Source organism: Rattus rattus, chromosome 2, assembly GCF_011064425.1.
Source record: "Rattus rattus isolate New Zealand chromosome 2, Rrattus_CSIRO_v1, whole genome shotgun sequence".
In the NCBI taxonomy this organism is placed as follows: domain Eukaryota; kingdom Metazoa; phylum Chordata; class Mammalia; order Rodentia; family Muridae; genus Rattus; species Rattus rattus.
In genome coordinates this window covers 41,616,587-41,760,765 of record NC_046155.1, presented here as the reverse complement: position 1 = coordinate 41,760,765, position 144,179 = coordinate 41,616,587, and the positions used below count along the sequence as shown (strand labels likewise).

Genomic DNA, 144,179 nt, shown 5'->3' with positions numbered 1-144,179 from the left:
TAATCCTTTTCTGTCTCATTGCTTCTAAAATGCTTATCACCTGCCAGGGAGCAATCACTTTGCAAGTGGCTTGTCACCACGCCATTAAACTTGCTCCTATATAGTCATTTGGCCATTTGGCTTTCCCACCTCGCCGGCTCCTGTCTGCGCTGAGTTGTGACGCTGCCTTGGCTGCTCTGTCCACCTCAGCAGCTCTGCCCTCTCTTTAGAGAACAACCAAAGTGGCATAGACACCCATCCTGGACCTCAACGCCCCCTAGGCTAGAGCAGAAGGAACCCTTGAAGCTGGCCTCGGCCTCAGAATGAAGTGCAGATCTGAGACCTCAAGACGTCTCACAGAGGCAGGAATTCTAACCTCATTTGCTCTGAGCAACTCAGCCTCGCTTCCTGGCCCAAGTCATCAGGAAATTATCTACTTCCTTCTAATGTCTGTGCCTCACCAGAGTGAACTCCCAAGGACAGAGATAATAATAGCCCGTTTCTTCAGCTCTTACACGGGCATGCGCTATTCTAAGTCTCCAGGGTCTTTAACGTCATGGAGGCTTCATTATAGCTCAGAAGCTGTGCTGCCCCTGGCTTCACAGGGGAGGGAAGGACACTGATGCCCGGAAGTTTCGTAACTGGCTTCCGGTGGAGATAAAACTCAAGTTCAGTCCAATGAGAGACAAAGCCTCTGTGCCAATCACAGTGGGGGACACAGGGCAGGTGGGGGCTTGGTAAAATGTGCCCAAGGAACCAGTAGGTAAATGGGTGCCTTTTCCCTACTGCTGGGCTCTACCTGTGCGAGCACACCCTCCCAAGTATGGCATCTTCACGGCCTGCTGCTTCTTCCTAGGCTGAGTTTGTGCCCTAAACTCCCTTGCAGTATCCTGGTCCCAGAACCCTGGAGTCCATGAAGAGCCAGAGATTCCATGTAAGGGAGTGCATGAGTTCTGAACAGGAAAGGCCTAGGGGCTGAGCAGAGAGAGATACCAACGTTCCTGCAAAGACTATTGTGGATGTCATCACAGGTACAAGGAAGATGTATGTCTTAGTTCCTTTTCCTGTTGCTATGATAAGAAACATGATAATCTAACCATAATGAAACCAGTCTACGGGCAAGGGGTTTATTGCAGCTCACGGTTCCAAGTAGCAGAAATTCGAAGCATCAGGCTTGAGGGTCACATCCCATCTCTAACCAGGGATGGAGAACAATGAGGATCCACTCGCTGGTGCTTAGCCAGCCCTCTCCATTGTATATGGTTCAGGAACCCTGCTAGGGGAATGGTCTGCCCACAGTTAAGATGGGTCTCCTCACAGCAGTTCACGTAATCACGATGATCCCCCAGCGGGACACTCAGAGGCTCATCTCTCAGGTGATGCAAACTTCTGTCCAGTTGCCTGTCACAGCAGGTGACTCAGTGTCCCCATCAGCACACCGCCCCCTTGGAGTTTGAGTGTGAAATGTCCCCCACATTCCCACGTGTTTGAACACTTGGTCTCCTGCAAGCTTCGTCGTTTTGGAAGAGGGTGGATATGCCACAGTGGAGCCTTGACAGAGGAAGTGCTAGGGGCTGGGGTGAGCCTTACCTTTTTGATAGCCCCACTTCCTGTCAGCTCTGCATCCTGACTGACGGTGCAATGTGACCGGCTGCCTCAGGCCTTCACCTACCTTGATTTCCCCACCGCACTGGGTTTGCATCCGGGAAACTATGAACCAAAATAAGTTCTTTCTCCCTTAAGTTTCTCCTTGACCAGGTTTTGGTCATAGTAACAAGGAAAGTCACGAATACATCCTCTCCACACCTTGACCTTGGGTCTGGATGCGGAGGAAAAGGTAGATCGAGCCACTGGCTTCCTATAATGGGTAGGAAGGGACCGTTTCTTCCTCTACAGCAGTGGTTCTCAACCTGTGGGTTTTGGTCCCTTTAGGGTCAATTGGCTGTTTCACAGGGGTCACTTAAGACCACCAGAAAGCATAGATATTTATGTTACAACTCATAATGGTAGCAAAATTATAGTTATGAAATAACAACAGAAATAATTTTCTGGCTGGGGCTCACCACGACACGAGGAACTGTACTAAAGGGCTGTGGCATTAGGAAGGGTGAGAACCACTGCTGTACAGTCCTGGCCTGAGAATGGAGTCACATCTTCCACCTTTAGCCCTTCCAGACCTAAAATACAGCATAATGTACAACAGGCCCTGAGTTTGGGCCTCACCGCCAATACTTGCTAGCATATGATGTTATACATTCTTCTCTGTACCTCAGTTTTCCTAGCTATGAAATGGGACATTTGGTTGTTCCCCCCACACAGCTGCTGGGAGGACAAAGTGAGTTTGGTAATGGTCCTTACCACTAGTCATAACACAGCAACAAAGCCTCAGTGTCCCCTACCCTATGGCCCCAAGAGAGGGGACAGCTGCCTACAGGAGAGAGAGAGAGAGAGAGAGAGAGAGAGAGAGAGAGAGAGAGAGAGAGAGAGAGAGAAGGCCACTTCTCCTCCCCACATCTTTCTCTGGAGCACCTGGCAGGGAAGATCCCAAGAAGTAACTGAGAGACCCCAGGGCCCTGCACTCGTCCTGTCAGGCACTTGGAGGAAGAACATTTCTGAGGCAGGGGTGACGAGGCTGAGGCCTGGGCTCTGTAGACCAGACTTAAACAGAGATGTCAACTCTACCCCAGGAATACTGGAGGCCAGTTCAGCCTCTCTGGGGCTTAGTATCCCAACATAGCATTAGGACCACCCTTGGACCCTCTCCTCGTGGCATTGCTGGGATGTTTAAATGCATGGGGCTCAGGAGAGACTAGAAACAGTGAGTAATTGGTAAAGTTTGCAAAGATTCCCACAGACTCTTGAAGACCCAATCTGGAGGAGGCTAAGCTCAGAGGCCGTGTCTCACAGAGGAGCTAGTGGCTCAGAAAGCCTGGTGACAGGCCTCAGGCCAGGCTAGGACCGTGGGACATAAAAGAGCACTGCCAAGCTATTTTCCAACCTAGGAACAAACGTTACCACACCCATGAAGGCATTTCATCTTACCACATCCCTGGCCTGCTAAGTGGCCTCCTTGCCCTGGCTCACGGGTAAACAGCCCTGGCTACGTGTCACTTCAGAGAAGAGACTAAGGCCACGAGGTCCAGGCTTGGAAGCTGGGTCCTGTCAACAGTTACTTTCCCCTCTTCAACCCTCACGCGGACGCTCGGATGCTCGGAGTCAGCTCCTGGCAGAGTGACCTCAGAGCACAGGAAAGCAGTGTCCTGTGCACCACGCTGGCAAGCCGGTCGGCCGGAGGCAAAGGGCCCGATTCTGTTGTTTTCCAGTGTGCTCCTCTGATTAGAATTCAGGCAGCATCAATCTCCTGCTGGAACCCGCTCCTGCATGTGTCCCGAAAGCCACACCACGCGGCACTCACGTGCCTGAACACTTGTTTGCTGACCCAAGGGATCCCTCGAGCTCAAAGGCTGAGAGGTTTGAGTAATCCCCCAAATTGGAAAGACGCCCGTTTTAAGCTAGGTCCTAGCTGTAGCAAACAAGTTTTCTGTCCAAGGGAGCAAATAGAAGCATCTGCAATACAGCAGAATCCGATCGTCTGCTGAACAAAGAAAGGGGTGTGTCCTTCTGTTTTGGCAATCCAGCCCCAGACCATGGAGCGGCCTGCAGGCCAAAGGGGCTTCCTAGGCTATTCCAAGGACGTTTACAAGAATTCCCCATGGGCAAGAGGGCAGCAGGGGAGGGATCTTTGCAAAATTCAGAAAAATCTGGACTAAAAAAAGTCAAGCCAATATCCTTCCTCTCGGAACCTTTAAAAATGATAGTTGGTGAACTCCAAAAGAAGGTTCTGGAAGCTTCCCAGGAACACTTGACAACTTCTTCTACCACAGGGGTATGAGGTGACCAGGATGGTGGCACCGGAAGTGCTCCAGTCTCCACCCAGGACTACCTACTGGCCTTCTCCACCCCACACAAACGTGGCTCTCAGACGGTAGCAATAAAAACTTGTTGAATTTTATTTAATGCTAAAATTCCTTTCATGGATAGCTGTCAACAGCTTAGAAGAACTATGTCCTTGACACAGAAGTCCCCAAGTGTCCCTCATGTCTAGGGACAGTTTCTACCTTTGTCTCAATTAAATGGGGCTGTTGCTGGCTTCATTTTTGGTTTTTATTTCATTTTATTATTGATGTTTTTGATTATTATTGATTCTTTATTTATTATTATGGGCAGAGCGATGCACTCCCATAGCACAAATGTGGAGGGCAGAGGGCAGCTGGGAGGGTCTGGCTTTTCTCCTTTTACCTTTACCTGGGTTCCAGCAAGGCTTGCACAGCGAGCACACCGGCTGAGCCGTGGTGTCAGCTCCTGAGAAATGTTCCCTGTCATCTTCATACTTAAGGCCAGAGAGAAGCCACCAGCCACACTCAGTCCAAGACCTTGGCTCTCCTTCCTGGATGTGTGGCCCTGGACACATCGCCGACTCTGTCCCTCCTCTGGATCCTGAGTTCTGTTATCTGCTAGGCTCACATGGAGGATTTAAGGAGCGAGCGTGTTAGACACACAGTAGGGGCTTGTTGGACACACAGTAAGGGCTTGCTCGACAGCAATCCCTTTCCTTGTTACGCTTCCAAAACACTGGGCAAGTAGCACAGATAAGCTGAACCTAAAAGATTGGAGGATGTGGGAAAGAAATTGAAAGCTTTACCAGCCTATCATTGTGAATGCCGAGGAAGATTCCAGAACATTGCCTTCAGTGGCTGGAGTTCAGCATCTCCCACAGTGCTGGCGCAGTGTACAGAGGCCTCTCCTTAAGGTGTTTGCACTGAGTCAAAACCACAGTGTACATCTTACTTACCCTGAGGTTTCAACAAATAACTCACAATCCTTATACCTAAGTCCCCTCCATTCTCAGCGCTCAGCTAAGACTGCAGCCCAAGGCTCTGGCTTGCAGAAAGGGGTGGATGCTGGGGGAGTAAAGTGAAGAAAACCTTTATCAGCCACTCGGTAGATGTGGGATTTGGGCCTCGGTTTCCTTGTCTATGAAATGGGTGTCTTGATGCCTTGCTCTTGAGAATGTCAGAAAGAGCGAGGGAGCTGCAGAACGTGGCAGGGCTCCACAGACCACACACACCAGCCTGCCACTCAGAGTGAGCTGACGGGGTCGGTTCTTGGCAGAAGCCCAGGGATGTGTCTGAGCATCTGATGGGTCCCATGAACTCCTCGAGGGCGGGACTTGTGTTTTCAGAGTCTGCAGCATGGCCAGCCTGTGACTGGCAGAGTGGAGCACTGCTGTCTGCGTGGAGTTGCTCTTCCTCCCACAGCTGTGCTGAACGTGGGAGCACAAAAGTCAAGGGGGGGGGCTTGGAAAGGGCTCACAGGGACCTACAGATGAGCCCTGCCTGAGATCTGCATCTTAAGCCATGGTTTAGAACACAGGGAACCATCACTTCAATCTGGCTTGCTCAGACCAATTGTCTATTTAGAAACACAACTCAGTTTGGCTCCCAGAAGTGCCTCAGCTTGAATAGTAGTTCGCGTGCATGTCCCTCCTGTGTATCCCACCCAGGGGGAGACACGAACCTGAACAAGAGCTGACAGGGGACCCGAGAGCACCCCAGCAGGCTGTTCTTGCACTGTGGGCAGCACGATTCTGGCAAGGAGCAGGCGACCTTGGGCCCTGCTTCCAGCTGCCCAGGCCCTGGGAGGTGATCAGTGAGCCAGGTTATGGGACGGATCCAGAGCCTCCGTGGATCCTGACACAAGGCCTGCCGTGTTGAGGATGGACTGGCGGCCCTCTCCTGTTGCATAACATGAAGCGGGCACAGAGATCCACCTCACAGAAAATGGAGCCAGGACTGACCCAGTAAGTCCAGTCAAGGGTGCATCTCACCAACAGATCATGTGAAAGAGCACGTGCTGGCCAAGAAACCTGGGAGAGTTAAATAGAACTCTTGCAGTTAGATGCCAGGTACCGGGCAAGCACTCACAGCAACCCCACAGGGCCCTCGCTGTAGCCCCCGGCATGCTACATAATAAAGTTTTTCTTTGATTCCACTCATTCGGTCTTAGCTGCCCTCAAGGGATAGCTAGAATATGACCACTTATCTGGAGATCCGGCTCATTTCTAGCTCAGCCCTAGCACCAGGGTATGGTCCCTCTCCTTTGAACCTAAGTGGCCTCTACTGAGCATGCTCTGTGTGTGAGCCTGCCATCAGGTGCTATACATCATTCCTGCCTTCACCCAGCCCTATGAGTTGTGTAACAGCCTCCGCTTTGTATAGAAGGATGCGAAGACCCAGAGACCTCACTCGGAAAGGGGGAGTGACTGGGAGAGGCAGAGGAAGGAAGAGAGCAGCTTTCAAGGTCAAGTTATTATTTTGAAAGGAAGGTGAACCAGGGAATTGTCATGGATGGAGAGGAGGAAACATTTAGACCTTCCGGTCAATACTGGCTGACCCCGTGCTCTGTGGCTGGTCCTGGTGGAGTGAATTTCAAGGCATCTTCATTTTGTCACCAGAAAAGGGTCAGTCGGAGACGAGGAGTGATTTCTTCAAAGTCATGTAGCTCCGAAATTATACACAGGATGGGACGTGGAGCCCAGATTCCCTGTGCGGGGTTCCCTCAGGCACCACACGGCTTCCTTCCGAGAAGCATCCATACCCGTGTACCAGACACAGGGACGAGAGCACATTTCCAGGGAAGCCTCAGCTGGGAGACTCTCAGGGTCATTTCCTCGGAGATGGGCTCCTCTGGCAAAGCGACAGTGTATGACAGTGTGTGAAGCAGAGTCAGGCTCACGCTGAGCTCTGGAGGGTGGCGATGGTGGCCTTTCCATCCTGGTGCTCCTAACAAACGCCTGTCCTAGACAGCTGCTTCCTGGGGCTCCAGAGCAGAAGCTGGTCAGGACCCCAAATGACCCCATGTGCTGGGTACCTCTGAACTTGAATTTGCCCTTCTAGGCCCATGTCAGCTCCCCTACACAGCAACTTACATGGCCAGTGCTACCTAGGAGGGCCTACGGCATGCAGAAATTAATCCAGTCTTAGACACAGTAGGGCCCTATCTCTGCCCTCTGAGAACCCTATTCTAATTCAGAGAGCAGAGCCAATACAGTCTTCCAGAAAATGAGGGATTGTGGGCAGGACGATAAAGATGCCCAGGAAGCACTCCTTAAAACAGAAGAGAGAGGACAGAAGGTCTGTCCCCCAAACAAGAAACCCAAGAACAAAATTCTGGGGGTACCATAACTAAATCTGAGGAGTCTAGAGGTAGGCAATGGGTCTTGAGATGACTTAAAAGCTGCCTGCCACGTTTCTAGCATCCCACAGAGTGGTGGGCGGGGCCGAGGAAGGAAAGAGTGCTGGCTCTGGGCCAGCATTTCAGAGAAATGGAGTAGAGATAAGGAGACCAGAGTCCAGAAGCGGAAACAGAGCGTGAAGGGGGGAGCAAAAGGTTAAACAGTGTTTGAGGAGAGAAACTGGGAAGAGAGACACAGAAGACACTAGAGTGTAGCCAGCCCATCACTCTGCATTTCTGCTTTGAGGCGGATTAGAGCTGAGTTTCTGAGCCTTTGTTCCCTAATGGAAAGAGAATCCAAGGGTGGCCCCTGGGTGGTCTCTGGGGAAGGAGCCTCCTGGGCTAAGGATAGAATCAAGCCCCCTGTGTCTCTTCCAGGGCCCTAGACACACCAGGTTCAGGACCAAGCCCACTTCCCTAGGCTGCTGCACCTTCAGGCCCCGGGAAAGCATCTGATCAGAGGCTGGTTCCAGGGTGGCCATAAGAGGGCAGGAGAGTGCTGGTAATGAGCCAGCTGAAGTGTCTGGCCAAGAGCTGGGCTCTGAGAATCTTCAGGAGCCAGGGCTGGACCCAGAAGTGAGGAGGGGAGGGGAGAGAGGAAGAGGAGGGCAATCCCACACGGAAGGACAGATCCCAAGAGAATTGACCTGTCCATGAGACTCGAAGCTGATCTACCTCTTGGCGGCGTGAGACTTGGTTCACAGACTGGTGGGCAGATCTGGGTTCAGTGGTGAACACACAAGAGACGAGGGGCAGTGATGTATCCCCAATGGCACCTCCCACGAAAATGGGCTTTCCTGGACCTCTCTCTGCTGCCACAGCTCTCTGCCTACCTTTTTCCCAACTCACGTGGGAAACCCGTACTGCAACCAAATAGTAGAATGGGTTCCAGGTATAGGCAGCCCCACTAAGAACTCCACAGCCCAACCCCACTTGTGACTTGAGAAATCAAAGTGAGCCCCAGCCCCAGGATGAAGCAAGTCCAGAGACCAAGAGAGGTGTGCATACTCACAAGTACATGGGTGCATGCGTGTGCATGTGAGGGCATGCACTCGTGGACACACATATGGACACACATGGACACACACACACACACACACACACACACACACACACACGGACTCAAGCACAGACCCAAAGTCTGCCTTCAGACTCTTCTGCGTCACAGACCCTAGCACAGTTGAGACACATTTGCTGACTATTGTGTTTACGACCTGGTGTAACCTGAGGACCACTAGCATGTGCATGCCACTCAACCCTCTGCCCTTTCCTCATCATCTTCCCTTGCTCCTGAGTCTTCACGGATGAATTGGCCCTGGTTCTCCCTCCCAACAGAGAGCAAGGGATGGGAGAGAGCTGAGAACCAATCAAAAATGCCCATGCACTCTTTAAATACATCTTTAAAGAAGCAATGTGTTCCGCAGGGGCTGCCCCTTGGCCCTCTGGGTAAGGCTCTGCTCAGTTAAAGGACAGCCCCGCAGTCTGAGAACCAGGGGGTTCTCTTCTGAGACTCAGATTCTGCAAGACAAGAACTCCTCACCTCAAAGCAAACAGTTTACCTGTAGGGCCATCAGCTCCATCTGTAAAATGGCCTCACTGAGCTGTTTTAAGTTCAAGTGAAGCCCAAGAGCTTAGTCCTGGGGCTGCGACAGTAGTCTGCCTTCTAGATAGATTGGGTGACCCCACCCCAGTGAACTAACACGAGAAAACAAGAGCAGCAACTGTCTCCTGCACCAGTTCCCCCTCCCATAATCCCCATCTTGAGGAATACCAGAGGCCACCCAGACTGGAAGCTTCAGCTCCTATTCTGTCTCTGCTGCACCACAAAGACCTGCTTGTTCCCTGGCAGACATGAATCCCAACACTGTGCTGCTGTCTCTGCCTGACATGCACGAGGCCCTCCACCCTGTCTCCAATTCCTGCCCTGAAGGCTGCAGCTGTTCACCAGCTTCTGCTGACCATTTAGTGAGCCCCGCTCTTCTGAGGTGTGGCTGGGCAGGTCCTCCAAAATCCTATCTGCCCCAGTGGCCCTGATGTGGGAGGCAGCCCACCACCCTGTGTGTGTGTGTGTGTGTGTGTGTGTGTTTGTATATGTGTGTGAGTGTGTGTGTGAGTGTGTGTATGTCTGTGTGTGTGTGTGAGAGAGAGTGAGTGAGGAGAGAGAGTGTGTGTGAGAGAGAGTGTGTGTGTGTGTGTGTATGTTTGTGTGTGTGTGTGTGTGTGTGAGTGTGTGTGTGTGTGTGTGTGTGTGTGTGTGTGTGTGTGTGTGTGTGGGTGTGTCTGTGTGTGTGTGTGAGAGAGAGGAGAGAGTGTGTGTGAGAGAGTGTTGAGTGTATGTGTGTGTGTGTATGTGTGTGTATGTGTCTGTGTATGTGGTGTGTGTGTATGTGTGTGTGTGTGTGTGTATGTGTGGCCTATGTGTGTGTGTAGTGAGTGTGTGTGTGTGTGTATGTGTGTGTGTATGTGTGTGTGTATGTGTGTGTGTGTGTGTGTGTGTGTGTGTGTGTGTGTGTGTGTGTGTGTGTGGGTGTGTGTGTGTGTGTCTGTGTGTGTGTGTGTGTGTGTGGGTTTGTGTGGTGTGTGTGTGTTTGTGTGTGTGGGTTTTGTTGTGTGTGGGGTTTGTTTGTGTTTGTCTGTGTTTGTTGTGTGTGTGTGTGTGTGTGTGTCTGTGTGTGTGGTGTGTGTGTCTATGTGTGTGCGGTGTGTGTCTGTGTGTGTGGTGTGTGTGTGTGAGTAGTGTGTGTGAGAGTGGTGTGTGTGTGTGTGTGTGTGTGTATATGTGTGTGGTGAGTGTATGGTGTGAATGTGTGTGTGTGTGTGACAATGAGAGAGAGAGAGAGAGAGGTGTGTGTGTGTGTGTGTGTGTGTGTGTGTGTGTGTGTGTGTCTGCTTCTCTATCCAGCTCCATCTTGAAGGTGGCCACTCTTCACAGGGGGTTGTTAGAACTGATTGAAACCTCAGGGACCTGCCTCCACCCCACGGAGATTTCTAGCTGAGCCTTGACAAAGATGGATGGTGACCAAGTTGCCTAAGCTCCTAGAGAGGGAGCCAAGAAGAGTCTGAGCCGGGCCCTTCACTTCAGCTGGATGCTACCCTGTGGGTCCATTTTCTATGACAGAGCTAGTGACTTCACAAAAGCCCTAAAGTGGGCTGCAAACCTTAGCAGATTCTCTGACCCCTCCGAGACAGTCTTGAAGGTCCCACCCAGCCAGTGGCTCTCACTCTCTCCCTTGTTGTCACCTTGCAGATATTTATAGCCTTTTCATGTCCACCAGAGAGCGTAATGGGCTTTTTAGGCTAAACCAATTAAACTCTCTCCCGTAAGTCATGTCTCCCGCATGGCTTCCGTCGCCCTTCCCTGAACTTGTCCCATCTTCATTATCTCTGCCCCTCGTGTCAGGGAAGGCCTAAGAGTTCACACGCTGGCTAAGGGACGTCTGCCTCCCTTTCCAGCTCCTGGTCCTTTTGCCCCTCAAAGCCCCCACCCCCACCCCAGGTTGTATAGACTTAACCTAAGCCTGGGCAGTGCAGTCGACTAAACCAGGAAGCAGAACATTCTCAAAAAAGGGGCGTTGGTTTTTCCTCCTTTGGAAAATTATTTAGCTTTTTTTCCCCCTCCAATATTATGCAAATCAGATTACGCACTGCCAGCAAACAGCCAAATCTTTATAAAAATAGTCTAGGCTGGAGACAGGAAGCTGCAACCCACAAAGATAATCACATCTGAGATGTGCACCAGGCGCTGATGAGCTCCTGGGGACATTTCCCCACAGTGTGCTTGCACTCTGCCAGGGACCCCGTGCTTCAAGGCCATGACAATGGCATCCATCTCTAAGTCAGGAGCGGCTACCACTTCAGACAGAAGGGTGTGAGCGTGCAGATGCAGGAGTGTGCAGATGGCACACCTACACACTTGCCCATGGTTGGGTGGAAGGCCAGGTCAATCTGGCAACGGCGACGCCTTGGTCTCTCGCCCACTGGCCCATTGCTCAGCTGCAGGAGAAATGTCCGTGGATCTCACCAGTGCAGTGTTAAATTCACCCTGCACTTAGTCATACTCAGTTTAATTCACATCTACAATGGACCATTGGCTCAAGACGAGAAACATAAGGAACATCGAGGCTGAATACAATGTCAAGTTCGTGAGGAACATAAAACACAGAATAATTCTAGATTTTCCCCTAGCACTCCATAAACCAATGCTAAAAGGAGAAAACACACTGGCAATTAGAGCCAATTTAGCTTTTTGTGTTGTTTATTAAGAATAAAGATGAGCTATCCTCCTAATGTTTTTAAAGCATCCTGGCAAACGGCCGTTTCAGGCATTTCTTTTAATCTCGGCATTCAATAGAGGAAAATGCTTTACATTTCTAAAAGATGAGGTAATTTTTCAGAACACAAAACTTTCAATAGCTTTAAATCAGGTTTTGGAAGCAGGGTTTTTTTCCTTGTTTTTTTTTTTTTTTATGCTGTAACTTATAATTATGATCTGCATTTTAAAATACTTTTGGTCCTCAAATAAAACATATCAAATTAGGTTTGTCAACAAATCACCTCTTTTCGTAATTAACTCAGAGTAAAGTAAACAACATTTATCATACACTTAATGAGGAAAATGCCCAAATTCCTCTTCATACATTATGAATATAAAAAAGGATTAAAATAAACCCTATAATATACTTTTTAATAACACCCCGATATAAAATAAAATTATTGTATTAAAAACACTTTATATACAAAATTATTTTTAATTCATTAGCATTTCTTTAAAACTTCCCGGTTTTAATCATTGCAGGTCCCAGGACATAGTTACATTCTTTGGGGGCTCTGTGCTTGACTGAGGCTCGCTCGTAGCCACCCTGGCCTAAAAGTTGTCAATGAAAGCTTCTAGACCCTGGAGAGCTCCTTTTGTAACTCTGACCGCGCTCTCACTAGTTTTGTGTCAACTTGACACAAGCTAGAGTCATCTGAGAGGAGGAAATCTCAATTGAGAAGATGCCTCCATAAGAGCTGGCTGTAGCCATTACCTTAATTAGTGATTGATGGGGAAGGCCCTGCCCACTGTGGGTGGGGCCACCTCTGGGCTGCTGACCCTGGGTTCTATAAGAAAGCAGGCTGAGCAAGCCAAGGTGAGCAAGTCAGTGGGCAGCACCCCTCTATGGCCTCTGCATCAGCTCCTGCCTCCTGCTTGAGTTTCTGTCCTGGCTTCCTTCAGTGATGGGCTGTGATGTGGAAGCGTGACCCGGATAACGCTTTCCTCCCCAACTTGCTTTTGGTCACGATGTTTCATCACAGCAATAGAAACCCTGACTAGGATAGACAGTGACTGGCGGCACTTGAAATGACAGGCTGCGCCATCCGCTCATCTCTCCGAGCTCCTGTGGTGAGCTTTCTTGCTGACCTATAATGGCCATGTCCATAGAGCAAGAAAGAAAACTATAGGTTTAAGCCACTGAGATTTGGGGACTGTTGTCACTGTGTCCTAACCAACGCTGTTCTGACTAATACAATTCCAAAGTGGGAACATATGAAGTTATCGGTCTACACCTAGTAATAGATCATCTCTATTACCAGGGCTAGTGGGACAGAGCTGGGCCTTGAGGAGTAAGCGGCTACCCTGTTTGAGTTCTGAACCAGCCACTTACTTAGTGGCGTAGACAAGTCACTTTGCCTCTCTGAGTTGGGTTTCCTACTTTTAAAAAAGATTTGTTTCATGTGTGTGTGTGTGTGTGTGTGTGTGTGTGTGTGTGTGTGTGTGTGCACAAGTGCAGGCGCTCAAGGCGTCCAGAAGAGGGCATCAGAAGCCCTGGAGCTGGAGTTTCAGGCAGTTGTGAGCATCTCAGGCAGTTGTGAGCATCTCAGGCAGTTGTGAGCATGTGAGCATCTCAGGCAGTTGTGAGCATCTCAGGCAGTTGTGAGCATCTCAGGCAGGCAGTTGTGAGCATCTCAGGCAGTTGTGAGCATCTCAGGCAGTTGTGAGCATCTCAGGCAGTTGTGAGCATCTCAGGCAGTTGTGAGCATCTCAGGCAGTTGTGAGCATCTCAGGCAGTTGTGAGCATCTGGATCCTGGTGCTGAAAACCAAACTCTGGTCCTCTGCAAGAGCAGCGAGTCTCCTAACTGCTAAGCCATTGCTGTGGCCCTACCCCATCTTTAAAACCACGAAGCTTCCACACCCTCACTTGAACTCAGTAATGGGATCATAAGTGGTGGTGTGTTTTATGTGCAGACACTTTAAATAGAAGCAGTTATAAGATCCTGGTAAACTTCTATCATTTCAAACTTCCTGGCACTTTTCCCTGAGTCTCTTTCTTTTAGCAACCCGTCCTCTCCTTCCCATATACGTTACATGTGCCTCAGACGAAGGATGGTAACCACGGGACTGTCTGTCGGTCCCTTCCCACCCACAGGGACTGGTCAAGGGCCTGGAGTGACCCTAGCAGTGCTGCGAGGCAGTCTGAGCTGAGGACATGGAGCATGAGGTCTAGTCCATGTGTGGTGGTCAGCGGTGCAGGAAGCCTGGGCCTGGCAGTGCTCACACCATGCACAGCAGAGTCTGCAGGGAGAGGACAGTTTCCACAGAACGAGAAGAGCCTGTGAGGGGGAAGAAGAGGAAAGGGGAGGTGGAAGGGAATGATAGGGAGAGGGGAAGGGAGGGAAGGAGGGGAGGAGGGGCAAGGGGGAAGGGAGGGGGAGGAGGGGGAAAGGGGAAGGGGGGAAGGGAAGAGAGGAGGAGGAGGAGGGGAGGGGGGAGGGGAAGAGAGGGGAGGAGAGGGAAGAAAGGGAAGGAAGAGGGGGGGAGGGGAGGAAGGAAGAGGGAAGGAGGAGAGGAGGAGGAGGAGGGGAGGAAGGGAGGAGAGGGAGGGAAGAGGAAGAGGGAAGGAGGGAGGAGGGGGAAAGAGAGGGGAAGAGGGAAAAGAGGGGGAGAAGGGTGAGGAGGGGAAAGGGGGAAAGGAAGAGGGGAGGAGAGAGAAGAAGGGGGAAAGGGAGAGGGGACGAGGGAGAGTCGAGAGAGAGTCTTGCTTGGCCCTTGAATGTTTCTCACCTCACTGGCTGCTGGCGCCACCTTTTCATCCTCACTAGTTAAGCAGATTCGAGTGGAGTTCCTTTCTTCATTGGCACAGACATCTAGATGCGTGCGGACGTGCACAGACATTGCACAGACACTGGAGCCCAGCCCTGACAGGATGGGAAGCATCTCAGGGGCAAGCGAAGCTGCAGCACACAGAAAGACCAACCACACCCGGGCAGCGGGGGCAGGGGGAGCTGGGAAGCAGAGGCAGTGTTGGAAGTGAAGCCGTGAGGAAGGAGAACTTACCTCAGCTGATATCCGTGTTAATTTTGTCTTGTGAAGAACGAGCAAGAACAAGCAATCCCCGGACACCAAAGCTGAAAGGGATATGATTCTCCTGCTTTCCCGGACAGGAGACTAAATCAGTTAGCAGTTTTAAGAAAGCATTTCAAAAGTGGCCAGAGATATTTTTCTGTGGCCTTGCTGTTCACACACACACACACACACACACACACACACACACACACACACTTACACACATACCACACACACACTTATACACACACACCAGTCACATTCACACACTCACACATACATAACCCACATTCATATGCACACACCATATGCTCTCTCTTTCTCTCTCTCTCTCTCTCTCTCTCTCTCTCTCTCACACACACACACACACACACACCCCACACACATACCACACACACACCCCAGTCACATTCACACACTCACACATACACAACCCACATTCATACGCACACACCATATGCGCTCTCTCTCTCTCTCTCTCACACACACACACACACACCCAGTCACATTCACACACTCACACATACACAACCCACATTCATACGCACACACCATATGCGCTCTCTCTCTCTCTCTCTCTCTCACACACACACACACACACACACACACACTTATACTCACACCACTAATAAGATGGTAAAGCAATAGGCAAGACTGACCACAGGGCCCTTCCCAACCTCAGAGAGCTGATGGTACCTGGGAAGCAAAGTGTCCTGGGATAGTGGTGAGAAAGAAAGCCCAATCCCAGTGGGCAGTGTGGAGACAGAAGGTAGGGGCACAGCCTCAGAAACACATCCAAGCCCGGTGTTCTTCCCTTAGGACTGTGGAGGACAGAGGTTCCACACATGGAGAGCTGCTCTCAGAGCAGAAGGGGCAGTTTGTTCAGATGCGTGGAGGTAGGAGCATGAAGGGAGAGCCATGTAGATAAAGAAGCTGGATAGGCAAGGCCAGAGAAGTAGCCTAGGCCATGACAGCATGGGACCTTAAAGAACCGGAAGGGAGCTGAATTATTCTAACAGTGTGGGGCGTCCTGTGATGATCAAGGGCCCTCATTCCAGCAGGGAGGTCCTTTTGGAAACCCAGGATCTGCCTAATGGCAGCTGCTCTCTCTCTGTGCCCTGGTGTCCAACCTCCAGCCTGGGTTGCTTTTCTGCCTTTTCCTTTTCTCTGAGATGGAGCCCGTCCTGCACTCTTCACGTCCCCTGGGCTTACGCGTCCTATAGTGACCACCTAAGTCAGAGTCACTCAAGGAGCTGGTGCAGGTCTGGTCCCCAGCTCCTCCCAGAGAGCATCACGGGCAGGCTTGGGGCTCTGACCCATACAAGCTTCGGATAGCTGTAAAAAGTCCTTCAAGTGTCACTGGCATCCCTCTCCCGGCCGACCACCTGCTTATTGAGTCACGTGCACCTCTGCCAGACACCCAGACAAAGGCCACCTTCCCAGTGTATCCCCAGCTTCCCAGGCCCCTGACACCCCGACACATGTGCCAGGCACACAGTCTAATTTTCCCTTGTATTGTACATCTCAGGTACTGCAGATTGACCCAATGCTCTGACACCCGCCACTGGTGTCTGTAGTGGGTTGACTCGACGCCGCTTATAATCTAAGGTTAAATATGGGCTCCTCAAGATGTGGTTGCCCCGGAAGAGCACACTATCACATACTCAAGTGATGCCATGTGAACTGTCTCCCCAATTTAACTGGTCAATAGAAGGCTAGAACCTGGGATTGGGCAGTGGAGGAAGAAAGGGGGGACTGGAGACTCGAGAGGGGGTTGCACACAGAGGAAGCCGCCATGGACCAGAAGCACGTAGCCAAGAGAACTAGCAAGTAACAAGGGCCTTTATAGCGGAGAGTAAGTTAGAATAGCCCTAGATCTGCCCAGTTCAGGCAGATGGCTTATAAATAAAATATCTGGATTTTGTGTCTTTTATATGGGCTTATTAGAATTGCACATTCTTACAACAGTTCTCCTCACACATCCCCCCGCATGTCTTGCTGGGAAGCCTCCCCTACTCTGGCATTGTAAGCGCAAAGCTCCCTGGAAGGTCCTCTGCCCGCACCACCTACAGCTAACCATGTGGCTTAATGGTTGGAGAGACCCGAGCTAGGACCTGGCTACAGACCAGCCGGGTGGCTTCAGGCGAGCTACTGTTGCGGCTCCTTCCTCTCTGGCAAGAGGAGCCAACGGCATGTGACGCACCAAAATTCACACCGAAATCCATACGTGACGGTCTCAGGAGTGGAGCCCTCAGAAGGTCAGTGTGAAGGTCTTGTGAATGCAGTCCGTATGCGTGGGATTTTTGACCCATCATAAAAGAGACCCTAGAGTGTGTATTCTCTCTCTCTTTCTCACTCTTTCTCCTTCCCTCATTCTCCCTCTCCCTCTTCCTTCCTCTCTCTTTCCCCTCTGCCCCTCCCCCTCTTCCTCCCCTCTCCTTCTCCCTTCTCCCTCCTCTCTCTCTCTCCCCCCCCACTCCTTCCCCCTCCCTCTTCCTCCCCTACCGTATGTGAGAGTGCAGTAGAGGTCTGTAGCTTGAAGAGTGCCTACCCCAGAACCTGACCATATAAGGCCTTGAGCTTTCAGACCCCCAAACTGAGAGAAATACCATTTCTGTGTCTGTCACTCCGCCCAGTGTACAGTGTTTTGCTGTGGAAGCGTAAACTAACACAATAGCAGCGTAGTTCGTGTACTTGTGCTCTGGGAATCACGTGGGGGCGTAATAGCTCCTCGTGGGAAGCTGGCTCTCAGCAGAAGGTACCGAGATAACCTGGAGAACCCAGTTCCTGCTCTCCTCTAAGTGATGCTGTTCACCCTCCTCCTACTGCGAGCCCCACAGCCTTCCACGTCCTTTCTCCAGGTGGAATCCGTGGCTGAGTTTTTAGGAAGTTGAGCCCTCAGTCCTCCTTCCCATTTCTGCTGCTCCGACTCCAATCTATTTTTTTATCAGCTTTGCACTGCCTGAGATGTTTGGCTTCGGGGAATAGTTTCTCCAGGGGAGAGAGACAACACACGCGACCTCGGAGCCTCTGTAAAATCAATCGCCTGTGTGCTTCTGCTGCTCTGGCACCTCCGAGTGCTCTGTTGGGAGAACAGCTGCCTCGGGCTGGGGCCACGGAGCTGTGCTGGGGCAATGTTCCATTCCCAGATGGGAAAGGAATGCATTTTTCTTCCATCCAAGCTGCCTGGGGGTGGTCTGAGAGCCTCTGGCTTCAGTGACAAGGCCAAGGTGGACACAGACCGGCCTGTGAGCCTTCCCCTTCCGAGGTTCCTACACTTTACATTGGGAGGTGAACTACCTAGATGCACACTGCGGCCTTCTGTGACTTCTCTTCTGGCTTTCCCACTGATTAGCTGAGAGGAGGCACTGTCTGTGTGTCCCAGAAAGGCAGCCGCAGATCCTGGCCTCCCGGTGACCTCCCTGAGGGACTCTTTGGCTGGCTGCTCAGTTGGGTCATCCATTGCCCAGAGTTATAGCTGCACAGCTGGCTCACCCAGTGCCCTCTGCAGTTGCCTTGCTGACCCCGGCCCACACTCCTACCTCCACCGATGTCTGCCTGCTTCTTGTTGCTGTTGGTTGTGTGTTTTTTTTTTTTTTACAGGAAGAGCCACAGGGGCAGGGCAGGGCTGCAACTGTTGAATAGCACTTCTGAAGAGCAGACTGTTAGCCCAGCAAGTCTGGAATGTCTAGAGAAATGAAATGGAACTACTGTTCCCAGGGGTGGACGGGAGGGGGGATGAGGGGGTGGATCTGGCCCCTGCCTGTGCAGCCCTGTGTATATTACGGGATCAGAGTGTTTAAACAACTCCAAATTCCAGGTTCCAAAACAAGTGAGCTTCATTTCCGTGCCTTCACTCTGACATCCATGTATATAAGGTCACAGGACTTTAGCATCGTGGTCCACAGAGGATCAACTGGGCTCTACTCGGTCACATGACTATTTCCAGAGAACCTAGCTACCCTGGCCTCAACAGCTGTCCCTTTACCCCATAATACTAGTTTTATAAATACTAGTATTTATAAACAAGTTTTATAATACTAGTTTTATAAGTAAGTTTAGACTCACATTGCTGGAGCAGAGCACCATGGACGAATGAGACTCACTTTAAGTGAGATGCCCCCTCAATCCACTCCGGCGATTAAAACAATATTGCCAGATATTGCTAGTGTAAAACACGGGATTGCCAGAAACCTGTCCGAACTCTTTTGTAAATCTGTTATAGCAATGAATGGGCCCTTTCTTCACAGCTTGTGTTGGGTGTCACTGGCACAGCCATGTTTGCTACCCTGACCTAACGGCCCTGTCACTTTCTGCCTCTCCTAAGATGAGGTCCCATTAAGAACTTTGATGTTCTCTTTCAGTTCTCTCAACTGCTGGTTCAGCCTAGAAGAGACCGTCTCTGATGACCTATTAACTCTGGGAGCAGATTGATGGAGCTTCCTCTGCCCTCCTCGGGCCCAGAAAATAGCCCTAACGTGCGGATGAGAGCCCAGGCCAACCTCTGATTGGGAGGGAGGGTTGGAGAGTTGCAAGCTGCTCCATCAGCATAGAAGTAGGGTGGCAGCGAGGGAGAGGATAAGGAGTCAGGCCAGCGTGGGATCTGTAAGCGCAGCGAAGACGTAGAGTACAGAGGTAAATACATTCAAAAGCCATCAACACCCTGCCACGGGGACTCTCCAAGCTCGAAAAGGGAAACCTCGGCTAACTTCTATTCCAGAGCATAGACACAGCTTGTCACCCTCCCGCCCAGGCTAGGGACAGAACGGCCAAACCCCAGGATGCTTCCTGCCACATGTCTCCAGATGGAAGGAGAAGAGGCAGGCCTTGGGGGTCTAAGGTTCTCCCACCACCTTCCTTCTGGAGCAGAAAAGTTAACGTTACTCGCCATTCCACTCGTCACCCCGTCCCTCCCTCCATCTGGGCCCTGGCCCCGTCCCTTCCTCGGGATTCATTATGTGCCCACTGATATTCAGAATGGTTTCATTAATGTCATCAAAATGCAGTCATGAAGAACTTATTAAGGAAATCTGAACCAGCCAACACTACCCACAAATAAACAGCTTAGATATCAGGCAAAAGATCCATCTATATGTCAAAGAAAACCCCAAATGCACACGGTCAAGGAAACAGTGCTGCTCCCGGTCGATGCAGAAGGTGCTGTCAGAGACACGGCAGGAAAATTATGAATATCTATTTTGGGGCAACGCGGGTTCAAAATAAACAGCTGTGGTAGAGGGCAGACTTCGATGACAGGGGGAAGGGGAAAGGCAGGAGCAGAGATGCCAGGCACATTTCAAGGCTGAATGACCAAGCTTTATTTGTTCCCTCAATGGCTCATAATTTTAACCTTTTATTATGCAAAGCAGTCGGTTTGGTTTTACATTGCCGAAGGAGGCTTGGCGTGATTAACAGATCACACTCGCCCGTCTCTTCATCTATGAAAAGATGGACTGGCTAGAAAGAGATTAAGTCATTTTCAAACTCTCCGGGACCCTAAGTCACCACCCCCTCCTAAGAGCTGATGTAGATGAAGCTTAGATCAGGTTAGACAGAAGGAGGGAGGTAGCCCAGGATATCCCCATGGATGAGTCATCTCTGTCCATACCAAGGAATAGCTGGGAGCGTCCTGAGGGGCCTGCTGGGGACTGAGCAACCAGGTAAGCTCTGCCTGAGGAACCAAGTGGGCTTGTGCTCCATGGGAGCTCTCCAGGGTACTGGACAACCTCCACTTGCAACTCTGACCCAGCAGACCCTCTGGCCTTGAGCTGGGTTGGCTCTCTGTGTGCCAACTGCATGCAATATTAAGAACCTGACAGACTCTGTACTCTTCACGGTCTTACAGTAAATAAAAAAAATAGTGTGGTAGCGTTGAAAGACAGTAGATTTTTCAACTTGCGCCGATTTGGGTTGGATCTCGGCTCTGCTGTTTATTGTGTTGAGGGAGCTGTCTCTTTTCTTTGAACCTCAGCTCCTTTTTCTGAGATGAGATAATAACACCTGCCTCACAGGGATGTAGAGATTTTAGAGTTGGCGAGCATTAAACACTTATTCGTGTCTAGCATACATTTGTTGCCCCAAACAAATGCCTAACGTTAATATCTATGTTAGCCTCGCTGCTACAACCCAGGCAGCTCCTGTCATTGCCTGGGACGGTGAATCCTTGTCCCTGATCATGAGTCAGCATGCAACCGTTGCAAGTCACAGAAAATGAGTGTGGGCTTGTATGATGGTTAAATTTGATTTTTCCTCCCAGGGGAATAGTAAAAATCAATGTCTTGATGTATCTGTGAGGATGTTTCTGGAGGGGATACCCGTGCTGAACATGAGCTGTGCTGTCTGTCCCATAGGCTGAGGCTAGAATGAACTAAAAGGGAGAAAGACAGCTAGCATCTAGCCCCTACCTCTGGCATTCTCTTTACTCCCTCCCCCCCTCCCTCTTTCCCCCTCCTTCCCTACCTCTCTCCCCTTTCCCCCTCCCTCTCCTGGCTACCATGAGATAAGCTGCCATGTTCTCTCCACCATGATGGGCTAAAACTACAAACCAAATTAATTTCCTCCTCCCTTGAGTTGTTAACTCAGGTGACAAAAACCCAGAAAGACAAATGAGTTCACGCTACAAGGATGTGGCAAAACCATGAGCATGAGGGCAGAACCCTGAGAAGGACTGTAAACCAGGCTCCTCACCATCTCCATCTCACTTTTCAGTGGTGTCTCCTCCTTGCCTTTGTTCTTCACAGCATGCAGCAGGTCACCTCTCCCCTGTTCCTAAGTACGCACACCGTAGGCTTGGAATATACCGTGACCAACCTGTCGGAAGGGGGAAATATGATTGGAGCCGTTTGGAACCAAATCAGTCCAAATGGGCTGGACTGGGGCCAAGTGTGTGTGTACTGGAGCAGGGAGAGCTATTTCTAGAAAGAAAGAATTGACACACATCCAGTAGGGTTGTTTGACGTCTCGTGTACTCCATTTTCAAATGTTAGTTAATGCATCATCTGAAGTTATCATAGGATGGGTGGGTGGATGGATGGATGGATGGATGGATGGATGGATGGATAGCTAGATGAGATAGATAGATAGATAGATAGATAGATAGATAGATAGATAGATAGACAGACAGATAGATAGATGATAAAATTTAGAAGTAGTAAATTTAGAAGTAGTCACACTTAAAATATTATTGTGTTTGTATGTGTGCATGCCTGTGCATATAGGAAAGAGGTTGCTTGTCGGGGACCCCCACAGGCCTCATGCCAGGGAAGGGTGAACTGTGGGAAAGATAAGAATGAAATTCAGAACAGTATCATCTTTGCAGACCCTGGGTCAAGATCTCTAGGGACTGACCTCGTAGTTTACTTTTCTTACATTCAACTATAGAACTCATGACCTGTGACCTTTTACAATGATTATAAGCAGAGCTCAGGGTTAGGACCTCGAGAAGGATCTGTGATAAGCGTAAAGACAGATTCTATTGGTGGAGGATGCAAGGTACCTGGGGCTTCCTTCATAGGAATGAGTTCTGTTCACGAAGTGTCAGAGCCTGAACACTGTTCAGGATCCTGGGGGATTCCGGTGCAGGCTGGTTCCTCATGGAAGAGCAAAGGATGACCAGGGTGACTGACCACTTTTCACTCTGGTGTTCCAGGTGACACGTTGCCATTCATTTTTTTCTATTGAAGAGGATAAACCCATGTGATTGACAATCCTGGATTCTCTGGTGCTTTCTTTAAGCTGAGCGTCCTACAATTGATTCTCTCCACTTTATCTCTTAAGACAGGATCTCTCCCTAAGCCCAGAGCCCACAAGTTTGACTGGACTGGCTGGCCAGCAAGCCCTGGAGATTGTTGTCCTCTGTCTCGTCTCAGCATTGGAATTTGGGGTACACACCACCACTTCCCTTGGATCTTCACATTGGCCCTGGAAATCCAAACTCAGGTAGGTCCTCGTGCTTATGTGGCTGAGGCGCCTTCCTTGACTCCTAGCTTCTCCTGCTTTCAAATGTAATTTTTTATCAGACTGATACAAAACAAAAAGTAATGATTTTCATCAAAATCGAAGTGAGATTACAAATGCCATTGGATAACTCTGTATGGGGCGGCTATCATTAACATCACATTTGCATAGAAGCCCCTGAAGGGAAAATGGAATCAAAGGACTGAGTCCAGAATCTGAACCCACAACACTCTTTCTGGGCCAGACATTCAGCTTCAAAGGGTTTGAAGGCCTCTCCTCATTCTCTGTGCGCTTCAGATCCCCATCTACATCCCCTTTCCCCACACAAGCACGGTGACAGCTTGGAGGCACCTCTGCTATTTGTCCAGGCACGATTTGGCTGAGCATGGAAATCAATTAGAGAGTTAAACTCCTTAAACACCCCCCACCACACACAGAGGGCTGTTTGGGAAGCTCAGTGGGGAGGAAGGCAGAAGCATGGCGGCTTTAAGAACCTTCCCAGGTGACTTTTAGTCTCGTCAGACTTTAAAGGCATTGAACCAAGGTAAAAAGTCTCCTGCTGCAAACGGAAACTGTGATGCTCTAATGTTAGGGACAGACTCTAGATACATTTTCTAAGAACGCTGCCTTTGCAGCTCAAAGGGAGATGTCTCTCTTCTCTCCTGTCAAGCTTGCCAGAGAAAATGAAACACCTAAGGGAATAACCAGGGCTGATCAATAGAACAGTGTGTCTAGACGCCTATGGTTGAGATGTTGCCCTGACTCCCAGGAACCTTCAATAGAATGGTACCTCCAAGCCTGTGGTTTGAGTACAACAAGATCTTAGTTAAAGGCTGCCAAGTCGACGTGAAGGCAGCTGGCCAGGTTGCATCCACACATCAGTGGTGCTGCTGGTATTCAGTTCATTTTCTTTTTATTCCGTCCAAGACCCCAGCCTATGGGAGGGAGTTAGTTACCCACATTTAGGGTGGGTTTCTCCCCATCAATTAACCCAGGCTATAAATTCCCTCACACACAGGTAAGACAGAGATCAAGGTGGCGGGGGAGAACTGAGAGGAAGCATCAGCTAAGTTGGGCTTAGCCGAGAACTCTTTTAACTCAGCTGGCCTTTGAAGAGCCAGCCACCGTGTGGTTTCACTGTGACCCATGAGAGGAGCCAGGAGTTCTCTGGAGACAGAGAATCCTGCTTTAACCACAGCTTGCTTCTAACGACTGTGAGACTTTAGCAAGCTGCCCGACCTCTCTGTGTCCATCAGTAAAATGGCAGCATAGGGACAGTTGGTCATTGGGTTCTTCCAGTCCTGACTTTCTGTTGCTGCTGAGTGTGTTGGAACCTCCTCATTCCCTTTGGGCCCTGAGGAATTCCACTGTACCACAGAGATCATCCCTAACTGGTTACAGGTAGAGAGATGGGTACAAAAGGGTAGCCCTGGAGAAACCCTGGAATTAGGACTTTAGAGGGATGTCTCATGACCACGGGGTGCCTGAAGGCAGACAACTGTACCCCGTCTCTCCTAGTGATCTCTGTGTTCTACTACTTCTAAGATGAAGAGGAATCCATAATTTTGCCCCTGATTGGGTTATAGGGCTGGCCAGGATATCAGGATCTCTTGTTTGGGACTGGAATGGCCTCAGCACAGTGTGGTGACTAGGTAAAGTGGCAGCCACCTACTTCTTGGATGAATGAAAAACAGATGGGAAATTATAGCTTCCTTATTCAGTCGGCTTGGCAGCCATCGGGTGTGTAGCAGCCAGTGTCTGGTCAGGAAGACAGAAACCACAGCAGTTACTTTAACTGAGGAAATTTAATCTAGTGAATTGGCCTACTAGTTATTGAATGACAGACGATAGATACATAAACACATAGATGGATACATAGATAGATACTTAGTATAGATACATAGAAAGTAAGCATTGCCATACCGGAATGGATTGACTGAAACAGCAGCTGCCAGCCCCAAGCAAAAGCACACAGAAAGGTGTTATTAGAAGCTGGGAGCTAGGGCTGGAACTAGGAAGAGGCTTCTGAGGAAGGTGCTACTTTGCTTGGTACAGCTGAAGGACAAAAAGAAGCTGAGACACAGGAGCTGGCTTTAGCTACCAATATAAGGAATCATCCTTGGGTGAGGTATCCAGGAACAGCAAGGCCTAGCTCCCTCTTCTATCTTCCTGTCTCCTTCTTGCCTCCCACTGGCAGGATCTACCAGGATGCAGTTGGCAAAGGGCATGCCTTAGAGTCTGGGCCACACCGCAGCGTGGAGAACAGAACTCTGGGCAGGGGTTGAGAGACGCTGTCAAGCATAGCTCAACCGCAGGGTCCACGGCAGACAGGAGAGGATGAAGGAGGCTGGAGCCTACAATGTGAGAGCAAAGACTTGCTTTGACAGGGTGCTGTGGGGTCACAGAACGGCAAGAGCCCCTGGCGGCTGGGTTCAGGTGAGACTCACGTGCCTTGTGGTACTGATTACTCGATGGATAACCGAATCATTCTGGGTTGAACAGTCCCAGCTAGACTGGAACCTCCAAAAAAGGCTGCCTCCAAGTCTTTCTCCAGGGGAAAGGTAGGCATCACATGAGACCCAGGATTATCCTTTCTGGGTCAAACCGTCTTGTCCTGTTGAAAGGAAGATAGAAGTTCTTTGTCCGGCATGGAGATGACAACAAATGGTAGAACAGAAGAAGTGCGTGTACGAAATGTAACCCTGGCCCGCCTTCTCTATAGAGGGTGGAGTCTGAAGCTCCTGCCTTGCATAGTCCAGGCTCCAGAAATACTACCAGGCGGAGGATCCCTGCGGGTGATGGTTAGGTCACTTGCTGCGTCTCAGGGAACTAAGATAGGCAGGCAGGTGGGACAAGGCAGAGGGTCCTCCTATTTGGGGCAGGAATTGGCCCCAAATATGCAGCCAGGGACACCGGATGTGCTCCAGGCTCAACCCCTACAAGCGTCGCTGGAGGCCCCACGGGAACATGCCCGAACAGGCTAAGCTCTGGATGCTGGCTGCGCACAGGTTTGAGGTTTCTCTGAGTAAAGTTGCAGCTGTGTTACTGTTTCTGTTTTCCTTGCAACTCTGTCACACCCATGTCTACATGACACCCGGGCCTTTGGGCTCTGGGCATATTTTTGAAAAGGGAAAATCTGGGTCAGGCCGTCACCATCTAAGGCAGGTTTCAAAGGACTTTCCATTCCCCAAAGCCCTTCCCTTTGAACTTGGCCAAACGCTTCCTCCTGGGCTGATATTTCTTCTTGGCATGATAGCCCAAAGGTGAAAAGCGCAGGGCAGCCTCCGAAGCGAGTGGGTGGGGTTGTTTTGAAGCTAGATGAGTAATCCAGGGGGAAAAGTACTGACTGCTGACACTGGGAGCCTCAGAGCCACCCGGGATGGCCCAGCTCTGCCCACTACCTAGCCCATCACTTCAAACCATAAGACATCACTCCAAAGAATGCACCTCCCTCCCGCTACAAATGGCTAGGGCCACCACTGATCTCTTTCCCCCTCTTCCTTCCTGGTGCAACATTGTGTCCCATGCATCATTACACAGCTCCCTGCCTCAAACAGGCTGAGTATCTGCCAGCAGCAGCTTCAGCTGGGAGCTCGCTACCCTGGGGTCCCCCTTCACAGCATCCTTGGATTATTCATGCATGCTTGCCCAAGTTCTTGGCTAGTTCAGTTGACTCCAGCTAATTTGCTTCCGGAGTCTTTCCTAGTAACAGGGTGGAGCGACTGCTCTTTGATGGATGACTGGGGTGGAAGCAGAAGGTGGTTTTCCTTTCTCTGGAATCCCAGAGAGTGGGCGGAGCTCCAAGTAACACTCAAGTGTGATTCACACCTCTGTCCCTAGAGCCGGCCAGCTGCTCCTCAGAATATAGAGGGCAGAGGGTCTTGGTATCTCCTGGCCAGCTTCCTGGCACTCCAGAGGAAGCCTAGGAACTAGTGTGCCTTCAGACTGGGTGGGAGAAGGGGGCTGTCAGGAGGCAGTGTTCCTATAAAGCAAGGAAAGTGCAGTCTGCGGCCAAGGAGCAGCAGACAGCAGGGTCTGCAGCACCAGCCTCCTGCCTGTGGTGCTTCCCTTCCTAGCACTGTTAGGCCGGGATACATGCTAGCAACCATGTGTCTCTTTCTTCACGCTCTTTTATCTCATTTGAAGCGTACAGCTCCCTGAGGGTGTTGCAGACCAGGGAGTGCTGGAGATCAAACCCAGGCTCTGAAGCACATGAGGCGAAGCTCTACTACATGTCGAGCCCTACTGTTATGATGGCTGCCTTGGGACCATTGTATCTTTGGGTATGTGTTGGGGGGGCTTACTGATAGTTCATTTGTACACAGCCCACTTCAATCAGGTTACCAGCCAAACCTCCTGCTGCCTTAGAAGTCACATCCAGAACCCCTGACCACTGCTAACGTGTTCTCTTCACTGTGGCCTTGCCTCTTCCAAAATACTCTATAAATGCAGTCAAGAGGTCTTTAGCACTGAGGCTAGTTCCTGTGGTTACAAGGTGCCTCTAAGGGTTACTGGCCATCACATTTGATCTTTGTGTGGCTGGGCAGGAGCCATCGTGTGGGTGTTCCACAGTGTTACTTATCTACTGAAAAATATTTGGGATGTTTTGAGGATTCTGTTTGATTGTTTGTTACATATACATTTTTATGTAAATCTAGTTTTATTCCTTTAGGAATAAATCTAGTTTTATTCCTTTATTCCTTTAGCTCACCCAGGAGTGAGCTGGACCATGTGCTACATATATGTTTAACTTTGGAAGAAATAACTAACTTGTCTTCTCAAAGTAACTTTTGCTAGTTTGCACATCAAGAACGAGCATCTTTTCTTTTTGACCCTCGCCTGAAAATCAGGTTATCTTCCCTGCCAAGGTCGGACCCAGAGCTTAATGAACTGAAATAAAAGCCAGATCTAAAGATGAGTTAAAGAAGCTAGATGGTTTTAACCCTAGTGCTTGGGAGGCAGAGGCAGGTGGATCTTTGTGAGTTTGAGGCTAGCCTCGTCTACAGAGCAAGTTCCAGGACAGTCAGGGCTACACAGAGACCCTGTGGGGTTTGGGGGTTGAATGATGGACTGAAGTGACTGTGAGCCTGGTGGGGCCTGCTTTGAAACACTGGGTGTGCCTAGTGCTAAAATCCCTCAGGATGAAGCTTCCAGTGGACGTGGTGGGAGGAGCTTCAACTGGGTCACGGCCATTGGCCCAGTCAGAACTCTGCTATGTCCTGTGGGCAGATTTCTCTGCTTCTCTGGCCCTCGAGTTTCTGCTGGAATGAGTCCTTCAGGTTCAGCGAGGCCACAATTTGTGGTATTTCAATTGTTGCATAGTGAGACCCTGAGCATCAAAATTAAGCTCTAAGTAAAGGCTTTAGGATTCAGGTGTGGTCACTTCCAGTCAATCCCAGGGACATGACAGCCTCCAGAAACACTGAGGTGAAGAAACACACGCCGGTTTGAAAATGCTTTGCTTTGAATGAAGTTCTCAGGCCAGGGACTAGATCCAGCCCATGAAGCAGCTCTTGACATCCTTCTAGCTTCTATCTGGCCAAAGAGGCTAGAAATGTGGGCCTGTCCCTAAGGTCTCTCTAGCACCTCTGACCCCTCGGTTTGGACTCATCCTCCACCGTACAGACCACAAAGACATTACAGGAAAACAAGAGGTTAGGGTTCACGTGGATTCTTGCTGGGGAAACCTCCTCCCAACAGAGCTGCCTTCTCAGTGACACTGACAAGTTATTTAACTCTATTTTTCTCATTCTTAGGAATGTATTGGAGTCCCCACAGATAGGGGCTTTTCTGAAGGCCAATGAGACAGGGCAATCTCAGGGCAGCCTGGCACCTGCTGTGCTTTCAGGAAAAGTTGGTTTTTCTCTTGGCATTATTTAATTGTACCTTTTCCCCTTATCTTCAAAGAACATCAGATTCTCAACCTTCTTCCAGAGATTATAAGAAACAGCCCACTGTAGAATTTCATCTGTTCTAAAAATTTAGCTATACAAAATGAATTCACTAGCAACAAGGACCGCTGTGTAGGGAAGGTCAAGTCTACCCACATTCTACCACCCAACCAAAAACAACTTCAACATTAGTTTCACTGAGGTTTAAAGACCAGGGGCTTTTATGCAAGAGAAGTTCTGATTAGTCTAGGGTTCTGGCCTGACCAAGGAGAAGAAGGAGAACTGTATGGTCCTCTCCCAGCCTTATGTGTTACCCACATCTCCTCTGTCCCACAAGGAATGACTGAAGTCATGTCTTAAATCAAGAACTTTGCTTCTGATTATTGCTTTGCTGACATCCAACCCTCTCTACCTGCATATCATCAGAGTACGAACAGCATAGTCAGTATGTCATACCAACAGTTTCACCACCTGTAACAACAGCCACAGTCAGTGTAACAACAGCCACAGTCAGTGTAACAACAGCCTCACAGTCAGTGTAACAACAGTCACAGTCAGTGTAACAACAGCCTCAGTCAGTGTAACAACAGCCACAGTCAGTGTAACAACAACCTCACAGTCAGTGTAACAACAGCCACAGTCAGTGTAACAACAGCCTCACAGTCAGTGTAACAACAGCCTCACAGTCAGTGTAACAACTCACAGTCAGTGTAACAACAGCCTCAGTCAGTGTAACAGCAGCCACAGTCAGTGTAACAACAACCTCACAGTCAGTGTAACAACAGTCACAGTCAGTGTATTAACAGCCTCACAGTCAGTGTAACAACAGCCTCACAGTCAGTGTAACAACAGTCACAGTCAGTGTAACAACAGCCTCAGTCAGTGTAACAACAGTCACAGTCAGTGTAACAACAGTCACAGTCAGTGTAACAACAGCCTCACAGTCAGTGTAACAACAGCCTCACAGTCAGTGTAACAACAGCCACAGTCAGTGTAACAACAGTCACAGTCAGTGTAACAACAGTCACAGTCAGTGTAACAACAGTCACAGTCAGTGTAAAAACAGCCACAGTCAGTGTAACAACAGCCTCACAGTCAGTGTAACAACAGTCACAGTCAGTGTAACAAGAGTCACAGTCAGTGTAACAACAGCCTCACAGTCAGTGTAACAACAGTCACAGTGTAACAACAGCCTCAGTCAGTGTAACAACAGCCTCAGTCAGTGTAACAACAGTCACAGTCACAATCAGTGTAACAACAGCCACAGTCAGTGTAACTACAGCCTCAGTCAGTGTAACAACAGCCTCACAGTCAGTGTAACAACAGCCTCAGTGTAACAACAGTCACAGTCAGTGTAACAACAACTTCGCCATCTGAAATAACAGCTCCAGTGTGTAACAACAGCCTCACAGTCAGTGTAACAGCAGTCACAGTCAGTGTAACAACAGCTTCCCCATCTGAAACAACAGCTCCAGTTGGTGTAACAATGTCACAGTCAGTGTGACAGCAGCCACAGTCAGTGTAACAACAGCCACAGTGAGTGTAACAACAGCCACAGTCGATGTAACAACAGCCACAGTCGGTGTAACAACAGCTTCACATTTACCTCAAGAGACTCCTAGACAAGCATAATAGAAGTGGACTGTGCTAGAGCAGCTCCTGCATCCCACAGGCACTGAATAGTACGTGTGTTTATGGCCAGATTAGCAGCAAGCCAACAACAAATTTATCACGGTTACAACCAACAGCAACATAAAAACAAACACTGGATGCTTTTATAATCACTGAGAACACTCAAGTTATGCTTCAAATCCTATAAAATGGGCATGAATATACCAAACATTTTATCATATGAAAGGAGCCAGTGGCCTATAGACAATATATGGCCAGTGATAAAAAATACAACCAGGCCATAAATTTGAACTAAAACCAATATTCTAGCCTTAATGGACACGAGTTAAATATTTAGTTAATTCCGGTTTTCCCTGCTTGCTTGGAATTCAAAATGAATTAGGGGTGGATGGTATGGGCAGATCCGGTCTTTTGTAAAACTTCCCAGGGACACATGAAGGTCCCGAGAACAGCAGCTACGTCCCATTCACTGAACGGTTGTTAATATCTGCCGCACAGGAGATTACATTCAGGGAGAGAGCTGTTCCACGCAGAGCTCCTGACCTGACGACTTGAACACATACAAATGGAGGGAAGGTCCCTGCCCCATTACCAACAAGACTGGCAGCGAGCAGGCTTTCTGCCAAGCCAAGGGAGGGAGGCAATTTTGCGACAGATTACAGAGGTGTTTCAAGGGTACTCTGGCATCCGCGTCTGCAACATGTGATGCTGGCTACTGTGCCAAAGCCCTGTCACCACCCTTGGTGATTCTGGTGTACACTGGAGCTGAGAATACATGAGAGTGTGTGAGTTCATTCTTCACTCATCCCCTCCTGACAGCCACTGCCAAGATCTACCATCTCCTGGCGACAAAACATAATGATCTGCCGCAAACCTACTCTAAAACTATACTCTTTTTTTACTAAAGGACAATGTATTCATTTCAATTCTGTTCCTTTTATAAAATATCCTGACAAAAGGAAAGAATAAACTCCTTCAGACTGTCTGCTGACCTCTGCACACATGCACACTGTAACGCGTACATGTCCGCACATACGAAAATGCAATAAATAAATAAATAAATAAATAAATAAATAAATAAATAAATAAATAAATAAATAATTCTAGGCAATTTCAGAGGACAACGCAGATTTCCAGGGCCCAGGCCATCGGGATAAAAATCCTGTTTTATGCCAGAGATGATTAATGTACAACAAGACTTCGTGGGAAGCCAGGCATAGGACGCCACATCTGTAATCCCAGCCCTCGGGAGACAGAGGCTGAGGCACCTGAGGTATCTGGACCAGCACAGTAAGACTTTTGCTCAACCTAAAACGATCACCAGGAACTTGAAGAAATAAAGGTGGCTGAGATTGCGATTCATCGGGTGAGGTTAGGACAGAGGCTTGTGTCTGTGACGTGCTTCCTGTTTGAAAAGCATGACAGCTGTCTCCTTGTGCCTGGCCTCCAGCCCCTCCTCAGTTTCTCAACTTGCCTCTGCCCGTCTTGCCTCCACAGTTTCCTGGCCAGGCCTGAGAGCCGCTAGTGTTCGCCATGATGGTTGTGAGTAGATAGATAGGGAGGCTCGGCGTCTGCCTGGGGTCACCTCTCCTCAATTACCATCCTTGAAAATGTTCATAGCTGATCTCCAGACCGTGTCTTGTGTCCTCTGATAGGTGTCGGGGGCAATCAAGCCTGTCCTTTCCCCATGGGAGCAGCTGTATGCCCCATTAACCGAGCTGCTCCTTCTTGCTTAAGTTTGGGTTAGCAGTGGCAGACACTGCCATTTGGTCCTGTCTCAGAAACAATTAGGATGAGCAAGGATCCCAAACAACCCGCAGAAGGGTGGGCTTCAGCACAGAGCATTGGTATGCTGGGGAGACTCACAGTGGCAGTGGCTGCGTCCCAGGAGGGTGCTTGGAGATTTTCAGAACCAGGAACTCTGTGATCAATACTAGGAGGCAGCCTGGACGGTTGTAATTGATTAAGTGAGGCGCTTAAATAGAACGATCACAGTCTAATTATCGATCATCGCTGACTCAAGGCATCCTGTAAAGTTGGTGGGGGAGAGGGGACTTGACGGTTCGAGCCTGTAATGGCAGCACTGCAGGGGCTGAGGCAGGGGAATTGCTGCAAGTTTAAGGTCAGGTTGGGATACATAGTGAGTTCCAGGCCAGCCTGATCTTCAGAATGAAACTCAGTTTCAACAAAAGAAAACAACAACAACAAAAAAATAAATAAAAATAAAAAAGTAAAAACAAGGGCTCTTCCTGGTCCTTTCCAGGCTCAAAGCAGGAAGCTGTGATTGCGGAGGGGCCCTGGAGAAGGAATAACAGCCTGGGGCAGCATTTTTGGCCAGTGTCCTTTTCTCTTTCCTTGACACCTGCACCTTAATTTCTTCCAGGGACTACCCTCTCATTCCATGGTGTCTTGGGTGAGTTTCACCTCTGCACCTCCCAACCCCAGTCCCGAACACAGGTATCCTCTAACCCAGCAGGATGCTCTCTGCAGGGAACTTGGCGTGACATTGGATGACCTAAAGGCCACTTCATTGGTAGATAGCTGAATCAAACCCTGTAGTTTCAGCCGAAGGGCAGGCTGCCCACATTTAGCCTGACTCACAGTGTCTACCCTTTCCTACAGCCTTCCAATAAATGTCTTGCTGTTAAAATTAGATAAAGTTAGTGCTCATTGTTTCCAGATAATACAGGCCTCAGATCAATGTCATCCCAAAGGCTGCCTCTAGGAAGATCTGAGGAACATTAGGTAAGGAGCCTCTACTTGTGTTTTCTGGCAAAGCTAAGCCCTCTGACCTTCAGGCCTTTCTCCTCTTTGGTGGCTGAGCAGAGACACTGTGCAGGTCACAGCAAAGTTGAGTGGTTATCAAAATCTTACGGGTGGATAACTTCCAGATGCATTGTGAGTGAGGCTCAGGAGGTGAGGGACCTCCTGATCATTGCTGCAATCCCACAGCAGCAGGAGCAGCAGCAGCAGCAGGAGCAGCAGCAGCAGCAGCAGCAGCAGGAGCAGGAGCAGCAGCAGGAGCAGGAGCAGCAGCAGGAGCAGGCTGCAATCCCACAGCAGCAGGAGCAGCAGCAGCAGCAGCAGCAGTAGCAGGAGCAGGGTACTTACTTGGTGATCCCTTGGCCACATTTCATCTGAGGGTTGCAGAATTTGCCTATTGCTGCCAAGAGAACTCCTACAAAATAGGTCGGCGGTTTAAAGCAACAGAAGTTTGTTCTTGCTCCCTCATTTCTTAGGCCAGCCAGGACTAGGAAAAAGCTTCAATTAGCACAATCAAGGTAACCCCTCATAGGAATCTCCAGAGACTAATCTAGTCTAAAAAGCTGCAAAGCTGGTCTCCTAGGTGACTCCAGAACCCAACAAGATGACAATCTGCCCAAGCCATTCAATCTTCCCTGCCTCTTCCAGATTGTGAGGACTGTAGGAGTTCCTTGGCTTGTGGCAGCACATCTCCACTGTCTGGTTCTGTTTTCACACGGCCTTCTCTCTGCGCCTGTGTGTGTCTCAGTACCTCCGTATTTATAAAGACAGCAATCATGAAATGCAGGACCCACTCTAAAAAGACCCACTCTTTTCAAGAGCCTTAATAGATTCTTCAGAAGCCATTTTCCCAAATAAGGTCATTGTATTCGTGACTTTTCTGTTTCTGTGATAAAAATACCATGACAAAAGCAACTTCTAGAAGAAAGGGTTTGTTTTGGCTTGTGGTTATAGAGTGCTGGATGTCTGTCATGGTGCAGAGGCATGGGTGACTGCAGGAGCGGGGAGCTGGAAGATCACATCCCTGATCACACAAAAAAGAGAGTGTGATTCCTACACACACACACACACACACACACACACACACACACACGGATGAGAACCAGGTGCAGGGTGCAGTTCTAACATGAGACCCTCACAGCTGACTCCAAGTGCCCCACTCTGCCAGCAAGGCTCCTAGGCCTAAGGGTTCCAAGCCCCCTAAAATGACATCACCGACTAGAAACCAACTATTCAAACACATGAGCATGTAGAGGACATCTTTATTCAAATCACAATCGTCCCCTTGGTGATTCTAGGAGATGGGGCTTGGGACTGTCCTGGAATCCATCTACCCACTCAAGGAGAACTAAATCACCCAAATAAACCCTAGATAAATAAACCCTAGAAATCCAGTTAAAACTCTTCCAACAAAGAAAACCTCCAGCTCAGTGGGGAAAAATTATCAAACTTCCCTGGAAAATTCTAACATATTTAAAGAACCAAGGATACCAAACCATACACACAGTCTTCCAAACAGAGAGGAGGAAGTGTAACCTTCAGCTTCCAGGAAGACAACATGGAAACATTTCCCCCATCGCACTTAAGGGAGAGCTGAGGTAACACTGAAGAACAAAACTAGAATAAAAAGAAAATTCTGGGACAGAAAAACACAATAAAGAAAATTTCAAGTCTCTGTGAGTAACCTCAAGAATATCTTGGGGGGACCAGGAAAGAACAAGGAATTACATAATCCAGACACAGAGACTAAAAAAATGATCGGGACCTCTGGGACCTGTGGACTTAATGACCAGATCTTACACATACCACCCACCCTACTGCAGTCCTGGAGGCAAGAAAAACAAGTAGCTGAAATTTCCCAGATTTCCCAGTGCATTATATTATATATAAATTATATATATACAATTTATCCATTAAATAAATGTATATAAAATAATACAAAATACATAAAATAAAGTTTTTTTAAAAAACCAGACTGTTATATATGAGGAGGGGCAAAAGATGTAAAATATTTCTATTGACAGTGATCAGTAGGAACATATAATACTTAAAGGAATCCTTTTTACAGGCTATACAAAACAAAAAACATAGGTTAATCATAATGAAATTCTAAGCATTGTTGAAGTAACTCAAAATACAGACAAGAACAAATCTCTGTCTCATTCATGTGCATGCACATGCATACACACAAACATGCTGAGAGAGAGAGAGAGAGAGAGAGAGAGAGAGAGAGAGAATATAATGAAATGGCAGAGTTGGGTATTGATATGCCAGTAATTTCACCAAATATAAATGTAAATACCAATTAAGTTGCAAAGTGTATTTAAAACATGACTCAACTGTAACTGACTACAAGAAACTCATTGGAAATACAACAGTATAATCAGTTTAGCAGGCAGGGATAAAGAATAGTACGTTCTATAAACACTGGTCAGAAGAAAATCGGGCTAGTGTGGCTGTACATGCCTGTAATCCCAGGACTCTGTGGGCTGAGGCAGGGGACTCATGTGTTCAAAGATCTTGGCTACATAGTGAGATACAGTTTTAGATAAATAGGAAGAGAAAGAAGGAGAGGAGAAAAGACAGAGGGAAGGAAACAAGTTTATTTATATTCAGATCAGATAGTTTATTTTGGAGCAAAGATAATGAGCAGACAGAGGGGCCTTAATAAGGTCAGTCCACCCAAAGGCATAGCCATCCTAAACTGTGTGCACATAAATAGAAATACAAAATATGTGATGACAAACTCCATGAACCTGAAAGAAGAAGAGAGGAAAGTCCAAGTACAGACGGTGACATCAGCATCATATTTAACAAGCAATGGAATAACCAGGCCAGATGTTAGGGGATACAGAAGAATTCAAAACACTGCCAGGCCTCGACTAATTTAGACAACTCCAATGACAGAGCATACATTCTTTTCTGGTGTTCCTAGAACATGTGCCATTTACCAAGCCCTGACCATAAAGCAAGCCTCAACAAATTTATAAATGAGAGGGTATATTATCTGGCCAAACAAGAACCAAAGGGAGGTTAAATAAATAAATAAATAAAAAAAAAAAGTGGATCAGCCAAACACAATAATGAAGGAACACGTTTCTAAATCATCCACAGCGCATGCACGCATGTGCACACAGACAGACAGACAGACAGACAGACAGACACACACACACACACACACACACACACACACACCACTGAACTAAATGACAATGAACATACAATTGGTCAAAACTAGTGGGATGGGGTGTCTGAACGGTTCAGTAGCTGACTTCCTACAGAGAACTGGGTTTAGTTCCCAACCAGCTCATAACCATCTGTAACTCCAGTTCCAGGGAATCCAAGTCAACCCATGTGCACTGCATGCACCGATGCACAGACATACACACAGGCAAAATACCCATGCTTACAAATAACAATAAGTATTTAAAAGAGAAAGAAACTCATGATTTACAGACAACGGCTGGCACAGAAAATCTGATGTTACTAGGAGCTGAGCAGTTTCAAAGGACACAAGGTTGATATGTAAAAAATTGATTGTGTTTTATATACAAGCAATGACAAATCGGAATTTTAAAAGAACATTTGCATCCTACTTACAACAGTACCAAAATATGTCAGTATTTAAATATAAGCCCAGTGAAAATATGGTATGTTGGCTATTTATGCTGAAAACTACAAACCACTGATTAAAGAAATCAGGGAAGACCAAAACAAGTGGAGAACTCTGCAGCAGAAGGCCCAAATTTTTTGAAACGTTGTCTCTCTTAAAACAGATCTCTAAATTCAGTGCGATATCAATTAAATTCCCATCGGCCCCTTTCAATGGAAATTCTAAACTGGGTATGGAAACATGAAGGAGCCACACCAAGCCGGGCAGTTTGGAAAGACAACCACTTTGAAGGGCTCCCACTATGTGCACAGTGTGGCGTAAGCTGTGGTAATCCACAGTGTGTGTATGCAAAACAGCGGTCGGTGCTTGTGATGCATGGCAGTCCTGCAGGGAGGCATCTTCCTCACTTCTGAGGAGAGGAAACACTGCCCTGTGCCTGGAGGGGCTTGGGGGGGGGACAGTAAGACACTCCTGGAGAGGAGTGTCCCCAGCCAGACCCTCTGGTAGTGGCTACAGACTAAAACATTTTCCATGACGCTTCTTGGGAACCAAACATCACCTATGGGAAGATGAAGGGGCAAAGCCGGATGGAAGATAACGGAAAACGCCTGAGTTCACAGCCTGCTTATGAGTGCATAGCAGTGACCATCAGAAGACTCAATGTAAACGGAAGGATCACCTGATTAGGGACAGGGACAAGGGCTGGAAATGCTGCCTGAATGACAGAGACAACCTGGAAAGTGTGGTCCTTATACTCAAGGCTCTACCAGAATGTAGAGAGCCTTGGGAGCTTGGGTTTGACTTTCTTTGTCAGAGCCCCCAGGTTACTACCTGGACAATAAGTGCTCCATCAATACTTGTCAAATGAACAGGTAAATAAATGATCTCACAGGCTGCTGGGGCTCATACTCCCTGTGCGCCGATAGGCATGCAATTCATGACTTAGTTGGCTCACACTGAGGGCTCTGCCTCCTTGTGCTCCTGCAGTGCCTAGAAAAGTGTTCTCTTGGCAGCCATGATGGACCTGTGCCCAGGAGTTAGTACAGGACAACACCCGTCTTGAATGAGACGCATTCAGCCATTAGCTTTGATTTACTGATGCTTGCCAAAGGCATAAGGCGTTGCACCGAGTTCCCATCACTCCACCTCACCACAGTGACAGTAAAGTCAAAGAGCCCCGGTGGGCAGGAGCTATGCTCATTAATTGGTGATGAGGAGAGGAAATGACTTCCCCTCAGAAGCACATTGCTGCTGCTCTGCTGGTGGAATTCCTCTCCCCACCTTGTTTACTAGCACTCAAGGCTAAAAGGGGGTTCAGGTTAGCTGCATTTCCTCTGGATGCTATGTAGAGGTCAAACCGTCCTAAGAAAAGCGGTTTTGGGGAAGTGGCTAGCAAATGAAGCTTTTCTGCTCCTTTCTGGGCAGTTTTCTTCTGTGAAAACATCTAATAACCCTATAGGTATTTAACTCTTCTGTGGCCACTGGGGTATCTGGGTTACGATTAAGACTCTGAGTCCACCAAGGCCAGGACCAACCCTAAGGGGAAGAAGAATATCAGGGATGAGCTCTTGGTCCTTCCTCAGGCTCCAGCGATCCCTGATGGCCAACTGGTCCCCGAGAGATCTCAGATTTCATAGAGTCTGGGGTTTATAGTGCCACTGATTCTTATGGTGTTGGAGAAGTGCTGAATTTCCTATCCCAAAGGAAGACTCTGCCACAACCTGTAGGTTGACCTGACCTCCTATTCTTGGCTTGAGAAAGGTGGGAACTGAGAACGGTAATGAGTAATGTTCCCAAGTACGAATGTCTCACAACGGGATGGACTCCTTGGGGTCCTGGAAGTACTTGTAAGAACTCCTAAGATGACCACCCACTAGTCCATCCCATCAGGAAGAGATTCAGATGCTGTCTTAGAGTTCTATTGCTGTGAAGGGACACCATGACCATGGCAACTCTTTAAAGAAAATCACTTAATTAGGACTGGCTTATAGTTCAAAGGTCTAATGCATTATCATCATGGCAGGAAGCAAGGCAGTGTGCAGGCAGACATAGTGCTGGAGAAGGAGCTGATAGTTCTACATCTGGATCAGCAGGCAGCAGGAAGAAAATGAATCACAGTAGGCCTGGCTTGAGCATCTGAGACATCAAAACCCACCCCCAGTAACAGACTTCCTCCAACAAAGCACACCTACTTCAACAAGGCCACGCCTCACAAATGCCAATTCCTATGAGCTGTGTTTTCTTTCAAACTACCAGAAATGCATTTGAGAATAATCCTGGATATAGAATCATGGGGTTTCCAGAGACTCAGCCCACCATACATGAAGGAGTCCTTCCAGAATTCAGAGAACCGGAGTGGGCTAAATTCACCAGGTAAGTCTGGGATGCCAAGGAAAATGGCATTCACAAACTTCTAGATTCTGTAAGAGCAACATTTCCTAAGAGTGTGGGTATAGAAGGGGTTCTCCAGTGTCCAAAGGAACCAAGACTATCTAGGGGGCTTGACAAATACCAGGTGCTAGGACCCACCCAGAGTTTGTGATTCAGTAGGTTTGAGGTGGGGCCTGGCAATTGCCATCTCTGGCATGTTCTCAAGTGATGCTGATGGTCCAGGACTATTCTCAAAGAATGGTTGGATCACAGTGTGGTGCCAGGAGTGCCCCTGCCCTGTTTGATGTCCAGTGGATTGATTCTGGCTTCTGATGTGGTCTGTTTCCCATCCCTTCATCCTCTGAGGTCTAGGTTAGTCTTGATTGTCTTTTGATGCCAATGGAACCATAACCCCCTGGCTCTTTATTGGGTGTCTCAGCTCCATTCTTGCTTGATTCAGGAGTCTTCCTTGATCTCTGTTCTATCAGGTCTTTCCTCAACTCCTTGTCAAGCCAAGTCACCAAACTTCCCACCAGCATACCTCCTATCAGGAACATGAGCTGTTACATAAAAACAAACCCTTCACAGTCTGTCAGCTCTAACCTCATACAATTGCTGGGCCTGGTGATGCACACCTTTAATCCCAGCACTTGGGAGGCAGAAGCAGGTGGACCTCTGTGAGTTCAAGGCCGGCTTGCTCTACATAGCGAGTCCAAGGACAGCCAAGACTATGGTGTTTCATGTGCCTCTGTCCTCAATCAATGACTTCCCCCAGAGGAGCTTTGATAAGATAAAACCCAAAGCGAGGGGAACCATCTTACATGTCCCAAGGCTATCCCACCAAGGCCTGGAAATCTCACCTGCCAAGAGAGACTGAGGGAAGAATTGCTGTTGCTATTCTTGTTGCTATGAAAGACCCAGGAAAACATCACGGCATAAGAAATGTCTTTTAATTTAACTTTGTCTGGTGCCACGTGAGAAAAAAAGAGTCTCAATTACTGGTGGGAACAAAAGGGCAGAGCAGGCATGGTGAGGTCAGGAAGGGACCTCGGGGGTTTCTAGGCTCTGGTATACTGTCTTCGTTCAGTCTGGTTTCCCCACAGAATGTATGGCTTTAATATACCTGAGCAGAAGCTTGCCCAGGCATTGTGCTGTGCCTACGCCGAGCTACTGAGACAGAGAATCAAAGGGTTGCAGGTGGCCATGAGTTATGTCTCGGAAGGAGCTGGAGATGTCTTGGAGAGAAGTTTAAGGAGGGTCTGTGGCCAAGAGGGAGAGGAGAGAGACGGGGTAGCGTGATCTAGAGGAGTGACAGAGAGGGATAGCAAAGAAGGTGATGGTGACTTCAACCTTCCCCAGGTGAGGAGCAGTCAAGTATGAGAAGCTGGGGGAGGGGTGGTGAAGGGAGAACATGTTTCCTGATACAGGGGCAGGAAAGGGACTCTGGGGAAGAAATGAGTATTAAGCTGTGAGAAACAAGTAGCAATGAGCGAAGGTCTAAACATTTATGGGAAGTCAGGGCAATTCTTCTGGGAACCTGGATGTAGAGCCAGGCAGGCCGGTGGGGGCATCTGGACCCTGCCTTTGGCATTTCACTGCTTAGAATAATCCTCGCTGTCCCCTCATCCCAACCCAGCTCAGCCCAAGGTACGAATGTGAGGAGTTGGACCTTAGCTCCAGTCAGGGCCTAGAAAGATCCAGGTTCCTCAAATCCGAGCCCCTACCGCTTCAGAAAGCGGTGTCTCCCACACACATGCTGAGGATGGGACTGGAGGCTCACAGCTCCTGTCCCTGTTGGGTGTCCTGGGTTCCTGGTGCTCTCTTTCTCTCTTCACTCTTCAGCCTTCTCTATTTGACAGACTTAAACCCAGGTCACACCTCTTCACCGCTCTCCCTGGGGGAGTCCGCTCCTCCTCTATACCCCCAAAGCTGAAGCTGAATGACTCGGCCCCTCCAAGGTGTGCACTGGGCATGGCACAACGAGACAGCTGTGTGCTGAGATCTACCCTGCTTAGAGAGCCAAGGACAACCCAAGGTCCCCTGTAGTGGGGATGGAGAAAGGGTAGAAAGGGGACTGGGTACACAGGAAACCGAGGCTACAGGATGAGGCTCTGTAATAACATGCTCCCCAGAACGGTGAGGACTGGAAAGTTCTGAACTCCAACCTGCTCGGTTCTCTTAAAGGTAATGCCTATGCACATCAGCGTTGGGAGACAGAGAATGTTTATTTAGGAGTAAGTTAGACAGATTTATAACGTGTGAACACTTAGGCTTATGTACGGAGTGAGGCCCCTCTAATTCTTACCCTGGATCCCTGTGGATGTTGGGGTAAGCCTGTCTAACTCCAATCGAGCGCTCTCTTTAGTGTTCCCAAAGGAAGAGGCGTTGAAGCAAATGTCTTCTGTCTTGCCCATGGCTTTCTCTTTTTCTGCAGCCAGCTCATCCCTTCTCTTTCCTCAGGAATTCTCTCCTGGGCTATCATCCTCCCTGCTTGGTTTTCTGTCTTCACAGCATCAACCCAACCTCCTCTGAAAAGTCCCCCAGCCTCCATAACCAAGCCTGCTAACGTCTCTCACCGGGGGGTGGGGTGGGGAGGGTGGGGGGGGTGAAAAGCCCAGCTTGCTGGTTTGTGTTCCCCCACCCATCCCATTTCCCACTATCACGGTCCACCTTCCTCAAAGCTGTATGCATCCTTGACCCATGAGGACACAGACCGTCTGGTTCAGGTCTGTGGTTTTTTTTTCCCAGCACCTATTATTTTTTGGAGCGTTCACGCAAGAAGCTCTAATGGAGGAACCTGTGGCACAAACAGGACCGGAGTTTAGCCAGGATCAGAAGAGCAAGGACAATGGCATCAAGGAGCGCTGAGCAGAGTTGGTAAGAAAAGCAACCATGGAACCCTATCCAGCGGCACGAGGGGGCTATGGAAGGTAGGCAGAGGCAAGGCTTGACAGCACTTCCGGAAGGTCGGTCTGTGTGAGGCATCATCGAGTCCGGCACAGCAGAGGGGAGAGCGGCTTCCGGTCTGATATCATAACCACTGGTGAGGCGCTGGCTGTCAGTGGAGCAGGGATGCCAGGAGGATCTGAGAGGCTGGAGGAAGTGCCTTGGCTGGGTCAGATGACTTCCAGGATCCACAGGGCTCAGTCAGAGCTGGAATCGAAGTTCCCAGGCGTGTGCAAAGCACCACAGCCTCCAACGCACTGGAAGGCTTTTTCTCTTTTTCCCTAATCATCCGTGTATTAGTTGCTTCCCCTTTGCTGTGATAAAAAAAAAAAAAATTAAAAAAAAATCAAAACAGAAAAACAGCTTAAGGAAGAGTTTCTCTTTACTTTCAGCCAGGGGAGGCAGCCCATCATGGCAGGGAAGACGCAGCAGCAGAAGTCGATGGTCACAGCTCATTCACGGTCAGGAAGCAGAGCGATTTCGCCAATGCATAGCTAGCTCACTTGGTCCTGATTGGGTCCAGAACCCAGTCCATGGAACAGAGCCCCCCACAGCTAGGATAGCCCTTCCACCAAGTAACTCAATCTGGAAACTCTTTATAGACATGCCAGAGGTTAGTCTTGGTGGCCCCAGCCCCTGTCAAGTTGACAGGCAGCACTAACCATCTTCGGCTATTTACCCGAGACATCCTCCAGGCACGTGGCACTTCTTAGGTGAAGTCTGCTTTTCTTCCTCTCCCCTCTTGGCTCCGTGTTCTGCTTCCCCTCAACACTGGCTACCCTCTGTAGATGATCACTATGTGGCTTTGACCATTTGTGTAACCCCTCTCGGCCCCATTTTGTTATCCGTTATTAAAATTATGAAAGTACGACGCACAGAGTTTTCGAGAGGGTTGAATGAGATGGACCCCAGAACAGCCCACCGGCTTCTGTTACAGCAACCCTGCAGGGGCTTCTCCCGGCTGGTTACTGTATGAACCCACTACTCTACAAACTCACGGAGGGAAGGACAGGACCACAGGTGGCTTGTCTGTGCCTTCCTGGGACCAGTCTGGGGAACTGTGACCCCTAGACCATATATTCCACTTGTGAGTAGTTACTGAGTACTGCTGTAGGACTCATAATAGACTCCAGATTAGGATAAACAAAATCAAAGAGCTGTGGAGGCAAGGCAGACACTGACTTGCCCGTGAAGAGTGTGGTAGAGGGTCATAGACCTTGGGCTGAGGTCCTGTGAGCCCAGCGAGTCAGGAAGGAGGAAGCTGCAGGCAGACCTAGTTAAATCCTATTATTCTAGTCCTATCATAGGCGGTGGAGATGAACTGAGTTCTCCCTTTGACCCCCACAAAATAGCACAAAGGTATAGCTCCTGAGGAAAATCCCACTAGAACTAAGCATAAGCCCAATATCCTCATTTTTCATGGAAGACCTCACCCACCGTCCACCTTGCCTGCCCAGGCTTGCAAGGTAAGGACTTCCGGCCAACATCAATTCATTCATTGGGCTCCAAAGTATTTTTAGCTCTGGGCAGCCAGGCCCGGTGGGAGACTGGCAGCGGGCGGAGCCTTCCATGTTGCTCCTGGCTCAGCATTAGAGGTGGCTGGGCAGAGGGTGGAGGCCTGCGCATACCTGGTATCCTGGTCCACAGCTGCCTCATTGTCCCAAGGGGAGGAGCCCGGTTTCTGCCTCTGCCACTGACCTGAGGCTGGGAACATTTTTTCCTGTTGATTCATCCTGGGGAATGTTTTGGGCCCAGGTCGGGTGGGGCAGGGCCACTGGGGGTGGTGGGAGGGTGGGGAGGACATCTTAGACACGAGCAGCCAGGGGTGGACCCAGGTCTCTGGCAATATATGGTCAGGGCGACCTGGCGGTCACGTGCCATCTTGGCCCTTATTGCCTCTGCCTTGGGGTCACGTTTATTTGCACATCCTCCCTCTCCAGACTGGGATAGCCCCCTGCCAGCGTCTAGCACCTTAGCCCGTTTTCTAGCACATAGGAGAAAATCAACAGAGGGTCCTGAATGAAGAAACCATTAGGGTACCTGGCAATAGGAGGCAAGGCAGGGGACATGCCACTCGGCACTCACTGCTCCGAGACTAGAGAGGAAGCTGGAAATTTCAACTCATTACACAAGTGAGATTCTCAAGGAGCTGAGGGGACCAAAACTAGAAGCCTGAGGCCTGGAGCCTGGCAGCCGAGGAGCTGGGGACTCCCCTCCATAGCCTCTCATTCCCCTCTATCTTCCACGCCCCCGCCCCCTTAAACCTGGCAAGGACCAGGGACATCCTAGCTAAGTACCGGAAGTCTTAAGTTCTCCGCTGTGAGGTTTATGAGTCTGGGAAGCAAATCCTGTCTCCTGGGACTGAACTTCACAATGGGCAGAGTACAGCTTTGCTCTCAGGCTGCCTTCAGCAAACCCTCGGGACCAGGTCACAGAGAGGCTGCACCCTGTTACTCAAGCAGCAACACCCTACCATTGAACCGGGCCCTGACCCCAAAAAGATGCCTGCATTGCAGCCCACGGGATCCAGACCTAAGACTATGAGGCGCTCAGTTCTATAAGCTCAATGGGACACAGCCCTGATCGGCTCGTTAGACAGAGGAGAAAACCGTGCCAGCAGAGGGACTCGCAGACCTGATCCTTGACACCCAATGCTGCCCCTGCCGTGCGTCTCCTGGGACTCCAGCAGCCCCGTGCTCCCCGCAGCGCCCGGGACTTCCCAACTTGGCCCTGTCCCGAGCTGTGCGCCTGGCTGATGGCCGGCCGGGCGGGGCTGCCCGTGCACACAGGCGCGCCCGGGGCGGGGCCTGCGACCTCCCCCGGGGAAGGCCCGGACTTGGGGCGGGAGGCTGGCGGATAAAAAGCCCCCGGGGCGCCGGAGAGGCCCGTTAGCGCTGCTCAGCCCCGGCGCCCGGCCCAGCCCCGACCTCTGGATCCAGCCGGTGAGCTCCTGCCTGTTGCGGTCTCCTGTCTGCCTCTTGCTGTCTGTCCTTTTCTTCTCGCGGGTGGGCAGGCCTCTGAGGGTACTAAGGGCTCCGAGGAATGGGGGAGTCCCAATGAAGAAATTAACCCAGCCCCTGGTGGGTCACAATCTACTTCCCCAGTGGACAAGTGCCCATGTTAGGGTAGTTGGTTCAAGGCTGCATGAGTGGAGAGCTCTGGCCCGCAAGAAGTCTGCGTGTCAGGTTTGTGATCACACTGTTGTAACCATTTCGCACCCTGCAAGAATGCTGGGGAAAAAGTAAAGTAGAACTAGATGTCTCTCCTGTTACTCGGGGTACTAAGCGCTGGGGCATAGCTGGGCTCCCCCCTACTGTCAACACAGAGCTGACTGCCGAAGATGAGGTGAAAGAGGGTCTGGAGGCAGAGGGCTTCAAACCCCACCTTCCCCAGCCCATTTGCAGACTCTGCTGTAACCACAGGAACGATGCCACAAAGGTGCAGGGCCAAAGGCCCAGAGAGCTACAGAGAAGGGATTAGGAGTGATCCACAGCTGGGGTCGCAGGACAGGCACCCCCCATCCCCCACCAGTTGCTCTAGGAATCTTGGGCAATCACCCCCTTCCAGCCCTCCCTCCTAGTCAGACCAGGTGCCTGTGTCTTCAGACTTCACGCCAGTGCCCTTGCACTTCAGCCTGAGTGAGTCATAGCCAGTGACAAGGTAGAGTTCCATTCACCCTCCCTCTCCCTCCCCCATCCAACATCAATCACTCTTGTGGTTTCCACAGCCCAGTCTGTAGCCAACTGACCTCTTTGAATCCTGGCCAATCCAGCTATTTCATTTCTCGGGACCTGACTTCTCCATCTGTAAAACGGAGATGCCCGTTCAGACATGTTCTTAGAGGCATTCCTGTCCTATCCCCTCCCCTTCCCCCTTCACCCATTTCCTTCTCCCCTGGGGATGAGAAGGGACTCCTTCCTTCTCTGAGGCCCATTTCTCCTGTACTCAGTTCTGTGGGAGCAAATAGGAAGGTAGGATACTGGCAGGCCTTTCTAGAGGAAGTAACATTTGAGCTGGGTGTTGAAGTGTGTGTAGGTGTCTAACAGTCTGAGTAGGGTGAGCAATGGGCCCTGGGAGATGAAAGGTCTGTCTTGGGAATGACAATGAGAGGAAGAATTTGGTGTGAGTAAAAGTTCTGGGAACCTGGAGTGGGCAGGAAGTATGTGAGGGGATCTCTCCAAGGTCTGCCTCCTGGCAGCCTGAAAGGAAGGGCATTGCCTTAGCTTAGAGGCCAGGATCTTGCAGCAGAAGCCCACCCCTGTCTCCAGGCAAGGAGCCTGAAAGCCTGTGGCTTCTGAGGAGACCTCCATGCAGTGGGGACTTTCGCTGGTTACAAAGCAGAACAGCCTAGCCTGTCAGAGACCCTAACAGTATGTGGGGTCCACTTCCCATTTTACATGTGTTCAAACTGAGACACCAAGAGAGGAAACCTGGACTCTTGACAGGATCACTGATGGTAGTTCCCTGACCCTTAGCAGGAACTATATAGGGTCGCCTCTCAGCTCAGACCCAGTGACCCCAGGAACCCCTAAAAAGAAGAGGAGAAAGGGGGACATGGGAAGCACTCTGGTGACAATCAGCTAGGATCCTCCCAGGGCCCTGAGTGTGGAGTGACACCAGGTCAAGGCTGTCATCTGGAAGAAAGTGCAGCAGAGCCAATGGGAAGAGAGGGCCTAGTCTTGGTGTGGCAGATGGGGTGGGGGTGGGGGTCTGGCTTCATAGTGTAGGTAGAAGGGACAGGGGTGAGTCCCGGGACCCATAGTTGGACAGTGGAGACCAGCAGTTCTACCAAGCTGCCGCACTGATATTGATGGTTCGTTCCTGCAAGTTCCTCTTGTAGGGACTGGCATGTTCCTATTGATTTGGTAGGTATAGATGTTGCCACCCCCATTTGACAAGAGGGAAGACAGACACTGAGGCACAAAGTTGTTTCACATTACCTAGGCTCGTGGGGAAGTGGAATTTGATTCCAGGCAGTCTGACTCCTCCAGAAAGCCCTCCCACATGGCAAGCCCCCTGCTGTGGTGCCTCCCACACAGGCAACCACAGATGGTTCAGAGTGCCACATTCACATCTGGCATCCTTCTGGGCACTGAGATGTAACAGGAAGTCCTCAACCTCATGGAGCATCTTTCCCCAAGGCTATCTGGTATACCTCTATTCCCTTTCATCCAGCCTTTCACTGATCAAGGCCATGGGGTTGGGGACGGCACTGGGTCCTGGGGGAATAAGGAGTGACTTTCAGCTGGATACCAACCTTGGGGAATGGAGTGGCAGAGCCTGAGACATTCGCTACTCTGGCTGATGAGCCATGAACTTCTCCATGAGTAGGGTTGCCAGGTAGCTAAGGGTGAAGTTCAAGCCTCGATCTTCCTGCCTTGACCTCCCAAGTGCCAGGATGCTCCCATTCCTGGCTGACCGGTTACACCTTTAAGAAGCTTTCTCGTGTCTCTGTCCATGCACAGTGAGGGTAAGGAATAGTGGTCAACACCTGGCCTAACTGACAATCCCCAAGAGGCCAGCAGCACTGGCTCATCCTGTAATCCAGGGAGTTGGGAGGCAGAGGCTGGGGGTTCCAAGCTCAAAGCCAGCTCTAGCTCTATAGCAAGATCCTGGTTTGTTTGTTTGTTTTTAAATCACTCAGAAGACACTCGTTGGCAGGGTGTCAGTCCTCCCCATCCACTCCTAAGTGACCTCCAGAGCCAGGGTGGAGGGGCGTCAGCAGTGGGCAGCCTCAGGGGACTCTAGTAGCTCTGTTCAGGCAGGGTTCATCTCTGTGCCCTGCCCTACCCACCAATACCAGGACTAAAGTTGCTAAATGGCAGAGGGCTCCAGCTTGGCCCTCCCTCGACTGTGCATCTCTGCATGAACCTGCCCGGGCTTTCTCCTTCCGATAAGATGAAGGGAAGGTACACCTGCTCCTCCATCACCTGGGACCTCCCCTCCCTCCCCCCCCCCCCCCCCTTCCCTTCCCTTTCACATCTCAGCAGTAGTGGGAGATGAATGAGTGCCTCCTGCCCTGCTCCCGCATAAACTCTTTTTCTCTTCCCTTTTTACCCATCCTGTCCTCTCTCGCTGAAAAGCCCATTCCAGCCCCAGAGAACATCTAACAAGACCCAAGTTCTCTCTCTCACTCTCTCTCTTTCTCTCTGGTTAGTTGGTTTTTGGGCCAGGGTCTCACGTGGCCCAGGCTGCTCTCGAACTCACCAGATATGAGAGGCCGACCTTGGACACTTGATCCTCCTGCCTCGATCTCCCAAGTACTAGGAGTCACCATGCCCATCTCTTCTTTAAATCCTCCCCTAATCTCTGTGTGAAGTGAAGGTGAGGAGTATATTCACTGTCTTCACTTTCGTGTCCCTACACCTGGCTTGACAAGCGGACCAATGCAAAGTCCCTCCCAAAATTGTAACCAATGCATGAAGCACACAGCTTCATGGGCTGGGCCGTAGCTGGGCATGCATGCCACCCAGGACAGAGATATTTGGCTCAACCTTCTCACCTTAGAAATAAAGAGACTTAGTCATGCCACACAGCAGTAGTGGAAGGACCCCATTGCCCGGAATGGTCCTTCCCACCCCAGCACTCATGCGCCTCCCTTTACTTGGGGTGCCAGGAACGGCAGAAGCCAGACAGCGGCACACTGCTAGGCTGATGTTTCTAACTAACCTGAAGGATCCAGGGACTGCACTTGGTGAGGTGGCCTCTCTTCTTCCTGTCTAGTCTCCTTGGGTCGAAGCGGTAATCACCATTGGTTCCTTCCCCAGGTGCCCCGAAGTCACCATGATGTGGCCCCCACCACCCACCTTCTCTGTGTTCCTGCTACTGCTGCTAAGCCAAGTCCCCTCCAGCAGGCCACAGTCACCAGGCACCAAGAAGCTCAGGCTTGTGGGCCCAGCGAACAGGCCAGAGGAGGGTCGGCTGGAGGTGCTACACCAGGGCCAGTGGGGTACAGTGTGTGATGATGACTTTGCTCTCCAGGAGGCTACAGTGGCCTGCCGACAACTGGGCTTTGAGTCAGCCTTGACCTGGGCACACAGTGCCAAGTTTGGCCAAGGAGAGGGTGAGTGACCAGGACACCTTGCCGCACAGGATGCAAAGACGCGGGGGCCCAGCTTCTTTCTCTTAGAACTGGGCTCACTGAGGCTCCGTAGAACTTTCTAGAAGCCTACCCAACCTTTCACGACCAGGCCAAATGGCCTCTTGGAGGCACTTCCTGGGTTTAGTTGCAGATGACCTCTGCTCTGACCTCCCCGTTCTCTCTTGGAATGAGGTCACCAGCCTCACCATTACTAAGTCTAACTTCTCTGAGCGTAGTGATTTGCACAGAGTGGATACTTAGGAAGAAATTGATGGATAGAACGGTAGACAGATGGACTAGTGATCAGTCTACTGCCACTTTCCAGAAACAGTTTCTGTGGACCTGACTCCCAGAGGAAGCAGTGGGCAGGGGTGTAGACACTAAGACCCCAGAGAACCAACCCCCTTCCTTCCCTTGCTCCTCAGTGACTCACCAGAGAGAAAGCGGTCTCTCTCCTCATCTTTGAGCTCATCTTCTCTCCCCCACAGGCCCCATCTGGCTGGACAATGTCCGTTGTTTGGGCACCGAGGACACCCTAGATCAGTGTGGCTCTAACGGCTGGGGTGTCAGTGACTGCAGACACTCAGAAGACGTTGGGGTGGTGTGCCATCCACGGCGCCAGCAGGGGTATCACTCTGAGAAGGTCTCCAATGCCCTCGGGCCCCAGGTGAGGCGGCTGTCTAGGTCCTGTCCTGAGCTGAGGGCTGGATGGGGCAGGAAGCCTCCTGCAGAGTGAACATGGAGGAAGGAGACGTCATTCATGTAGAACCAGTCAGGGGACCAGACACTAGGCCTGGTGGGACCTCAGAAGCTGCTCCCCATGAAGGAGGCAGACGTGGGACTAAGGGGCTGCTTCAGCCACAAGGCTTGGCCACAATTGCTGCCTCTTCTTAGCACAAACAACCCCAAGCTAAAAACAGCTTAAGCCAAACAGCAGTAATGGGCAGGGCAGGGAGCTGGCTCCCACCCCCTACTTGCCAGGCAGCCGCTGCCCGAGGACAGTTGGTCCTGGCACACTGGATCTGCGATGAGCCACCTTGGGGTGCTCCACACTGGTTTGAGTCACCCAGATGTAGGGGTGGTGGGTCCTGAAGAGCCAAGGAAATGGGTTGGTCTCTCTGTTCAAGCCCATTTCAGTTCTTTTCAAGGTGATAGATCCAAGGAGGGAAAGGGTCTAGACAAACCAAGACTTTGGCTTCCATTTTCCCTGTAGCCTTCAGCAAATGTCTCCTGCTCTCTGGGCCTGACAATAAGGGGCAGGAAGGGGATTCTAAGCCTGGTCTTCTCAGGAAAATCTGCAGTGGTCTCCAGGAGGCCCAGGACCCCAGGAACATGGCCTATGGTGAGGTGACTCTATGCCTTGCAGGGCCGGCGGCTAGAAGAGGTGCGGCTCAAACCCATCCTCGCCAGTGCCAAAAGGCACAGCCCAGTGACTGAGGGGGCTGTGGAAGTACGGTACGAGGGCCACTGGAGGCAGGTGTGTGACCAGGGCTGGACCATGAACAACAGCAGGGTTGTGTGCGGGATGCTGGGCTTTCCCAGTCAGGCACCTGTCAACAGCCACTACTACAGGTAGGAGCGGCGGGATTGCCAAGTTGAACCTGTGTGTTTATGGATCTGTGTGTACATGCATGTGTGTGTACATGCATGTGTGTATGTATGTGTAGTGTAAACCTTGAAGGGTTGCACGTGTGTGGTGTGTGTGTATGCGTGCGTGTGTGTGCATGCATGCATGTGTGTGTATGTCTGTGTATATTCATGTGTATGTTTATGTGTGTGTGCATGTGTGTGTGTGTAGTGTAAACCTTGAAAGGTTGCACATGTGTGTGTGGTGTGTGTGTATGCACATGTGAGTGTGAGTGCATGTGTGTGTAGTGTAAACCATGAAGGGTTGCACACATGTGGGGTGTGTGTGTGTGTGTGTGTGTGTGTGTGTGTGTGTGTGTACACGCATGCCCAGTATAACCTTGTTGAAGGGTTCAGTGAGATCCTGGAGGGACACATTTCCATTTGATTCTTTCATTTTATACCCCTATCAGTTCTTTCTTTTGGGTTGGTGAGCATGGGGTTTACTTCCCGACCACTTCTAGATGATTCTCAGGACATTGTAGTTACTATAGTGTGACCTGTCCTGGGCTTGGCTCCATCAGGAACCAGCTCTGGGCCTTGGTTGGGGTGCATGGCCTTCAACCATCCTCTGTGGCAACTCTGTGCTGTCCAGGGAACTCCTGCTCTGTAGACCTAGACTGTAATTGGGTTGCATGCAAGCTAGACCTGAGGCGGGGAGTTTGGGTAAAGGAGACATAAAAAATACTCTCAGAAATGTGACCAAACTGTCACAGAAGATTCCATCAGCTCCATAAACAACCACCACAACCCCTGTCCCACCAGCTGTGTCAGTGACATCCCAAGACATTTCTCAAGGCACCGCTAAGTCATCTAGCCTGCTCCACCCCTACTGGTTTGCCACGTGTCTTCTAGGCAGTTGCAAGTAAGTCCCTTGCCTCTGGCTTGAGGACTCTGGTTCTGAATAAAGAACATGGTAGGCAGCCCTGGGACTCTGTGGGGATGAAGGGGTCTTGGTCCCCCGGCTCCTCAATACCTAGAAATTGCAAATCAGGCCCTGATGACCTGCTCACCACCCTTCAGTAGAATAGCCCTGATGACAGTCTGGGAGGCAATCCCCCAACCCCCAATGAAGCTCTCCACTTGCACAGTTCCCAGGGGACCTTTCCCAAGTCTCTTCTCTCAGGGACCCCGTAAGGATCCTTTCATCTGTACTTAGGGGCTTGGGGGAGGGCAAGAGAGAGTTGTTTACTCCATGGCAGCCCCGGTGCAGTGAGCTGAGGCACCTTGCTTGCCTTCCCTGTGATGTGGAAGAGCGGCCAGCACTGTATGTGGGGTGGATATCCCATCAGGTTCCTGCCCATCTCCATGTTGAAGTAAACACTGTGAAAACATCTATAAGCTATGAAGTCTGCTATAAACGTCTGAACGGAAGTGGGGGGCAGGGAGAGTTCTTGCACCCCTCTACCCTATCTGTTTTCTCTGTCACAGAAAAGTCTGGAATCTGAAGATGAAGGATCCCAAGTCTAGGTGAGGAGTGGTGTGTTAGCAGGCAAAGGGGTATGACATGAAGTGCTCCCCCTCCTCCTCTTATCCCTTTTCCCCTTTTCTCCCCTGAGCTCCCTCATCCCCACTCAAACCCTCCTCCACCCATATTTTCTTGTCTTCCAGGCTCAATGGCCTGACAAAGAAGAACTCCTTCTGGATTCACCGGGTTGACTGTTTGGGGATAGAACCCCACTTGGCCAAGTGCCAGGTACAGGTGGCTCCAGGAAGAGGCAAGCTCCGGCCAGCCTGTCCGGGCGGCATGCACGCTGTGGTCAACTGTGTGGCAGGGCCGCATTTTCAGCGACAGAAGCCAAAGCCGAAGCACAAGGAGTCCCGCGCAGAGGTCAGCCCCAGGGTCCTGACCAATCTGCAGGTGGTGCAGGTCCCTCACAGCAGTGCCCTGCCCAACGGGGTAGAGGAGCGAGGAGCCATATGGGCAGGAGGAGCTGGGCTCCTTGGGATTGGTTTTTTAAAAGGAGGTCATTTATCATCCTCCCATAGATGGGAAGTTGACATCATCTGCCGTGGATAGACGGCAACCGTGAAAAGAGTAATTAAACTGTAGCTGCAACCCACTGAGGGTGAAGGCATTGAACCCGAACCTGGTCTTTAGTTTAGAAAAGTAGGTGAGAGAGTGCTAGTGTGCCCTGCCCCCACAACACACACGCACACGCACATGCACACGCACACGCACACGCACACGCTACTCCCCACATGCCAGTGAAGAAGCAGAGGTCTAAAAAGGGTTAGTTGTGGGAAGCCAAGGGCAGAATTGAAAACTTGGCCTTGCCTCTGGCCCGTGACGCTAACAGGAGCCCCACTCCGAGGTCCACCCCTGAAGCCGGTTCTCTCCTCTTCAGCAGGAGCTGAAAGTGCGCCTGCGCTCTGGCGCTCAGGTGGGTGAGGGCCGTGTGGAAGTGCTCATGAACCGCCAGTGGGGCACAGTCTGTGACCACAGGTGGAACCTCATCTCAGCCAGCGTTGTGTGTCGCCAGCTTGGCTTTGGCTCTGCCCGGGAGGCCCTTTTTGGGGCCCAGTTGGGCCAAGGTGAGCATGGAGGTCCGGGGTGTGTAAGAGGGCCCGGATGTACCACTCGTTTCTCTTGGCAGCCCAGAAGTGGAAGTCCCCTCCCCAGGGAGGGGAAGTCACAGGTATGGTTTACAGAGGCACCTCACACAGTACGCTCTTCCCTACAGGGCTAGGGCCCATCCACCTGAGTGAGGTGCGCTGCAGGGGCTATGAGCAGACCATCGGCGACTGCCTTGCCCTAGAAGGGTCCCAGAATGGTTGTCAACATGCAAACGACGCTGCTGTCAGGTGCAACATCCCTGACATGGGCTTCCAGAACAAGGTGGGTGTAGGTCTGAGTGTTCTCAGGCAGGGATCTGGGCTGGCCCGAAGAGCTCCCTTCTCTCTGTGACTTGTCCCCACATATAGTCCCACAGAAGGCAGAGGGACATGGGGCTTCGCTGGTATACAAACTGGTGCATACTCACTCAGGTCCTGAGAAAAGCGGGGAAAGAAGGCGCATCAAGCCCAGACTACCAGCAAACAGTGTTGGTGAGGGGCTCTGGCCATGGTGGGCAAGTTGCTGGTATCTTGGAAAATGGTATTGTCTCTGTAATGGGATGCCCAGTCAACAAGGTGGCAGATCCAAATGCCCTGGACAAACTGAGTCATTGCTAATAGTGGGAGAGGCTAGGTAGGAGGGCAAGGTCCAGGGCAGAAGCTCCTGCCACAGACAAATTTTTCTAGCAAGTGGGGACATCACACACTAGCTATTGAGCTAAGCTCACATTACAGGAGTTGGAGAGCCTGGCCGGTCTCCCGGCTTGCAGCCCTGGCTTCTCCCCTTACGTGACTCTGACTATTACAGGTGCGCTTGGCTGGTGGGCGCAACTCGGAAGAGGGCGTGGTGGAGGTGCAGGTGGAGGTGAATGGGGTCCCACGCTGGGGGACTGTATGCAGTGACCACTGGGGGCTCACTGAAGCCATGGTGACCTGTCGGCAACTCGGTCTGGGATTTGCCAACTTTGCTATCAAGGTAGGTCTCAGATTGGCTCCTTCCCTACAACCACAGCCTCCTGGGCTGGCAGGACTGGAACCTTTGCCAGAGCCGTAGGCCATTCATTCATTCATCCATCCATTCATTTGGCACTTGCTCATGAGTGAAGCTATAGGTTGTCACCAACTGGGTTATGAGCACAGTTGAGGGAAGGCTGCTGAAATGACCTGGTATACAATTTCATCTGAAGGAACCATGCACTGAAGCTAGCTAGATATGGAGGAAGAAGAAACAGCTCATGCAAGGGCTTGTAGCCAGCGGAAGTTTGACTCAATCAGGGAACCATGGAGCCAGGGGGTTGCAGTGTGCTCTCCAGGGAGAGGGCTGCAAAGTTTAAGGGTAAAGGAGGGAGGAGGCAGGAGCAAGATTCCTATCTGTTGTGCTGTGCAAAGGCAGACGTCACTCAAGAGGCCTAGGCTCTGCCCTGGTTGGGATGTGAGGAGCAGCTGAGAATGGGGGGGAGGGGTACACTACCCTATGTGGGAATGAGGGGCCAGGCTTGTCCCACTCAAACAGCAGAGCTGCCTTCTTCGACATGGATGGGACAATGCCACAGGACACTGGGGCAGTAGGGCACTGGGGCAGTAGGGCATTGCCCTGATTACATAAAGAAACTCTTAATGTCAGAGGGGTCCAAATGTGATAGGGCTGCCCACCAGGTAGGGCTCTCATCTGTGAAGATTTTAAGGCCTGTGCTGGACTGGTCTGAGGGATGGTAGAATGGAGGCGTCAGAACATCTTGTATGTAGTACCTCAAGCTCTGACGGCATGTACTGTCTTCCCAGGACACCTGGTACTGGCAGGGGACACCAGAGGCCAAAGAAGTAGTGATGAGCGGAGTTCGCTGCTCAGGCACAGAAATGGCCCTTCAGCAGTGTCAGAGGCATGGGCCTGTGCACTGCTCCCACGGCTCGGGGCGCTTCTCGGCCGGCGTTGCCTGCATGAACAGTGAGTAATGCAGGTGGGCGGAGGGGTCAGGGAGCAGACACGGGCTCCGCCATCCTCCAGCTGGGAGCTGAGCTGTCCTGGTCAGATGCAAAGCCTTCCCTGCCCACCTCCCTCATGGTGTTATTGTGAGAACCAAGAAAAGCCCATGGAGCTAGAAGGCGGCCTTGCAGCTTGAGGATTGCGAACGACAGTTTTAAAAGAGTGAAACAGAATAGAAAATGTGGCAGGCAGTCTATTGCTTTTAGGAAGGGTAATGGTTTTTCTCAGAACTGCGTGTGTGCTGAGTTACAACATAGGATGAATTGGCTAGTTTGTGGGGAATGTTTTGAAATACACTGTGGAGGTTACCCAGATGTGAGGCACACCAGAGCCTAAGGCCAAGCTGTGGGTTCCCTTCCAAGCCATGGAGATTACCCAAAAGCCTTAAGGACACGGCTGGTTTGTGGCGAGAATTTGCCTCACAGACCCAGATCCTCAGGGTGGCAGCGTCTGTTTGACATTGACCAGCAAGGCCTGAGCCAAGATAATTACATCCAGTCCAAAGGCTGCAGGCTGGCACCAACCCCAGAGGCCACTTGACCTTCTTCTCAGCCACTCTCCAACCTGTCAGGGAGCCCTCTGTGTAGCACACCCTGAGGAGAGCCCTGGGTCCCTCCTTCTTACCCTCCCCTGAAGAGGGACAGGATGTCTGTGGTGTCCTCTGCAACCAGGCCTCACAGCATGCTGGTTGCTTGGCAACCTTGGACTTTAACCCCTTCTAGTGCAGCTGTCTTAACGAGCACATTTGATGCCAACAGCCGGTCAGGTGCTGACCAGCAGCCTGTACTCACCCACCTCTTGACTTTCCTCACGTTTCTTGTCCCCCCTCACTCCCTCTGCAAGCTCTCCTTTTCTTTAGGAGCTCTGTCAGACACTGGCCACCTCCTGGCTCTCTCCAACAGAAGACAGGTATCTGGAGTGTGTTCAGTGACATGCCAGGCACCATGTAACACTTCAAACCGAGCCAATCAATGAACAAGCCAGTGCTCCCACCCACTCTCGTTGGCACACATACCTAGCGGCATACCTAGGCCCCAAACACCTGAGAGAGAGGCTCCTTTTCTCTTTTAAGGTTGCATGGCAACAGCAATGGATGCTACATTGACGCTTGAAGGACAGTGATGGTAGAGGCTTCAGAAGAGAGCCCCTTAGAGGAAAGGAAAGAGGCTGGGCTGACAGCGAGACCTAGGCATAATGGATTTAAAAAAAAAATTGTTGTTGTTGTGTGTCTGTGTGTAACTTTCTGGGAGTCAAGTCTCTCCTTCCACTTGGAGGACAAGGGTATGCAGGTTTGCAGAGCAGGCACCTTTCCTGGCTGGTCCACCTTGCTGACCTCAGGTTGGACTTCTGCATACACAGGTGCGCGCACTGGAGATAGCCTCAATGTCTGAGAATGAATGCATGGAGCACTGTGGACGTGGGTAGGCTAGGATGGACCACCCAGAGGAAGCAGGGTGAACAGCACAGTCGAAGGGCAAGCTCCACAACGGACTCCTTCCGTTTTCCCTTCCTATCCTCCCCCTCCAGCTCAACAGACACTCAGAGACTGAGGCCCAGGGAAGGCAGAGACTTGGCTGAAATAACTGAGCTAGGTATTAGCAAAGCCGTAGAGAGCTTTTACCCACTAAGCTACACAAAGGCCCTTTGTAACATGAAAAGCATGCTAGAAGAGAAATATAGCTTATATCCATTTCCTGTTTACTGCAGGCTAGACAGTGCTCTAAGCAAATTACAGATACTGCCTATTAATATCGCCAATATGATTCCTGCCTTGTAGATGACAAAAGGCACAAAACCATTACGCAGTCACAGTGCTGGGACAGTGAACCCCAGCCAAGAATGAATGCTGGCTCCAAACTTAACCGTGACAACGGAGCTGCCTCCCGGGTGGCAGTGATAGGCTGCTCCCTGTTACTGGACTCCGTCTTCACACTCAGTTGCCTTGCTTGTGTTCTTTCCGGAGTCTGGGAGTGAGCCCATGCTTGTGTTGGAGAACAGCCCTACCTTCTTACTCCTGTCCCCCCCACCTTGCCCCTGTCCCCCAGGTGCTCCAGACCTCGTGATGAATGCCCAGCTGGTACAAGAAACGGCCTACTTGGAGGATCGTCCACTCAGCATGCTGTACTGCGCTCATGAGGAAAACTGTCTCTCCAAGTCCGCTGACCACATGGACTGGCCGTACGGACACCGGCGCTTGCTGCGCTTCTCCTCACAGATCTACAACCTTGGCCGGGCTGACTTCCGTCCCAAGGCTGGACGACACAGCTGGATTTGGCACCAGTGCCACAGGTTAGTACCTGCTCACCCTTGGCTCTAGAGGGTTAGGGACTAAATGGATTGGTTCTCCCTGGTCTCAGGCAAACTCCTAGTAAGTCTGCCTTTCTAGTCACTTGGCTGGGCTCGCCCCCCAGGAGACAACGAGGGGATCCCTGGAGCACCTACAATGTACATCTTCTTTGGCTCCACCTTTGTGGACGGTGCTTACCAGGCCAGCTGCACACGGTTACCATGGTTGGTCTCTGCTAGTGTGGGATTACACACTTTGTCTATACTGGACCTTAGGTAGCCCCTGTCAAGTAAAGTGGGGACTGCAGAAATGTGGAGATCCAAAACGGATGCTGGCTCAGCAGAAAAGTTGGCAGGCTCCTGCAGCAACAAGGAGAAGCAGGGAATGGCGGGAAACAGACCGGTACGGAAGGAGACAGTGAGCATCTTTCCCTAGAAGGAACCTGCAGACCAGAAAGGAGAGGCACTGCCTGTGACGGAGGCAGAGTGCAAGGGGAAGTGTCCTGTTTTCTTTCAGGACATGGCTGTGTGCAGGGAAAGCTGAGAGGAATGGGCAACGATTTGAGGACTTGGCCTTGCCTGAGTTAATAAGCACCTTTTCCTGTAGCATGCACAGAGCTGTCATTACTACTTGAGTGGAAAATATGGTAGCAATTTGGTCCCAGGCTGATGGAGCACAATAAACTCTCTCCCTACTTCTTCACTACTTAGGCCATCTCTGGGTCAATTTTCTCCCACCTACTTCTCTCAGCCTTGGATCCTGCAGCCAAGATCCCAGCCTTCTGAAGGCCACCAGGGGCTGTTTGTACCTCTTCTCCCTGAATTAAGGTTCCAAGTAGAGGGGACAGTTGTGCTTGCTGCCTGGCAGGGGTACCAGCAAAGACGTCTGTGACATGCTCATCTTGGATTTAGGAGGAAGGGCGGGCGCTGCCCGGTTATTACAGCTTTCCCCTGTGGTAATGATGGGGCTCAGGCTTCCCTGCTGACCTCTCCTGATGACCCACTCCTATTGCTGTAGGGCTGACAGCTGTCCTTCTTCCTCAGGCACTACCACAGCATCGAGGTCTTCACCCATTATGACCTGCTCACGCTCAATGGTTCCAAAGTGGCTGAGGGGCACAAGGCCAGCTTCTGTCTAGAAGATACAAACTGCCCCTCAGGTTCGTGGGTTTCTACGTAACTCCCTGATGTGCTTGGAACGGATTTCTCAAGTACCTTTGGGGCCAAGCACCTCTCTCCCCTGTCCAACAGCTCCAGGCTCCTGGAGATTCTAGCTTAGCAGTAGTGCTCAGGACAATCAGAAACATCAGTTTCTGGCTTCCAACGCAGGTGGAAAGACCTCATTTCCTCCCAATCCCCACCAGTCTGTACCACCTGAAAAGGGCTTAACGCTTTCAGCAGCTCTCGGAGGGCAGGGAATGTGTTTCCTACTTGTACCCCACAGATGAAAACCAGGTCTGCCGAGGTCTGGTGGACAGAATTAGCAGAGAAGGGCTAGAATCCCCACTCACGATTCTTAGGCCAACAGGGGCTTTTACTAGAGCAGTCTTTGTCATGAACGTCTTTTGCCCATGCTAAATCCAGTTAGCAGGGATTCTGATCTCGGGCGAGTTTTAACTGAACCCATGCACTGGGCAGAAGTACAGAGCTGGTGCAGCCAGTTTGAGGCTTAACTGATGAAGCCCGTGAGCGACCAGAGTGCTTGGGTAAGTGTGCCTTCTTGGTGCCATGGTAACTGTGTACTGTCCTTTCCAGGAGTGCAGCGGCGCTATGCGTGTGCCAACTTTGGGGAACAGGGAGTGGCTGTAGGCTGCTGGGACACCTACCGGCACGACATCGATTGCCAGTGGGTGGATATCACAGATGTGAGTCCAGGGGACTATATCTTCCAGGTAAGGAGGATTCTCCAGCAGTTTAGAGACTCTGTGCATCAGAGAAAGGCGGTTTCCCATGGGATCCAACAGACCTGTTCCTTTTAGGAGCTGTATAGTAGGGGAAGAGTCCTAAGGGGACCCCAAGGCTCTGGGTTTCCGTCCCGATCCAGTGGACACCGAGTAGTTCTTAGTCTTCATCTGTACATCTATGAAGAGGGATGGTGATGCCTGCTTCCTGGGGTGACTAAGGATCAGCAAATCTGGGCATTTTGTGGAATACTAGGGAAGATGGAAAGGACCCTGAATGTCAACACCTTGAGAAGCCACATCACCCACTTTGACGTCTCCTTCACTGCAGGTGGTTGTGAACCCCACAAATGATGTGGCAGAATCAGACTTCTCCAACAACATGATTCGATGCCGCTGCAAGTATGATGGGCAGCGAGTCTGGCTGCACAACTGCCACACAGGTAATGTGGCCACTGTGACATCAGCCTTGTATAGCCGATGGGGCTGGAAAAAAGAGGTATACCTGGGTGTGGCTCGTGTGTCACAGATGGCCACGGGTAGGATGACATTGGTCATTAGCCTCCCCACCTAGCAACTACAATCCTTCCTGAGTGAATGGCTAGTTTCCAGTCTCAGAATTTCCTGTCCTCTCAAGCCACATCAAGATTTTTTTTCCTGCCTGGGTGTGGTAAAAGTGTAAGTCTTGAATCCAGACACTTGGGGAGGCACAGGCAGATCTCTTGAGTTTGAGCCCAGGATAGCCAGAGCTATGTAGAGAAACTCTGTCCCAGAAAAAGGTTCTCCTTGACCTCTGCCGTTACCCATAGCTACAAACAGCAGCAGCAGAGGACTGTAGTGTCAGGTAGGCCCGGGAAGGAAGGAGCTTCTCTCTGCACAGAATCCCATCTCACGGTTGAATGGTGCCTAGACTTGCTAAGGTCTATGTATTTAAGGTGGGGGGCAGGGCTGGCCTGTCAGTGCGTTTGAAGACCTACAACTGTATGATCACACTATCACACAGGAGTTCCCCTGGAACTGGTGTTATAGGCCACTGTAGGCCCCACGGTGTGGGTGCTGGGAACCAAACTCAGGCCCCCAAGAGTGGTGTACAACTAAACTGCTGAGCCATGCCTCCAGCCTCAGGCTTTGTTCTTAATTAAAATTTTCTGTAATTTGCAACAGGTATGTGCAGTTCAGCTGGCCTTCAACTTGGGCAGTCCTCAGCCTCAGCCTCTGCGTTCAGGGATTACTGAGTACAGGCATGTTCCAGTCTGCCTGGGTAGTTTCCTTTTGTAAAAATGGACTGTGAGCTTCTAGTACACTGAGGTGCTCTCTGGAGAGGGGCAATGGGAGGTCTGTGTTGTGACAGAAAAGCACTCCCTGGCCTCAACTCTGAGGCAGGGACACTGACAAAATTTCAGTCAAGATGCAAAGTTTGCTTTTGTATTTCGTCTGTGGTAGTGGGCTCCCACACGCAGGGCCTTCCACGGCTGGGCAGGCACCCTATCACTGAGCTCCATCCCTAGCCTCATTTGTTTTAAAAATACACTCTGCCAGCAAATGGGAGGGAATGAGAAGGAACGTTTAAGTTTCACATCTGGGTAACTAAGTAGACTTTGCTGACAGAGAATGAAACACGAATGTGAGAGGAATTTGGACTCTGCTCGTGGAGACGACAGAGCCTCCATAACCAGACTGCTAGGGACACACAAAGATAGTGCCAGAGTCCTTCCTTCCACACTCGGTAGTACTCGCTGCAATGCACCTGAAACTATGTGACAAGAGCTCCTTTGAGGACCAGTTAACAAATGACACTGAGCCCAGGGATAAAGGCACGGGGAACTACTGTCCCTATAAGCTTTTAGGGTAAGGGGTACTGGGAGCCAGCGAGCGCCATGGTGGGGATGAAGCTGGCTAGAGCTGCAGTCTCGGACAATCCCTGCCACTACAGAGCCTCCTGTTGCTGTTGAGTTACAAGGGGGACACCAGGGGACAGAGCAGGTAGGGTGGCCACAAAGGAAGAACCTGGGGACAGGGGAACAAAGAAGAACCAGTATGGCCCTTTTCACACAACAGACTGTATGCCTAAGGCTGCCCGGATGGAAAGGGGCTGTGGTGGGTTCACCTACTTAATGATTTTGCTTTGGCCCACAGGAGATCCCTACCGACCCAATGCAGAGCTCTCCCTGGAGCAGGAACAGCGACTCAGGAACAACTTGATCTAAAGCCGTTATTGCACGCCCCCAGCTCTGCTCACACACCAGATACCTCAGCTTACTGGAGCCATGCCCTTCACAAAGCCCTGACTCACAGGACAAGGGGCCAGTGACAAGGAGCACCAAGAAGCTGCTCAGGAAGCCTTTCAGTGGCCAGATCATCACCGGGATGGCAGTACTCTCAGGACGGCTCTGGCCCCTCCAGAGCACCTATGGCCTAGACAGCATGGCCTTGAGGCTCTGACCAGCTAAACCTTCTCTTAAGGAGACTCGACCTTTCTTACAACTTGATGCACAGTTCCCAGCTTTAGGAGCTCCAAGTTCCTCAGGGATGAACTGTGACCAAGGCCCTCCCTCTCTAAGTGGTGCTTCACAAGTGTCTTGGAGGAACACAGGACAGAGGAGCAGAGAACACAAGAAGTGGATGGAGTCAGTCCTCTCTGCTATGTGCTCCATGCAAAATAACCATGTCAAAGTCACACCTGGCAGAGAGGCTGGTGAATGCAGTCCTCTGCTTATCCTCCCTCAGAGGCTCTGAAGCCTCTCCTTGGCAGTTTTAACACACACACACACACACACACACACACACACACACACACACACACACACACACACACGTATGTTTCTAATACCCCTGAACCCTCAAGCCTCCTGATGGATCAATATCCTGATTACTGGGGCTGGGGGTGGTGGTGGCAAGTTACCCAGAATGGCAAGACAGGGCCTTTCCTGAAGAGTAGCAAGAAATCAAGAAGACAGCTGAGGTCACAAATTCAGCCTTTGAGGACCTCTGCCAAGGGAGACAACAGGAAGCCCATATCTGGCAGGCAGTCCAGTCTCTTAGAATCACCTACATTGCAAGGTTAGCCTAAATTTCAGATTTAACCAAGGCCACTTCACCTTAACAAACTGAGAACTGCGATAGAGAAGTTGGTCAGTACAGCCCCTCTGCAGGAACACCAAGACAGGTCTGGTAGAGTTAGGAACAGAAGACTGAGTCAACAAGAAGCAAGAACACTTAATTTAGTTCAGGACTGAACCTGAGAAAAGCCACCATCCACAGAGAGGTGGCTGTGCTCTGCTTTTGCTCAACTGGTATAAGATCTGAAGTCTTCCTGGGCATGCCTGGACCTTTTATCCATGGACGTACACACGGATGTCTTCTAGGTCTTATAATCCAATAAAGGCTGCTCATTATGGGCTGCTACAGAGACCAGAGCAGCTGTACTTCCGTAGCTCCCAGTGCATTGCACTCTGCCCTCTTCCCTCCAGAGCTGGATGATGCGCAGAACACATTCCTTGGTACAGCCCACCCCAGTAGACTTCGTGAGTCACACACTAACCTGCTTCCCTGTTACGCTGCCCGAGGTCAATAGTGATCCTCGGGTCTGGAAGGCTGAGAAGTGAAAGGGAAGAATGAGAAGGTGCAACCCAAAGACTGTAAACTTTTATAATAGAGGCTACAAAATCAAAATAAATGGTAGGAGACAGAACGGATTTACAGTATTCTCCGCCCCACATTACAAGAGCTACTCTGACAGTCAAGAGACATGTTTTGGGGTGCCTTCCGTGAACTAAAAGTGCCTTTTCCGTCTCCTCTGTCCCGTCATCCCCTTCATCTGGCACAGGAAGGTAAACAAGGGAAGGACTGATTTCCTGTTGGATCCAGCGAACAGTGACATACTCACACATGAAGCTAATGGTCTGCAAAAGAATGTGCAGCTAGCTAGGGTGGGGTGGGGTGGGGTGGGGTGGAGAGTGATGATAGACCTGGGCAGGGAGGTTACCCTCACCTTCTTGTTGGATCTAGTTTCCAAGAGGCCAGAAAAAGCATGCCAGGCAGACAGCCACCAGCACTGGTCTCAGCTTTCTGGCCCACATCACACGACTGGTAGGTGCAGCCAGTTCTAATTCCTGGAAAAAGCTATACAAGGGCTGCGCTGTTAGACCTCTGAGTTGAAAGGGAAAGACACGGGAAGGTTGGTGGCTGGCATGACTTATATAACGAGATGAGGAATGTTAACAGAATACCAACCGCCAAATTCCAGGCAGAACCAAAAACCTCAGAAGACTTTCACCTTGGCACCCTGTGTGCTTCAGAGAAGGGCCAGGAAGCTCTCCTCAGAAGCTAGGCTAATGCTACCAAGACTCTCACGCTGTGAGGAGAAAACTAGAGTCCACAGGAACTGTGACTTTCTACTACAGATCTGACATAACCCTGAGATTTAGATGTTTACCATATACAAGACACTTAGTAGACGGGAGTACCTGACATGCCGTCCCCCATAGCTAACATTTCTCTCACAGCAGCCACCCTGCTCTCCTTATTTTAGAGAGGTCTGTTCTATGGGACAGTAGCAGCCACACGGTGCTCTCCCATTAACTCCTTTTATAAAAGTTCGGTTTAGATATAACCAAGGATTTGATGCTATGTGGACAAGCTGGGGCCATGGCTGGGACTTCGTATCACTGACCAGTACACAGTATCCCCAGCTACTGGAATAATTTAAGCAAAAAGCACATTTCCAATTGGAAGTAAAACGGCGACACTTCATAACTTTCAAATGTTGACTTAAAAAAATTGTTCTCTGAGCCTGACTAGAGTTATCCTGAGAGTAATAGTAGTAGCTGATTACCAGATAGCTAGGTTGCTAGAACACTACTGTCAGAATAAAAAAGAATTTGTTTTAGAAATGAGACTTTTTTAAAAACTGGGTAATAAACATTAACAGTGCCTTTAGAAGAAGGGCATGAAGCAGTTAACAAGAAGTCCTTTCACAGGCAGGTGACAAGAGCTGTTTTTCTTTTCTCATCCTCAAGGTCACTCCGGACATTGAGAAGTCCAGCCTGGGAATGTAGCTCAGAGGTGAATGCTGTCTAACACATGTGTGGTCACGGTCATGGTCTTGGGGTAGGGTGTGAAAACATGGCAGATGTGTGCCTTCAAAGTGTCTCTCAGTATAAAGCCATGCTGGGGCTGGAGCAATGGCTTCTTCCAGAGGACCCAGGTACAATTCCCAACGCCCATGTGGTGACCCATAACCAGCTGTAATTCCAGTCCCAGGAGATCTAACACACACTTCTGGCCTCTACAGTTACCAGGAATTCAGACATACATAAAATTAATAATAACAGAAAAGTAATAAAGTAACATGTAATATAAAATAAATATATTTATACTATATTAATAATAAACAACATAAAAATTAATCAAAGCCAATACTAGAGTCCTTGGTCTTTTCTTTCAATGTATCCACTGCTCAAACTGAGCATAGTAAACAGTAAAAACAGCACAGACCCTACAAATGGAAGCCAAAGACTTAAGTGGAAATAGAGGGTCAAAACCGATGCATTTGCCCACTGATGGCACTGTGGAGGGCCACTGGGAAAGCAAACGTGGGATGAAGAAACAATGCTGAAGAACTGTGACAAAGCTCCAAGCTGGGACTAGCAACAAGGACAGCTCAGGACTCAGACCCAAGGCTGGTGTCATCTGAGGGATACTTGAAGAGCCCCATTCTACCATGTTCTAGACAAAGCCAATAATCCATCATTGTCATGGGTATAAAAAGAAGCTTCTGCCCTAGTTGAAAACACAATGTGACACGAGTTTCTGCCACCTCAGCACCTTAAAGACTAGCACTTCCGTTTCTTTAGCACAGAACTACCTTCCAAACCCATCCAAGGAGGAGCTGTAGACAGAGAGCGCCTGAGCTGGAGGCTCTACCCTGTCCATGTCCTTCTGGAAACAGTTCACTGGTTATCCTAGCAGCTCACCACTGTACTGCATGGTCTGGTGCTGCTCGCCAAACCCTCTGCACAGGCTCAGATCGTACCAGGAGCAGAGGTGCCAGATGTTTCCTATAGGGCATCAGACTTGACAGCTATGGAAAAATGCAAGAGGTGGAGGGAAGATACATGAGCAGATGAAGGCCAGGGAGGCTGCCACACAGAACTGCCAAGATGGTCACTGAGGGGTCTACTCTAGGGCAGGAAAGCCCGCAAGCACTATACGCGCTGGACTGATCAAAGTTAGCACCTGTTTAAGCAGGCACAGCATCAGAGACATGAAGACTAGAGAACTCATCTACAGGTTTTTCTGTTTTCTTCTGTTGTTGGTTTTGGGTGGGGGATCAAGATTTATAAACACCAAAATGATTTATGTTATAAAATAGCCTTTAATTTCTCCCTCTCACAACATATCACTGATTAAACTGGTGCTGGCACTCAGCTCCTAGGACTGGTCTTCATGAGGAAGGAAGGTGGCAGACCCCTGGCTGCCGTGTAGCTGGAGCAGTGCCAGACACCAAGCTTAGTACAAACTCAGGAGTCCAAATGCCCACGATGTGCCGAAGGGTCAGTGGCTTTGGAGTTCTGCAGCCAGCAGTGTAGTCTCTGTCCGTGACCGGTGCACCAGGCACTCGTGTCTGGGAGTTGCTTCCACTTCCCCTTGCTGTCCTAATTCTGCAGTGCTCAACTCTGAAGTACGGAGGAACACCCTGCCATGGACCTCCAACTCCTGTCACTGCAGGCTCGAATCCTCTGTTTTGCTTTACATTTGCTTCAGACTTCCTGGAGGCGGGATCCACACTAACATGGCCTGCTCCACACAGGACTCTTAGAAAGCCACTTCTTCCATTTTCCTTCCTATGACAGTGCCTGTTAACATCTCTACTCCAGTGGACAGGTCTGAATTCAGGAGTGAGGACTGGACTGCTCGTTCTCTCTAAGCCCTCCAGTCTTCTGTCTTGTTCCCGTTTTCTTTAACATGCTCATCTGCATGTGCACAGCTCTGGAAAGATCCTCTTGTCTCAAGAATATCAAACACATCCTAATCCATGGATTCATTCCTTTGAGTAAGTGATGTCAAACCACAGATTGGTCTCTGCCTTCCCAGATATCTTCCCGTTGCTTGGCTTCCAGTCGTTTTCTTTCTGTAAATGAAGACCAATGTTCATCAGATTATATCATCTTTCACACAGCCAGTGAGCTTTCTCTAATCAAATTACAAGACAAACATGACGGGGTTGCCTGATTGCCTTTCACCTGATCCCAGAGGTTAAATAACATCTTTCTAGCTTTCTTAAGTGCTTTAAAGGATTGATACTACTCTTGGTTTTGTTTTGTTTTTCTTTCTCTCTCTACCCTTCCCCCTTTTCTTTTCTGTCATGCCTAGGATAAAACTCAGGGCTCCACACATTAAACACAAACTGTACCACTAAGCTCCAGCCCAGGTCGCCTGAGTGCTCAGTGCTGTTGAATCTGACACAAGCTTAGGTCATCTGGGGAGAGGGAACCTCAGCTGAGAAAACGCCTCATCACACTGCCCAGTGGGCAGATCAGTGAGGCTTCTTTTTTTGATCAGTGACTGCTATGGAAGGGCTTGACCCCTGTGGGTGGGGCACCTCTGAATAAGCCACGAGAAGCAAGTCAGTAAGCAGCATGCTTCCATGGCTTCTGCTTCAGGTTCTTGTCTGTAGGAGTCAGTTCTCTCCGACTAGGTGGGCCCTGGGGCTTGATCTCAGGCCACTGGGCTTAGAAACAAGCATCTTCGCACAAGGAGCCATTTTCCCAGACTCCCACTGTATTGTTTCTGAATATAAGTAAAGATCTGAAAATAATTAAAACTATTGCTAAGTCAGAACCTAGAGAACTCAAGTGGGCACTTAAGTCTGCCTTCCAGGCAAGTCTGGTGCTTCCGAACAACTGCCCATCATTACATCTCGATAGGGATTACGAATATATATAATTTTTTTGTGTTTATAAGTATTTTGCCTATATGTGTGCCACCTGCATGCCTACTGCCTTTGGAGGCAAGAAGAGAGTGTTGGATCCTGTGGAACTAGAGTAACAAATGGTTTAAGGCATAACATGGGTACTAGGAATTGAACCCAGGTCCTTGGAAGAGCAGTCAGTGATCTTAACCACCGAGCTAGCAACATATTTAATCTTCCACACTACTCGAATGGCAGCAGTATCCCATGGGTCTATTTCCCTACCGTTAGTTTAATGAGAAACAACTTACAGAGTCATACTGTGCCAGTATTTTGCAAAACACTTCCAGGAACCAGAAATGTTCTAGAGCAGTGGTTCTCAGCCTTCCTAATGTTGGGACCCTTTAATACAGTTCCTCATGCTGTGCTGACCCCAACCATAAAATTATTTCTGTGTTACTTCATAACTGTAATTTTGCTACTGTTATAAAATGCAATGCAAATATCTGTCTCCAATGGTCTTAGGTGACCCCTGTGAAAGGGTTTTTTTGTCCCAAAAAAGGGTCAACCCCTTGAAAACCACTGTTCTAGAGTCTACTCCAGAAAGAAAAAATAACCACCATATAAAACGGAGGAAAAAGAGTAACTAATTTTTAAGACAAAAATACACAAATCATGTAATTTACATTTAATTATTTTTAATATAGAGACTTAATTTTTCATTAAAAATAAATGTTTCTTTTTAAGAGTTCTTGTTTCAGACCGACAATGTCTATAAAAGAGTCTTCAAGTCATAAACCAGGTGGATTGCAGAAATCAAGGTGAGTTTAGAATTAACACCTGCTGTCTCAAATCATGAAAATCACTTACAAAATCTCTGAATTACACTAGACTGTACTTTAAGGGGAAGTTGGCTGGGAATGAGAGAGAGAAATTCCTTGCTATTTGGGCACCATCTTGTGGCATCATCTGAATATAGCAACAAAGTTACATGAGGCAAAAATGAGGATCAACAAACTACAAACTGAAGGCGGACTAATACTGCGCCCCAGGATTCACTGCGAAGAGGCAAGCTTGGGCTGGCTGGGGTTCTCCATTAGCAGTGCCAAGGATAATGGGCTTATCCAAAGTTTGCCAGGGCTTCCCAGGGAGTAGCATGGTTCTGAGTCTTAAAAACAGACAAGTTAGGGAAGATTTAAATGCAAAGCAGTTGTGGATGAAATAAATAAAAAGCTGGTTGTGAATTCCAAGGAAAACCACGGGGATCAGGAAAATTATTTACTAGAACTCAAAATTTTCATTAAGATAGAAAACAAATCAGAAAGCTTATCCATAAACAACAGAAACATATGACAGACCTATAATTCCCCAAGTCCAAAATCAAAACAGTTCTGAAAATAAAGTTTTTGTTTTTATTTTAAAGTTTGGACCAAAATTTATTGTTGGCAGTGAACCTAAGCCCGACATGTGACTTGATCCATACTTTGCTTAAGGAACATCAGTGTTAATGTGTTTGCTTTTGTTATAATAAAACAAATAATACAGACACTGCGCCATCTTTGTAAAGTCACAATTCTGAAGTATGTCCAGTGCTAAATGCTCGCTAACAAAAGATCCCCTAACTCTTGCCCGAGCGTGTATGTATGCGTGTATGCATGTGTGTGTAAATTCTGCTAGTAAAACATGAGAACAACTGAGAAGCACAAAGAAACCGTGAACTATGAAGCATATGAAACACAGAGACTATGGGGAAAGGGGTCTTTTCAGTGCTCCCCTCTGAGACAGGGAACAGAAGACTGGAGAACTTGAGTGACTTGCTAAGGCTCAATTATCAGGAAGAACTGAGGCTGAAACCCAGTTCTTATTTTTAAGTAGCATGCTACCCACTATCCTGGCATCTGAAAATATCAAAAGAAAAGAAAAAGCATGTGAAAAAATTAACTGAAAGAAACATGTCCCTTTATCAAAAGAAGATATTACATGGCTGGCTGCATGGAAAAGTTGCCTCCAGTAAACAAAAAAAAAGGAAAGAGAGCGGCAGTAGGACAAGGGAGCAGAAGAGAACAGAGCATGAGAAGGGAATGGCTAACCTAAAACACTTCCATAAACTGCCCTGAAGACGTCCACCCCCAGTGACAGCACAGACAGAAATGCCTATTGAGGGAGCTGACTTCAGTCAGGGAGCTCCAGCTACTGCTCCCACTGAGGGAAGGGAGGTGCTGAAGACTGGGAAGGAACTCTCCAGGGTCATGCTTTATTTGACAAGAAAAGGGAAGGAAAGAGAAGGGCTGCAAATTAAAGACTTTCAAAATTTACTTGGGTTCTTAAAAAATGATCACAAAGCCCACTTGTCGCCACCTACAGAGCAATAATCAGCAAGCTTTGTGAAGAACAAGCCTGGGCAGATTTAATTGCCTTCCTTTATTCCCTGACAGACGTGGCAGATCAAGAGAGGGAGTTGTATAAGCAAACTCTTAATTGTAGCAAGGTTTTCCACAAAGTTTATCAAGTATTTATACGCTCATCAGTGTTCTAGGAAATGGTAATCCAGACCTCATCAGGACCCATTTAACTGGAGAATGATCTGCAGTGTATTAAGCATAAGGAATCATGTGCTGTTTATTTTAGCAACACTTGAAGTGGTCAGTTAGTCCTAGTGTTGACATTTTTGTCTCTGATTTAGAAGCAACCAAAAATAAATAAGTATTACACCTCAACAATTTTCTAACTATATAAGTATATTCAAAAATTTTTTTCACATACTTATATGGTTAGAAATGAAGTGAACTTCAGATAATAGGGCAGGAAAAAAACATGAAAATACCCTGAAAATCTGATTATGGTCAGTAATACAGCACTGCAGAGCAGTGGAAGATTTCCCAGAGTTGGCCACCATGGGTAACCCTGTTTTACTACAAAGAGAAAGTATTGTCTGGAGATGCCTCGAAGTTTGTAGTGATGTAATTAATCAAACTAAATGATTAAATTATTTACCTCCTCTGCTTTAGACCTATGAACCAAATGCTGGCCTTTTAGAACCAGCCAATTAATCACCTACTCCTAAGAATGAAGTGAAATTATGAAATAAAATTATAGCAGACTTTGAAGATGAGAGAGCAGCTTATTCTGAGAAGCAATGACATACATTTCTAATTTTAGTCAGCAATCCAATATTTGGAATAGGGAACACAGGAAAATGTCCCAGATATTTTTGCATTGAGTCCTTTACTTCTGTGGTTTCATCACTGAGCATGAGTCACTGGATGAAAACACCTGATTAAATAAAACCCAAAGCACTCAAGGACGATGATGTGTGCCTCCACTTCCCACTCTCAGCACAGCTCGGATCTGCTGTGCACTCTGCTCACGCTCCAGAGCAGTGTCCCAAGGCTTTTATCTCTGGGCACATGGTGTGATCTGCTGTAGTCACCTGGCACTTCCTTTTCCTCATCTCTTTCAGCTTTAGTGACGCTCCCTTAAAAGACTGAGGTATAAGCTGTTCCACTAAAAGGTCTGGAGAATGCAGGTAGGATAGAGAATTCTATCAGAGAATCTTGAAGAACCTACCAAATGATCAGTTATGTTCAACTCTTTTAGGGGCAGGGTGGAGAAAGTTCAGAGTAAAATACTAGCATTTATGAAAAAAAACCCAAAGTAATCAATATCATTCGTATGTAGAGACAATGAGCACATGTTGTGTGTCTTTTTTCTGTCCTCAGTACTCTGGCAGTCAATAGAATTCTTCATGGAGGACGAAGAAAGGTTAGGTTTTTGTATATTAATGAAAGGATCCATAACAGAATAGCGTATAGATTGGTCCATGCTAATTCTGATCAGCTAGCAAGTACCTGCCAAGGGAGAATGGCGTGACTGATCAGGTACATCTGTTACGTGTAAAGGAAGAGCAGCAATACGTAATAGACTCTTGTCAATACTCATGTCATATTATGACACGGAAAATAGAACCATAGCTTGAATTTGTAAAGCACTTTTTTAACATTATATTATGTTGTACTCAGAAAACCTCTCCAAGCATTACTAGTTGGAAAGCGGACAGAAGAGTGGTAAGACCCCAAAGCCATGTGGTTCTATTACAGCTCAGACTTCTTTGCCCCCTTAGTGACTGATTTGCCCTTGGTCTTTACAGTACGGAGCTGATGGTAAAGAGTCACATCCAGATGTTCTGGATTCCTACAGAGGAAGAAAGGAAGGAGAAACAGGTCCAAACTATCATACAGACTCATATCAAACAAAGGAAAATGTTTCTGTCAGTTAAAGCTGCTAGCTAATCTTTGGTATCTGTAACTAAAAAGAAGCCTATGATAGGGCGTTCTTTGGGGATATAAACCTTTTATTTATAAAAGTAATATTTTCCCCGAGGAGGGAAATGGCAATTATCCCCCAAACCTTCCAAAAGGGTAGAAAAAAAAGAGTTTTAATTAGAAAAGCCTACATTCAAATCCCTTTCTCATTTTTCTAGGTGGTAGCCTATGACTGTTACTTAACTTCAAAACTGAAGACAGACTCTTGCATCAGAGGTAAGACAAAACCATCAGAATTTCTACTTGGGAGTCTCCTCCCAGTGCCTTCATCAACACAACCCTTTTGTCCACTTCTTATACTAGAAATCATAGGAGAGCAGCAGCAGCAGGGGACAGCTCAGTGACAGAGGGCCTGCCTTGCACTGGCCCTGCATCTGATCCTAACACACAGAGAGAAAGGGAGAGAGAGAAGTGGGAGAGCGCAGGAAAAGCCATTGCTTACAAGTATCTAAAAGTAATTTATCCATGTTTTGAGCTTTGCTTAGTACATACAGTCACCAGCGGACTCTAAGTTTGGTTTTTTTTTTTTTTTTTTCCTATTCTTTTTTTTCGGAGCTGGGGACCGAACCCAGGGCCTAGCGCTTGCCCTACTACCACTGAGCCAAATCCGCAACCCCTGACTCTAAGCTTTAAGAAGAGGAAGAAAACACATTTAAGTGAGAACCTAGACTTCATACAACTCCACGAGAATGCTTAATTCAAAAGGACGCTCATCCTTATTTTCTCAGACACAAAGAACAGAAGAGCTGCGATGTAGAATGATAGAATGGTCTTCTGTAATCCAAGCATTAATATATAGAAAGAACCTACCTGGTTGGTCTCTTAATTGCAACCAAAAGTCTCTTGAGCTCCAGTTACCAGAGGAGCTGAGAAGCTGAGGTGGAATGATTACAAGTTTAAGTTCAGCACAGGTAGCACTCACTGTGAGAGCATCACCTCAGATAAGCAAACAATGATACAGTCTTCATTTTAAAAAGCAACAGAGAAGTTAGCACGGTGGCTCACATCTATAATCTCAGCATCCCAGAATCTGATGTAGGCCTGACATAAATTCAAAGGCAACCTAGGCTACACACTAAGTTCTAAGCCAGTCAGGACTACAAAGTAAACTGTTTCAAAATAAACAAGACACTCAGTCAACACTCTAAATTTTAAACTGCACCACAGAAATGTCCTTTGGATAGCAAAACATTTAAAACAAACACTTCAAGAGAAGCAGCATGCTGATGTGCCTGCTGAGAATGAGAGAACACACAGACAATCTTATCCGAGCAAAGCAACAGCTGCAGTATTTGTAGAGATACAGGTGATATTCCACCTACGAGGAAGGCATGGCGTACACACAGCAAAAGGAGTCAGTTCTTCACTAGATACCTGTCATTACCCTCCGCTCATCCTTTTTTGTTTGCTTTTGTTCAGTGCTGGAACTGAATCCAAGGCCTCAGGACATGCTAAGCAAATGCTTGACAACCGAGCCACATCCCAGGCTCTCCCTCTGAGATAACTGCAGCTACGATCCAAGAGTCATTTTCTTCGGAGATCACCAACACAAGGATTAGAACACTGCACACTCTTTGACCCAGTTCTGTTATCTGCCGTCTATAAAGGCGAGAGCAGTCCTTTCCTTTCTCCCTACTCTATAAGAAACCTTTGAATAAACAATGCATTAGAAAACAGAATTGCCTCATTATAATCGTTCAGGTAAATTAGTTGGGTTCACTTCTGAAACTCTAGCACCTGCCATGATGCTCTCACTCACTGGTTATCTGGCCGGTGCAGCCGAGAGTCCGAAAGCTGCCTGCTATCACCAAAGCATAGTGGACAGAAGTATTAATGGCCTTGTTAGACTGGCAATAAACAAGCAGTTTAAAACTTCAATTGGTTTAAAGGAAAAATGAAGTCACTTTTTGGTAAGTGGAATTTTCAGAATTCTTTTCACTGAATTCTATAGATCTTGGGTAAAGGCAAAGAATTTGTCTAAAGCTTGAAGGCTGTTTAAAAAATACTTTGGTGTCAAGCTTGAGTCCAAGTCTTTACCTAGAATTCAAAAACCTATAAAGAGTATATGTGTGTGTGTGTGTGTATATACACACACACACACATATATATATATACACATATATGTTAAGCTTAACACCAAACTATAAGAAAAGCCTTGCTTGTTGGGCTGGAGAGATGACTCAGAGGTTAAGAGCTGATTGCTCTTCCAGAGGTCCTGAGTTCAAATCCCAACAACCACACGGTGGCTCCCAACCATCTGTAATGAGATCTGATGCTCTCTTCTGGTGTGTCTGAAGATAGCTACAGTGTACTCACTTAAATATAATAAATACATCTTTAAAAGAAAATCCTACTTATGAATCTGAGGAAATATTTTCTGAGAACTTGTAGGTAGTAGAAAGTCATCAGAAGACAGGTGAATCTACTCCAGGCTGTCTTAAGTGGACAAAATTCCTCTTACAGTTACTATCATCCGTATCAGTTGTTGTCTCTGTCTTAACTTGCCTTCTACAAAAACCTAAGCCATCTGATTACAGCACAGCACTGTCATGGTGGTCATGGACCAGTAAAAGCACAGCAAACAAGGTCTGGGAGACTCAAGTCTTCAGAGGAAAAAATCTTTTCTTCTTTTTGTTTGGAACAAACCACAGAAAAGGCAGGAATGAGTTGAGAAAGCAGAGCCTCTCTCAGTGAGAGGAAATAACCAGATGCCTGTGTAAAGAAGAACTAAATCCTGAAGGGAAGTTTGAACACACCATCTCTCCATTTGAGAGGCTTCTTGAAGATGGAACTGACAAATGGGAGACACGTGGGCCTCACAGTGAAGCTCTTGTGGACCAGAGAACACCAGTAAGCTTACCTCGGGCTTCCTGCAGCTTCCTGAGTTCGGCTTCCCGTTCAGTTTTGCTCTGTCTGCTTCGAACCCCAAGGGCACTGATGACCAGCCTTCTGGCTAAGGCCGCTGAAGTCTCAGGTCGCTCCTTTGCTGGCTGAAGAAACTCTGGGGGGAAAAAAGAGTAAGAGGCAGAAAGGAAGAGAAACCACTACAGCTCTAAGTGATTTAACTCAGTAATTAACATACAAAACAGACTAACAAGGGCAGTATCAGCAGTAATTAATACAGCCCTGATAGATGATGATCCAAGGAAATTAGTACGGCAAAGCACAAACAACCCTGGCTGTGTTATCTGCATTACCGCGGTTTCTTGCAGCAACTCTATCAAACACCTGCATCAGGTAAACTAGGCAGTGATGCCATCAGAATCTGGTTACTGTACTGCCTGCCCTCAGCCAGTTCCAGTGGCTGCTCAAAGGGCATATTTCCAACCTGCTCCTTTTCTTTTTGTTCTTAGAAACACAGCAGCAGCAGTATTAGTATAAAGACCCAGTGTCTACAGAACTCTGGGTGGGGGTAACTGCAGCGTACTGAGGAGCAAGGCAGAGAGGCAGGCTTACCAGCACAAGCCCTAGCCTTGGCCTTGGCTGCTCTTGTGGCCTGTGACAAGGGCCGGATCTTCACCATAGTATGCTTAATACCCAGGGCGTCTCGAGCTGCAAGGAAGAACAGATGTAAGGAAGTAAAGTGATGCACACGGAAATTAGTGCTATTTCTTACAAAGCATTTATTCCCAAGAAGTTTTGTTTGTTGGTTTTCATGGCAAGAAAAAAAAAATCATAAAATAAAGAAAATCTGTAAACAGTAAGTAGGGTAATGATTACTTTAGAACAAGGATCAAACCAAATGCAGCCACTGGGCTTTCTGTTTCTGTAAACAAAACTGTATGAACAGAGCTGTGCTCATTTGCACACCGTGGCTGCTTTCTTGCTACAATAGTCCAGTTAGGTAAGGACAGAAGCTTTTTGCTCTATAAAGCCAAAAATATTTTATCTGGCCCATGCAAATTCATGCTCTAAAGATGGTTCCGACAGGAACTCAATCCAGCACCTCTGACTGCTAAGAATTCCTCTGCATGAGCTCTATCAGGAGTCCAGGGCATGTCTGTGTATAAAAGGCCAACCATATATTCAGAGTAGCTATTACAGTAGAATTATATAGAATTCTATTTCTAATTCATTTGTCTGAAGGAAAATATAGTAAAATTTAGTCTCACTTTGGTCTTCATCCTGTCTGACATTTATGTGTGCAAATGGCCTGGGGGAAGGATCTACCTTTCCAAATACCAAATGCTGGGTTAAGGAGAAGAGGAGAGAACATGTGGGTACCAGGCCACATGCCTCAAAAGCCAGTGTTTGTTCTACTACAGGTACTGGCTGAGCAAAGCTCTTGGCTGAAACAGAAGGGAAATAAAAACGAGTAGTAGGAGAAAATAAACAGACGGGACCTGGAATTCCTGAGAGTCACTAGACATATACCTGCGATTGGACTGGAGAAAACTCCTAAGGCATGAGTATCATCTACCCATTTAATATCAAATCCTTTCTTTCTGTAACAAAAGAAAACAACTTTTACATTTCTTAAAATTTATTTTATGAAATGTCTTTAAAATAATTTTACAAAGCATTTCATAAGGTAGAGGAATGGGGATAGTGACATAAAAACAGCTCGACACATGGAAGCCACTAAAATTTAAAAGCAATAATACCATCATAAAGAATTACCTGGGAGCACTTTATAGATGCCAACTAATTAATCCTCACCAATCGGCTGGAGAGATACTTAATGTACGTTGTTAATGTAGTGTTTTCAAGAGATGTCCTTATGAGCAGCAAGTGAGAAAGGATTGAAATGGAAGCCAGGAGAGGTACAGAAGAATGCAGGAAGTCAGGCAGGGTCACCTGTACCTGATGCAAATGTAAACTGTGTGTGTGCTGGGGGCGAGTAGAGGGTAGGAATACTACATTGTTAGAGATGTAATTCAAATTGTAAAAATAAAAAGTTAAGTCAAATAATGAAAACTACAACTATACTCACTAATGTTACTATTCTTTCTTACTGTAGAAAGAAAATAAGTTTGTCAGGGGAACAGAAATAACTCTAGCTAACCAGAAAAATTCAAGAAAAAGGAAATCATAGTAAAAGAAATCATAGTAAACATTTGATATTAGAAAAATAGCCTTTAAGTTTAGAACAGATCTACACAGTGAGCACAAAGACTGTTAGGATGACAACACGCATGCACGCACACACGCACGCACACATATATTTAAATTCTATTAATACAGGAATAGATTTTAATTAAATCTACCCCTCACCCCCACTCCAACTCCTAGTATTTAGAAGGTGGATGGAAGTTATATCCATTTAGCAAAATGACAGTAGTAGGTTCTCCCCTGGGGTCTATGAGCACTCCAGCCATAGTTCTTAGCCATATTTACAGTACCATGCATGAGTTCTTCCCTGCTGGGCAGACCTTACATCTACTCAAATAGCTACTGGTTACCAATGCTCCCCTAGTGATGTGCAGCACTCCTGTACCGATGGATGGATCTGGCTGCGGGAGTCACTGTCGTTCACAGGCTCACAACTCGGTATGACTGCTGGTATGTCTCTCCTGGCAGCCTGAACCAGCCATCCATTGGGGAGGAAAAGAGAGATGAGACTGTCCATGACAGGCCAAGAACATGATAATCAGCACTAGGAAGGCAACTTTTTAATCAACAGTGCTCATTATCTTTATTATTAGTAGCAATAGTCACCAGGGAGATTAATATTGACATAGATGGTGATGAAAGATAAGCTTGACACTGGCATCCAACTCAGGTATTATTCTACACTTCTGCATCACGAACTTCATAAAATTATAAGTCACTATAAAAAATGCTAAAATCTCTTTCCCTTCTCAACAATTTCTTTGACAAAAAAGTATAGGAACCTTGGAAGATTACTTAGAGAACTTCTTATGCTGGACCACACTATAAAATGACCTAGGGTGAAGACTTGAAGTTCAACAGTCAGAGTCTCTGCTGCAGACAGTTTAGGAAAATACAGAAAGACCCATAGCTAAAAGTCTCATCTTAGCCCTTAAGGCTTCACTGTCCTTCAAATCTTTTTTTAAAAAACGGTTTTGGAGTTTATGGAAAAACCCTCTCATAGATACAGTTAGAAGGAGACAAAGCAAAGAGAAGCAAATGAGTCAAAGAATTACCACCCTTAATCTGATATGATGGTGAGTGCCTGTATAGAGCCTGGTATGGTGGTGAGTGCCTATATATAACCCAGTGCTGGAGACAGGAAGATGGGAAGATTCTGAGTACCTGGCTAGCCCGGACTGCAACGTAAGAAACTTTCTCAAAAACAAAAAAAGCAGCAAACCTCCATCATCCTTAAGGAAATTCTAGACATGGACAAAATGACCCCCATTTTATTAATGACAGTCTAATTTCATCAATGATAATCTAAGGTAGCTCAAATCTGAGATTTGATCTCATTGACTGTTCTTAAAGATCTATTAGGAATTGAATAGCATCTCACACTGGTCTTACAAAAGAAACCTGAATCAATGACTTACCTATACTACACATTTACAGTAAGGTTTACAGCATAGTTTACATATTTTTCAGAATCCACTCAACTCTGCTTTCTTTCAGCTGTCTTCCCTAACTTGAGTTTAACTGATGAAACAATTAAGTAACTGCTAGTTAGTTCCAGCTATTCTAGCACTTTACTTAAAATATTTTGCTGGGCAGTGGCCACCTTTAAGTCCAGCACTTGGGAGGTAGGGCAGGTGGATCTCTGTGAGTTCAAGGCCAGACTGCTCTACATGTCTACAGTTCCTACCTGTCTACCTGACTGAGTTCCAGGACAGCCAGAGCTGTTACACAGAGAAATCTTGTCTCAAAAAACAAACAAAAATGTGGGTAACGTTGGCATTCTAACTAAGCTCTGCCCCACAGTTACCTGGCAACAGCCAGGTATATGACTGTCTCACTACAAAAGGGGCAGCTTGCCCCCTCCTCCTCCTCCTGTCTTCCAGCTCCCATTTCCTCCCAGTCTCTTCCCTCCACGTGCTCATGGCCGGTCTTTACTTCTCTATTTCTCTCTATTTCTATTTCTATCTTTCTCTCTCTCTCTCTACCTTTTTGTCTCTACTACCCTCTTAAAACTCTCTTCCCCGGGGTTGGGGATTTAGCTCAGTGGTAGAGCACTTGCCTAGCAAGCGCAAGGCCCTGGGTTCGGTCCCCAGCTCCGAAAAAAAGAAAAGGGGAGGAAAAAAACCTCTCTTCCCCATGCCCCGAATAAACTGTATTCTATACCATACCATACCATTGTGTGCCTGGTTCCTCAGGGGTAAGGGATGACTCAGTATGGGCCCCCGCAGAGGTACCCCCTTCCCCTACACCTGACTACACCTCCATAGGACATATGCCCCCTCTCTTTATCCTTTTATAAACTATCAGATGGGGTTTTGCCTTGAGAATAAACACAGGCCAGATGTGGTAGTAAGCTCCAGCACTTCTGAAGGCTGAAGCAGAAGATCAAGAGTTCAAGGCCAGGCCGGGCTACCTAAATCCTGTCTTAAAACAAAAACCAACCATTTTTATAAAGTTTTATTTTGTCAACCACACTCATTTGTTTACATCCTGTCTATGGCTGTCACACTGAGACGCACAGCAACCTGAAATATGAACTCTCTCATCCTTTCCCAGAAAGATTTAGGAGCTATGCTCTGAAAGAGAATCTTACAAATTCAATGTAAAGTTGGGAACTGGCTGAGCATGTCTATAATCTTGGCACCTGGGATATAAATAAACTGAATTTTAATTTTAAATTTGTAGCATCAAATAGATTTGATTCATTTTTAATAGCAGGATTGAAATATTAAAGTATACCCCTTCTTGATATTGACTTTCTTCTAGGCACTGAAAGATTTTTTCTTAATACTTTCTAGGTTCTTTCTGTTCCTGAGTCTACTTCTTAATTATAAGTTATAGAGAATATGTATACTTCTGTCTCCTTTATCTTTTCCTAAAATGTACCACATAAGCATACCAAGAGTTAGCATAACTGTTCTGAAGAGCACTCTAACAGACTTGAACTCTTCACTACATGTAACATAGGACACTGAATGAATTCTGAGTGCAAGGAGGAGCTGTGTCTAGGAAAGTGAGGCGAGCCAGGAATGCAGCTCACGCCTATAATCCCAGCACTCTAAAGGGTGAATCAGGGAAGAACTCAGCTGGGATTACATGGAAACCCTGTCAAAGCAAAACAAACACCAGCAAAACAATTAGCTGAATGATTTAGAAGACCAAAGAAAAGTCACTTTAGAAGTAAACAACAATAAAAAACAGTCATGGGACGATTTGCTCACAAAATCTGAAGACATTAAATTTCCGTGTCTTTCTTTAAAGATCTGAAGTTATAAACTACAGACGAGGCCGAAGAGGGTGACTTCTAAGAACTGTCTGTCTAATCAACACACCCAAGGCTACAGGAGTGAGGGGAGCTGGACACCACACTGAGAGGCACAAGTAAACAGACATTTTTATGTGTCAAAATAAAACAGTTGTGACATACAATAATTAAAATAATTTACTTTTTCTGGTAGAAACAAATTTTTAAATCAACAATTTAATCTGAAGACTCCTAAAGTGTCAGCATCCCTGGGCCTAGCACAGGAAAGCGCCCGGATGTTTTAAGAAATGTTCCTCCTTTATCATCAGCCTTAATGCCCATAAATCCTGAGAAAAACATCAACCACAGTAAAAATATAGCTCAATTCTCCAAAAAGAAAGACATTGTGAGCAAGTACTGACAAAAATTGAAGTTACTAGAAACAAACTACAACTAAAGGGGCTTCAGACAACAGAACTAGCAGAGACTATAGAGGGCTATGTTCAATGTTCTTAAGAAATAGAAAAAACAAGTGCAAACTGAAGATAATATGAAGAAAAAAGCTGTAAAAAATGATCAAGCAGACTTTAAAAATATTTGCTTTTGAAAAATTCAAGGTATCATAGAACAAACTTTTGAAAAACAGTAGAAATAGTTAACAACAATTAAGCACTGCTTGGAATGGAGAATGTGAACTAGAATCCCAAACTGAATGTCTCCAGAAAAAAAAAGATGAGATAGATATACAAGAGAGGTGACAAGAAAGTTCAATGAGAAAACCTAACTCAAACCCAATTCGTACTGTGGAGGAGGAGGAGGAGACTGGGTCTGAGACAACATGGAAGAGAAAATGTCTAAGACTTTTCACAAAATCAATAAAAAAATTATTGATTTAATAAGCAGATATAATCTCAATCAGGAAAAGTTTGAAAAATCTATAAAATCCACATTTCTAGCAAAAATTATCCATATCGAAGTCAAAAAAGGGAAATGTGATGGCATCTGGAAAGAAGAGAGATTATGCTCAGGAGATTATGATCTGGAGACTGCCAGCTGACCGATCACCCAAGAGAAAGCCACAACCATTGAGAATCTGCATGTTTCTCAGGGAAAAATAACTGCCAATCTACAATTATTAATATATACACAATACAAGTCTTTTCAAGAATGAAGGACCAGGGTATAGTTCAGTGGTAGGACATTCTCAGCATACACAAAACCAGGTCTAATCCTTTGTACAATTAAAAAATCATTGTAAGAAGAATGGAACTGATATAAAGTCATTAAAGAAACACAACACTGAACCAGGCAGTTGTGGCCCACGCCTTTAATCCCAGCACTCAGGAGGCAAAGGCAGGTGGGTCTCTGTGAGTTTGAGGCCAGTCTGGTCTACAGATCAAGTTCCAGGACAGCCAGAGCTCTGTTAAACAGAGAAACACTGAATCAAAACAAAAAAACAAAACCAAACAGAGAGAGAGATTGAGAGAGATGAAGGGGGGGAGGGGGAGAAGGAGGAAGAGGAAGAGGAAGAGGAGGAGAAACATAACACCCAAGCTTGTTACCAGCAAAACCTGGAAAGAAAATGAGGGGTTGGGGATTTAGCTCAGTGGTAGAGCACTTGCCTAGCAAGCACAGGGCCCTGGGTTCGGTCCTCAGCTGGGGGAGGGGGGGATGGGGATGGGGTGAAACAGTCACAGCAGCGTTATAAGCTGGGTGTAAGATATATAGAATTTAAAAGACCTTGCAGTATTTAGAAAGAGGGAAAAAAGTTTTAGCACCCATTTTTATAATTTCTAGACTAACCACCAAAGAACAGAAACAGATTACATTTAAAAAATGAAATGTGGAAAAAGCCAACCTGTAAATGAAGAAGAAAAAAAGAAGGAAATGATAGGAGCAGTATACACAGGAGAGACGACAGGCAAATATAAAAACAAGTGTGTGGATATAAGTTCAAATACATCAATAATTACAATAAATATAAATGGACTAAATGTACCACCAAGACAGACTTACAGGTCATCACCAACAGTGGTCTTTGCAAATGTTACAACAGGATCTACAAAGACTCTTTTAAAAAATTGAAGACTAGTCTGAAATACAGGTTTTAACTAAAACTGGTGTTAGCTAAAATAAGTGACTAAAAAACTTTTAAAGACATGATTTTTTAAAAAAATTCTTACTATGACTTTCTCTCACATTATCTAACATTTGGAACCACCTGCAAATACTTACTGGTAACTGCAGAAAATCCGCAAAAGGTCTTCTGTACGAAATTCTTGAGGAAAGTCATAAATTTCAATGACATGTGGGAATTCACATTCACTGAGGTCAATATCAGGAAGTTCATGGCTGTAATAATCAAATCTAGGCTCCTGGATACTTTTTCTGTTCTTCATATTTCCTGATAACTAGGGAGGAAGAAACACAGTAAAATGCCCGCTAAAGGGAAATGAAGATGTTATAAAAATACCCTTCCATGTATAAACAATCCTGCTCCCGTCTCCATGTTCCTACTCCTTAGCTTCTGGCATTACCTCTGTATTAGTGGTGTTCATGAATATAATACTGGCCAGGTCCACTTATAATCATACATGTGGAATGTTGGAAAAGGCGTTAAAATCCCATCAAATAAGCAAGGCATAAAACTCGTATCTATCAATTAGCAGTGAGAAAATAGACATATCACGGAGGTGCAGACATAGCTCTGTGACATTGCACTTGTTTAGCATATGCAAGGCCCTGGAGTGTGGTGCACAGGGATGGCTGGAGGAAGGAAGGAGGGAGGGATTAATATAATGAGTTACAAATAGCACATCCTGGAAACTGAATTTCAACACTTGTTTTAACTGGGCTCATGATAAGGTGCATGACACACCTCATAACTTCTTTTCTGGAAGTGAATAAAACAAAGTTTGAAGAGTAAAAACCTTTAGTTCAGCTTTTACTGCGTATTAAATGGTGAGGAGAAAGCTTACAAAGGAGTTTGCTAGGACAAACCTAAGTGGCATAAGCAGTTATACTCAAGGTACGGAGTAGAAGAGCTGCCCAAGCCATGAAAGAATAGTAATGAACCACTGTCACTAAGAAGAAAACCCTTAAAGCTGTTCTGGTCAGGCCCTTCCAGCACCCCTCTTTATTACATGCTCTTCACTGCTGCCACTGTCATCACCAGAAGGAGGAAGGAGAGAGAATTTATAATGTCAAAGATGGAGAAGTGCAAAATAGAGTTAAATTATCAGGAGGGAGGAAAAGGGAAGGCAATTTAGACACTATTCTTGTGTCTCTGTACTTTCTCCACTAAATCCTATTTTATATCTAAAAACATGGAATCCCTCCACCCCACACACAGACATTGAAAGATACGGTAGATGTTTGGCATACACAAGTATTAAAAGAAAAGTGAGCTCGAGTTTACAGGGCAGACACCATGTTAGCTCCAATCTATATAAAATACAGAGAGCAAGAAGAGACTGTTCCTGCGACTGCACCAAGAGGAAAGGCCAACTGAGTCATAAAATTAAGAGTTTTTCCTGGGTGTACAAAAAACTCTAAGTTTGTCAGACAACCAAACAGTCTCCAATTCACAGGCACACAGACAGCTTTCCCTTCTCCATTCAGACCATGACAGAAACTGACCACAAGGGGCAAGAAGACATTAGGTAGTGTGACTTACAGCAAGCACGCAGAGCCCCACAGATCACAGAGTTCTGTGGTCATTTAGAAACTAGGCCTTATGCTAGAGGAACACTGTGATCACCAGAGCCTGACGTCAGCAAGTCTGAATAGTATAAAAATCACTCCAGTACTTGGGAGCCTTGTATTCATTAAGAATTCGATGATCAGCTTGTTAAACTTCTGCAAAAACAGGCATCTAGGCTCACTAGCTGTTATTCAATTTGGAAAGTTATCTTAATATTGTTTTCCAACAGATAAAGATTGGATATATTTCCATTTTTATATCTCTCAACATTTTGAATGTATTACATATTTATTTTGTATTACATGTACACATGTAGGCTCGTGAGGAGGAATCAGATGACAACCTTGCAATAGCTGGCTCCTTCCTTTCACCACACAGGCCCTAGGGACAAACTCCCTAGGTTCTTGGTCTGCTGCAGGCTCCTTTATTCAAAGAACCCCCTGAACAGTCCCATTTTGAGTTTTAGAGTATCACTTTGATATTTCTTTTGTTAAACTTATTCCTAAATATTTTCTTTTTGATTCCATTGTAATATAATTGCTTTCTTCATTTAATTTTTTTGATTGCTGACATTGACATTTTTATTTACTTCGCAGAAGTGAAACAAAACAAAGCACTGTATTTGTACATTTAGGGTCAAATAAGGCATTGTGAGAAGTAAAATGCAGGCTATAAAGTATCTTTGCAAACTGATTATCAAGAAAAAGGCAGGATAGTTTGGCAAGAAAAATTGACTAAAATTCTTTGTTCTTCCCTAGTAGGTAAAACTGAATTCATACACTTACACTTCAATTCCTGAGCACTTTGGCTTCTAATTACAAACACAGTGTACTAATGGCAAAACCTCATGTAATAGTTAATACTGCTTTTAAACATGACAGAATCTAGAATTGACAGGTGACAAGGTTGTGTGGACACACCCGTGACAGATTATCATGTTATGGTAAGTGAGGGAAGAGAAGGCACCCAGAGCGCAGCTGAGTCTGAACTGAGTGAAAAGGAGTTGGAGAGCCGAGTCACTCACCAGCCTCTCCTTCCAGGCTGCAGATGCAGTGTGACCAGCTGTTCCCTGTTAAATGGACTGAACCTGGAACTGTGGCTAAAACGAATCCTTCTTGAAGCTGCATTATTAAGAGTGTGTCACTGCCAAACAATGTCAAGACAGTAACGCACACAGCCCATACTTCTCATCCAATACTTCATGAACCACGGGTACAGCCTATGAAGGCCACTCTGATGAGGTTTTCTACTGTCATCAGGTACTACTGACTTTTTACAAGAATGCCTGCTCTCTCTCCGAAATTCACAGCAGAGTATTGGAAGGAATTTGAGAGCTAGGAGGAGAGCCATATATGGGACATAAACGTGTATAAAGAAGGAAGGAGCAGAGCGAGACTGTGAAGGGAGGCTCACTCACACAGAGGGATGGAGGTTAGACACAGAATACAGGGGTTGAAGGGAAGGCCGGGAGGTGTGAGGGAGATACGTATACTGATGAGACAGGGATCCTTGAGGCAGACTTAGACTAATATTAGTAGCTGATGTCACATGAGGCTATGGAGCACCTGAAATATGGCTAGTTCATATAAAATGAACTTTAAGTATAAAGTATATATCAAGTTTCAAAGATTTAATACAAAAACAGAATGTAATATATGTCTTATTCATAATTTCCTATACTAATCACATATTGAAATGGTGTTTTTGAACATATTATGTTAAAATATATAAACCATACTGCTTATTTTGATTTTTTTCTAACATGACTAGTACACTTACTGCCGGGTAAGTAATTCAAACTTACTGCCAGGTACGGTAACAAAAGCTTTTAATCCTCAAACTCTAGAGGCAGGTGAATCTCTGTGAGTTTGAGGCCAATCTGGTCTGCAGACTGAGTTCCAGGACAGCCAGGGCTATAGTGATATGGTCTCAAAGAAGGGAGAAATGAGGGAACAAGGGAGGGAGGAAAATTCAGTTACACACGTGGTTCATATTTCTATTGTAGACAACTAATCTTAAGTGTTACAGGCTCTGGGGCAATATTTCCTAAAGTCAATACGAAATATAATTTATAAGACTCACATTTTTATAGTTAACAAACAAACGTTTGATGAAAAAAGAAACGAGGTTTGTAATTTGATCCGCTTTGATGCATCTACTGCAGACCAAAGGAAAGCTTGCAAGTGATCGAGAGCAAATGATTTAAAAAGTGATCATGTGATGTGTGTATAGGTTGTCCACAGCACAGATGTGGACGTCAGAGGACAACTCTGTAGAGTCCGTCTCCTTCCTCAACCTTCACATGAATACTGTGGCTCAAACTCAGGTCTGGGTGCCATGCTTACATGACAAGTGCCTTTATGGCCGAGAAAGCAGCTGTAACATTTCAAGACTTATCAGTGGTCTTGTCTTGCTTCTTAGAAAGCCTAAGTGAAACCAAAATATTCTGTCATTTATTTTACTTGCTTCCACGAACTATTCAACTAGTAAACTTCTTCAAAGTATGGGCCTGAAGATTCTTATTGTCCTAGTAGTTTTGCCAGGCCTACAGAATATAGCTTGACTTACTGTGACATAAGTATCCAAATCTATTTGCAGAAGACATTTAAAAAATAAAGAACGGTGGAAAGTAAAAATAAATAAGTAAATAAATAAATAAAATCTGCAGGCTCTTTAATTCTTCACTGTTTAAGATGACAAAAGGAAAATAAAAAGATATGATTTATTCTCTATAGATAAAAAATTAAAAAATGCTACATTATTTTGGGAGAGTTATCTACAGCCTTGTCAGATGGGCTGCTATTATTATCCTGAATTCTGTGTGCAGACAGAGAATTATGTCACAGAGAGACTAAAAGGATATCCCTATGGTTACAAATCAGATTACTGACAAAGTCTGAATCATAATTCCAGTCACCTCGCTGCTAATCTAGCTTTCCATCCAATGCGATAGTAGAATGGCCTTACAGTAATGGGACCAGAAGCAATGCCTGCATCGGTGTTCAGGGCAACACTCTTTCTGATTAAGGATTTATGGATACAAGCTGTTGTAGGCAGGAGAAGGAAAATATCAATGGCCAAGTTGAAAAGATAACAGAGCCGATAATTTCTTTGCACTCCAATATTCTAACAGGCTACAGATTTTCCAAAGAACATTGCTCACAATAAAGCAGAGTAACAGCCTCCTAAAGACATTCACAACCCAGACTCTGAAACTGGTAAAAACCCCACAGCATGTGAATTAAGGAATTAAGGTAGCAGACACAGATGTGTGAATCAGCTGACCTTAAAATAATAAGATTGTCTTGGTGGGTCCAGTGCAATAATAAGCATCTTTAAAAGCTGAAAGCCTCAGAGACAGACAGACAGACAGACAGAGAGAGACAGGCAGGCAGGCAGGCAGGCAGGCAGACAGACAGACAGAAGCTCTGCAGATAGAAAGGGGACTATAACAAGGAATGTAGGACAGCCTCTGGTACTGAAAAGTGTTTTTAAAAGTAAATCACCTCCCTTACAGATTCCATAAAAGATCACAGTCTTGTCAATATCTTGATCTAGTCCAGAGGCACCATCTTGGGACTTCTGATCTGTATTAACCAACTGTAAGATAGTTAATCTGTGTTGTTGTAAGCCACTGAGTTTCTAGCCACTTACTACAGCAGCAGTATACTACATGCTAAATACCTAACATACTTTTCTTACTTCACCTCATGTCCCATCTTAACCAAAGAGTCATGCTCAGCAGGCCTACACAGTGCACTTTCTTTCCTACTATTCTAAGCACTGATTTGCAAGTAGCTTTATATCTGCCCCCTTGCATACCTCAAACTTATATTTGTTCTCCATGGACCTATTCAAATACTGCCTTAAACACCACATGGGTCACTTGTTTTCTGTGCATCTAACAGCACTACCTGCATCTGCATTTTCACAGTATTCATGGCCTAGCATGTTGAACCTCTCTCCCTCTAATTTTATCCTAACCCCCTCTCCCCCCAACCATCCATTAGGCTCCAAATGTTTGGATGATCATTAATTGACTCTGGTACCAGAGAACAAATGGAAGCTCTAGTACCCACCTATAAATTTAATACATGAATCCCTTAAAGGACAGGTGAACATGGCAGGTTGACCTTGGCATTCTTGGAAAGCTGCTGTTACAGATACACTAAGAGTCTAATCTCACAGTGGGTTGCATTTGCAGTTAATAAGAAAACTGGAAGGTTTCTCCTCTTCCATACATGCTTGTTAAGACCCGATGAGGAGTTAGCACTGATAAAGTAGATTGGTAAGAGTAACTACTTGACTGGAATGGAAAAATTAAGTCAAAGAGGTTTCAATCTTTTCAAACCGATCCTGGTAGCTCAACTCAAGAATTGCAATGATACTCACTGACAACAGCTGTACAAGAAATCTGAAACTTGCAAAGCTAACAGAATTGACATTCATTGTCATTTTGCTTCTGAATTTCTCTAGAACCCAAAACAATTTTTTCCTTATGCTATTCTGAGTCATCTCAAGTCTTGCATCATATCCAAGGCTGGTCTACCACAGCCATCTTGTTTTCACTTTTGAGGGTATTACCCTTGCCCATCTACCCCTCTCACAGCAAAGCACGAGACATCAGACTCAGACCCACTGCTTTAAGAAGAAAGCTCATTTTAATCCAGGTGAGCTGTATTAAAGCTCATTTAATCCAGGGAAGCATGAAGTATTAGCTATTTAGTTTGATGTTTTATCTGGTATCCAGTATCCCTGGCATCACTTAGTTTTCCTTAATCATCTTAGCCTTTGGGAATTCTATAAAGATCTGTATGACTATTCATTAGCACTCAGATTCTCTGTCTTGATTCTAGGCCTCACGGAAATCTCCATCTTCCCACACATCAGAGCTACCACAACAAAACACAATTCTACATTTCAGCGGTCTGGCCTATGGCTAGTAACCCCTTTCTTAAACCTAGCAACAGAATAACTCACCAGTGTTTTTGATATAAATTATAAAATTAATTAAAACCCTAGAGTATGCAAAATCAAATGTTCCTAAAAGTATACTATGTCTTTAACCAGTTTTCAACATAAATGGATCTTTAATTTTGGAGAAGTTGCTGAAGTCTGTTTACTTCTGACAAGGGCAAAGAGGTTGATTTTTTTGCCAGCCCTCACCTCTCCCCCAGCCAGTGTCCTTGAACAAACAATGAACCGAATAAAAGAAACAAACACTGTGAGTCAGGTCACTATCATAGCTCCATCTGCCCAACCAGTGCTCACATAAATGTCATACAGAGTTCGATGAACAGAGTACACTCGGCACAGCACTGAGACCACCACCAATCTGCTTCAGAAAAGAATCTCAAATGAGAAAGCCTCTCTTATGCTGACAATACAGACTCAGAGCTCTTTTCTTTTCTTCAGTTTTAAATTGGATCAGAACGAACGTGTTAATGGCTTGTACATCACTCAAGAATTCTAACAACACTCAAAATGGAGTTTTTTAATTTTAGGAATTACCTGGCTTAAAACAACAGCAATGGAAAGGGATATCCGTAATGCTCCTACTTTGTGTGTGAACCAGGGATCTCTAGTTACCATGATTAACAGACTGAACAAGGCATATATTCAGCCAAGTGCATCTTAGACGGCCTGAGTGATCATGGTAGAACACACAGTTGGAAGATGTCTATAAATTCCCACTTGGGCAGTCTACAACCTATCAGATCAGAAAGTTTTATAAAATACAAATTATAAAATCTGTTAAGATGAGCTAGAACTAATAAAAGACACTGTGAAAATAGAAACAGTAATAAAGACATGGAAGGTATATACTTTATTAATAGAAACAGGAGGAAGAAATTAGGAACTCAGAACAACATGGGAAAAAAAAACTGTCATCTTCTTAACTCTAAGACCTCACCAACCTGTTACTAACCTTGGGAGATCTTGTCTTTTCAGTCAGTGTGCCATTCATGAGACAATCAAATAATATGAGTATCTCTCTTTTTTAATTAGATTTTTCTTGGATATTTTATGTATTTACATTTCAAATGTTGTCCCCTTTTCCTCCCTCCCATGTCCCCTTCCCCCAACCCTCCTTCTATGAAGATGCTCCCACTCCCACCTCAACGCTCTGGCTTTTCCCTACACTGGGGAAACAAGCCTTCACAGGACCAAGGGCTTTTCCTCTTACAGATGCTAACAATGCCATCCTCTGCTATGGAAGTGGCTGGAATCATGGGTCCCTCCACCTGTACTCATTGGTTGTTAGTTTATTCCCTGGGAGCTCTGGTGGGGTCTGACTGGTTGATACTGTTGTTCTTCCTATAGTGTTGCAAACCCCTTCAGCTCCTTCCGTCTTTTCTCTAACTCCTTCATTGGGGTTCCCTTGTTCAGTCCAATGGTTAACTGCAAGCATCCTCATCTGTATGAGTAGAGCTCTGGCAGAGCCTCTCAGGGGACAATCATATCTAGCTCCTGTCAGCAAGCACTTCTTGGCATCAGTAATAGTAGCTGGGCTTGGTGGCTGCACATGGGATGGATCCCCAGGTGGGGCAGTTTCTAGATGACCTTTTCTTCAGTCCCTGCTCCACTTTGTCCCTGTATTTCCTCCCATGAGTATTTTGGTAAAGCAATAAAGTAATCTTCCTGCAACAAACCCAAAGAAGATAATTCCACCTCTAACAACAAAAATAACAGGAAACCCTTAGCCAGACTAACCAGAGGGCAGAGAGAGGAGAGGAATGAACAAAATCAGAAATGAAAAGGGAGACATAACAACAGAAACTGAGAAAATTCAAAAAAATTATCAGATCCTATTACAAAAGCCTAAATTCAACAAAACTGGAAAATCTGGAGGAAATGGACAATTTGCTAGACAGGTACCGTGTACCAAAGTTAAATCAGGATCAGATAAACTATCTAAAAAGTTCCATAACCCCTAAGGAAATAGAAACAGCATTAAAAATCTCCCAACCAAAAAAAGCCCAGGACCAGATGGGCTTAGAACAGAATTCTATCAGACCTTCAAAGAAGATCTAATACCAATACTCTTCAAACTATTTCACAAAATAGAAACAGAAGGAACACTACCCAATTCGTTCTTTGAAGCCACAATTACATTTATACCTAAACCACACAAAGACCCTACAAAGAATGAGTATATCTCTTACGTGGCTGTTTCAGTCATTGATTTAATTATCCATCAGATTGCTATGTGGCTATATGATCATAAATTATATATTTTCTCTCTCAATAAAATACAATTTTAGAACATATAGCACAATGCTTTTAATGTAGTAATAAAAGTAACATCTTGCTATTTGCAATTTATGGTGTCAAACTCCAAGTGTTCAATATTTGTTATTCAATACCACCCACGTTAAACCACAGTCTCTGGAAGCTGCATTATAAAGGCCTTTCCTCTTCTTGTATTCTTACATGCTCTAAGTGTCTGAACTATCTGTTTTTTCTCTAACTTGGGTTTTTTTGTTTGTTTGTTTGTTTGTTTGTTTGTTTTGGGTTTTTTGGCAAAAGACAGAAGGAGACAGAGGATGTTAGAATTCCAATTAATAAACTGAGTGGAAATGGGTGCAACTCCTTTCCTTTGGTCACCAATTCTAATGGTTATGAAACAGCAGTAGGGACTGGAGAGATGGCTTAGTGGCTAAGAGAACTGACTGCTCTTCCAGAAGTCGTGAGTTCAATTCCCAGCAACTACATAGTGGCTCGCAACCATCTGTAATGGGATCTGATGCCTTCTTCTGGTGTGTTTGACAGTGACAGTGTACCCACATACATGAACTAAATAAATAAGTCTTTAAAAAAAAAAACCAGCAATGACTTTGTGTAATAAAAAGACTAAAATGGTAGACTATTTATTTTTATGCAAAAACTCAAAGATTAGATATGGCCAATGAAGGTACCCAAAGCCAACATCCATCAACAACATTAACGCTGTTCCGTTGGTATCTTACCTGCCCTACCCATTAGTCTGCTGGCCATAACAGAAGGAGGCAGGAGCTATGGAAGTTTTGTTTGTTCATATTTTCCTGGGAAACAGTTAATTCCTAGAGAGATAACAGGAGTCATGCCAACATTCTCTTCTTTATTGGTTACTAGTTTAAATTACCAGGTGGGTACCCCATATCCTGGCTTTAGAAGATTTAGATGAAATGCACTTGCCAAGTGGTGGTGGTGCATACCTTTAATTAAAGTACTTGGGAGACAGAGGCAGGCAGATCTCTGAGTCTGAGGCCATCCTGGTCTACAGAATGAATTCCAGAACAGCCAGGGATACACAGAAAAACCTTATCTTGAAAAACAAACAAGTAAATAAAGTAAAATAAAAATAGAAGATGAATGTGATCTTTGAACAATGCATTAAGGGTTGCAGTTCTGGAGCTCACTAATGACTTAACTATATCCTAGTTTCCTTTGACCAGTTTTGAGGTTCAAATGTCATTTATCAATCAATGCTTCCCATACCGTACTTCACAGCATATCTTCTTCTTGCCTATTAGAAACATTAGATATGCCTCTATGTTTAGTCTTTATCAACAAATAAATAGGCCAACTGGGAAAACAGCCAAAGCCGCCTGTGGGAACACTTTCAAGATACATAAGCCTCTAGTTCTACATTTAATAAAGTATGTTTGTATAATATAAATAATAATCTAAGATATTAGATTTGTGGCAGCCTTCAAAAAAAAACAAAAAACAAAACAAAAAAAAAAAAACCAGGAGAGTTGAATCTACTGTATCCACAAGCTACCAGATTCGTTCTATTTTTATCCATCCTTTAACATAGTTGCGCTCTTCTGTAAGTACTGTTAAGGAATGCAAACATTAGCTGTCTTCAGGTCAAAGCACTACATATTCCATTTTCTTCACATCCCCAGTATTTAGTCAGTCAGTAGTTTCTGACTATGTTAACATGCCTCTCAAAACACTTAGTTGTTGCCTAAATTCTTTTGTACCAAGATGTGAAAGATCCAGTTGCATATATAAATCCCCTCTTCCAAAATACAAATGAAACTAAAATCCTCAAGAATCTACGTACCAACAACATTTTCAAAGTTGGTAAAGGCCAACCTAAAAGACAGCCCTCGAATTCTAAGTGATCATTCCCAGCCGTCAGCAATTACTAACACTGCCACGTGTGCTCAGCTGCCTTTTGCAAGGAGTTACTCTTTCTCTGCCAGTCTCAGTCAGCCTTCTGTCAGCTCCAGTTTAACAGTTTCCTTCTTGGACTAAGATCCTTTCCTAATGATCTGAACTGGAGTAAGCTGTCTCCATGTACCTAACTCCCTCTATCATTAGTATATCTATCCTAACCTCAAACTCCTGCTTGATAAGGATTTTATAACTACCACTAAGACAGTGCCCCAGTCACATTCTGACAGACATTTAAGGTGTGTGGACCTCTAGGCAAATACTGTAAAACGTGACATGTTTCAGAATTACTTGGAAAAAGTTAACAGATAAGCTGTGGGGCTAAAGAGTACGCAATTCTAAGAGGGTCCCAGATGATACTCAAACTGCTTGCCCAACCAAGCACCATCCTCTGGGAACCACTTACCGCCTTTGTGAAGCTGAGTAAGGAAGGGTGTAAGTGAATGGACTGCACATATGCAATTCTGATATAAATTCAAGGATCGTGGGTGTTCACTCACAACTACTCTCCTTTCTATATTTCATTCTAAGGAATGTGTAAGATGTTTGTTGACTTGGTGTCAGGAAGCACTCACTACAGTAATAGTGAAACTGTGCAAACACTTAGGAATGAAGGAGTGCTTCCTAGTGGAAAGTCGGTTCTGTCTAAGCTGTACTCTTCAGTCTTGGGGTCTTTCACAGCTGTGTGGTACTTCTCTATACACCTGACTAATACTTAGAAACAAGAAACTCATCATTATCATTTAAAAAATGACTCAAACAAAACCTTTCAGGTGAAGGCATGGTCTGTTAGGAAGAACATAAATGTAAATAAACACTTCAACTGTCAATGACAGAACAGGACTGAAATCCTCATGTCTCTCCTAAAGGATAACCACCTGGGGATCATAAACCATTTCTCCATTCCAGACCAAGGTTGTGTGAACCCACAATAAGAAATGAAAGAGAAAGTGGTTCTCTATTTAAAGACAGTGGTCCTAATTGTAATAAAGAATTTAAGTGGCAGAGAAATGGTAAACTATGAAGGATTTGTCCAATGCCTTCAAGTCACACATTCTGTATTTATGAACTCGGACTATCAGCACATCATTATTCACTTACACATAGTTCCTTACACATACTCAATAGTCATTTATTCAACTTAAGTCAGTATCAACTCCTTTAAAAATAGCCATATTCATTCATTTCCTTCTATAGTTTTCAACAATATTCCAAAATTCACTAAAAAAATAAGAACAAACAATTAAGTAATAAACTACTTCCTTCCCCCCAAAGGCTAATATAAAAATACATCTTGTCAACACAGAAAAATATTTTGAGGTTCCTGGTCTGTATTTCCTCAATGAGCAGCCAGAATCCATTAAATTCATATCTAATCTATTCAATGTAACACCTCTTAGGACTTAGCAATTACAGATATAGCAGGATTATATATGTTTTAACTTTTCCATATCTATCAGTCTTTTCTCGATGTATAATCCTATCAGGCTATTACCATTGTAAGAACTCTTAAATTTAATGTGAGAAAATGAATGAATATATACAATGTCTATCAGAAATACTTTCAAATCTAGAATCCCTAATTTATAAAAAAAGTCTAAATATCAAGTAATTTCTAGTGAGCATACCTCTTGTAGAAGACGAGGGTCTACACAATCACCATCATCATTAAACATAGACTCCCAGCTTTCCTCCACAGCAATACTTCCTTGTGCATGAGAAGTGTCTGTTGTTTTTAGATCTACAGATGTGTCCACAGATGAATCAGAAAATGGTATGCCACACACTCTACTCTCTGAGTCATCTTCCTCTTTTGTTTTAAATTCTTCAGCAGTTCTTAGGTCATGCAAGGCCTCTGTCATCTCCTCAGTAGTATCCAGATCACTGGCCAAGGCACTCTCCACAAGTATGCCTGATCCATTCGACATGCTCAGTTCAGAGTCCAGACAAGGGGTAATGTCACTATCAGCAGTCTTCTTTATGGGTAAAGAGGAAGCACAATCTGACACACTTTCTGTCAACTTTCCTGTTGACGCTGTAAAACCAGATGCAATACTCCCAGCATAAATATCTGAGCAAGCATTTAGGCTGCTACTGTTTTCAGAGTTCGTCTCACTCTTAGCTAAATCAAGTCGGGCTACATCTGCACTCATTTCTATATAATCTGAGGAATTTCTCATGTTGCCACTACTCTCACCAGATTCTCTAACTGCAGCTGTACAAGGGCTGCCTACAGTCACAGGGTCACAAACTGTACCTGCAATGTCCACCATACCTGCCTTGCTGGCACTGTCGCATACATCCCTAAATCCATTACCTGTGTCTATTTCATGAACAAGGTCCACTGTATCGGAAGGTTCAGACTTCACACACAACTCATCAGCAGAGCTGTCATTCCTACACTCTCCAGTCACTGCTGGGTCAATAATACCATTTGTGCTCTCTAGCTTGCTGACTATAGCCATTTTAAGAGAAACGTTACCCATAGTCTCAGAAATGGAATCTACACCTTTTTGACCCAAGACAGACTCTGTACTGTTGACTGTACTCTCACTTTCAGCTTCGAAGTCTACAAAAGTTGGATGTGCAGCATCATCTGGCCCTCCAGGAACAGAAACTGCAGAGATGTTCCCAGGACTGTGCTTTGATACCCCATGTGATGTTTCCATACCATACGGTGCAGTTTCAGAATCAGAACTTAGTGTCCCTGGCATAGCCATACCATCTGGTTTCAGCATAGTTGTAACAACTTGAGGAAACTGAGAGACTAGTTCTATAACTTTGGCCTCAGTTACAATGCTGCTTTCCAAATTTCTATTTACAAAAGTTTCCCCACTGAAATCACAGAGTTCCACATTCTGGAACGGTCTGTTTGGAACCTGTGCAGCACTGACTTCTGAGGAAGACTGTGATGGAGGCACCCCCCAGGGTCCTGTCCCTCCTGAAGTCTGAACTTCCACACACTCCATCTCCTTTGGTTTAAAAAGTCTTCGTAAAGGTACGCTAGATACAGCTGCAGCATCGTGAGCACTGTGCTGATGTTCTCGGGATGAGGCTTCTATGGGTTTTCCAGTTCCTCTCTTAGAACAAGCCTTCTCTTTATTCCTTTTTGGTGGGGACCTGTCTTTCCTTAGTTTTGGTGGAGATCTCTTTCCTTCCCTACAGTTACTATCCTTTCTACCAGATTGGCCTGCACTTAGTCTGTGGGACTCGGGTTTGCTTGCAGAAGTCTTCTGGGGAAGACAATCTTCTTTTTGTTCTTTTAGCACAAAGGCAGGAGGCCCCTGGTTTTCTTCCTGGTCACCTGACTTGAGGAGAGCTGCTCCCCTTCGAGCTTTAGGTACATAAAGTGCCATGTCAGGCCTTTTGGTTCGAACTCTGCATCTCTCTGCTTCTTGCTGCATGGCACCACTTTGATCTGAAAGAAAATGAATAAGTTAATAATAAAAAAAAAAAAACAAAGAATGGTAGAGAGCCTACTAATCTATTCTTTTATTTTTTTTTTTTTTAAGTCAGCAGTCACTGACTTAAAAAACCCGACATAAAATACTTAATCCACTCAGGCATGTCAATAAGTAAATTCCCAAAACTCATGATAGAGATTCATCTAAGCCACTGTGCCACCTGGCCAGGAGTGGTTCTCTCCTTGCATCACATGACTCCTGGGCCTGCCCTCACTGCTGGCCCCTGTATTTGCTGAGCCACCCAGCTAAACTAAACTTCCTTTGCTATTCTGAACTCTTAATATCTAGCCTAACACACATTTTCTATTATTCTGTTTGTAGAATATGATTTTTAATGTATTAATTTATTTGTGTGTATATCTGTGTGCGCACACATGAACATCACAGTGTGCACGTGGAGGTCAGAGTTGGTTCTTTCCTTCTGTGATGTGGATTCTGGGGACTGAATTCTTCAGGCTGTCAAGTCTTGGCAAAAAAACACCTTTACCCACTGAACCAATTTGCTGATCTACGAGTATGATTTTAATAGTAAGCCAGATTTCAAAAAGGCCTAGGTTTTCACTTGAAGGGATGTAATTAACACAGTGTGTCACAGTCTCAATAGATACAGCACCTTCTGGGTAGACATGGCAGATGTGGACCAGGGAACAGAAGTAACGATAATGAATGTAATGTGAAGGTAAAAGGAGGGGCTGAAAGGACAGTATGGACTTACATCCCACAGCCCTTCAAATTCAGCAGGTCTCATGACAACCAGACACACACAGTAAGTAAAAAGTACCAAAGAAATGTTCAACTGACATAAACTGATAGAACTAATAAAGACCAAAAATGATAGAATTACAACTCATCATTTCTAGACTCTGAAGTAAAATAATAAGGGCAACATGAAGGCAGCAAACAATAAACACAATTATCTATTTGGGGAAAAACAAAAATAAACCCTTCTGTAAAATTTACCCAAAGAAGTATCTGAAGGCTTCTATTTCAGCCACAAGGTCAAGAAAATGTGATGGGGTTTTAAAAAGCAACACATTCTTAGCATGGAGGGGGGAAAATGCCACACTGTGTATGATTAGAAGAACTAACTGAAGGATGTGTATTGCCCAAAGGGATTTAAATGAAGCATCACATTATAAGTTACACCTGGGGACCAGCTGCTCTACAGAAGAGACAACATTGTTCTTTCACATTTCTCCAGAATGTGTGCCTATGTTTCTCCAGAATTAATTGACAGAAACTAAAGGAAGCAACAATTTTAACTCAATGTAAGGAAAAAACAAAGCAAAGCAAAACAAAACTCTGCATTTCTAGATTTTTCAATGCTATTATCAGGTAACAACCACATTTCCAAAAAATCCTAAATACATATAGATGACTGACATACACTAGAGAAAGCAATTCTATCTATAACGAACATTTAAGCATCTTTCTAAATCATATTACTATCTTTAATCTGCAACTAGACTACTAAAGCCCTCAAATTATATACTTTAAAATTGTATACTGTAGTGGTTTCCAAAGCATTCCCCTTTCCTTAATGATCATATATCATAATACTGTTTTTAAAATCAGAATAGCAACATAATAAACTTACATTGTCTATTTTCTACCCAAATGCTAAATTCAATTGGGCTATAACAAGCAGTGTGTTGGTAAATTACTGACAAGCTCAACAAGTGTGTTTCAGAGTGTTGTTGTTTATATCAATAATGTCTACAGTAAGTGACTCCTTTGCCCACGTGGATAACAGCTTTGAATAATGGAAGAGTGTATCTTCATTTTTTAAGCTATTCACAATATAGTAGCTAAAGACATGACACATTTATATCATTAGTATTTCATCCGTTGTAAGTCTAGACAATCAATAAGTAATCAAGCTCTGATTTATGGCACCTGCCAATCTCTGTATGGTAAATATTTTTATTTTTACTGTGGATAATTTCAAGTTACCAATATGATATCACTGGACATGGATTTGAGGGAAATTTGTAAAGACACTAGTCTTTAAACTATAGAGATGTAACTTCCACAGCACTGATCATAAAGAAAGGCATTAAGTAGTTGTTATCTTTTAAAAATCCCATGGATTTACTGATAATCCTATGTGCCATACTTCATAGCAATGGCTATTTTAGTAATCAGAGCGCAAAAATCCTAAGATTTCAATGTTCAGCTTGTGGGCAAGTAGAAGATACTCCAATACAGAACTTGCTGTGAGGTTAGTTCAGAATAAGTTACAGATCAAAACCAGGAGGAGTTTCCTCATCTTGTAGACTTTCAAGATACTGTCAAATTACTATAAAGCTTTCTCAAATTTTTATGAACTTCTTTTGGAACTGTAGGCATGACAGTTCTTTAACAATGGAAGTATGGGGACCTGTCACATACAATTTAAAGAAAAATGTATCTTGGATTAAAAAAATTCCTGCCCCGGGGCCTAGGGAGATGACCAGACAGTGAAGTACGACTTGCCATCCAAACATGAGGATCTGAGTTCAAACTGAAGCACTAATGGAGAAAAGGAAAAAGGCTATGTCTCCTGGCCTGAACCTCAGGGACAGGGAAGCAGACAGGAGGAGCCCAGCCAGTCTAGCAGAGCAACAGGCTCAAGGTAAAGTGAAAGCTTACATGACATGTAAAGAGCAGAGCCACTGCCACCTGAGGTCCACCTCTGGCCATCACACACACGCCCACATTTGTACACACCAACTTCCTAAGGGATTTACTCACAGCATCTGACTTCTTCACTCAGCTCTTCCCCATTCAGCTTAACTTATGCAATTTGTTCAAAATTACATTTTCTAAATGGGGTAAGAAGTCAGATTCCTTTATCATAGAGAGCAGCCAATTACTAAAATATATCTTTGAAACAATTCAGGCTAAATTAGTTTCTCTGTAACTTCTGTGCTTTGGGTCTATACTTACTTTAGCATCTCTCCAACTGCTTCTACTGTTTTAAAGTTCTCTTTAAAATATTAGTAACTTTACGCACCTCTCTGATCTACTGTCATAAGAACATAAATAACAAACAAACCAAGCTTTAACATTTTCACAACAGGGTCACACCACTTGTCCTATATTTGTTATCTAAACAACAGGGTATTAGTCTTTAAATACTCAATAGGCAATTCAACCATGGATTGACTAGACTCAGGATTCTAAAAAAGTTCAGAGTATCTAATATTTGAAATTACCATGCTTGTAGAACAAATTCTCTAATGTTCTATTACTTTGTTGGTTCATACAAATGCATAAGTAAGCCACATAAGTTATCTCAATCTGTGTGTGTTGCGTGTGTGTGTGTAGAAAGAAAAGGAGGGGGTGTCTCAATGTTTATTTCAGGTTGGCTTATATTGCCTAAACTGGTCTTGACCTTGAAATCCTGCCTCAGCCTCTCAAGTGCTGAAATTACACGCATGTTCCACCACATCCTCCTGCATCAATTTTTTATTTAAAAAATCTGAACTGAAAACCTGGAGTTAAGTTACATGAGTTAGAAATGGTACAGAAGTGTTCATTATCCTTTACCTGACTCACCTGCTGTCTTCTATTACCGTCTCTCCTCGAGTGCTTTCTCATTCATAATCACACATGTCCCTCCTCCTTTCCTACTTCCCTCTCTCCCCCAGGCTGTTTTTTTCCCCTGAACCATTTGAGACCATTTAGCTAAATCTGATGGTTTTAATCTGATCCAATTTTTATGATCCAATATTTGCCATTCAAGTCACAGCACTTTTCTGAAAAAACAAACAAAAATGTATCTTAGCTAAAAACACATGCTAAGATTCCCTAAGCTAAAAATCACAGCTTCTGGGGTTGGTCAATACAGGAAATTTCCACCTAAAAAACATTTTCTAACTTTTCCAAAATCAAATAAAAGATTATTACCTTATCTAATACTCCATTTGGGCATGTCTCCGAAAGTTATATGATCCCTTCACTAGACACACAACATGTGTCCTTGTCTGTTCCTTCCCAGGAAATCCCAGAACTGAGATGCAACAGTTAACACAACCCAGGTGTCTCTTTGTTTCTTTCCTACTTTATTTTTTTTAAACCATGTCAAATTCCTTTGAAAAGGAAGTAAGGCACAATCAATTCTCTTGTTAATAAACAAAAATATGAGGTTGAGAGAAGAAAACATTCTAATTAAGGGTATTTTGGCAGTAGATTTATTTCAAATCTATTTTCTATTTTCTGAAGACTAAGTTTCATTAAATTTGTTAACAAGTATGAAAAATGTTTTAGATACCATAGTGAGTTCTGACTCTGACATCCTCTTAAGAAATCTACAAACTAAAAGGATAGATAAAGGGTACCTAACAGACGACAATTCTCATATATTAAAATGCCAGTGCAACTGCCCTGAACACAAGACTCAGGTAAACAGAGAGTTAACAAGAGACAACGCCCACGAGCACAGTTCTCAGAAGTCCCACATAATATGGGATTCATTTTACAACAGCTGTGGCACTTCAAAACAATGAGAAAATAAATTCTCTGGCTATTTACTTGGCTAGCCTTTTCTGTATATTGAAGTGAAACTTGCCTATGGGCTATCAAGGTTACTGTATAACATACTAGGTTAAAATGTGTGATTTACAAGCTGGGTTTAGTGTTCCTAGAAAATTTGATCAACCTCATCTGTTGCTGTCAGGGAATAATTTTGAGTAGACATTTAAAATAATTCTTTTTTTTTTTTTTTTTTTTTTCTTTTTTTGAGCTGGGGACCTAACCCAGGGCCTTGCGCTTCCTAGGTAAGCGCTCTACCACTGAGCTAAATCCCAGCCCCAAAATAATTCTTTTTTAATGGCAAAGTTCTGTTTGAGTCTCTACTCTTGATTCTGTTTGGCAAATGGACTATGTTTAGTGGTACTGGAATGGGTCTAGGACCATACCCATGGTAGGTAAGTGCTTTATCACTGACTGTACAATGACTAAAACAGCCAAAATAAAAATGAATAAATTTAAGTTATTTTGTGCATAATGCCTGTGCTGCATCCTCTAATTTCACTGTAGCCTTTGTTTTGAACACATAACTTGTGCACACTCTGCTGAATACACCATTATGCCACACAATATTACTGCATGTTATGAACTGCATTTTGACTGTACTACAATATCTTCTGGTCTCACAGAAACAATGGCTTAAGTGCAGAAAACCAAGTTTTAACTTTCCTATTCTCCTTCAATATGTATCAAATTATATCTTTGTACTATGTTAGAATGTTTTATTCTAAACACAGTTGTTTGAGTTAATGATGTCATAAAAAAATCACTGAATGAATTTTCACTTGGGAATCATAACAGAATTTCCAACAATTTTTGAAAACCTAAACATACTTGTTATTCAGTATGATGTGCTTATGAACAGTGATAGTCTCGGCACTGACGTGGTGGTGTGAATGAGAACAGTCCCTACAGGATAGACAGACAGGCTTACAGGTTTGAATGCTTGGACACCAGGGAGTGGTACTATCTGAAAGGATTATGGCCTTGATGGAGGAAGAGTATGTGTGTCGGGGTGGGGATGGAGGTGGGGTCAAAAGCCCAAGTCAGTGCCAGGGCTTCTCTTCTGCTGCCTGTGGATCCAGATGTAGAACTCTGACTTACATGCCTGCCTGCATGCTGTCATACTCCCTGCATGATAACAATGGACTGTAAACCTTCGAACCTGTAAGCAAGCTCTAATTACATGCTTTCTTTTATAAGAGCTGCCTTGGACACAGTGTTTCTTCACAGCAATGCAACAGTAACTAAGACACCTGACAGTGATAAAATAAAATAATAAATTCTGAGTAACACTGAAGATGCCTTATCTCCTGGAATATCAGATAATCAGCCAAGATTTAATTATTTAAAAGATCTTTAAGATTACATCTATTTATTTACTGGTATATTGGTGGAGGCATTTGTTTGCTCCGTACCCATGTGGAAGTCAGAGGACAATTTGTAGGCATTGATTTTGTCCTACATGGGGGTCTCAAGGATTGAGTTTGCGTCATCAGGCTTGGTTGCAGTCACTTTTACTTGATGAGCCACCTCTCTGAGTCAGAAGACTTAACTCTTTATGTGAAAATAAGTAAGCATATTTATATTTGTATGCAAATTTGTTTTGCCTTTAATGAATGGTAGAATGAGATTATATTGAAGAATTTTTTTTTTCTTTTCCTTTTTTCGGAGCTGGGGACCGAACCCAGGGCCTTGCACTTGCTAGGCAAGCGCTCTACCACTGAGCTAAATCCCCAACCCGGAAGAATATTTTAAAAAGAATTTCTTTATAATCTACTACCTTTAAATGTATGATGTGTGTGGTGGTTTGGAGCCCATGAGAATTGGTACTATTAGCAGATGTGGCCTTGTTAGAGGAAGTGTGTCACTGGAGGTGGGATGTTCGAGTCTTATATATAAGCTTAACTCTGGCCAGTTCAAAGTCTCCTCCTGGCTGCCTTCAGATCACAATGCAGAACTCTCAGCTTTTAATTCATGTCTCCCTGGACATGCTTCCTGCCATGATAATAGACTAACCCTCTGAGACTGTAAGCCAGCCCCAATTAAATGTTTTCTTTTATAAGAGTTGTCTTGGTCCTGGTGTCTCTTCACAGCAAGAAAACCCTAGGACAATCTGTATGCATATTTTATATACCTATTGTGGTGGTTTTAACTAGAAATGTCCCACATAGGCTCACATATTTGAACACATGATCCCCAGTGAGTGGTACTATTTGAGGAGGTTATGGAACCTTTAGGAGGTGCAGTCATGCTATAGGAAGTCTATCACTGGGACAGGCTTTGAGAGTTGTGGTATCTCCCTATTTCCAGTTTGCTCTCTCTGTTTCTAGTTGAGATATAATCTTTCAGCTTGCTATGCCAGCCACATGCTGCCATGCCTCCTCCACCATTATGAACTCTCTCCTAGAGAAACAAAATAAACTCTTCCATAAGTCCCTTTTGGTCATGGTTTAATCACAGCAACAAAAAGTAACTAATATATGTATATGACCAGACTTACCAAAAACTTCTCAGGCAAAAGAGTTTACAAAGTAGAAGTTTAAATAGTTCTGTACTAGTCTATTCTGTCTGAGAAATGCTAGGACAACAGAAGACACACAAAAGGGTGCTATCAGACTAGTACATACTTGGACTATATCCAGAAAATATCATAGTCTTTTATTTTCCTTTTGTTTGGTTGGTACTAAAGATGGAGTCCAGGGCCCTGTGTGTGGTAATGCATGCTCTATCCATGAGACATACCTACACACCTCATTCCTTAATTTTGAGAACCAGCACAGCCCTAATTATAACCTAAAACACACTGAATAAGAAGTTTAAAGAAGTACTTGCACTTCTGTAGACTGTTCTTGACAATCTTTTTCTTTTTCTTTAATTAACAGTAGCAAATATTGGTAGACTATTTGTTTGGCAAGCATGAAGTCCTGGATTCAATCCCAAGCATTTGCATTAACCAGTGTGGTGGCTCAGCCTGTACTCTCAGCACTAGAGAAGTACAGTGCGGGGCTCAGCAGAAGGTCACCCTTGCTTACACAGAGAGTGTCCAGCCAGCCTGGGATACATAAGACTCTGGTTGGTTTGTTTGTTTGTTTGTTTAAGAAAAAAGAAATGTTAGTGTTACTTTAATAGGCCAGCTTTAAAAATATTTCCCAGGTACTCTTCCTTCAGTTAGCAGTAATTTTTCATGAATGTGTATTTCTAAGGAGAATTATCTACACTGTTACACAGGAAAGAGCAGGAAATGAAAGAGAGAAAGGATGTCAAAGGCCTACTATTTTATACTACATGCTTCACATTATTTAAATTTGTTACAGCAAGCATGCAGTATTTTGTGATTAAAAACAAAATCACTGGAATTCAAAGACTATTTTAATAAAATAAGATAGTACAATAAGCTGGCATAAGAGAACCATAGGCAATGAACATTTATAAACAGATCTTCACTGGACAGAACTACTGTAGGTAAGAAAATGATGAATAGAGAAAAGAGGAAATGCTTTAATATACTTGACAGTACAATAAAATAAGCAACACATAAATTACTTCTTGCTGAGAAGATAGCAAGTGCTACAGGATGCTGAGCAACCTCCACTGGCTGGGAATAATCTAGGACTGCACTGACCGAGTACACGAAGCATCTGAGCATCTAAAGTGGTCAGTCTGACCTGAGATGTAACACTGTGGGGTTTCAAAGGCTTGGAACATGCATGTGTGCGCGTACACACACAAACTTAAAATGTCTCATTATTTTATGTTGATTATATAGGGATGATAACTGTTTGGATATACTAGTTTATATAAATTATTAATTTCACGTTTATTTTATACTTTTAAAAGTAGCTGGTGACTTTAAAAATCATTTACATGGTTCACACTCCTGTCCCGTGTCATGTTTCTAATGGAACAGCACTGTTCCAAGATGTTTCATAGTTCTACAGTCCTGAGCAAAGGTAGCCAGTTCTGTGTGTTGTCTACTTCAGCAACATGGAAACACATCAACCTAATCTGTACATTCAAAATGATTTTTAAAATGTTAATCGCAAAAGTCTACTCGTTTCATAAATCTCAAAGTAAGACAAGTTATAGAACATGCCCTTGAAATAAAACTGATCATCAACACATTTAGGAACACCGCTTACCACTTCTTCTTCTAAAAACAGAGCTTTTTCAAAAAAGTATGCTTAAAAAACCATGGAAGGCCTTAAATTTAGAATTGTTTCTTTGCACTTTCAGAAAAGAACACTCCTGCCTTTACAATACTTTCAAGAGTATTCTTTATTGTTTTAGTCAACTTATAGACTAGCAAAACTAGAGATGCCGAAGCCCTTCAGTTCAGCAGTGTGTATTTCATTAAGAATTGACTGAAAGTATCTTAAAAATAAAGTCAGTATATGTACAAACTGAGATGGCAGATACAAAAAACAGCAACAAATCAACAGGTTTCTGGACTCTAAGATTATCATGCGCTTAAAGTTTTCACTCTTCTCCCCACAGGTAATCACTGCTCCTCCTTCCTCGGCTTCAGTTGAAAGGTATTAGTCAGCTGTCCAAGACACAGCTCTAGAAGTCCGTGGTATTTTCATAGGTTTGCATATAGTCTTATGTAATTTAGCCTCATAGCTACCTACCCCCCAAACTTCCTATCTTCTACTCCAGCTACTCCTAACTTCAGGTTTCGTTTGCTATAATTTTGGTACTTCTAGATGTACCACAACAGTGGGTCTCAACCTGTCGGTCATAACACCTTTGTGTGTGTGAGGGGGTAGTCACATATCAGATATTTACAGTATGATTCACAACAGTAGCAAAATTATATTATGAAATAGAAAAATAAATTCTATAGTTGAAGATCACAACAACATGAAAAGCTGTATTAAAGGTCACAGCATTAGAAGGCTGAGAACTGAACTATACTATACTATACTATACTATACTATACTATACTAGAAACAGCCCAATTGTCTTCTACCATCTCCATGTTTAAAATATATTATTTTCTCCTCAACCAGATATATATTCATCCTCATTCCTCAACTCTTAGCTGAAAAATAGTCATCACTGATTGCAATTGACAGATCAAGGTTCTCTGCATAAGTTACCAAAAATGTGCCTTTATTAAAGCAATTGTTTGCCTCTTCAACATAGGGCTAGTGACTTCTTTTTGCCTTTCAATCTACAATGTCATGCAACCTGCTTGGCACTAAATAAATAATTAAATAATTTTTAAATCGAAAAGCAACCTTTCGATAGGTGGTGTTCTCCTCTAAGCCACAACATGGATTTGGGACCTACTCATTTATTCCCTCCACAAACATCTAGTGAGAGTATTTATTATATAATAAATACTATTTTAAGCACAAACGAGTGTCTAGTGAGTGCTTACTATATACTAACCACCATCTTAAGCACGAACGTCTAGTGAGTACTTATTGTATACTAAACACCATCTGAAGCACTAGAAACAATAATGAATACAAGCCCCCAACCTCATGAAACAAACATTTCAATGGTGAAAATAATAAATATTTAAACATATATCACTGATGTATGAGTGAGAATATCACATAATAAAAATAAGTAAGGATGGACAACGGACTAATAAGGTGTATATGGCTATTTCAGAAGAAAAACCTATGTGATAAAGCAGGGAGACCACTCCAAACAGTCAACACCTTAACTCATACTGAACCAAGTCAATATGGCACCCAAATTGTGGGGGGTAAAGGTCCAAGAAAGAAGAACAAGTACAAAAGTCCTAAGACACATCCTATGCCCAAAGAAATAGGGGCTACAGGTGAGGATAGAGCTTTGGATTTTACTTTCAATGTGTTCAGAAATTACTGGACACGATCTGACTTGTCTTTGCTAAAGATTTTTCTAGCATACAGGAGTACAAAGGGTCACCACAGGAAGAAACCTGTTATTAATTATTATGGCATGCCTACATAGACATGGAAGAACTCATAAAAAGCAGATTAGTGACAGATTTTGAAAGGGAGACTAACAAAATGTAGTAAGCTGAAGCGGGGATGTGAGAAGAAGGCGTCACCGAGTTCTGGTGTGACTCACTGTAGTATTATGTATATTAAGATGTGAAGTTTAAAGAAATAACTAATCAAGAACCTCATACTAGATTTGAGTGCCTAACCAGATTTCCTTGTACAGATAAAGGAGCAATGGGAAAAGTGATCTCACCCTTCAAGGACACAGAATAACCAATGATGAACATGTGTGAAAAATCCCCAGGAAGATCCAAAGCGAAGACTCAGATAAGACCAGCTGGTGATGGCAGATACAGGTCTGGAGGACGAGCCATGGGGGAACTCTCATACTTGGAGTTGAGGATAAGGAAGTACTGCCATTAGAGGAGGAAGAACACAGAATGCCAAAGGGAGTATTAGGCTCTCCAAAGAAAGCACAGAATACTAAAGAAATGTGTTGAAATGTCAACAAAAAAGCAAAACAAAACAAAATAAAACAAACAAAAAAAAACCCCAAACCAACCAAACAAACAAAAAACTAGGGGGAAAAAACCTAACCCAAGGGATAAAAGATCTCCGCTTTTTTTTCTACTAAATTTGACAAGATATGGGTTGTTAGTAACAGTGGAACTGTTTCGTGGTGTGGGAGAGTAAGTGCCCCACTGGAAAGGGTTGGACAGTGCTCTGAGGTAAGAATGTGCAGAGGACAGGAACAAACAGTGCAAACAAGGGTGAGATGGTTAACCCCAAAAAGGTACAGTCAGGCTTTGGATCCTGAAACATAAAGGTAGCAGTGGTGAGATAGTTTCTTCGCCACTAGAGTCAAGAAACTGTGAGATTAAAAATTCTAACAGTATCTGCTTCATCATCTCTGTGTTACAAACAAAAGAGAAATGCTACAAAGAACACAATACTCTATACTGTTCAATTAGTCAACAATGACAATTAAAATCTCACTATTTGCAAGTAACATTTACATATTCAAAATCCTGTAAAAAATTTTTTCTTGGCTTAACAAAATTTCAAAATTAAAGTCTATAAAAACTCAGTTCTGTCGTTCAAGTCTATTCAATCTAAAAAGCACATTTATAAATTCACTAATCTTTAGTCAGTCTGAATCTTTGGAGTACTGGGTAACCATTAATAGTCAACATCAAGCTTTTATACAGTACTCAGAATCTGATGATCAAGTCAGACTTCAAACATCTTTCACTTAGTTACCTAAGGCTATTATCTGAAGAGTAAGGCTTCATGTAGAGGGAATGAGGTTTTAACAACACTAAAGACAACAAAAACAAAAATATAACAAAACAAACAAAAAAAAAAACCAAAAGTTCTGTAAAAGAGGGTAAATCAAGTTTAAGAAAAATTGGGCTATACATAAAAATCCTACAACCACACTAGACTAAACTAGAAATACAGATTTTCCTCTATAGTGCGTAAGACAAATGTATCCAATCTCTTTAATATACTACTCCATCTTGAGTAATAAGAGGAAATAAAAGGAATATAAATAAGAAATCATATTAACCCTATTTGCAGGTGACTAGATCCTATATTTAATTATTTATCATATATATGTAAGTGCACATGTACACTCATGACATGGCACAAAGGACAATCCAAAGAGTCAGCTCTTCACAATGTGGGATCTGAAAACCGAACTCAAACTAGCATGCTGGCAACAAGCACCTTAATCTGCTGAGCAATCTCAGGGACCACATGGTGTTATCCTTAAACAAGCAGGGAATCCTGAAGACTCCACCATTAAACTCTTTGAAATTGATAAACACTTTAGCAAAGCATCAGAATACAAAAACCAACATGCAAAAGTCGGTAATTTTTCTACATACCAATAATGAGCTTGCAGAGAAAGAAATCTAAGGATAAATCTGTTAGGAAAAAAAAATGGGGAAGAAAAAAACCAACCTAAGTCGAGGGATTAAAAAAAAAAAAATCTCACAATGAAAACTTTTAAGAAACTACTGGGGGTTGGGGATTTAGCTCAGTGGTAGAGCGCTTACCTAGCAAGCGCAAGGCCCTGGGTTCGGTCCCCAGCTCCGGGAAAAAAAAAAAAAAAAGAAACTGAAAAAAATTGCTGACATAGAAGATGGAAAGATCTCCTATGTTCATGAACCGATACATTCTGAAAATGGGTATACTGCCCAAATCAATCCACAAGATTCCAATGTAATTTCAATCAGAATCCCAATAATTTTCTCCACAGAACTTAAAAAACAAAATCATAAAATCCATATGGAAGAACAGAAGGCTCCAAACAGCCAAAGCAATTCTAAAAAGAAAAAAACCCAGCAAGGCCAGAGACACAACAGATTTGACCTCAAACTGTATTACAGAGCCACAGGAACAAGCATCAGGAAGGTACAGAAAAACAGACATGTAGACCAACACAACAGAGGGCCTATCTATAAACCCATACAGCTCCAGGGACAAGCATCAGGAAGGTACACAAAAACAGACCAACACAACAGAGGACCTATCTATAAACCCATACGGCTCCAGCCATACAAGAATACAGACTGAAGAAAACCTGTCCAACAAGTTGTGCTGGAAAACTGAATTTCTAGTGTCCTTTGGGTAGTACAAATGGATCACATGGTAATTCTAGTTTTAGGGGTATTCTGAGAAGCATTTATTCTCATTCCTCAGTGGTTACACAAGTTTACGTTCCCAACAGCAGTGTCTAAGTGTTCCTCTTTCCCAAATCCTCACCTGCATTTGTTTTCACTGTTCTTTTGATAAAACCAGATTCTCTGAGCTCCCAGCACTCCCCCCCACAAAAAAAATCAATAAAAAATGGATCAAGACCTTCCTGTGTTAAGACCCTAAAATATGAAAAAATACTTGAAGATACAGAAAAGGCAAAGACTTTCTGAAAAAAAAAAAAAACAAACTAAGAAATGTAAGTTTCTGTAGATCAAAGGAAACCGTTAGAGTGAAGAAACAATCTGTAAAATGGAAGGAAGAAAATCTTTGCCAACTCTACAGCAGTTATCTGGACTATAAACAGCTGCAAAAAATTAAACACCAAAAATAGACCATACAATCACTAGACAGGACAAAGAACTGAATATAGTTCCTAAAATAATACAATGGCCAATAGATACATGAAAATGTGTTCCACGTCCTTAGCTAGCAGGGAAATGCAAATTAAATCTGCCCTGAGACTCCCTCTCACCTCAGTTATAGTAACTAAAACCAAACCAAATCAAACCCCACCAAACCACAAATACTACTGAGACTGTAGGAACCCTTATAAATGGCTGGGAGATATAATTTGTGCAGCCACTAAGGAAATCATGACAGAGGCTTCTGATAAAACTAACAGAACTACCATGTGACCCGGGTACCACTGGGGGCACCCAATGGAAACAAAATCCGGACCACACAGATCTGCACATCTATGTTTATTGTTGCACTATTCACAGTAGCTAGGAAATGGAACCAGCCTAGCTGTCTAGCAAAAGATGAACAAATAAAGAAAATGTGGAACCTCTACAATAAGAATTATATTTTCAGTGGTAGAAAATAAAAGTATGACATTTGCAGAAAAATAGATGGAACTAGAAAATCATTGTGTTAAGTGAAAAAAACAGACACAGAAAGACAAAATACTACATGGTTTTGGAACATATGTGTATATGTGTATATGTGGGGTGGGGGGCAGGTCATAAAACTAGACCAGGTATCACAGAAAAGGAAGAAGAGATACTGGAGGAGTAGAGGAAGAGTGGGTAATGGAATACACGTGACACGAAAGCTAAAGTGAGGACTATTTTAGAGGTGGAAGGGAACCAGCTCACATAGGACGGAGATGAATTAGAAAAACGGGTAATAACCTACGTATAAAAATGCCATAGTGAAGCTCATTACTTTGTATGCTAACTTACAAAATTAATTTAAAAGAAAATTCACAAGAAAAAGAGAAAAATATAACAAAGTATAAAGCTAACAAAAAATGAAATCTATACTATTTTGGTAAAATATTAGTTTTATCTCCCCAGGCTCTATCTAGACCCTTTGTACATTTTATTTTTTCTTTTGTGGGTAGGTGCAGTGTGCAGATGCCACAGTACAAGTAAAGAGGTCAGAGGACAACTTGAAGTAGTTGGTTCTATCCTTCAAATATGTAGGGTCACAGGTACTGACCAGGGAAAATTTAGTGACAGGTATCCTTATCAGCTAAGCCATCTTACCAGCCCCAATCTTTTACATATCTTGAATGACAGATCACTAGCATAACTATAATTTCCTTGTTCACCCCTCTCTGCGGCCCTTGGCAAATATTCTACATTGCTTCCATGTATGTGACTTAGATTCCTCATGTAAGTAAAATCATGTAGTGTGTGCCATCAGGAGGAACTCCCTCCTCTTTAAGGCTGAATTATATTCTATTACACATTGCATTTCCTTTGTTCACTCAGCTACTGAAGAAGGTTGCATCCACATCTTCATTATTGTGAATTATGCTGCAATGGGTATGAAAAAGCAGATACTTCAAGATACTGTTTTCAATCTTTTCTAATGGATATCTAAAAATGGAGTCATTAGCTTATATGGTAATTCTATCTTTTAGTGTTCTGGAGGACTTTCATGCTATTTTCCATTGCAATTGCACGCACCATTTTACAAATCTCACCAACAATGTGGGAAGGTCCAGATTTCCCCACATCTGTTCTAGACTTGCTTGTTTCTACAGCAGCTATACTAATAGGTGTGACATAGTATATCACTGTAGCATTCCCTGTGGAACATCTTTCATACATACTTCATGGACACGTAAGCATCTTCTTTGGCTTGTTGCTCATATTTTGATCAGGTTATTTGTGAGTTACTAGGATTCCTTATATAATGTGGGCAGTAACACCTCTAACATACAATATAGTCTCCCATCCTGCAGCTGTATTCATTCAACTGTTTCCCCACTATACTGAAGTTTCAAAGTTTAATGGAATTTATAAAATACCCTTAATAAGACACTACTATTTGCTATTTATTTTTAACTTATTTTGTTTAGTGTGTGTGTGTGTGTGTGTGTGTGTGTGTGTGTGTGTGTGTGTGTGTGTGTTCTGGCTTTTCAAGACAGGATTTCTCTGTATATACCTGGGTGTCCTAGAACTATGCTCTATAGAATAGGCTGGCCTCAAATTCACAGAGATCTGCATGCCTCTTCCTAGAGTGTGCTGGGATTAAAGATGTGTGATACCACCACCTGTCTTGTTTAGCTTTTTAAATTTAAAACTTCTTAGCCATAGTATGGTGTAAATGGCACAGACCTTTAAGCCTAGGACTAGGGAGGAATAGGCAGGTGGATCCCCTGAGTTGGAGGCCAGCCCAGTTTACAGAGCAAGTACCAGGATAGCCAGGATCACATAGATAATCGCTATCTCAAAAAACTAAACTAAAGGTTCTTTTATTCATTAAAGTTGATTTCAACTCATGTCAGTTTGAAAATTGTTTCAAACAGAAACTTACACTATAGGCAGAGAAAATATCTCTATTTCAAATGGTTTGGGACGTCTAGTTACAGAACAATAGAAGGGAAATTAATGCATAACTTAAAAAAATACTATAGCACCTGATCAGAAATCTTATTCGGCAAAATAAAGAAGAAATTAGAAATATATTCAATCTTTCCATACCTGAAAGTCCTCTCCTCCAGTGTCAGGTACAAACACTATGTATGCAAGTAACAATAAACAAACACAAGAGCTTCACTTTCTAATGCACTTGGCCCAAATGCAAGGAAGGGACTGCTCTGTTATACACTACTATAAAAACCATACCCAAGAGCTGAGAAACAAGGCATGGTTTAAATCTATGAACTCCACTAATGAAGCACAACTGATTCTGCTATAGCTTTTTGAAGGCATACTCAGTAAATGTTTGAAACCACGAAATAATTTCTATATCCATCTGAAGGTTCCTTTTTTACTTCTACTCAAACCAGACTATATAAAAAAATGTATTACCATTTAAATGGACATAAGACAACAATCTGTAAATTTTAAGGTATGTGAAGAAATCACTTCAATGTTTCTCCTTAACACACTGGACTTTAACTGGACTGAGGAGAAATCAGTCAGGTAGACAATCATTTAAAATCCTCCCTCAATGGTATAAAAACTTAGGCTCACAATCAAGAAGCAGAATGAGACATTAAACAGCTGTACTGGCACTGCCAACCTGGGCCACATATGAGACACCACCTATTCACTGTGAATGACCCCCAGTTCCATCTCCAGGTACATGGTGTTTGTGTCACTCTCTTTGCCATCTTTCATTTCTTGCTATTCTTAAGCATCTTTACTCTCTGTCTACTGGTCGATGAAAATCCAACTGCCTCCAAACTATATGCAAAATTAAAAAAGAAAAACAACTTCTAAATAAGGATCTGAGGTACCTCTGTGGCAAGGCCTATGGTCGTCACATGAACTTTACAGACTTACCTGATCTTATTATTCACCTGATGGCCTTGGTTGTTCTTACTATTATAGCATGATCCCACTAAATCCCCTTTAAAACTCCACTATCATTATTCATTTTGTACTATGCCATTCTAAAATCATAAAAGTGAAGCATCAAGAGATGTTATACACCTAAGGCCAAAGAACCAGAATAGAGCAAAAGAGTAACTTGATTGTTCTCACAGATGCCTTGTAGAGTTTTTAGTATCATTCTTTTCTTTTTTTGAGACAAGTTCTTGCCATGTATCCTAAAGTGGCCTGGAGCCCACTATGTAGCCATGGCCTCAAACTTGGAATCTTCCTGCCTCTACTTCCCAAATGCTGGGATTACAGTATGTACCATGAAGCCTGGCCTCCACTTTAATGTCTTTTTTATAACTTCTTATTTGTTTGTTTTTTAATTACTTTACATCCCAATTGCAGCTTCCCCTCCTCCTTCACTCAGTCCCTCCCTCTCATCCTCCCCCACCTCTGACCTCATCTCTCCTCAAAAAAGGGAAGGTCAACAAGCATTAGGATATCAAATTTCAGCAAGACTAGGTACATCTTCTATTAAGGCTAAGACAAGGCAGCCCAGATAGGGGAAAGGGATCCAAAGGCAGGGAATGCAATTAGACACAGTCCCTGCTCCCACTTTAAGAGTCCCACTTGAAGACCCTATGTTTGGTTGCCTTTTGATACAGGCTCCCACATGTGTATGTTAGCTCAAGTTAGCCTCACTCTTCCCTTACTCTTCTGACAACAAGGATTACAGGTGGGTGCCAATGGGTGTCAACACAACAACTCCACTTTACTATCTGACAATGCTCTGGAAAAGAGCACTGAGAATAACTGTTTCAGTTAGCTAATGCCTAGAACACCAAGGTCCTAACTCACTCCCTTTCAGATCTAGCACGGTGGGGGGTGGGGGGTGGGGGGAGTGATCAGTAAAAAGGAACACACGTTCTTTAATGACAAATCCTTTGTCATTGTACTATTTCTTTTACTCAACCCATCATTTTCCTACTAAAGCTTGTACATGTGAATTATTTACAGAAACTCAAATCATGCATAAGGTACTAGTGGTGACAAAATTAAACCAGATGTACATTTAAGCCCTTACTCACAGGGTTCATTCTTAAATACCACAATCGCATGCCATTATTAATAAAGTGATACTCTATTTTTAAAGCACTACCTACTTTTGCACTGAAGTATTATATGGACTCATTGCAATTAAATAAAATGGCAATAAGATTATGATGGTTTCTGAGATCACAAAGATTTTGTCCAGGTCAGTAAGATGGCTCTGTGGATGAAGATACTCACTACAGTTCTGACAGTCCCAGGAACTACAAGGTAGAACGAGAATGACAAATGCATGCATAGGCACATGATAAGTAAACGGATAAGTTAAAGAACTCAAAGACTGTTGCCTCCAGGAACTGTAAGTAATTTGTAATGCACCAAAGATGTCCCAAATGAAACACTGGGCTAAATACATACCCTCTCACCGAACCACTGAAACAGCTCCTTCATAAGCATGTAACTTTATGATTACAAAAAAAAAAAGGTTGCACCTCTAACAAGCTCTAACTGACACTCTCTCAGAGAGCTCTAATATCCAGGTTTGTAATTGCTTGTTGGCTATGCAACCCTGAGTTGTGGGTCACCTAACTTTTTGAGACTGTCCAGCTTTACAAGCCCTGCACATACCTTCCTACCTCAGCCACTGACTCATGGGGGCTAATTATAGCAGAGGAAGCTGGAAAGAATATCCTCATTCGTAAACAAAAACGAAAGATAGACAGTATATCAACCAATTTTTTTTCCAGAATTCTAAAGTGTTTCAGAAGTTGCTGGTTTCAAGGAAATTTGTGCTTCTACACATTACAAAGTTATCAATCCAGAGGCTAGGGACAAACACATGCCTCAAATCTGAAGAAAGGCTCTTCAAAGGACTGGTGGGGGATGAGCTGGATACTAGAGTGGTCAGCAACAACTCAGCTACACATCAAATATGGGTTACCATAAGATCAATACAGAACTCTTAGTAGACACAGAAACGAAGGAACTTCTTTCTTACAGCATCTTCTCCATAGACTCCAATAGAGATACATGGAGGAGGACTTCAGACAAGTGAGAGACACATTTGGAAGGAGAGAATAGTAGGCCCCGGGGGTAAGTACCAAGACTCCCCTATGTCTCTTTCCAGAAAGGCCTAAGTGTCTGAAGAAAAAAGACAGCAAGAGCTACTACTACTACTACTACTCCAGGCCCAGAACCTTAGTAGCCAGGTACAAGGCAACAAACCTCTAACTCTGAAGACTAGGGGCAGTCAGCATCACTGAAAAGTCTCATACCTGAGACCCAGGAGAGAACTGAGGCACTTATAAAAACTTGAGGTTGAACACAGGAAAGAGCCCACGTGGCTACAAAGCCTCAAAACCAACTACTTAGGAGAAGAATAAGCATGTGGAGAAATATCGTCTATGAAATACAAGTTAAAAGGGCAGACCTAAAGCTGAATGTAGACCAGACATTAAAACCCTCTAGTAGGAACATCTACCCCCACACAACACTCTCTCTCTTAGTGATTCACTATATCCTATGATATATGAATCAAGCTTACCCGGCAATAAAGCTCCTTCCTTGGTATCAACCTACTATTTTAATCATGATATTACTACCACTCTCAGATACGAATCCTCTACTTTAGGTAGGATGACATCATAGCCTGCTCCTTTTAACTTCTGAAACGATCTACTTGAACTATATCAGCTCAAATAGCCCCAGTCACCATTCATCCAAAAGATGTATCACAAAATCAACTCTATCCTTTAACTATCAATATAAAGACAACTGAGTCACATTCCATATGCACTCATCATTTGTGGCATTCACGACATATATAACATTATTTAAATGATACATTTATGCCAAGCATGTCAAGTACCTAAGATCCCAGGTAGACTGCCCAGATGACTGACGCAGGATGACTGCTTGAACCCAGGAATTTAGGACTACCCTTAACAACAGAGTTCTTCATCTCTCTCTATTTTTTTTTTTTTAATGGAGGGTGAGTTCCATTTACGCATCATGAATGTTGTCTAATACCCAACAGTCCTGGGCTGGAGACATGGCTGAACAGTTAAGAGCATGTACTGTTCTTTCCCAGCTCTCACATCTGCCTGCAGAACACAACTGTCTGAAAGTCCAGCTGCAAGGGGGCCTCTGAACCACCCCTGACACAATGATGAGCACATAAATACATATTGAAGGAAGGAAGGAAGAACAAACCAGATGAAACTGCAAGTTTCTTGAAGGTAGATATTGTCCTTAACATGTTCCTTGTACACCCATGAACATAGAACTAAAAAAACACTCAGAGAAAAAGAATGAATGTACTAGTTAACTTTAAATTCCTTTAACAACTTCCTGGAAAAGTCTGCCTTTATATTTTTAGAAATAGACAAGGCATATTAGACTGTGCTTTCTGAAATCTGCAGCTGTATTACACTCATCCTCCACAGCTGAAAATAGGGCCTGACCTGACCCATGGAAGACACTAAGTATTTCAGTACTTAGCTAATTTCATTTTCTACAGCCATAAGATTAAGAAATGGAACCCTGGAGTTCTATACCAGTCCAACTGTACTGTACCTAAAATAATTTCCTAAATTATATTTGTTCATGTATTCTCTGAGTAAACTAGAAGCATCATGAATGCAAAACCTGGACCTGTTTAATTTACTGTTGGTATTTATGTGTGCGCCCATGCATGATGTGCTGTATAGGCACACATTCAATAGTGTACATACAGAGGTCAGAGGACAACCCTGAGGAGTTATGTCTCTCCTTCCACCTCTACATGGGTTCTAGGGACTGTATTCAGTCATCAGGCTTGTATGACAACTGGCCTTACCTGAGGAGTCACCTAACCAGCCAGACCTTTGCCCTTTCTGAAGCTTGTAAAACAAACTAGCCCTGTGGTATGTATGTATGTATGTATGTATGTATGTATATATGTATGTATGTACATGCAAGTAGGCAGCTAATGCTCCCTGAAATTTTCAAGGTAATGTGTGAGCAGCTCACACACTTATCCACTCCGTGTAAAAACATGGTCATCTTACCAATAAGATTTATTTTTCATCATCTTTGGCACAAATTCTAAAATGCTATCTGCCAGGTCTCATGCCCAATAAATATGCATCCCCAAGCAATTATAGAGATAGATAGCTTCTGGGGAGGGGGCACTCTTTGGTCAGGTCCCAGTGCTGGCCTGTGGTTAGGGGGAAAGGATTGGGGGGAGGGGTGTGGTCCTGTGATTAATCACTGCCCACTCTGCTTAGGGGTATTTATCACAGCCCACTGTCAGGTAAATCACTGGAAAAACACCTCTTCAGTAATTAATGTGAAGTGACGGATGGACAGCCCCTGGGCCCATTAATCAGGAACATCAGCAGCCTACTGAGATTATGAATGTCAGGATGCATAAACTGCCGGTGGATCAATAAGCCCAGGAATTCATCCAAGGTTCTCATTTCCGAGGCATCTCCGGTACATTAGGTTCCCTCAAACCCCTCCCTCAATCTGAAGTGAAAATCAAGGCTTCAGAACAAAGAACAGGAGCTGGGGTCTGAGTGACCACTGCAATAACATGGCCAAGGAAGCTGGCTATGCCTAGGACAAATCACAGGATTGACAACAAGCGCACACACACTGATCCAGAGGCTCTCAGAAGGCATGGTACACCAGAACATAGGAGCAGGGAAGACACAGTTGGATTTCAGTTATCAAAACCTCATGACCCATTTTAAGTATCATCCAGTCTCTTTCTTTTTTTTTTTTTTTTTTTGGTTCTTTTTTTTTTTTGAGCTGGGGACCCAAACCCAGGGCCTTGCGCTTCCCTAGGTAAGCGCTCTACCAGTCTCTTGTTTTTAATGTTACCCATTTCCCTGTCCATATTCTCTTCCTTTCATTTAAAAACCACTAATCTAGGGAGAAAAAAATTCAATTTTTACTACTAAGAACTGGGTAAATTTTTAATTCAGTAGGAAAAAGAACTTACATGAAATAAAATTATTAAATTATTTAGATTTAATTTAATCTCATCCCTCATTACTATGATGAACACAGAAGAAGTTCGTATAGTGTTATGTGAAAATATTCTCCATGAAAAACATTCGCTTAACTTGCAAAACTGTCTGGAGCTAAAAGAATGACAGTCTCATCATTCCAAGTTTAGCCAAATTCTGTATGGGAAAGAAGGTTGAGCTAGGGCCTCAAACTGAATCTGTTCTAGGCTGGCAGTGACGGGAAGTAGACTGCTCTTACTGCCACATCCCGCCAAATCCCACTGCTGTGCTTTGTGGTCAGACTCAGGCCAGAGCTACAATTGTTGGTTAGAAAGTATCTCAGAGTTACGGCTGCCTGTTCCGCTAAATCTCATTTCATCCTACTGATGGATGGATGGACAGATGGCTGCTTGGTGAAAGCAGCATTATCAGCCAGCTTCTATGGAGCCTCTGAATGATGGATAGCCCTCTTTCTACTTTCTCCAAACCACCATCGATCCAAGCCATATTTCAGCGGTCAGAAGCCCAGTAATATTAAGACACACAATCAGGTTAAGTTACTTGCAGTATAAACCTCTAGAACAGAAATCTTAACACCTCTGCTTTGCTGTCATGAACTAGGCTAAAAATGTTACAGTTTGATTCTTTCTAGCTGCTAACAATGAATTCCAACAGCTCAAAGCCCAAAGGGAACAGCTGGGCTCTATTCCTAGCAGTACTTGAAAAGCTGGCTTGCCTGCCAAATTTTTACTAGCCAGTTCATTTCTGGGAAATGAACTCACAGCAGTGGTGAGCAGATCTGTGAATATGTGTATCCTGTGGAGTGTGAAGCTATTAGAACCATCAAACCACCTAGAGTTTGTCAGTGATACCATCAATAACCCCAAATGTGTAGAGCCTGGGACCTACCAAGTAGACCAACATCAAGAAAGCTCATTAAGTCGGGGCAGATTAAGATCCTGTCTTATACAGAATTCTAAAACACTTTATATATCTAGTCTGCTCAAACGGCCTATACTCCCTTATTTGTATATCAAATTGTTAAATCCTAATCCTTGCCTGCTTTCACAAGCACATTTCTGTAACCATTTGTTCTGTTGCTTACTAAACACCCATCTGATTGTCTGATTGGACTTCACAGCTACCTTTGTTCTTTCCATCATACCCTTAGCCCTCCAGCAACTTAAGAATCACATAACTGGATTCATATAAAAATTATTCCCACTTTTATGGCTATAAAAAGTAGAATGTGACATCAGCTTTGTGATATGAAATCCTAGAACTCATTAACTCCTTTTCTATGTTTACTCTTTCCCAAATGATCTCCTCTAAATGACATACTATCAACTCCCCTGTCCCCCAATCAGGATGTGGGACATCCTGACTCCTCCTGGTCTTTCAACTATTAACTGAACCATTGCCATCTTGAACCTATGCTCAATTTATCGCTTTGTGGAGTAAAAAGATGTCTCACTAGAGTGTCTTTCTGTCTTTAGTGTTTATGCATTAATAATTACCAACAGATGTTTTAGCAAAATAACATACTTTATTTAAAATGTGTACCTTTGCTATAATGTTCTAATTTAAGAACAGTACTGCCTTGCACATAAATATTAAAGAATTTCCACAAAATCTTATACTACTAAAAAAAGGATCAAATAGGTTAAAAATAAGCATCCTAATCTTTCAAACAAAGATACTGACGTTCCAAAGATTTTGTTCTGTTTTGTTTTTGAGACAGGGTCTTGCTATAAAGCCTTGGCTAGCCTGGAACTCGATAGACCCGCTAGTCCAAACTCAGAGATCCACCTGCCTCTGCTCTGTTTCGTGAGTGGGACTAAAGGCATACACTGCCATGCGTGGCTCAGATCCAGGGTTTTAATGTCCATGACCACATAAAATAGCAATGCCAGACTGGAACCTAATTACAAATACTATGCTCCCTCTGCTCTACTTCTCAAACATCTTCATTTTCTTTCTTGATTTCAACAAGAGGATGGGTTAGGTTGAGCACTGTTTGTGTGCTGTGTTTGGAAGAACCTGGTGACTACTGCACTTTCCATCCAAGATGTGCATCAGTCTTCTGAGTCATTAACTATCTTAGGAAATAAAAATCAGATAAAGACCTGACAACCTCCACTCTCTTTATTTGTCCTAGTTTGACTGAGAAAATTGAAGAGAAAAAAAGCAGAAACTGAAGAATAGAGAGCAAGAGGCCCTATAACTTATAAATAGACAAGGATATGATAGGTAAAATGTGTCCCTTTCACTTCCATCAATGACACACATAATGGTCAGAAACAAAGCCACAAGAAGACTGACTGGACTTCCCCCTCTGGTGGCCACAATTTGTCACTGCTGCATCTCCTGAGTTTCCAACCTACCTTTCTCCCCTCTCCCTCTCAAAAATCAGGTTAAATAATTTCATCATTTTAAAGACAAGAAAGAGAGTTATCTCAGATTTACAACTATTTGAGTGGAAAACCTGTCCAAAATTCACATCACCTATCATCTAAACTAACAATTTGATCATCCAGTTTTCTACCAAGCGTATGCTCAGCGAAGTTTAATCAGGAAGTTAATTGTGCTGCAAAAATAATCACATAATGCACATCAAATCCAAATATATTATCCACGCTAATGCTCATCTTCATTAGTGTAAATGGTCAGCACAACTTTCCTATCTGATTCCCACAGAAATGGGACGCTAGACAGGAACTCTACAACTGTTCTCCCAAGGAGGGAAAAAAAATTCTTTTAAGAATTCCCAAAATGGGCACATCAATCAAAAAGAAAAAGAAAAAAGGAAATGCTTGTGTTAAGGAAGTGGTAAGCAGTGGCAATGCTTTGAACTACATAATCCACAAGCATTAACCAAATACACCAGAATATCCATTCTTGGTCATTTGCACAGCTATCTCAAACCAATACAAAGATCCTGATCATTTAGGAAAGACTGTAGAATTTCCAATTTGCTTAAGAAAGTATTTAGTCAACACCCAAGAAAATGATGACTTGTGTTTTTAACCTGCTGCTGTGAGCCATGTCTAATTATGTCTTCTGTCCCATGAAGGTCCAGGCCCTCCAAACAGAAGTGAGCAGTGGTGGAGCAGCATCGATAAAGGTAGCAGAGGTGAGGAAAGAAAAAGGGAACCATCGGCTATGAAAAGTGTTGTCACATTAAATGTCGATGGTACTGTGTTAGAGTGTGTGTGTGTGTGTGTGTGTGTGTGTGTTTTTACACATTTATGTAAAATCTCATCTGCTACCAGCATCTAACACTGCAATTAATGGCTCAGTATACTAAGATCACCACACTGACTATGGAGACAACCAAGAAGGAATAACTGTGAGTTTGACCAAAGGCAAGTGTCTTGAAGTAGAAACTTGAAATAGTCTGGGACTAAAGAGCCTAGAAAGCCAAGCTTTGAGGTAGCAGTTTAAGACTCTGATGTTATTTAGTGAAAAGCTGAACCACATAAATGCTTCTTCACATGAACGTCTGAGGATACACTCTGCTTCCCCTATCCTTAAGAAGAGCTTCCCTTGGCATGGAGTGTCACTCAGAGGACAGGGGAATAGAACATTTGTTATGGAAGCAGGCAAGTGTGCAGTCAGGTTAACCTATACCACAGAATTAGTCGCTTTTCTTACTGCTGTAACAGAAACTCCTGACAAAAACAACTTAAGAACAGGTTCACTTTGGTTCACAGTTTGAGGGGTTGATAGTTTGTCAGGGAAGGCATGCAAACAAGAGCAAGAGGCTGCTGGCCACACTGAGGTTGCAGTCAAGAAAAAGAGATGAATTCTGGTGCTCAGCTGGCTTTTTCCTGCTCCTTTTTTGTTTCTGCCTTTTCTTTTTTGAGTCTGGGACACTGCTTAATAGGAAGGAGCTATGTACTTTCAGAGTAAGCCTTCCCTCCTCAGTTAAACCTTTCTGGAAATGCACGCGCGCGCACACACACACACACACACACACACACACACACGAGACACTCTTCTAGGTGACTCCAAAATCAGCAATGATGATTAACTATTACAACCAGGATCTGCAAAATATAGCAAAATACAGAAGTTTAATCTGGATTTAATGGGATATAACCAAAATAAACAAACCTATTTACTCCAACTACAATAAAAGATGACTCAACCTTGCTTAGCTTCTAACCGTTGGTTAGGACATAAGAGCTCCCACACTTAACTATTGCATTAGGCTACGCGATAGTCAGTAAAACACATTACTATATTAATTCCATAAATAATCGCAATTTGATTAAACTCCATAAGTGCAAAGCAACTAAAGACAATTCAAAACTGCCTCAGTAAAACGAGAAGCCACCAGGATAAGAACAAAAGACCACGCTTTCTCATGCCATGTCTATTTCTAGACTTAAAGAGCCTATAATAGCTGCCCAGTTATTGTCTAAAACTTCCTCATTCACCTTGTGTCACCCTCAAAGCCACATGGTGAAGGACCTCACCAGGTGTCAGGGCAGGAACTTCCTCTCTTCTCTTTGCCATCAGAATAATTTCTGCTCTTTTTCCCTCCAACTCCACTATGGATCTAAAAACATTCAGACGCACACATAAACATGGGAATAATGATCAGTAAAACTGGTAACATTTTTTAGATCAGAGAAAGCTTCAAATTAGAATATAGATATTCTTCATCACTGATTTTTAGAATTCAGAAAACGAAACTAGGCATGATGGTATACAACTATAATCTTAGCACATAATACATAATTCCAATAGAACCTTGAGTCTTAAACTATAGCATGAAAAGGTTTTCCTTGCAATATAACACAATTAATGTCCCAAACATTTTACACTCCACTAGCTATAGTAACCACGCATGAGCACCAACTGACTGCACACATTATAGGGGGGAAACAGACTGAAACATAGTCTCTTTCACACTCCAATGACATGGCAACCCCATGGCTCACCAACTTAACTCTTCCAAACGTAACATTAGCTCCATCACTGACCATTTCTAAAAGCAATCAGATCAAAGGTTTGCTGGAACTGGACAAGAGCAATAGCATAACTAGGAAAGCAGACTCTTTTGTCCCTACTCTGCACATACACTTGGCAGTAGAGAGCAAGCAGAAAAGAGGGGGAGAAATGGGGGGGTTGTTCTTTTTCTACACACCTGGATGTGAGTCTGTGTCTACAGTTACCTACAATCTCTTCCCTGGGTCTGTGCTGAGTTAAGTGGGCTCCTCCTGCTGACAACAAAAGCCCTCAAGTGGACAAGGCTTTGGAGCTATGTCTCAGCCTCACATGCCTTACAGCTTTCCCCTCTTTAGGACTCACTAAAAGTTGTCCTAAATTTTTAGAGTTGAGGCCACTATACTTAATTGCTGCATATTGTCTCTATATATTTCTCTTTTGTCCCCAACCACAAACCTAAGGGGTATCTATCACTATATCAGCTTCATAGATGAGAAACCTGAAACTTTAGTTCCTTGAGATCAGACTTCCACATGTTAATTCAGTGTGCCAACCCTACATTTACCTACTATGTTAGACTAGAACACTAATGTTCTAAAAACTATAATAGAGGAAAAGCATAGCAGAGAAGAGTTTAATAAACACCAACAAAAAATGAGTAACTGTAACTAAAGGAGGTGGAGATATATATATTATATATGGCTAGCTACAACTGTTATCTGCCTCTCCCTGAAGCTATGCCAGCATGAATCAAAGACAGCTGTGCCTAGAGATGGAGAAAACTGAAAAGCAAGTTTCTCTTTGAGCAGGCAAAGGAAACATGAAGTTATAAATAGGAACTTCTCTCCCATGCAGTTTTAAAGTTTACTAATTAAGAGCTTCAGGCATAACAATTACCTTAGAATATAAAAACATCTTCACAGCAATGTTTTAAGGATCAAAAAGTGTACACAGAGGGCTGCAGAGGCTTTCAAAGAAAAACAATCTACTGAACAAACATTGCTCAAATACGTAAAGCACATTCTAATCTATTATTCTTATGATTCAAAAAGAAAGATAAAAGTTAGAGAGAGAGAAGCTAGTGACAGGCAATGGCAGTGCTCACCATCAAACACGCATTAAATATATGCAGGGTGCTGAGAGCTGTGTGACAACATGCAACAACACAGTGAGACACATGCGAAGAAATGGACGCCCCCAGGAAGATGTCTCTAATTAGAAAGATGAAGCTGGTGAAGTAAGGTGTCTGAATGGAGTACATATAATTGCCAATAAAGGTAATAGATAACAGAAATCCAAAGTAAAGAGGCATCTTTAAGGCCCTGAAACACCTAAAGAAAATGTCATGAAATGTGTGGTACACAGGAAGGCCTTTTGAACGTGTGATCAAACAGAATTTAGCGGGGAGACATTTCAAACAGCAAAACAAAATAAAGCAACAACAAAAAAACCAAACAACATAAAGCCACCACCACCACCCCACCAATGGCAAAACCAAGTGAAGAGGCAGGCCAGAAGGGACACAGACACAGTGGTTTAAGCAGCTGGCCAGATCTGGCAGTATCAAGAAGCTAGACGGCCAGGCTCTTGAGGAATCCCTCTTCCAAGGTTAGTCCTCTGTATCCTCACTAAACTGAAAAAAAAAAAAAAAAACACTTCTGTGAGCACCAACCAAGCCTATGAAGGCTTATCCTCCTACCAATTACTTCCCAAAGGCTTGACCTCCAAAACATGTTGAACAACATGGTGGGAGGGAAGCACGAACATTCACCCCATAACACTAGACTAGGTAAACCAAAGGTGTAGGAAAACTGGGGAGAGTCTCAGTCTAAAACTTGACAATGGACTTTCAACACCAGGGGTTAGGCATTCAAAAGGAACATTAGAAAATCCAGTCTGGGCCCTACAGATAATTTGAACAGTGATATTAATCGGTGCCCTGAGGTCGCTACTCCTCCCTTGATCATCACATCTGTCCTTCCATTACTAACCCTTCTATCTTTTCAAATATGCATCACTGGTATAAAGACAGGATAAGCAACCTCAAAATTCACTCATATTCCTCTACTGCTTACTTAATCTAACGATATCAATGACAAAGCAGTAACACATATAACCTAAAATTAGAAACGGAATCAATTCAAGGACCAGATTCCAAAGTAATGACTCCCAAGTCTAATTCCATATTTAGAACGAGTGGTAAAAGAACAGAACTGCAGCTTGTCCCCATGAAGTACTCCTCTGTGATCTAGAGCTCATTCTTTGATATCTAACACTACTTCAGTGAGCCATGTATTCCTGAAACAATACCAGTTAGTGGTATATAAGTTTGTGAATCAAATTAAATCAACCAATCAAACAGATACACTGGCATGTGTTAAAGGCTAGGCTATTTGGAATGCAGTTAAGTGGCCTGACCACCACTGCAACAACCCCTAGAGAGGAATTCCTAAGCTCTCATCTCCATTATATTGATATTTACAGTTTCATTTCCCAATCTTGATATAAAGTGATACATCTAGTCTCTTTAAAATTTAAATTCTGGGGCTGGAGAGATGGCTCAGCATTTGAAAACACTGGCTGCTCTTCCAGAGGACCAGGGTTCAATTCCCAGAACCCACATAGAAGCTCAAAAACATCTGTAATTCTAGCCCCTCGGGATCCCATGTCTTCTTTGAGCCTCTGTGGGTACTGCATGCACATGATACACAGACATACATTTATAAACACTCATACACATAAACAAAAATAAAAAATAAAACCTCAAAAAACTTAAATTCCACCTGATTCAACTTTACAGGTTCTTTTCCTTATGTGTATTTTTATTATTTGCTTTTTATTATTTTATTTATGTTTTTATAAATAGTATTTATGCATGTATAACTGTGAAGCACATGTGTGCTTAGTGCCCACAGAGACCAGAAGAGGGTGCTGGATCCTTGGGATTGGAGTTACAGAGTTATGAACCACTGTGTAGTTGCTGGGAATTGAACTTGGGTCCTCGGAAAGAGAGCCAGTGCTCTTAACTGCTAGGCCATCTCTCCAGCTCCCTGAGCCTTAGAGTTTTGATGACATGACAAAATATAACAGTGACACCTTTGAAAGGGTTTTATGCCCCACCTATAACCTATATGTTTTTATTTTTGTCTCCCTGATTACAACAGAGCTTAACTACTAGAACAGCTTGCATTCAAACTGTCCACAAAATCTAAGAATTGCTCCATTCTGCTCTCATTTCTTCCCCTCCCGTCTCCTCTTTAGCTTATTATATATAACCATTTATACTGCTGTCCACCTTCCCTGACAACTGCTCAACAATTTAGAGCCTGTCACAGATTGTCAGTACTGCATTTGAGGACTTCAGAAGTACTCTTGTGGGACAGTACAGTGTGTTAGTACAGCATTTTCCTGGACACAATGTCACTCGTTATAGCTAGGAGTAAATTAGTTTCTTCTTTAAAAAAAAAATTCACCTAATAAGTCAGGTACAAGGAGATTTTAAATAACCAATTTTCAAACATCCTTTGGTTAGCTCTAAGATCTAAGCTGTCTCTGTCCTGTGCACGAAATCTTCTCACCACACACATCTAGGAATGCCTGAAAAGCAACTTTCTGATGCTAACAAAAGCAAAACCTCTATCAAGGGGGAGGGGGCTTATTTGATCTTTTTCCCCGGGTCTACGACTCCTCATCTTTGTATTTTATTTGAGACCACTTTGTTTAATGCTTGACATCAGCATTTATTTCTGACTATGTCTCACTGTGCAGAAACCATCTAAAGGAAACTTCTGAGCTGTGTATCACAGTGCTCACCTGTAATGGCAGCTGTTAGAAGGTTGAGGCTGGAGGATCAAAAGGCCAGTCTGGGCTACAAAGAAAGCTCAGGGCAGGTTTGAGCGACAGAGACACACAGTGAAAAAAGGAAAAAGGAAAAAGGAAAAAAATAGTGTCAATATCATGTTGTTACAGTTTCCATCCAAGCTCTGCCATGTGCTTCAGCAACATAAGTAAATTATCTTCTGACAGTTGGTGTGGCCAACCCTGCATATCAGTTTCCAAATTGTTCCTGGCTATAAGAGAAGCTGCAGAACAGTAACACAAGACTATCAGGAAGTGAGAGGAAAAACCCTCACAAAAAAAAGCACTTCATATCAATATATACTAGTCTCCTTTGAAAAAGTTAATTGAAAATAAGTACCTAAAAAGTAATATTAAAATTAAAATTAGTTGCCTAATTATTTTCATCTCCAAGTTCTTTAATAACATTATTCATTATACTTTACTGAGAATTTAAATGGCCATCTATTCTTCTTGAGTGAGTTAATTAAACCCCTATAATAACACTGCATCTTTGCTGTTCTCTATATAAATTATAGCAAAGCTAAATTGCTAAAAGCTAAATTGATAAGCGTACTAACTCTCAGTTGTTACCTCAGAACAAGACCCAGGCAAGGAAGGCTAATAATCCAACCCTGAAAACTAAGTCCACACTCCACAGCATTAACTCTACCAAACACTGTAAGCAGAAACAAAGGGCCTAAGTCTTTCGAGAAACTTATTTCACCTCCTGACCAAATGATATTCAAGTACCACAACTAAGCAATCATATATAGAATAAACAAGTCTATAAAATATGCTTATGTATTAAGAAACTTACCACTTTCATTTTTTAAATTAAAAAACAAAACAAAATAAAACTTCTCCAGGCAGTGGCCTTTAGTCCCAGCACTCCAGAGGCAGAGGCGGTTGGATCTCTGAGTTCAAGGCCTGGTCTACAGAGCAAGTTCGAAGAGAGTCAGAGCTAGCTACACAGAGAAACCCTGTCTGGGGGGAGACAGGGGATAGATCCCCTAGATAGGCAGGCAGGCAAACAGATAAAAATAAAATAAAAAAATAAAACCACTCTACATACAGATAAGCTACGTCTGAAGGTAAATCATACAAAACTTCCTTTATGTCAGCCTTACCTAAAAGTAACAACAAAAGTCATTTCTCTAAAACTATATAATTCTTTGACACCTATCCAAGCACTTAACTTTCCTTATCTCATTTTGTAAATAGTAAAGGTTTAGTACAGTGACAGGCCACAGACATAAATAAAAACACATGCATACACAGGTTCACTTTTTTTTTTTTTCCCCCGCTCCCCACAGGTTCACTTTTTAGAAACCTGCCAACAAACCAGGGTGAAGAAATGACATCTTGCTTTAGGCCTCTGAGGACTGCTGTAATGGGACACAAACACCTTCTAGCTGCCATCAAAAAAGAGATAAGAAACAATAGAACAAATTACAAAAAAAATACAAAAAGATGTTCACCCTCCAGTCATTACTACAGTTCAATGTTATGTTAATGGCAGGAGCTGAATACACAGGCTGGCTAGCAAGAAAAAAGATCTGGACTTCTACACAGACTTCTTCCAGAACTGTTCATATTGTTGAAAAATTATAACTAAATCTAATGTACACTGATGCATGATATACTCATACTACACACAACTGTATGCTTTAGAAAGAACAACACAGTTCCGTAACTGATTAAGGTCTATAAGGTATTACTGAATTTTTAAAAGAAGAGATCAGGGAAGAATGTTGAAGTTGGCCTAGCACGTGCAAGGCCTTGGGTTAGATTCTTGGTATCACATAGAAGATTAATTTTAAAAGGAGTATACAAACCCAAAATGATGACACTTTAAAGTTATTTTTGAAGCCAGGCATGAAGAGCTCTACTGTAATTCCAGCACTCCAGAGGCTAAGGTAAGAGGATTGCTTCAAGTTTAAGACCAACCTGGGCTCAAAGACACAAAAGTAGCTGTGGGCAAACAGAAAGGCACTTTTTGTTCTCAGATAACCCAATCATCATTAAATCACCAATTTAATGTAAACTAAATGAAAATATCAGCTGTGGTTTTTAATGGAGAAAGATAAACTAATAATAAAGTTTAACAAATGAAATTATGTAATAGGAAAATATTCTTTAAATTTCAGAACTGGAAATGTCTGTGGAAATGTCTCAGTCAATAAAGTCCTTACCACACAAATACAAGGACCTGATGTCAGATCCTCAGCACCCATGTAAGAAGCTGGGTACAGGGACACGGCTGAGAAGGCAAAGGAGGACCCCAGAGCTCACTGGCCAGACAGCCTCACCAATGCAGTGAGTTCCAATCACTGTGTCAGAAGATCAGCTGGAGAGCAAAGAGAGAAGACACAACTGACTCCTGCCCTGTGTGTGATGTATACACAAACATAGGTACAACACTTGTTATACACACACACACACACACACACACACACACACACACACACACATACACACACACTTAAAACTAGCCCAATGTATGGAAGATAATGATGCAGGTATAAAACAAGGCCAGGAAGCTGCCTCAGCGATTAAAGCCTTGTGTCTGAGTTCACATAAAGAGGTAGTAGGAAAGAACAGACTACAGAGTTGTCCTCTCTCTCTCTCTCTCTCTCTCTCTCTCTCACACACACACACACACACACACACACACACACACACACACACACACACACACACAGAATGAGAGGGGGGGATAAAAATTTCAAATGTAATAAGGTGGCATGTCAAAAGCTGTGAGGGGAACACTGATCTTTTTAAAGAAAATATATTCAGTCAGGTCTGCAAAAAAGATTATTAGATCAACACAGTATTTGTAACAACAAAATATCAAATGGAGCATGGATCCAAATTAAAAACTAAAATCATACAAGTACTCAGAATAAAATGTTAGTAAACTCCTTTCCACAATGTAAGAAAAGGTTTTTCAATTTCAAAACAAGATTCAAATAAACAAGACTAAGAAACTAAACTACATAAAAGCCTGAACACTGACACCAAGCACTACGAATAACAGATGAATGAACTAGAATAAAACCTTAGGGAAGCAGAGCATGGTGGCTCACTGATCTCCGTAAGTTCAAGACAGCCTGGACTAGAGTGAGACCTTGTCACTACCCACAACCCTTGCCCCAAGAGAAAGCAAACCTGGGGAAGGGGAAGCCCTGGGTCCTGCTAAGACTGAACCCCCAGTGAACTAGACTGTTGGGGGGGGGGCAATGGGGGAGGGTTGGGAGGGAACACCCATAAGGAAGGGGAGGGGAGGGGATGTTTGCCCGAAACCGGGAAAGGGAATAACACTCAAATGTATATAAGAAATACTCAAGTTAATAAAAAAAAAAAAAAAAAAAAAAAAAAAATGTAACGAACCCCTCTATGGGTTTCCTCTGAGCGAAACTAACATACATTTCCAGTGAGAACTGAAATTTGTACTGTTCCTTCAGAAAGGAAGTTTCTAATGTCTAATAAAACTATATGGAATTTGGTCACCCCTCAATTGTGGATCAAAAATATACCCCCCCAACCCCTTCACACTTATCATTATTTCCTACTTGTCCTACAATAAAAATGGAAGGCTTCTGTAGGCTTTTTCTAATTAACCAGCTAACTCAAAAATCAAGGAAGGCACATTTTTCCTCTTCCACAGTAGTGCTCTTTCTGCAAACCACCATATTGTTACTAATACTTTACCTCTCACTTATTAAAATTATGACAGTATAGCATCTCAATAAGAATATCCTAGTCTTGTGTCTATATGCATAAATGTGTATGTTATGTACATGGTCATAGGTATGCAAGTGAACATACATGCTCACATCTACATGTAGAAAGAAGCCAGAGATCAACACTTAGTGTCATTCTCAATCACTCTTCTTTTGAAATAGGGTCTCTCTTTGATCCTGAATCTCACCAACATGCTGGGGCTAGTTGGTTAAAAAGATCTAGCTGTCCCATCTCCAGGGATGGGATTACAGGCAAACGTCACCATGTTGTTTTTTTTATATGGGTACTGGGGATCCAAACTCAGATCCTTACTTTATAGGATTGAGCTATCCTACCAAGTCCCAGAATATCTAATGAGTAAATTCAGTCTGTGGGGAAGGTGAGCAAAATGTACCTAACACATGTAATATTGCTGCCCCCTCCCCCCAAGTCCTAGTAACAGACATAAGACCCAAATCCACAAAGAAAGAGAATAGCAAGAAGAAAAAAAAAAAAGCAACAAATTTTTGAACAAGAGCATAGAAAGGTATATACAAGATTAGCATTTTTTTTCAAAGATTGTGTTCCTGATCAGGCAGTCTATGTAATATATGGTGGTCCCATCCTTTTGACAAGTACAAGAAGCCACAGGAAGAAAACATGAATGGAAAACAATACCCAACATTAGAGAGAAGTAAAAGAATGCCAGTAAATGCGGCTTCCAGAATAATTGTGCATCAAAAGTCCCCAATCCAGAACAAAAGCTAGGTAACAACAGGTATATTACTTAAGGACTGCCACTCTCCCACTCTTGACTAGAGTGCCATCTTTTTAATCAGACACTACTAGAGGGCGTGTTCCACCTAAGCAAGAGGGTAAATGAAGAATGAGGAAGATATGAGTTCTGACAAGACTGGAAATCAAACCCAGGAGAGAAGTCTGCAGATTACAACAAAGGGAAATCATTCTAGGAAAAGAACTGTGCAGTAGGCCCAGAGATCCATCACTCAAATAGTAGGATAATGGAAGTCTGTAGAAAAGGAGCTTCAGAATGGAAGGGAGGATGGGTAAGGGAGGAAGAAGAAAGGGAGGGGAGAAGGGTAACTGGAACCAAAAGCTTACATGACCTTAAGGAAGACCACACTGAGGCCATTTAAGACACTACCAGCAAATGAAATTCCCACAGGTATAATGTCAATGCAACACTAACTTAACCAAATGTCAAAACGTAACTGCCATGGGGAGCTAAGAAGGGAGCACCGGTGGATATGGCTGTTGGAGAAGAGCAAAACTGGAGTGAGTGATGGGAGGTTGTGAGCCACCTGATGTGGGAGCTGGGAACCTACCTTGTATGCCTGGGAAGAGGAGCAAGTGTTCTTAACCACTAAGTCATCTCCGGTCTCCTATCTGACTCTTTAAATTATGTCTACAAACTATATTCCTATTGATTAAACATGAAGAAAAATTTAGAAAATTAATTCAAAGAAACAAAAGCTAAACAGCAATATATACTTTGATATTAAATAATTCATCATTCAAAAATATATAAATAAAATATTTTCAATTGAAAGAAACAAAGAAAAGCCTTTAGAAATAGTTCTCTTTTTGTTAAGCCTTTATATTTCTAATACTGATAAACATAAATATACAAAATATGAAAGTCTTAAAAATTAAAAAAGAATAACTTAAAGCAAATAATTACTATTAGTGAAGACAGACAGGATCCAGTAATTGTAACACTAGGGGGGTTGTAGGTTTGACCTTACTTACAAATTCATTAATGATCAGGAGGCAGTGCAAATAACACATTTAATTAAATTTGCTCATTTATCTATTTTGGGAAGTACGATTAACAGCAGTGAGAGAGAAGTAATATAAAAAGACAGAGATGGATTAAAAACATTGGCTGAAAACCAACTAAATCAGAGAATGGTGGAAGACTCTATAAAACTAGAGGCTAAAAACAACAAAAGAGTGACGAGAGAGGCTTATTTACCATCTTCTTGTTTCCAAACTTCCAAATAAAGTAACTGAAGTCAACATTAATGTTGGCTAGAAATATATAGGTACACATCTATATCAGGCTCCAATAGGGATCACACTCTAAAAACACTGAACCAGTTAAGCATCCTTACTCTAATCTGGGAACGAGAGGTGTTACACGGCAGAGAAGTCTGGGTTTCAGGTTTGGGTCTTCACTCTAAAGATGCTCAGCTTGGACTACTGGTGCTAGTGAGAGCAAGTTTTCACATAATCTCACTGTCTTCATTCACAGACACGGACAACTCAAAACAGTCTGTGGTTCCCAACCTTCACAGCATCAAGCTGTGGTTTGTGACCTAGTTTTATGAATGGCATATGAGCAAAAGTAGTCCGTATAATCTCAAGAAGTATCCTGTAAGGGAGAGAGAGGATTCCCTTCCTTCCTCCTTTCTGCTGGGGGAAATATGGATGGGATAGCTGGAGCTGCAGTGCTCTACGCCTACTTGACTTTGGTTCTTAGGTTACCTTCCACCTCAGTGCTGGAAACCAATCTTGCACTTCTAAAGTGACACTGTAAAAGAACGGCATCCATGCTCAGTGGAGCAATGCCACACCAGAGCGTGAAGCTTTCTGGAATTCTCCACACTAAAAGAAAGTCTCTCTTACTTGGCTGCAACCAAACCCAATCCTAATTAAGATAACTTCTGCATGGATAATCAATCCTATAGAACATCCTCCTCCCCGTCAGTTCCTTTGCAGCTTCCTTTCCTGCCTCCACTCACTTCCTTACTACAGTTTCCCAATGTTATGTCTTCAGTCTTTTCTGCTCCTTTCTCATGAAGCACTACAACATTCCTTTAAAAACCTACATCTGGGTTGTTTTTTTTTTTTTTGGGGGGGGGGTTGAGCTCCAAATTTATCTCTATCATAGTGTAAGATACAGCTATACAAGAATGTAACTGATTTTTAAAATAAAATAATAAAGTGACGGTAAAAGCAGTGTCTAGGAGGCAGTAATATATAGCTAATATTTACTGTGCTCTTCATATTTGCCAAGTATTACTAAAAGCTAATCCCAACACAATCTCATCAAGTAGGGGAGCATTATACCAGCTCTATTTTAAAAACAGAGGAAGCTGAAGCCAGCAAGTAACTCACATAGGATATGTAGTAATACACAAAAAAGATCACTCAAACCTAGGCTTCCTAAACCCACTCTCTTAACAAATGCACACTCGGAATACCCAGATCCAAGGTGCTAACCCAGCCTAGAACCCTTTTAAATGTTCTCAGCAGTCACGATATTACTCAAATTCCTTCTCCAGTAGTACAGTTCACGACTTTGAAGATTAATTTTAAGAAACTACCAAACATCCCTTATAATGAAGTAGGAAAGTAAGAAGGGTGGACAGGCAAACTCCTTTAGAGCCGAGGAATGAAACATCAGGTGATGAGATTAGTTTTCCTGTACAGCTCTACTGCCCTAAGAATCAGTTCCAAAAGACCAACGCCAAGAATTTATGTTTGCTAGGATAACTGCATGGCCTCAAAAACAGATTACAAGACAGCACCCATTAACATTAATGAATTTTTAAAACAACCACATAAATTATATACTTAAAACTTAACAAGCTAAACACTGAAGTTATTCTCTCCCTCCCAGACCTATCCCAGAGCCTTCCCCAGTGACACTACTATGATACAGTATTCTTGATACAGCGAGCTCACAAATGTATATTCTGACTCTTCAATTCTTCTACCGCCATCATCCTACTACTCTTCCTCAACACCTCTTTTCTACAGCTACAGTAACAGCACTGCTACTAAAACTCTCCAGTCAATCCATAAGGCCATTACACAGAACACCAAGAAGACAGCCTTTCTCAAATACTATTTTGAACTCAACAGAAATTCTGTCATCTATGAGATTATATTCAGTTAATATTTGAATAATTTATACATCAAGAGCTGAGGATATAGCTAAGCGGTAGAATGCTTGCCTAGATGCACACGCCCCAAGGTTTTACATCTAGTACCACCAAAATATTAATAGCAGAAAATTTAAGAACTATTAACGACAAATAGCTACATCAGATTAGACCAAGTTCTGCCATCTGAATGAATGACAAAACAAAACAAAACAAAACAAAACAAAACGCCTTTCATTTTCAAGGCTGGGGATAAAGACAAGGTACAGAGCAAGGCCTTGGGTTCACACCCAAAATTTCTCATTTTGAGAAAGGTTCGAATTTAGGAACTACAAATAGAAAATCACAGACCTAAAAAACTGGCTATACCTGAAAAGTTAAGTTATGGGTTGATTTTGTTATTTCCTGATTGGACAAATTTTCTACAGTAAACATATCTTATCACGTACAAGTAAGACTGCTGTTTTAACATGATATGAGTCAAAGGCCAAGTACGAAACTGATCAACTTAAGTTACAAAGAAATCCTGGCCAGCTATAGTGGCTTATGCCTGTAATATCAGCAACTTGGAAGGCTGAAGCAGGATGGAGACTAAATGTGAGTTTGGAGACAGCCTGGTAGGTTTCAGGGTATCTGGTATGATAGTGGGGCTCTAATGTGACTACCGTCCTGCCTCCTTAATAAGGGGGGATGAGCTGAAGAGATGATTCAGTAGGTACGAGTACTTGCTACATAACCATGACCTGAGTTCAGATCCCAACAACCATGTAAAAAGCCTGTGTGTTGCTCTACACTATATCCCCAATATTAACTTGTTGGCCAGCCAGTTAGATGAAAAGTGACAAGTTTTAAGTTTAGTGAGAAACTGTGTCTCAAAGGAATAAGGTGGAATGTAATGAAGCAAGACACATGACCTATGCCTCTGGACTTCAAGTGCACACACATGCACTTGAGATAAAAGGGAGAGGAAAAGAAGAAAAATGTAAAAAAGGAAACAAGCGGGATACATAGGAGTCGTAGATTATTTGCTTACCAGGAACAAAATGGCTGGTATACGTTAGTAAGTTTTGGAATTCCATGCCATACAACAAAAGCTTAAGGAAAAAAATCTTTACCAGTTCAGTGGCTTCATATTAAATACACTCCCCCCAAACCAAGTTTTTTCCCAATTTTAAGGATTGTCCAAAGCACCAATGTACAATTGGGAAGACCTGGTTAAACAAGGCAATCTCCATTCAGAGGGTTTAACAATTCATCTCAAATACAGTCTAAATACCCACTACACACGAGACACTTTGCTAGAGGCCTAAACACAATGAAGAACATACGATCTGTACCTAGCATTAAGAGTATATAAATAGTTTATGAAAATATTAAAATAGATATATAAAGATAACTACCACCAATGATTAAGTTATAGTACAATTTTGGTCTTAACAAATACTTCTTTATTTTTTAAGAAAAACAGAACTTGAGTGAGCAATCTTTTGCCTAGAGGGAAAAATACTAGGAAAAAAATTAAAAACCACATGAAGGTATGGGCCTTTTTAAGTGCTGTTTAGATCTTGAGATTAGGTTTTGTGTTTTTATCTTCTAAAGTTGCACTTAGTTTTGTAATAAATGTGCATTCGTATTTTTAAGTAAAAAATATTTTTGAAAGCAAGTTTCAATTTTTTAAAATGTGTTTATTTACACTGTAAAAGGCCAAGTAAGTTAAAAGGACTATAATAGAAACATTTGGTTCTACGTTGAACATATAAAGTATAGCTACTATTTAAGGGAAACTGGTGATGTATTAACTGCAGGAGCATGCAATTTTACTACCCTCCTTTCCTGGCAAAATACAAATGCAAGATCTCAAGTAACAGACACAAGCAGACTCTGTAAGCTCTCCATCTCCTGATCATGCCCTGACCGTTGTCCTCGCTCACTCATTTCCCACCCCTTAATCCGCTGCCCTCTCGCACTCCCCACCTCCTAAGAAGCTGTGCTAACTGTCCTGCCTATGTCTGACTCTTCTCTGTAGGACACACTCTGCCAACTGTTTAACTTTGTCAGATTCTCTCTTCTTCCCTATTGCTACCAACTATTTCAAGACATCCTTTTTTGTTTTTTCCTTTCATTTTTAAAGTAGAATTAGTAACATTATGCCCATTTTACAATTATGAATACAGAAATAGACTACTAACAGAAAACTAACAGGATTTAAATCAAAGTACTTCTTTAATTCTCTTGTGAAACTTCATGGTAAAGAATTCAAACAGCTCAATTGTAAGCCAGTATGAACACACTGTTTGGATTTCTTAAGAAACAAATTTGTTATAAATGAATACTACACACCTTTTGCCCTCATTTTCAACTCTGCATCAAGTTTAATGTTACATCATGAGCAGTCACACTTGCTCATTCCAGAAATTCGTATCATAATATACAGGTAAGATACTTGCTTGAAAATCTCACAATACTAGATACCAGAACTTGCTGAGTCCAATATTGCTTCTTCCCCCTCCACCCCCCCGCCCCCATAATGCTTCTTTATGTTTGTCTGTATCTCCAATCCTAAATTGGTCATGTTTGGTATAAAGAGAGAGGCAACAAATATTAATAAACTGTAGTAAGTCTGAAAAATAGTCGACTACAGAGAAAGCCACTGTGATATAGTGAAAAAGCACACCATAGACTAGGGGAAAGTGGTGAATGGCTTATTCAGAGAACACTCTCCAAATGCAGGCTTGCTGCCACTGAACAACACCCTATAACTTTTCTCCTATCTAATGCTCTGACAACTAAATTTCTCTGTAATTCAATAAGCTCTTAGGAGTTACCCAAGCTTCATCCATCCTGCTGGGCTCATTCATGTTTTCCCCCACAAGCTAAAAGCACTTTTTCTCGTGAATAGCACACAAGTTAGGTCCTCTTTCAATGCAAGAATAGTCTACTCTTTGTTTCTATGGGTAGGAAATCTACCATAAATATAACTCAACAATAAAAAGTGTTTAAATCATATAGTTCAGGTAAGTGGTTGATCCTATAGGTTGCTAGTTTTATACATTATATGAGGGTTAGCTTCATAAATTTTTAATTAAAAAAATCTATACTCTTACTCTTGGCACTATTTCATTTACTTATATCTAATGAGTTGCATGAATGCCAAATAAAAAATATGTCAGATATCTGTGAGTACTTAGTGCATGAAGTTAATGAGAACAGGTCACAGCTTCAAGCTCCATGTGGGCCAATTAGCTTTGCAATATTTCAGGCTCCATGGTCACAGTCAACTACCTTAACCTTGGGCAAAAAGAAACACACTGATCATATGAAACATTAAGAGATTAAGAGAAAGAATATTATAATTACAATCTGACTGTCAGAAAATAACAAAAACTAAAAGCATTAATACCAGCGACTCTATTTTCCACGAAGGTTGACCAGTATGTGCCTAGCTCCAGTGCCACCTGTCTTTTCAGCTATGCAGGCTGACAGCCTTACTTCACAGATGATGTGATGTGAACTCAAAAGCCTAAACCAAGGCTGCACCCAGGAGACACTGGAACCAGGACTTGGATTCCAAGGCTTAGGGTATTTCCAGAAAACAGTATGGCTGAGCTCACCTAAGTGTGTCACAGAGTACAAGATAATCAATACAATGTTCTTATTCAGCAGTCATTGCTTACCAAGCATCTATATGTATATAGCAAAGAATGAGGTCCCCTCCCAAAGTCCTGTCAAGTAAAAAGGAGTCAAAATGCAAGTGTTTGAAACAAAGGAAACAACACAATACGCAGAGTAGATTTTAATGTACACAACTTTCTATTGTCATAGCTGTGTATACATACATACAAATATGTGTATGTATGTACATATGTGTGCATATACATATATATTTGTGCAAAGAAATCACGCTGAAGCATAACTAAAGGCAAGAACAAATCTGAAAAAACAGAAGGCAAAACATGAAAGAAAAGAATAATTGCTTTTTGGCCTTTTGGCTAAGATCAAGTGTAAAAAAAAAATAAATAAATAAAGGAAATGTTTTCTTAGCATCCAAATTTGCAGATATCTGGCAGTCAGTGAGACACCTGAAGAAAATAAAAACAGTTTAATTCTCAATCATAAGATTTTGCCCTGGCTCATAAATCATTTATGTCTGTAAGGCTTTTTCTCTTTGCTTTGTTCCTTACACATGCACACAAAGCCAGGACATCAGCAGAGGTCATGAAGTTTCCACCTTTCAAAAAAAATGAAGGTCACCAAGTCTTCTAGGCTCCTTTAAGTTAAATGTTTGTTTTGTTTTTGTTTCAGTCTCACCAGGTAGCTCTGGCTGACCTGGAACTGATATGCAGACCTGAATTCACAGAAATCCACCTGCCTCTGACTTCCTAGGATTAAAGGCATGAACTACCATGCCAAACTCAGGCTAAAACTTTACAAACAACCTAATTTAAAAACTGTAGGTGCGCTGGGTGGTGGCTCCTGCTTCTAATACCAGCACCCGGAGACAGATCTCTTGTGAGTTCAAGCCTGGCCTGGCCTGACCTACAGAGTGAGTTCCAGGACAGCCAGGACTACACAGAGAAACCATGTCTCAAAAACGAAAAACAAACAACAAACAACAAAACCTGTATGTATGCAAATATGGGAGCTAGAAGATAATAGAGACACAAAAATTGTTCTATAAAATTCTATTCTTGTCAATATCTAAGTCATAGTTAATTGCCCTGCTATGAGCTCCACTGCATGGCTAAATACACTTTTAAGTACGGGTTATAAACAAAGCACCAGGCCGATTTCAACTACCAAGATACAAAACAGTAAGAAAGAAAACTCTAGGAAAGTATTAACTTAAGCACATACCCAATAACCATTTCACAGCAGCACTACAGGGAAACCTTAAGAGTGAAAATTAGTAATCTTTTAAAAATATATATATATTATATAAAATATAATAAAAAAATATACATATATATATTTAAAGACAAGCTCTCTATATATCACTCTTCCAGGCCTGGAACTTACTACTTTACTACACAGACTTGGCTACCAAAAACTCAGAGATCAGCCAGCCTCTGACTCTGGTACTGGAATTAAAAGTTGTTGTTGCTTGTGTTACTGTTGTTACTATTACTAAGGAGATAATTTAGAGCCTCACCCAATCTTACCAATGAACTATATACACCTCAACCCCTTCGCTAAATAGCTAAAGCAGCTATCACATGAGTAGCACCTGAAATGAATGAGAAAAGCCACAAGTGCCTAGACACTGGTAGGTAGTTCAAAACCAAGCTTCGGGAGCTCCAAATCTTAGGAGATGCTTGTTAGGACTACTTCCAAACAGAGTTGTTACAAAGCAAGAGCAGCAGCTAGCTAGCTAGCTGTGTGTGGAGAGCAGTGCGCATTCTGAAATCCCAAAGTTCTAAATTGATTCCACAGGTGGTCAGGCCCCAATGTCGCCTCTCCGCCTGAAACCTATCGCCTCTCCGCCTGAAACCTAACATTACCGCTTATATGTTTCATCTGTTTCAAAAGACGCCATTAACTCCAGTCTTCATAGAGACATGACCGTGATTTTAAAATCCAACTGACCTGGACCACACCAGGGAGGATACCAAAGCTTTATTTTAAATATGTTTTATAGCACAAACGTTTCACACATATATCATTTTTGCTGAAACTCTTAATACTGAAAAGCATAAAATCAAAAAGACTCAGCACCCCATTTTTTTCAGGACTACACAGAGAAACTGAGGTGTTGGTAACAGGACTACCAAAGACCACAGGTCCATCAAGTGAGCAAGCTATCACCCTCTCGGGATTCAGACTCTATAAACCCTGTGCTCCTTCCCTCACAACTCGGATGCGACGAAAAAAAGTTTATAAGAAAACTTTCGAAAAAGTGGTTCGGAAGTTTTCCGAGGACCGCCCCAGGAGAGCAGGAAGTACACCCTATTTTATAAACTGCTCACAGCCAGTCCATAGCCCCGGGCTCCGAGCAGCGGAGCAGACTTGCCACTGCCCCGGAATGGCCAGCAGCCCGGAGCTGTCCCGGAGCCACCTCCGTGGTACACAGCCCCGCAGCCCAGAGGGGGTCCTAACAGACCCCGCTCGCTACCTGCGGACTGGAGACGATTTTTACGAGAAGCATTAGGACCGAGGCCCAAGGCAGGCCTGTGGCCCCTTAGAAAACAGAAGGGACCGGAGAAAGGCCCTCCGGCCCAGGGGCTTCAACAGGTCGAAGGGCGGAAGCTTCCCAATAACCCCCGCCCCAGGCGGGGGCCTGCCCCGCGCATCACGTGAGGAAAAGAAAACAGCGTTAACACACAGGAGAAAAGAGGGGCCTCTACCGAGTGGGAGGAAAGAGGCAGGGGAAACCAGCACCAGCTCAGGGTGAGAAAGAATCGGAGACAGGGGTTCGTGGTTACCGGGACGCTGTAGCTCTCCACTTCCGCCGCCACCGTGAAGCGCCTGCTCTTCCGCTCGCCGCTGGGGTGCGCGCCAGGCCTTGGCTCCGCCCACGCCGCTAGGCCTCCTGGGAGTTGTAGTCTTCGCGAGACCCTGACGCCTCTCGTGGGGGCGGGGCTGACAAATGGAGAGGGCGGAGGGCGTTGACGCTCTTCTATCCAGTATCGTCCATCCTCCATCTCTATCCTTAGCTGTGAATGCGCTCAAATCTTCTCACGTCCTACTCAATCATACCGTGTCTCTTTCCTCGTCCACAGGCGAGTTTCTTCGAGCGTAATCTGCTCTTAGCGTCTCTACTTCCTTCCTTGTGTGTGCTGAGTTCTACACTGCAGCTTCTGCCCCCGCAGAAAATGTCCTTGTTGCAGTCAGTGTCCTTGTCGCCAAACCCACTGGAAGTATTTTCAGGCTGTGTAACTTAAGCATTAGTCATTTGAATCTGTTGGACATTATCATTTATTTTCTATGACACTATCCAGTTTTGCCTTCCTCATTCCATGCCTTTCAACTCGGTCTCTTCCTATAATTCTTTTTTTCAAACTCACCTCTTGAATATTGTTCTCTGCAATTCTAAGAATAAGGAAGGGGAGAGTCCAGCCCGGCCCCTTTTTGCCTTGGCTTATTGTACCCAACGTCTAGACGGTCCCATCTCATTCCTGTCTTGCAGGCTTGTCAAAATGGCTTGAAAGCTTTGGTGGGCGAAGAATGTAGCCTCGAGATTGGCAAACAAGTGAAGTGGCCGGGGTTCGATCCCCAGAACCATAAAAGAAAAAAAAAGAAATATTTGAAAAGTTAGTTCTGTCTCTCATCTCTGTTCACTGGCGTTCCTTCTTCCCTTTAACCTGGCTTCCCATCTGTCTCCATTGCCTCTTCCATTTCTGTTTCAATGCTAAGCAAACCCTGTAGACTATTTTACTCTAGCACTTAAGTCTGTTCTCCTTTATTTACACTGCCAGATATTTTCGTTCCCACCTGCTTGGTTTCTTTGCTGATTACTGTCCTCCTTACTGATCTCAGTACCGCTGTGGGGTCCTTCCTGCCAAAGGCCGACTTGTGTAAATAACAAATTTAATCAAGTCATGTTTGTGTTAAAACCCTGTAAAGACACCATTCCATTGAGTTTGAGAGATGGAATGAAGGTGAAATAGCTTGTGGCTTTTACAAAACAGTAGCTCCCAATCCACTACTCTCCTTCCCATCCCTTACCATGATCGAGAAGTTCAAAGAGAGAAGACATACCAGATCTGATTACGGTATGTAGGTGAGAGCCTCCCAGTTGAGCTGATCACTCAGCAAAATTGTTGTATTTTATTGATTACAGTGGACCAGTGCTGGGGCCGAAAATAATGAGCCTAGCAGTGCCTACCCCTGTGGGTCTATAGTCCCTTAAGAAACGACAGATACTAATCAAATAGTTCCCCATCAAAAAGCAAAAGCAGCAATGGCAACGAAATAGGGATTCCTCGATAGGAATTATGGGATAAAAGTAACCTGTCCTCTCTAGTTGCTGCCACAGCCTAAGCTGGGAATCAAAGTGTGGTCCTCTGTCTAAGTAGAGTTGGGGAAAGCCAAGCTGTCAGACACTTGGATTGAATCATATGATAACACCCAGGTAGGCTGGTTCTGGAACCCCAGAACAGTTACATGTGGGTTACTGGGAGGCAGAACTATGCTGATGAGTTTAGCAGAACTGGGCCTGAGCCAGCAGACCAGATCCTGTGAAACACAAACCAAGTTTGCTTCCTTCACCAAACCCCTGTTGACTATCTGCTATCCCACAGTGAGTGTTCATAACCACTGACATAAAAATCAACGAATGATAGAACATGGTGTTCCCCACCTGCCACATGCCACCTCACCTAGCACATCACACACAGCGCTTGTCACAGTACCCACCCCTACATCGTGTAGTCACAATACCACTTTCAGACGAATTTCATTTATCCACTTGGTCTAAGGAATATCGATATTTAGTGCTTTGTGTCAGAGACTTAGCAAAGGCACTCACAGAAGAGTTAAGAAGCAAAGCAAAGTCCTCACTGTTTTTGGCATTTAACAAACCAGCAGGTAAGTCCTAAGGTAAGGAATTCCGTACTTTCAAGGTGGGCTGCGCTCCTGTGTAATGCAATATCTTGGTAATGAATGATAGTGGGCCACACTGGAATATCTTGGTAATGAGTGATAGGCTTCTTTGACGAGCTGACTGTCCACTTAGCACTGACGGATGAGAAGGAGATGGCTAAAGAGGAGAAGCAAACAGCGTTCTAGCCAAGAGATTAGAATAACCGAGATGCTGGGCTATTTAAAGGAAAAGATGCTTTTTCTTCAGTGGAGGAAATGTGGGCGATCGTGAGCACCCCAGATCAAGTTATATCCTCCAGAGGGTTTAAATGGGGCAACAGTATCCAATTCACACTTTAATACGAACACCCTGGCTTTTGTCTAAAGGTCAGAAGTAGAGCTAGAAGTCCTTGTTTCCCGTCATGGAGCAAAATGCAGGTGGTGGGGTGGAGAAAGCTGGGTGAGTTTGTCAAGACTTGTTAACAGATTTGATATAGCAGAGGATGATCTGGGAAGGACAGGAACACATAGTAGGCACCTATATCCATCTCCACATCTTACACACAGTAGGTGCCTATATCCATCGCCACAGCTCCAGCCCCCGAAATTGGGTCTGTCACAGAGCAAGCATTTAGTAGCTGTGTTAAATTAATCTGTACATTCTGATTGCTGAACTCCGTGCCCCACTCCTGTCAAGTTGCTTAATTTGAGATCTCTACTAACCCCTATTAATACTATTGTGCAAAATTGAAGAGCAAAGCATGCACTTCCTTTGGACAGACACAACCCATCACCAGGGGACAGACTGGTAGAGAATGACCACATCCTACCCCCGTCTTTCCCCATCAGTGGACGCCCTTCGGTAGTGCACAGTCTGTATAACTACATATGGCCAGGCTAACTTAGCATCCCTGCAAGGCAGTTTTGAGGCACCAAGCCCAGTATTCTTGAGGAGAATTTGAGGTCCAGGAGAAGGAAGCTGCTTGCTTGGGGTCACCGGAGCTGCTGCTGTGACTGAGACGCAAACCTTTGCTGTGGAAATCCCTGTGGGCTCTTTAGCCCTGGAGCCACATTGTCTCTTCCAAATCACTCAGCCCATCGATAAAAAAGCTAAATCCAAA

The 144,179-nt window shown here is 44.4% G+C and overlaps 2 protein-coding genes across 2 annotated transcripts; one reads left to right on the top strand and one right to left on the bottom strand.

Moving 5' to 3' along the window:
• The first annotated feature begins 44,646 nt into the window (after nucleotides 1-44,646).
• On the top strand, nucleotides 44,647-61,643 carry Loxl4 (lysyl oxidase like 4). Its single transcript, XM_032895503.1, has 15 exons — nucleotides 44,647-44,710; nucleotides 48,536-48,831; nucleotides 49,338-49,516; nucleotides 50,216-50,421; nucleotides 51,907-51,945; nucleotides 52,087-52,306; nucleotides 52,824-53,010; nucleotides 53,160-53,314; nucleotides 53,840-54,007; nucleotides 54,814-54,976; nucleotides 57,061-57,304; nucleotides 58,346-58,461; nucleotides 59,057-59,193; nucleotides 59,534-59,645; nucleotides 61,339-61,643. Exons 2-15 carry the CDS (start codon nucleotides 48,552-48,554, stop codon nucleotides 61,407-61,409), a joined length of 2,277 nt encoding a protein of 758 aa, XP_032751394.1. The 5' UTR covers nucleotides 44,647-44,710; nucleotides 48,536-48,551; the 3' UTR covers nucleotides 61,410-61,643.
• Nucleotides 61,644-64,555: 2,912 nt separating this feature from the next.
• On the bottom strand, nucleotides 64,556-141,019 carry R3hcc1l (R3H domain and coiled-coil containing 1 like). The gene is made up of 7 exons (XM_032891998.1): nucleotides 140,961-141,019; nucleotides 94,232-96,021; nucleotides 81,968-82,143; nucleotides 75,811-75,881; nucleotides 74,893-74,988; nucleotides 74,297-74,437; nucleotides 64,556-66,334 (listed from the first exon to the last, which is right to left on the bottom strand). The coding sequence occupies exons 2-7, from the start codon at nucleotides 96,005-96,007 to the stop codon at nucleotides 66,267-66,269; spliced, it is 2,328 nt and encodes a 775-aa protein (XP_032747889.1). The 5' UTR covers nucleotides 96,008-96,021; nucleotides 140,961-141,019; the 3' UTR covers nucleotides 64,556-66,266.
• Nucleotides 141,020-144,179: the final 3,160 nt, after the last annotated feature.

Bases quoted from the DNA above. Each gene is read 5' to 3' on its own strand.
- R3hcc1l (XM_032891998.1), bottom strand. From the start codon at position 96,007: ATGCAGCAAGAAGCAGAGAGATGCAGAGTTCGAACCAAAAGGCCTGAC. The intron at 82,144-94,231 runs GTATGCTCACTA...CTTCCTCCCTAG, and splicing joins ACCCTCGTCTTCTACAAGAG to TTATCAGGAAATATGAAGAA. The intron at 74,989-75,810 runs GTATATGTCTAG...TCTTCCTTGCAG, and splicing joins TTTCTCCAGTCCAATCGCAG to CTCGAGACGCCCTGGGTATT.
- Loxl4 (XM_032895503.1), top strand. From the start codon at position 48,552: ATGATGTGGCCCCCACCACCCACCTTCTCTGTGTTCCTGCTACTGCTG. The intron at 53,315-53,839 runs GTGGGTGTAGGT...TGACTATTACAG, and splicing joins ACATGGGCTTCCAGAACAAG to GTGCGCTTGGCTGGTGGGCG. The intron at 59,646-61,338 runs GTAATGTGGCCA...TTTGGCCCACAG, and splicing joins GCTGCACAACTGCCACACAG to GAGATCCCTACCGACCCAAT.